The sequence below is a fragment of the Salvelinus sp. IW2-2015 genome, unplaced genomic scaffold (assembly GCF_002910315.2).
Source record: "Salvelinus sp. IW2-2015 unplaced genomic scaffold, ASM291031v2 Un_scaffold1143, whole genome shotgun sequence".
Classification (NCBI taxonomy): domain Eukaryota; kingdom Metazoa; phylum Chordata; class Actinopteri; order Salmoniformes; family Salmonidae; genus Salvelinus; species Salvelinus sp. IW2-2015.
Genome location: NW_019942753.1, coordinates 1 through 125,260, shown reverse-complemented (window position 1 = coordinate 125,260; position 125,260 = coordinate 1). Strand labels below are relative to the sequence as shown.

Genomic DNA, 125,260 nt, shown 5'->3' with positions numbered 1-125,260 from the left:
GTGTGTGGTTGTGTTGCTGATGTGCGTGCGTGTTGTGGGGTGTGTGTGGTAAGCGAGTGTTGAGGGTTGTCTCAGACCTGCACGTCGTGGATAGTGGAGAGCCCGTGGGCGCAGGAGGCTGAACAAGACGGGGCCCAGTGCTGACAGCCCGGCGGACAGGTCTCACACCTCTCATTCCCTCTCCGTCTTTCATTTGAATAATTCATGCTAAACCTACTTACCGTGAGCAGAACTGTCAGCCCGCGGGTCCCAGCAGACAACGTCAAAACACACACCTCCCAGATCAGCACACTCCCAATGGAAAGTTCAGCGCTGCTGTTGTTCAAACTAAAGGGAATTTCTTTAACAAAAGCTAGCTGTCAGGTAACAGTGTAAGTTAATGATGGAGTAGACCCCTGCTTCACTAGAATAGCTGAGGATGGTATTTCTACTCTAGACTGTACTAAACTGCAGTGTTAAGTGACATGAAGTGACAGCAAGAGACACTGGGACAGAATTCAATCAATAAAACATTGCATAACACAGAACAGAAATGACATATTGTTGTGTAAGAAGCATGTGAGGTAATGCAGTTGACACCTCCAATACTACATAATAACCTGTGAGAAATCACATTGCAGAAAAATTCACTACAATTGAATTTTGGCCTGGATATCCTCTATCGAGTGTGCTTTGTACACACTCTCTCTCTTGTACACACAGTATTTTTCCAGCTGCCTATAAAAGCACTGCAATGAGCACCTTTTCAGACCTCCCCCACACACACACTGTTTTCTGACACTCTGTTTCTGGGAGCTCAGAAGTTTCATCATCTGTCATTTTAAGGGTTCGTTACACAAAGAAATCTTCACTTGGCCAAACTGCAATTCACTGATGAGCTTCCTGGCTGGGTACCCAGCTACCCACTAGCTGCTACCCAGGTGATTCTGGACAGCCTTGAGTGTGTGGCATTCAGTCATCCAATCAGTAAGTAGAGCTGCTCGCCGTGCCGCTGCACGATCCTCCAGCTCTAATACCCACAACAAAACCGCTGCAATTTGGGGCTCATTCTGCCGCGCTTGTCTGTGGTTCTCTATATGAAAGCTCCCATTGGTATGCATGGGACTACTCCCTTACTATCAATAATGTGAGACAAAACCAATGGCTTGCCAGTTGAACAGCCCTGGGTGGAAACAGGGTTCCAACAATGAGGCAGAGCATTATTGCCAGACAGACAGGACTGCATCTTGGCAAGTACCCTGCACTAAAAACACACTTGCGCACACACCAACACACACACACACATGCAAGTTTGACAGATCCTCAGCAGCTGTGGCGGAGGACGCCCATGTGTGTGGGGATGAGGCTGTGACAGGGACGTCCATTAGCCGCTGGATGACTCATGGACAGCTATGATGGCAAGCAGTCTGTCCCTCCAGTCGTCATCGACAAGAGTAGGACTAGCCATATCTCATTTTGTGTCGACCATTATTCATTTACTGTGTGCTGCTGTCATTTGCAAATGTTTACTGTCAGTGTAGCTAAGAAGATGAAGGAGTGGGTATACACCCAGTGGTGTGTGTTAGGCAAAACGCTGTCTCGGGATTGTGTGTGTCTGTACGCACACATACAGTATATGTGTGTGTGTGCATGTGTGTGTTCACGTACTGTATGTGTGTGCGGACGTGGGTGTGTTTGCGTGTGTGTGTGTTTGGGCCCATGGCCTGTAGGACAGGGGCTTCTGTCAGGCCTATGAGTGAGTGATGAATGTGTGCAGGATGGGGAACCGGGTGCCCACTGCATTAACACTGCTCCGCGGCAGAATGTGTGTGTGTGTGTGTGTGTGTGTTTGTGTGTGTGTGTGCCTGAAAGCACAAGGAGATAATGCTTCTCTCTTTCTCATCTCCCTCATCCTCGCTCATCCTGACACCACCCATGCCCTCTTCGTCACACTCCTGCCTCTCATCACAAACCTAATCGTCTCGCCCCCTCGGCAAGTACGTGCTGCGCAAATTAAAGCGCCTCTGCCCCTTTTCTTTATTCATCTTTGTCCTCGTCCTCCTCCTCTTCTTCTTAGTTGTTCTTTTACATATACAACTCTCAACATACAGCAAGTGGCCATGACTGTCTCCATAATGTGTCTACTTGTCAACATGTAGCTGTTGAAATGACATTTTCAATTTATGTTTACAAATGGAAGATATTACTATGTAGATGTGAGGGTGTGTATTCATTGAAATGGACCATAAAATACTGTAGAAGGAATGGCAATGGCCTAGCCTGCCACAGCTATACAGTGTGCTGATCATTACAGAAAACATACATATAGGATGCCATACAGAAAGGCTTGTAGAACGACTTTTACATTAGCAGTCTTTGGTAATGAAAAAGACACATAGTTTTTGCATTTTCTCAAATGTTCCCATTTAGAATAGTTTCCATTATTTATAGACAAAATAATATTTTTTTCAGTTTGCTGATGCTATTTCATGTTACAGACACACCATGCCATTTTATGAGAATACAATAAGACTCAAAGTGAAAGAGTGTGTCATAATTTTGCCATAAGCTAACAACTAGCAGTCCTCTCAGAAGGCTTTTCAATCAGCCAGAAGATTTGATTTAACGGTCATCAAAGAGCAAGAACAGGCATACAGTTGAAATTGGAAGTTTACATACACTTAGGTTGAAATCATTAAAACTTGTTTTTCAACCACTCCATGAATGTCTTGTTAACAAACTATAGTCTTGGCAAGTCGGTTAGGACATCTACTTTGTGCATGACACAAGTAAGTTTTCCAACAATTGTTTACAGACAGATTATTTCACTTWTAATTCACTGTGTCACAATTCCAGTGGGTCAGAAGTTTACATACTGTTGACTGTGCCTTTAAACAGCTTGGAAAATTCCAGAAAATGGTGTCATGGCTTTAGAAGCTTCTGATAGGCTAATAGACATCATTTGAGTCAATTGGAGGTGTACCTGTGGATGTATTTCAAGGCCTACCTTCAAACTCAGTGCCTCTTTGCTTGACATAATGGGAAAATCAAAAGAAAATCAGTCAAGACCTCAGAAAAAGAATTGTAGACTTCCACAAGTCTGGTTCATCCTTGGGAGCAATTTCCAAACCCCTGAAGATACCACGTTAATCTGTACAAACAATAGTACGCAAGTATAAACACCATGGGACCACTCAGCCGTCATACCGCTCAGGAAGGAGACACGTTCTGTCTCCTAGAGATGAAGGTACTTTGGTGTGAAAAGTGCAAATCAATCCCAGAGCAACAGCAAATGACCTTGTGAAGATGCTGGAGGAAACAGGTACAAAAGTATCTATATCCACAGTAAAACGAGTCCTATATCGACACAACCTGAAAGGCCGCTCAGCAAGGAAGAAGACACTGCTCCAAAACCGCCATAAAAAAGCCAGACTACGGTTTGCAACTGCACATGGGGACAAAGATCATACAAGATCAAACAAAAATAGAACTGTTTGGCCATAATGACCATCATTATGTTTGGAGAGAAAAGGGGAACGCTTGCAAGCCGAAGAACACCATCCCAACCGTGGAGCACGGGGGTGGCAGCATCATGTTGTGGGGGTGCTTTGCTGCAGGAGGGACTGGTGCACTTCACAATATATATGACATCATGAGGTAGGAAATTTATGTGGATATATTGAAGCAACATCTCAAGMCATCAGTCAGGAAGTTAAAGCTTGGTTGCAAATGGGTCTTCCAAATGGACAATGACCCCAAGCATACTTCCAAAGTTGTGGCAAAATGGCTTAAGGACATCAAAGTCAAGGTATTGGAGTGGCCATCACAAAGCCCTGACCTCAATCCTATAGAACATTTGTGGGCAGAACTGAAAAAGCGTGTGCGAGCAAGACCTACAAACCTGCCTCAGTTACACCAGCTCTGTCAGGAGGAATGGGCCAAAATTCACCCAACTTATTGTGGGAAGATTGTCGTAGTCTACCCGAAACGTTTGACCCAAGTTAAACAATTTAAAGGCAATGCTACCAAATACTAAATTAGTGTATGTAAACGTCTGACCTACTGGGAATGTGATGAAATAAATAAAATCTGAAATAAATAATTCTCTCTACTATTATTCTGACATTTCACATTCTTAAAATAAAGTGGTGATCCTAACTGACCTAAAACAGGGAATTTTTACTTGGATTAAATGTCAGGAATATTGAAAAACTGAGTTTAAATGTATTTGGCTAAGGTGTATGTAAACTTCCGACTTCAACTGTATATATTCAGTACATGAAAGAGAAACTTCCAGTTGGTAGGCTGTAATAGCGTGAAGAGAGATCCAGCCTGCCTTTGGACTGGAGAGAGAATGAGAGAGAGCGAGAGAGAGAGAGAGAGAAAAAAAAAACAGAGGTATAATCTATAACTGTAAGGTTGGTAATGTGAAAGGTGGGGGTACAGCAGTCTGTTCACTGTGATAAGATGGGGAACTTCCCTCAGGACTTAAACATCTCTGACCCAACAACAACAAAGGCAACAAATAGCTTTTTACCCCATCCATCTTTCTGTGCTCTGTCCTTCCCTTCCACGCTCTCTCTCTTTGTCTTGTCCCTCTCTCCATTCTTTCCTAAATTCAGGTCCACACACAGCACCGCTGCCATGTAATCGGTTTCATCAGTGTTTCTATTAGCCAAAGAAGAATACATGGTAATTAAAAAGAGAGCGGCCAAGCGTAGCAGAGAGAGGTTTTACGGAGGCGCTCGTGTGGAAAAAGATAGAGAACTAGAGAGAGAGAGAGAAAGGGGGAAGTGGGGAAAGAGTGAGCGAGCGCAAGAGAGAGAAAGAGAGTGAAAGGGGGTCTTGAATGAAGTCAGGAAATAAAAAGAAAGAGCGTGAGGGTCACAGTGGTTTGGTCCTGCTCTCCAGTGTTCCGAGACAGAACGCTCTGTGAATAGAAATTAGACTAAATGTCCTGTTAATGTGGTCAGTCACACAGCGCCACAATAAGGCCACATTTCATCATGACCAGACCCCAGTGTCCACTCCGTTTATTTAACTAGGCAAGTCAGTTAAGAACAAATTCTTATTTACAACAACGGCCTACACCGGCCAAACCCGGATGACGCTGGGCCAATTGTGAGCAGCCCTATGGGACTCCCAATCACGGCAGGATGTGATACAGCCTGGAATCGAACCAGGGAATGTAGTGATGCCTCTTGCACTGAGATGCAGTGCCTTAGACCGCTGCATGTACTGTGGTGATTTTTCAGAATGGGTACCTCAACACTGTTGGACCACAGATATTGTTTCCCTGGACATGTCATGTGTTATAGAATCAGAATGGCGACATCGCAGATGTGGATCTCTTGAATAATGCTCCCCCACCACCCCCATTCCCAGCACCTTGGGACTGATTTGCATGATAGTTACCATTCAATGCATTATAAAGTCTTTCAATGTACAAGCAGGGTTCACATTTCAGTCATGGTGTGCTCCCCTATAATACGACTGGGCACTACTAACGACGTTACCATGTGCACCCTCATAAGTGTTCAAAAAAATCATTGTTGTTCCAGTTCATCATTTTTATGACATACTCAGAAATCTATATTTATTTCAAACCCTTTCACAAGTGCCACCACCATAACACATTGGTGCTAAATCTGAGGGCAGCTCCATGAATCATCTATTTTCAGTTTATCTCCTCTCTATACAATGTTCATTTCATTCAGCTGTAGTTGCAGTAGTCAGTGGACCAGAGACTGAACTCCAATATATTTCCTGAAACACGCCGGCCGTACGTTCCGCTGCCAAGCTGTGCTAACATTCATTTTCTGCTGAAACAGCCACTGGCCTGCGAGAGCAAGTTTGCCCTGAGCCGAAATATCAATTATACTGTTCTCTCCCTAGCGGACAGAGTGTCTTTAATCTTCACACAACCAATCAAAATGTCTTCTGACTGGGTGGGAGAAATGTGGGGCTGAAGTAAGCGGAGGGGAAGGAGAGTTTCAGCCACACAGTTAATATTGACACAGGGGGGTTGTGGATTGGTCTCCTGCTGCTGGAATGGGCTCGCTCTCTTTCTCTCTCACTCTCTCTTTCTGCTTCCCCCCCCAGCTATTGCTCCCACCGTGGCATGGTAGCTGGCTGGCTGGCTGGTCGGCTGGCTGGCTGGCTGGCATGGGAAGATGCTGTAATTTTCCGCCACAGTTCCCCTGCTGTTTGCTGGCTTTTCCTTGGCCGGGCGCAGAGACAGAGACAGAGAGAGACAGAGACAGAGGAGACAGAGATAGAGACAGAGACAGAGGGGACAGAGATAGAGATAGAGATAGAGACATAGACAGAGACAGAGATAGCGTTGAACAAGGCAAAGGCCCCGCCAGCACTCCTGCCTTCCCGCGATTATTAATGCAGCAGCAGCCACCGTGGCTGCCAGGTTAAACCAGCAATCAGCACTCTCTAAATAACATCATTCACAGCCTCTTTAAAGGGAGCCACTCAGACAGACACAGTCCCAGAGCTCCACACACAGTATATGTGCCAGGAATGGAGGTACAGGGAGCAGCGCACATCAGAGACCTGTTCTCACTACTGACCCTGCTCAATCTGCATCTCACTACCTCAAGACACCTCAATATGGACCTTTCAACCACTAGATCAGAGTCCTGGTCTTCTCACTGACCTGGTGAGACGGTGTTAGGAGAGGCCCCTCACTCCTCCCCTCATACACACTACCTATCATCACAACAGGACACCTCTCACAACCTTTCTCATGCAGATATTGATCTTAGAATACCCAAGAACACCTTCATTTCATTATTGACTCCAATACTATTATAATAACCCCTCCACATACACATGGTCTCATGTATGCACACACACCTTATTTGTTTCATTATCAAATGTTGGTTGCCCAACTGAAACCTATTGGGAATGTGTATTTCAGTGGTAAGATTGAAAATCAATGAAAAGGGGGTTGGAGTGTAAACAGATTATTAACTCTGTGTATTGGGGCAAGATCACTGCATTACATACCTCTGTGATTCCCAATAGGTGACCTGGAGCACAATAGATTTTCATGCACTTGCTTCGCAGAAATCCTATCGTAATTTCAACCTGATCAATGATTTGCTCAAGCTGATCATGCTCTCAACCGACAGCCTTTGTGTTTGATGTACTGTTCACAATAAACAAAGAGGGACAGAGATGGCGAGAGAAAAAGAGAAATTGAGAGAAGAGATAGTGGCAGAGAGAGAAAGGGGAAGAGAGAAAAGACAAGAAGGGTGATTGCTTTCAGCTTTCAGGGTGAGAGAGTGTGTTTTCCTGGTTGGAGGGGGAGAGAAGGGGGGAGAGAATAGTCTCTCTAGATGGGAGGAAGAGGCCCTGCTCTGGCACTGATAAAGTGACTGAAGCCCACTACTGCCACAGTTTGACAATTCCAGCTGCAATCTTCTACTCTCTTTTCTTCTCTGTCCTCCTCTCTGCCAGACCCTGCTCTTTGCAGGCATAATAATGGTTGTCTCGGCACCCTGTCTGCCTGCTCCACACACTCCCCTGTAGTGCCAGGGTTCCACAATAGAAGTACATTTGAGGGGTACTTTCATTGTGGTGTCGCCCCTGACAGCCTTTCATTAGACCAGGGTAGAATTAAAAGGGCTACTCATTCTTCTTCATCTTCCTCCTCTCCCCTCATTCTAATTTCCTCCTCATCTTCCTCCACCTTCTACTCCTCCTCCCTGCTCAGGTCTGACATAAGGAGGTGTCCCTGGAGCATGTATGGCAGAACCACTCTCAGATCGGCACCAGTCCATTATCACGGAGATGGGAAAATGCCTTCAAAATGTCCTCAGTATGTAGACCAGAAGCTCAGCAGGGAAGAAAAAAAACACTGCATGTGCCGGGTTTCACATTTGAACGTGTCAATATGTTCTGATGAAAGCGGGCCAGGGCATAGTTGATATTGAATAGGCATGTTATGCATGATGTGGATCTCTGACTACTGCTCCCTATCAAGGCTTTGACAGATTAGAACGTACGTCTACAGTATATGGATTCAAGGCAAATAATGAGAAATGACTTTTAAATTGTAGCTTAGCCCGTTGACTAAAAAAAGGCCCTGTCAATATTGCTGGGTGGTGCAGAGAGAAAAGCGAGGGATTCAGGGATGACTTTGTTTTGGTTTATTGCTTATTACCATCATAATCATCTGTCCTCTTCCACTCTGCAGTCTGGGCACACCTCTCCGCCTGCCTCGTCTCTGTGTTAGACGGTGATTGCCTTGTATTTAAGGATGCTTCTGCGAGGCTCTGTTCCGACAAATGCTTTTTCAATACCACTCACAGCAGAGCACACCTCATTTAAATCTGTGAAAGGGATTTTGATTCCATCAGCAGAATKCTTTGAGGCGAGAGAAGGTGCAGGCCATTCAATAATGCGTCAGGGATGAGAAAAAGCACAAGAATATTCTTTCTCACCTACCATATACATACAGTATGCTGAAAGGGCTGCCTCTCTCCTCAGACAGTGTTGTTCATTTAATCCTTCTTTTATTCTTAACACAGACCCTCATTTAGCTTCACGGCTTCCCGGCAGCATGAGGAAGTGTAAGCCATGTGCCGAGCAGCTTTCAAACACACTGTGAAACAAAAACATTGGACTGATCATAAGCTTTGATCTGAGTTATAGCAGAGACTCACTGTAGGATCTGTGTGGAGACTATCATGTAACGTGTGAAGTCTGAGGTTTATATTTTGTGGCTGTGTGTGTGTGTGTGTGTGTGTAGCTACGTGTTTCTGTTGTGGACCAACTGCTGATATCTTCACTGTTGCAGCTTGTTGACCTTCAACACTTATCAATGCATATCTTTTGTCTAAGCAATTGCCAGCTTTTCAGTCCGAGAGGGATTGGATAATGCATCCAAATTAAAATCTTGTGTAAATCCCCACGCTTGATTGCTTGAGAGCCGCTGAGAGTTGTTCCAACCTTAATGCTGAAGGACTTCCTGCATCCCAAAGTCATTTTCTTTTTCATTCGTTTATGAGCACTTCTTGTTTTTTGCCCAGGGACTTTTCCCTGGTACAGCTGCATACAAATACATCTAGCTTAACAATGAAATGAATTCCCCATCCTCTCAGTTGTGTTGCTATTTATAATAGTAATATAATATTGTCTGTATATACACTGAGTGTACAAAACATTAAGAACACCTGCTCTTTCCATGACATACAGTAGACTGACCAAGTGAATCCAGGTGAAAGCTATGATGCCTTATCAATGTCACTTGTTAAATCCACTTCAATCAGTGTAGATGAAGGGGAGAAGACAAGTTAAAGAAGGATTTTTAAGCCTTGAGACAATTGAGACATGGATTGTGTATGTGTGCCATTCAGAGGGTGAATGGGCAAGACAAAATATTTAAGTGCCTTTGAACGCGGTATGGTAGTAGGTACCAGATGCAACATTGCTGGGCTTGTCACGCTCAACAGTTTCCTGTGTATATCAAGAATAGTCAACATGGGCCAGCATCCCTGTGGAACGCTTTCGAAACCTTGTAGAGTTCATGCCCCAATGAATTGAGGCTGTTCTGAGGGCAAAAAGGAGGTTCCAACTCAATAATAGGAAGGTGTTATTGATGTTTTGTACAATCAGTGTATCTCAGTTGAGGTAGAACTCATACATTTGGTTAAACTCTCAAATGGGTGAACACTTCATTGTTTACCTGTATGGAAACAAGGGTCTGATGCTGTAATCATCCTCATAGTACTTGAGGCTAGTGATGTTTTTAGTTGAGGCAGTTTGCTAGTCTCCACCCAATGAGCTGCCTCCTCTGAGAGCCTAAACACCAAATCAGTGATGGCGGGGGTGCAAAGGCTACAGGGAAATCAAAAGTTGACTCCAGCAGCTGAGAGGGGTACAGGACAAGTGTCACAGGACACCATACCACTGGGCTAACAATACTAATGGCACTTATTTTACATTATGATAATTGCCAACACAAAATTGGCACCTAATTTTTCCCTGTTTCTAATTATTGAGCTCTCCAATGCTAGCAGGCACTGAGAGCAGCAGAACATTGGCAGGCAATTAAACTCCTGCAATTATGGTTCCATTGTAACGTGCTGCGGCTTTACAGAGGATTTGTGGGGCAGAGAATGATTGCTCTCCGATGCAATTAAAAACGGGACAAATCTGGTCTGGACCTGTAAATGTGTCTGCACACGACGGGTCTTTTGAAGCTTACCGCAGTTACACTCTGAAGTCATTCTAGCAGTTGTGAAACATGTCCCAGAATATTTGGAAGAGGTCACACGGACATACTCACCAAAGAACCTACTGAGGCAAATCGATTTTAGAATACACACTTGGAACACAGTCCACACACACACACACACAGTGTTTCATCCATAGACACACATTTGCATTTAGTTTCCAGAGTGTGGCATGCTGGGTAGGATTAGCCACCCTCCTCTCCTCTGCAGTGTGTAGCGTGTCGGAGGAAGCATTGACCCGGTACGAATGTGCTCGGTAGGAAGTGGCAAAGCACCGGACTCGGGCACTATCGGGCCGTGGCCATCTGGAAACAGTGGCAGGAGAGTGTTTATGACTGAGGCAGCCCTCTGGGAAACTAACGACACCCACAACCTGGGCCACTACCTTGTCCTGTGCTGCTGCTGTAGACCAGCCATCAAAGGATAACAACTAACAAGTCATTTTAATAGGAGATTATCTGTAGGGCTCTAATCAGCATCTCTGATGGTGCTTAGTGTTAAGTGTTATTAAGACATGCTGTTCTCCGTGACACTACTGCTCTTCATCTGTTTTTTTAGTTGTGTTGTTTGTTGTTTTGAGCACCGGTACGCCTCTAAATGGAACTCCTGGTATTAACTCGTAGTCGCTAGGAGCCATCATTAGCTATTAGCATTTGTTTCACATGGCATGTTAATTTGCCTTAATTTAATTGATCAAAAACATTTCCAATAAAATCCATTAATTGTAGCCTGGGGCTGGAGAGAACAGCATGTGTTTGTGCCTGTGTGTGTTTGCCATTAACAGGTAGACTCTGCCAATTACAGTTAGAGTCCATGGAGTTAATCAAACACAGTACACAAATGTACCTCAGAGCAGAGAATAACAGCTCTCAATCATCTCTTTAAATGTCACATTCAAAATGTCATGGATTAGGAAATGTTTTCTGGGATGACATGCTTGTTAGGGAGTAACCTACAATGGCTTCAGAAAATGCATTTGTGGAGAAAAAAAAAAGGTTTCCTCATAGTTCCACAGAGATGGTACACTACATGGCCAAAGTATGTGGACACCTGTTCGTCAAACATTTCATTCCAAAATCATGAGCATTAACATTGACTTGGTCTCCCCTATGCTGCTATAAACAGCCTCCACTCTTTTGGGAAGGCTTTCCAGTAGATGTTGGAACATTGCTGCGGGGACTTGCTTCCATTCAACCACAAGAGCATTAGTGAGGTCAGTCACTGATGTTGGGCGATCAGACCTAGCTCGCAGTCGGCGTTCCAATTCATCCCAAAGGTGTTTGAGCAGGCCAGTCAAGTTCTTCCACACCAATCTCGACAAAACATTTCTGTATGGACCTTGCTTTGTGCACGGGGGCATTGTCATGCTGAATCAGGAAAGGACCTTCCCCAAACTATTGCCACAAAGTTGGAAGCACAGAATCTTCTAGGATGTCATTGTATGTTGTTCCGTTAATACTTCCCTTCACTGGAACTAAGCGGCCTATCCCAAACCATGAAAAACAGCCCCAGACCATTATTCCTCATCCACCAAACTTTACAGTTGGCACTAATATATATATATATATATATAGTGGCTTGCAAAAGTATTCACTCCCCCTTAGCATTTTTCCAATTTTGTTGCCTTACAACCTGGAATTAAAATAGATTTTGGGGGGTTTGTATCATTTGATTTACACAACATGCCTACCACTTTGAAGATGCAAAATATTTGTTATTGTGAAACAAACAAGAAATAAGACAAAAAAACTGAAAACGTGAGCATGCATAACTATTCACCCCCCCCCAAAGTCAATATTTTGTAGAGCCATATTTTGCAGCAATTACAGCTGCAAGTCTCTTGGGGTATATCTCTATAAACTTGGCACATCTAGCCACTGGGATTTTTGCCCATTCTTCAAGGCAAAACTGCTCTAGCTCCTTCATGTTGGATGGGTGTCACTGGTGTACAGCAATCTTTAAGTCATACCACAGATTCCAAGACATTTAAATGTTTCCCCTTAAACCACTCAAGTGTTGCTTTAGCAGTATGCTTAGGGTCATTGTCCTGCTGGAAGGTGAACCTCCTTCCCAGTCTCAAATCTCTGGAAGACTGAAACAGGTTTCCCTCAATAATTTCCCGATATTTAGCGTCTTCCATCATTCCTTCAATTCTGACCAGTTTCCCAGTCCCTGCCGATTAAAAACATCCCCACAGCATGATGCTGCCATCACCATGCTTAACTGTGGGGATGGGGTTCTTGGGGTGATGAGAGGTGTTGGGTTTGCACCAGACATAGCGTTTTCCTTAATGGCCAAAAAGCTCAAATTTAGTCTTGTCTGACCAGAGTACCTTCTTCCATATGTTTGGGGAGTCTCCCACATGCCTTTTGGTGAACACCAAACATGTTTGCTTATTTTTTTCTGGACACTCTTCCGTAAAGCCCAGCTATGTGGAGTATATGGCTTAAAGTGGTCGTATGGACAGATACTCCAATCTCCGTGGTGGAGCTTTGCAGCTCCTTCAGGGTTATCTTTGGTCTCTTTGTTGCCTCTCTGATTAATGCCCTCCTTGCCTGGTCTGTGAGTTTTGGTGGGCGGCCCTCTCCTGGCAGGTTTGTTGTGGTGCCATATTCATTCCTTTTTTAAATAATGGATTTAATGGTGCTCTGTGGGATGTTCAAAGTTTCGGATATTTTTTTATAACCCAACCCTGATCTGTACTTCTCCACAACTTTGTCCCTGACCTGTTTGGCACGCTCATTGGTCTTCATAGTGCCGCTTGCTTGGTGGTGCCCCTTGCTTAGTGGTGTTCCAGACTCTGGGGCCTTTCAGAACAGGTGTATATATATACTGAGATCATGTGACAGATCATGTGAGACTTAAATAAAGTCCACCTGTGTGCAATCTAACTAATTATGTGACTTCTGAAGGTAATTGGTTGCACCAGATCTTATTTAGGGGCTTCATTTCAAAGGGGGTGAATACATATGCAGGCACCATTTTTCATATTTTATTTCTTCTTTTTTTTTTTAAACCTGTCATTTTTTTCATTTCCCTTCACCAAATTATGTCCATTACATGAAATCCAAATAAAAATCAATTTAAATTACAGGTTGTAATGCAACAAAATAGGAAAAACGCCAAGGGGGATGAATACTTTTGCAAGGCACTGTATATGTCTATTATTTATTTATTTATTTGGGCAGGTAGCGTTCTCCTGGCAGCCGCCAAACCCAGATTCGCTAGATGGTGAAGCGTGATTCATCACTCCAGAGAACGCGTTTCCACTGCTCCAGAGTCCGATGGCGGCAAGCTTTACACCACTCTAGCTGACTCTTGGCACTGCRCATGCTGATCTTAGACTTGCGTGCGGCTGTTCAGCCATGGAAACCCATTTCATGAACCTCCTGACGAACAGTTGCTGTACTGATTTTGCTTCCAAAGGCAGTTTGGAACTCAGTAGTGAGTGTTGCAACCGAGAACAGACGATTTTTACYCGCTTCAGTACTTGTGTGGAATACCACTTTGCGGCTGAGCCGTTGTTGATAGTTTCCACTTCACAATAACAGCACTTACAGTTGACAGGGGCAGCTGTAGAACGGCAGAAATTTGACGAACTGACTTGTTGGAAAGGTGGCATCCTATGACAGTGCCACGCTGAAAGTTACTGAGCTCTTCTGTACGGGCCTTTATACTGCCAATGTTTCTCTCTGGAGAAATGGCTGGGTGCTCGATTTTATACACCTGTCAGGAACGGGTGTGGCTGAAATAGCCAAATCAACTCATTTGAAGGGGTGTTTTGGCCATGTAGTGTATAACAGAGGACTTTCAAAGTCCATTCTCATAAATCAAGAGTTTCCCCGTCTGTTTTTCTGTGCTATGGTGTTTGTTTACTTTCTCTCCTTCCTTTGTTCTATGTACTGAAACTTTCTTAATCCTTGCCTATACCCTCTTGGTGGCACTAGATCACCTTCCCTCTGTCAATTACCTCTCTCTCTCTCTCTCTCTCTCTCTCTCTCTCTCTCTCTCTCTCTCTCTCTCTCTCTCTCTCTCTCAATGAAAGTTCCTGCCATCATGTGAGGCTCACATCTGCATTGCAGTGCTGAGGAGAAAGCAGTGGCTGCATGAGAGGAGTCATTGTGCATGTAGAGAGAGAGCAAGTGGAAGAGAAGAGGAGAGATGGCGGGGAAGCCACATCATGGAGTCATGGGTGACACCTTGATATTATTGCCATTTGACACACACTAACACATAGACCAATCAATCTCATCCTGAAGTGATGACAACACTGAGAGGGTCATGTACCCCTCCACCCCCACCTCCCTCATAAAGTCTCTTATTAATGGCATCAGCATTTTTCCTGGTCTCTCTCTATTTCCCTCCTGATGGCGGACCCTGCTTCATTGTGTCTTGCCATGTTCCTGTAATTGCTGAAATGGCCTGCCTTATGCTGAGCATGCACGTGTGGTGTGTGTGTGTGTGTGTGTGTGTGTGTGTGTGTGTGTGTGTGTGTGTGTGTGTGTGTGTGTGTGTGTGGTGTGTGTGTGTGTGTGTGTGTGTGTGTGGTGTGTGTGTGTGTTGTGTGTGTGTGTGTGTGTGTGTGTGTGTGTGTGTGTGTGTGTGTGTGTGTGTGTGTGTGGAGAGAGCAACTCTGTACCCCACCGGGAACGGCTGGGAGTTTGTGGGGCAGAACGGCAGCAGAGCCGCGGGCGAGCTCCACACTGAGGGAAATGACAGCCTCCAGGCCAGCATTGGTTGATGACCGTGAAACTCTTGCGGTTAACGTAAAGCGAGTGAGAGGCTGCCACAGCAAGAACTGTGAGGCTGTGTGCAGTTCTGCCAGCAACACAAGCCCCTCTCCAACTACTCTGCAGTACAGAAACAAAACAACAGAGTCCGTGTTACAATTCACAACACCAGCAGCTATGCCATCCAAGGTAAGCAGAGAGGAGCTAGACAGAACAACTGCTATTTGTCAGTCTTTAAGAATAAATAGTTTTTGTGCGTGAATAAATGCTGGTATACATGCAGAAGAGAAGGCTAAGAGAAACTGTAGGAGGAGTAAAGAGAACAGTATTTGAGAGAGATAGAGTGCCTGCCTGCCTGCAGTCAGAGCAGAGGTGTCAGAGGAAGACAGATAAAGGTAGGAGTGTTTGGAGAGGTGTGGGAGCAGAGGGCAGCCGTGGAGGAGGTGTGAGAGGGTGAGTGACCAAGCGTGAGCTGCAACTGCTCTCTTTGTCATTAAACACCACCACCGTTCTAAAAGCTCCTCTCTCTCGAAAAGGTACAAATACAGTCTGATGGAAATGTATGATGTTTTCATGTAGTTATTTAGAAAATAGAGGATAGATCATTATTTTTCAAATGCACAGTGAAATGTGCTAAAAACAGGTTGTGAAGTGGGAGTGATTACTGGCAGCTTTTTATCATGTAGTTTAACCTSTGTGCACTTAAATCAGCCCTTTTCTCTCTCCCTCTTTCTCTCTCTCTCTCTCTCTTAGTTTATTATGCAGTAACATCACCAGATCTCCTTAGGCAGCTGTGCATCTCCTTATGACTGATGAGGGTAATTTCTCCCAAACAGCAGAATGATCACTTTGGTTTGGTCCCCCAACTCCCTCCTCCTTCTCTATATCMGAGTAGAAAGAAAACAGAGACATTTGTTGCTATGTCTCCAGCAGTGGGTAGAATGGGTTCAGATGATGAATAGCTCTCCAGTCCCATGCATTTGAGATACACACACATTGGCTATAATAAAGTGGTTGGTGAGAAAATAAACAAAATTGGCAAATGTGTTCTCAGTATTCATTGGTGAAGAAATGGTGCTTCTCAATCATAGAAACTTGGACTAGAATACAACATTTAATACTGATTTAAATAACACCATGGCATGTGAAAACAGCAAGCCTCCTTATTTTCTTTGATTTTCCTTAGGGGATCCAAAATAATACCCATGCCAATGTGAATTACCTTCATGGACTAGTCCCAGATATAGCGTGGTTCTTATTCCCAGTGTGTGCCCTCAGAGGAGTGATTAGAGAACAGTTAGGAGTTCTGCGCCTCTCTCCTAGCCTCATAGGTTCAGCCTCAGTGGGCTGTCTTTACCAATTTTCCCATCTGTCAGTCACAGGCCTAAACAAATCCACCTGTCTTCCAGGAGGCTGGGCTCAGAGACACTGCAGCTGTCTGGGCCGGGACAGGAGAGTGTGACAGCGCCCTCCTCTGGTGATGGAGGGTCCATTAGTCTGCTTATTAGCCTACCTGTCACCACTACGACACCATCTCACCTGGAGGTGCCTCCAGCACACTAATGTGCAGACCTACCCTTGCCCCATCACAACAATACTTTGGTGATATAAGTAATGGCTCTATGCTTCTGTGATCCACATGTCCTTGATCATCATGAGATTGTTTCCAACCTTGTAACAGTATAACAACTCATCCATGAGAGACATACACCTCAGTGGACTCATGATTGCTTGAACAATGAAGCCATTAACACCACATTATGTAAATAATAATGGACAAAAACATCTAATAGGATAAAGGCTAAGTACAGTGCAATATAATGCCACTGACTTTAACTGGCTCTTTGAATGATGTTTTCAATTATAACCATGCTAATGTAATTCATTGTTTCACAGCCGAAAATGCATTTTTAAAGCTTCACTGAGTCTCCATTTCAGAAATCAGGTTTAATCAGTCATGTACATTGAACACATGCACTGGAACGTCCTCTAAAGAGATTGACAAAGTTGCCCGGGATCTGTGCTCGCTACGGCTCTTAAAAGGGACATAACCCCCCTCCCCTCCATGGCAGGTTTCTATTGTGGAGGGAAAGTGTTCATCTGAGATATGAAAGGCCTGTACCTTTAAGAGGGCTGTCCCCCCTTTTCCTCATGCTCCCCCCCCAACCACACAGAGTAGACACTCCTCCTGCGAGCATTTGTGAAGCAGCTCCTGTCCCTTACGTCTCTTTGTGGGGAAACAGAGGGCACACTTTCTAGAGCATAACTGGAGACAGAGACACAGAGTTCCAGGCAGGACGCCCAGGGTTCCAGCCTACAGCCACYCCTGGCCCAGCCCTGCAGGGGACAGCTCCCCCAGAGCACCTTGGCCAAGAGGTCCACGAAAGGAGAAGAGATGCTAATCAACTGGACCGTCCCAGAAAGTGAGATGATATGAATGATATGAATCCAACTGATAAATGCTGGATCTGAACCCTAAGTGAGAGGTGTATTGAGTGTGTTGTGTAAAGTAACCATTTTCTCTTGAAAAGTTAGACTGAAGCATCGAAGTATCCAGGTTACAAGGATAAAGGCTCATCGAAAGAAAACAAGAGAAAGGACACTTCAGCTGAGAATTTATGCATTTTCAAGTATTATTTTTTTTACATCTTGAATTGCCCCATTTGTATTCTCAATTCACCACCCAGCGTTTAWCTTATTTTTTCAGCTGTCTGTAAAGCAGTATGAAAGACTCTATTGAAAGCACTTTCTGCGAGCCGGATAATATTCATGTCTGAAGCCTTGAAACTTTCGCAGACGTCTACAGAAAAAAGAAACCTATAACGAGAATAAGAAAACAATGCTGTGCTGGATCCCATATGAGTAAGAGTCTCTGACTGGACTTTTATGATTGKAGAAGATACAGGAGTGAAGACATGTATTCCGGCTGTGGAGTTGGAGGGGCCAGCCTTCAAAGCCAGTATCAGGGCAGGGACTCTGTCAGACCATACACCGGACCTGGAGGGAATGCACAAGCCCCAATGGAAACCGGTGTGACCCCAGCTAGGTGCCCAGTATATCAGGTTCAGCCTTACAGTGGGCAGCCCTCCTGCACTGTCAACAGTGTTTCCAACACACAGCCCACCCCGGTGCCTACACCTCTACCTCCACCTCCCGCTGCACTCAAACCRGGCCAGGGTGGGTTCAAGAAGGTGTGTCGCACAGAGGAGGACTGCCCGTGCCCCTTCCCAGGATTGGCCTCAGGAGTGCTGGAGATGCGTGTCAAGGAGGGCAGTAAGATCCGTAAYCTCATGGGTTTCGCCATGGCTCGCATGCAGGGGGATGTCAGTGGTGTTGGGGTTAGTGGAGGCGGTGGCCTGAGGCAGGTTGTTTTCTCTGGGTCAGGTCGTGCCGTCACCAAGACCATCACATGCGCTGAGATCATGAAGAGAAAAGTGGGGTCTCTGCACCAGCTGACCAAGCTGCGCTACAAGGGTGTGAGGGAGGTGTGGGARAGCCACGAAGGGGGGGCATCGGAGATGACTGTTCACAGGACCGTCCCCTCCATCAGCATCCTTTTGTCCAAAGACCCCCTGGACCCCCAGGAGCCCGGCTACCAGCCCCCTGAGACTCTCAGTGCTCTCTGGGAGGACAGAGACAGTGTGGATGCCCCACAGACAGCCAGCAAGAGACCTCTTGGTCTGTCCCCATACAGCAGTTTCCCTGAATCTAAGAGAGTGTGTCTGGGTCTGGATGACGGGACTCTGGCTCTGTCCACCCCCCTGGCTAACTGACTGACTGAACTGGTATCAAACAGTTGAGTGGGAAGGATCATAGGAGTTCATTCTGCACTGCCCTCCACTGAAGCACAGTGCTGAAACAATCAGAACATTCACTCAGACAGAACCGTGCTTTCTGAGGAGAACTGAGCACCCTGCCCACCCCATCCTCCAGAGGTCAGTCAAAATAGGACCTGAAAGCTTGTCTCTGTAGATACAGCATTTATTGAACCCATTTCTCAGCACAATCAATCGTTCGCCTTTGTGCCCAGAGATACTTAATATCATCATACTATATGTCACACTGTAAGAGCTTAGACATGACAGCACACGTATCTTATTTTAAAACATCAACACAACACAGAGTGACCAATCACCCAAGATCCCAGATTTCTGCWTTCAGTAGACTGACAATACCTTTTGAACATTGTAGTTCTGTTTTCCTAATTATATCCTACAACTGCAAATCTGTTCAAATGCATATTGTAATGAATACACAGAATATCYACACTCCCCTACGTATTTATTTGGACAGGGAAGCTAAAATGTTTAATTTTGCTCTATACGCCAGCATTTTGGATTTGAGATCAAACGTTTCATATGATGTGACAGTAGAGAATGTCACCTTTTATTTGAGGGTATTTTCATGCATATCTGTTTACCTGTTTAGAAATTAAAGTACTTTATGTATCTAGTCCCCCATTTGAAGGTGTCATAAGTGTTTTAACAAAGGCACTTATAGTGTTTAAAATGTAGACWATTATTACACTATGRGTGAATTTGTCCAAATACTTATGGCACCTTCAAATGGGGGGACGATATACATAARGCGCATTCATTTCTAAACTATCCATAATATGGCAAATGTCTCATGTTTTCAAATATYCAAACATTCAAATAAACTATATGCAGGAAAAGCCTTTTTGTGTATTCTTATCCCTCAGCCTTGCCTATAGTACTGTACAAAGTCCTGATTGAAAAGGAAATCACAGCGTGCTGATGTGTTGATAAGAGTAACGGGAGTGAAATTTGTCTAAGAGACAGCTGATTTAATGGCATGGCCCCTGATAAGACGCAACTCCAGAACCAAGCAGCCTGACAGATGCTGGGSGCTGAAATACAGGGACAGATTATCGTTAAGATTACAACACTACATTGCAACACACTAGAGAAAAGGATCAAAACTAAAGTTGATATAAATTCACATAGTCAGTGTCCCTCCAGAATATGAAACCATAGCAGCAGACTCAACTCCATACCATAACTACAGTGCTAGGGTTCAAGTAGAGCAGTGGTTCCCAAACTTTTTATAGTCCCGTACCGTTTCAAACATTCAACCTCCAGCTGCGTACCCCCTCTAGCACCAGGGTCAGCACACTCTCAAATGTTGTTTTTTGCCATCAATGTAAGCCTGCCACACACACACTATACAATACATTTATTAAACATAAGAATTAGTGTTTTTGTCACAACCCGGCTCATGGGAAGTGACAAAGAGCTCTTATAGGACCAGGGCAMAAATAATAATAATCAATAATTTTGCTCTTTATTTAGCMATCTTACATATAAAACTTTATTTGTTCATCAAAAATTGTGAATACCACATTAACCACAGGTTAATGAGAAGGGTGTGCTTGAAAGGATGCACATAACTCTGCAATGTTGGGTTGCATTGGAGAGAGTCTCAGTCTTAAATCATTTTCCACACACAGTCTGTGCCTGTATTTAGTTGTCATGCTAGTGACGGCCAAGAATCCACTCTCACAAAGGTACATGGTTGCAAAGGGCATCAGTGTCTTAACAGCGCGATTTGCCAAGGCAGGATATTCTGAGCTCAGCCCAATACAGAAATCTGGCAGTGGCTTCTGATTAATTAAAATTTTCACAGAACTGCTTGTTGCAATTTCAATGAGGCTCTCTTGTTCAGATATCTGTAAGTGGACTGGAGGCAGGGCATGAAAGGGATAACGAATCCAGTTGTTTGTGTCATCTGTATTGGGAAAGAGTCCCTGTAATCCTAGATTCAGATAATTCAGGCGAGAAAAAACATCACCCAGATAGGCCAGTCATGTGAGAAACTCATCATCATGCAAGTGGTCAGACAAGTGAAAAGGATGGTCAGTAAAGAAAACTTTAAGCTCGTCTCTCAATTCAAAAAAATGTGTCAATACTTTGCACCTTGATAACCAGCGCACTTCTGTATGTTGTAAAAGCGTTACATGGTCGCTGCCCATATAGGGCAGCGACCATTCTGCACTGCATAGTGCAGAAAATACACGAGAGTTCAGGGGCCTTGCTTTAACAGTTAACCATTTTCACTGTAGTGTCCAAAATGTCTTTCAAGCTGTCAGGCATTCCTTTGGCAGCAAGAGCTTCTCAGTGGATGCATCAGTGTACCCATGGATCTGGAGCAACTGCATGCATGCGCGTTACCACTCCACTATGTCTCCCTGTCATGGCTTTTGCGTCATCAGTACAGATACCAACACATCTTGACCACCAAAGTCCATTTGATGTCACAAAGCTGTCCAGTACTTTAAAAATATCCTCTCCTGTTGTCCTGGTTTCCAGTGGTTTGCAGAAGAGGATGTCTTCCTTAATTGATCCCCCATAAACGTAACGGACAGGATACCAGGAGCTGTGCCAGGCCCGCCATGACTGTTGGCTCATCCAGCTGTAACGCATAGAATTCACTGTCTTGTATGCGAAGCAGTAATTGTTTCAAAACATCTCCTGCCATGTCACTGATGCGTCGTGAAACAGTGTTGTTTGATGAAGRCATTGTCTGTATCGTTTTCTTTGGCCTTTGCCCCCAGCATTGTCCCAGCCATATCCGCGGCAGCAGGAAGAGTGAAGTCCTCCACAATTGTATGGGGCTTGCCTGTCCTAGCCACTCGGTAGCTCACCATTTAAGACTCTTCTAGCCCTTTCTTATTAATGGTATCTGTTGCTTTTATACATGTCTTACTACTCGAAAGTCGTCTTAATTCTTGATCAAAAAACTCCCGTGGCTTATTTTTCAAATTGGCATTTTTGGTTTCTCAATGTCTGCGCAAGAGTGAAGGTTTCATCAAGTTGTGATATAGTACTTTTGCACATATAACACACTGTGGCTGAGGAAAGGTACTACTCCCAATATAAGTGAATCCCAAATCAATGTAGTTCTCATCATGTTTGCGCCTCTTCGATGGTCCAACGTCCCTGTCTGTTGGTCGGTTCTTTCCCGGGTAAGGAGGCAGTAGCTCTTTGGCTGCGTCAGATTCACAACTGTCAGTGTCCATGCCAGCTGGGCTAACAACAAATGTAGAATTACTGATGCTAGCATTGGATGTGCTCGTGRAAGCAGAACAACTTGTGCCGTCGACAGATGCAGTTGTAGAACTGCTGGTAGTAGCAGTGCTACCAGTAGAGCTGGTATGTGGCTCTATGGACATGGTTAAAAAAGTAAGGTTTCTGCACTTTTTATCAATTTTAGAGCAAACGGAATGAGCTACATTTGGCTACATACGGACCGTTAGTGGAATTCCTGAGAGAGTAACGGTTAATGTGATTGGACTAGACTACCTGTATTTGACATTGTGTTGTTATTTTGCTGAACACTAGATGGTTTAATTTTATTTTTGGCAGTGAAACAAGGCTACTTATGTGAGGAAAAACCTCGCCCAAATGTATAGACCCATTGGAAAATATAAATGGACTGTTTTAAAATGTATAAAAATGTTTTTTTTTTTTTTTAAATAAATCAATAAATGAATCGCATTTTTATTTGGCGTACCCCCGACTGCATTGTGGGTATCCCTGGGGGGTAATTTAATTTGTAATTTAATTACATTTGTTAGTTGAACTCAATTCAAATCTTGGTAGTGTTTTCAGTAGTTAATTACTTTTTAGATGTGTAGCTAACTGGAACTACACACAAAGAAAATATTGGTGAAGTAGGCAAGAATTTCCTTTCTTTCACAGCATCAGAATTGCCCAATTCTAACTTGAAACCGTTTTTGTGTTGAATAGGCTAAATTACACATTCTGTTTTAAGGAAACATTTTGCTAAACATTTTGGGACTGTATCAACAGTGGGCTAATGAAACAAATACCAAAAGTTMGTTTTTGAGAGGTATTTTCCTTTAAATCTGACTCCAGAGTGATATGTTATTGCAACTTGTAGTATATGACATTGCAGATTTAGATATGATMATTTATCATGAAGTAGTTTGGATGTTTTTTTAAAGTAACTTTAGAGTCATTCCAGCTTTAAAAAGCACAAGAAACACGATTGACAATTTATTTTCATCATGAGCAAAAGTTATTGGTTTTCTACCCAAAGTTCCAAAGAAAATGTTGTGATCTATTTAATAAATACAAGAGACAAGAAAAATGGATTAGGGTGTGGTGACAGTAGCAGGAACAGTGGCATCTAGTGGGCAAAACGTGGTACTTTCACACTAACTTACGGTAAAAAATGCAAGCGACTTCAATGGCTTTAATTTCTCTTAACAGGGGGAAAAGACCATCACCAGATTCACATGGAATACATTAATAAGGATGAAGAAGCAATACTCCAAGCAGCAGCTCCAAACTACCTGTCAGACAGAGAACTGATATTGTATACTGGTTGTTGAGTTGGAGTGTGAGGGTCCATGGGTGGCTTTTGATCGTTTTATTGGATTCCTCATGCCTAATCATTGTTAGGTAGAATTATGGTCCAAGTCGGATAATAGKTACTATATTTATTAAAGAATATATACATCCTATAAATTAAAATGGCCAATATGGGCGCAATCAATTATCTTTATTTCAACAAAATAATGTTTCAAGGAATGCTAATCGTATCTGTTTCGACCTACATAAATGATTTCAGAACAATCTGAGATGGTGGGTGTCATGGCTTGCTGAAATGACCCTTCAGTTAGGTAAACTATGTTTCTTAGGGTAGCTTTAGTGTGGCTAAACTTCTTCCAGTGTGAAGTAATTGGTAGCTTGGTAAAMTATATTTTCAGAGTAACTTCCCCTTCCCTATATCTTATGGGATATTGTACATCTGACTCGAAAACGAGTCAAGTAGTCCTTGCTCGATCCGTTTTGAACAACTCATTAAAATACTGATAAGTGTAAGAAGTTTTTCCTTTATCAAATGATTAGATACTGTCCCAAACCAAGATCACACTTCACCAGAGGTATTAGTTCTAAATCAGCCATGCCTGCTGAGTATGTTAACCTTTTACAAATGGAATTAAGTGTCMTTTCTCTTCATCATGAGGAAWATCTGCAAGGACAACAATTGGCCTAATACAATCCATTTATCAAAATGGCTTTAGAGCTCTGGAAATAGATTTGAACAATTACGATCATAGTGCAATTTGTCAAGAAGTGTGATCCCATGTACTTCTAATATTTTGGCTGAGATGACATCTTTCAAAATATATATATTTTTAAATCACGAAATACCAAACAGTGCTTTTGTAGCAAATGTCTGCCTGCGTTTCACTGTCTAGAGAGGACACAGCCATTAACCTCCTTCTCAAACCCATTAAATCAATCTGAGCAAAGCAGAGAAACCAAGGTTGAATAAAAKAAATGCTGCGACTGCAATAAAGCCCATATGGAACAAACCGTGTGTCCTCAAGACTGGAGAAGGTTATCACTTCAGGTCGCTGTTATCATACAGTTAACAGCTTTCAGTGAGGTGCCTGAGGCACCAGTCAGTGATGCTGGTCACATAGATAGAGGCTCTATAAGTAAATCTCCTATCGACCTGCTGAATCCGTTATCAAGCACGACAAATTCTGGGCCAAGTGTAAAATCCAGAGAGGGTAGTTAGGGAGAACTGGATAGTGTATACCTGAGTGAGAGGACAGATAAAACACTGTGACAAAAGCATTACCCTAGAGCCAAATCACATGTGGCTGGTGAGAAATAGCATATCAGATGAGACAACAAGGCACCATATGAGTGTGTGGTGGACAAGAATACACCAGCTGGAAGTCTATTTCCCCAATGACATTGGTTTTCTATAAAGTACAACAGCTTTTTGTATGGAACACATCAAATGGTATTCTCCTAAAACATATAGGCCTACAATTACACTGAACCAAAATATAAACACAACATGTAAATTGTCCCATGTTTCATGAGCTGAAATAAAAGATCTCAGAAATATTCCATATGCAACAAAAGCTTACTACTCTCAAATGTTGTGCACAAATGTGTTTACATCCCTGTTAGTGAGCATTTATCCTTTGCCAAGATAATCAAATCACCTGACAGGTGTGGAATATCAAGAAGCTGATTAAACAGCATGATCATTACACAGGTACACCTTGTGCTGGGGAAAATAAAACGGCACTTTAAAATGTGCAGTTTTGTCACACAACACAATGCCACAGATGTCTCAAGTTTTGAGGGAGTGCGCAATTGGCATGCTGACTGTTTCAGCATGATAATGCACGGCCCCTTGACGCAAGGATCTGTACACAATTCCTGGAAGCTGAAAATGTCCCAGTTCTTCCATGGCCTGCATACTCACCAGACATGTCACCCATTGAGCATGTTTGGGATGCTCTGGATCGTCAGCGTCATCCAGTTCCCGCCAATATGCAGCAACTTCGCACAGCCATTGAAGAGGAGTGGGACAACATTCCACAGGCCACAATCAACAGCCTGATCAACTCTAGGAAGGAGATGTGTTGCACTGCATGAGGGAAATGGTGGTCACCAGATACTCACTGGTTTTTTATGGTATCTGTGACCAACAGATGCATATCTGTATTCCCAGTCATGTGAAATCCATAGATTAGGGCCTAATTTATTTATTTAAATTGAATGATTTCCTTATATGAACTGTAACTCAGTAAAATCTTTGAAATTGTTGCATGCTGCGTTTATATTTTTGGTCAGTATACTACTACTACTAATAATAATAATAAATACATTTTAATATTGATTAATAATAACCATTTTCTGTTTTCCAAAACCTACCAATGACGTGGATGTGGATTAAGGCAGCCCCCACACCTCTCTGATTCAGAGCGGTTGGATTAAATGCGGAAGACACATTTCAGTTGAATACACATTTCAGTTGAACTGACTAGGTATCCCCGTTTCCTTTTCCACTGCATAAAGAATGAGAATAAATTCATTTTGAACTTGTGATAAAAGTGTGCACTCTATTTCTTCCCTTCTCACCCCGCTGCAGCAGATGAGAGCGAGGTCTCTCGGATGGCGTGGGAGTTTGCTATCACCCTGCCTCCAGATGGTTCCATCTTTTCTTATCTAGAAGAATGGGTGCTTCCTCCATTCCCTTATCTGGGAATCTTTTCAATTGAATATTTACTGGGCCTATGTTTCTTTCTGCCTGTGTTAGCCCCACTGAACACACTATTCCTCTTGCTTGGGAAGACCTGCCGAAGGGTTTTTCTCCCCCCTTCATGCACACTCTCACTCTCCATCTCCCTAGTTAGGGAATGGGACAGTGATTGATTATGTGATTATGCCAGAAAAGAACGTAAGGTTAAGCTGGGAGCAGCACAGAGGTATTAATGAATGACCATACAGGGAATATGTTCATCAATAGAGAAAAGTATGGATTATGACAGGGGGGAATACCTCCTCCATCTAGTGTCAAGAATAGAACAGATGGAGTTAATCACTTTTTCCCCACACTCTTATTTCCTTCTTCACTTTTTACACCACGGATTAAGAGGCACACTCAAACAGTCATTGAAAACGTCTTATTGCAATATAACTGGCAGGCTGGGGTCTATCTGCAYGAACAAACCAGGGCACAGCTCCTCCCTGGTAAGTGTCTCGAAATGTCTTTGCAAAAAACACTTTTCTGAAATTCCTCCATGTTGGATTAATCAGTGCAGTTGAGGATGTAATTGCAGTGCTGAAGTCAAAGCTATAAGTGCAGATAATGAAGACTGAATAAATGGCTTTCAGAATTCAAAGTTTAAAAATTATGAGAATTGCAGCGACCATTGTGCCCCTGATATATATGCTCTAAAATTGTAGAGGGCCACAATACAAAATGATGGGATTTTAGTTTGTTTTATATTGATGCAAGAGTTGCAAGGGTTCACGGAATTGGTATAGAACAAATGAATCTATTCCCCAAAATGTAATTTCTGATGTGCAAGCTGATGATTGAATGATAAAATTGACAATTGAGAAGAAAAAAAATATTGGSCTAAATGGTGGTTTTACTTATTTGCCTGTCTTCTGAAGCTTTCTCAAAATTCTCAGAGAATCTCCATTGAAATAGTTTAGTCCAGGACTAAATGAATCTGTGTCCGGGAAACCGCCTCTCACTGTGTTACATGGGTTATTGTAAAATTGTGAAAGCTGTCAATTTGGTTACTTGATCTGACTGTTGCTGCCCTCTGGTGGAGGTGAAATATTATAGAGGCCAACATTTTGAGAGGACATCAGTAAATAACAGTTCTATATGCTTCATGTTCAGGCCGTTAAAGGGACTAGATGATGGAAAGACATGTTTGTTTTGGCACAACATTTTTTTTAAATTGTTCAGTACATTTATTGATTGATGATCCTCAAGTTATCGCACTTAGTCWAACTTATAGGTCTTGTCATGCCAAATAGTGTTCACAATGGAATTCGACAAACTATTAGCGTCCGTTGCTATATCAACGGTGTGTTGACCTAATGATTCGAATTTTGGAGATCGTTACAGACTAAATTACTTTATTTTCATAATCGCTATGCAAACAAGGCTTATTTCCGCAACAATTTCGTTTGTTGAAGTTTTGTTTAGCTAATAAAATGAAAACATTCATTTGACCTACTTTTGGGTACCTTGTTAACATGACAACATGAAATCCATGTCTTAAACGTTGCTGTGTTTCAGAAATGGAAAAGAAAACGTGTCATCTGCTTGACACATGAAAGTTACTTACCTTACAGATCACGAAGTCAGCTAATTTCCACTCCATTCATATGCAAATCCGTTTGATTCATACACTGGCTTGTCTGGCTGTCATGCTTATATTTTAACCTGCTATCCCCTATCTACGCTGAAATAATATAATTTCCGTAGTCCTTCCTCTATTATGATCAATTTTTTTCTTCTATCTATTGTAGGTTCTAGGATACAACAATGAATCATGTGGAACAAATAACTACCATCAAAGGATACCTTACAACTTACAATAATGAACACCTTGTGAAACAGCTGTGAAAACCAACCTGCCAATATTTAAGATTTGAATACAAACTTTGATCGTTTTTGGTACAGTTGTGTCCTTAATTTATTTTCACAGATTTTCTGTACACTCAAATGGCAATCATAGACTAAAATACTGAATACTGGTGTGTGGAATTCTGCCTGTCACTTGTTCTCAACAGGYAGCCAGTCTCAGAAGGGGGACGTGAAGAGAGAGACTGCAGGCACTGCTGCTCTCTTTGTTCTGAGTGTTTGCAGTGCTAGTGTTTTTAGTTTATCTGTGTATCTCACATATTATGTGCCCGGTATGATAGAGCAAGGAAACTTTCTTAGCAGATAATGACAACAGGGTAGATGATGTAAAGAAAAGTTGGAGGATGGTTGGTAATGGAGGACATCAGGTGGATCCACGTCTGGGTGTTGGGCAGAAACTCTAGCTGCTGGAGAACAGGAGTAGAGTTAAAAGGAAGAAGGTAGGAGACAGACGTAAACAAGCAAACACAGTTTAGGTTACAGTTTACTGTGAGAACATTTGATGGATTAGTGCAGTGTTAAAAAATAAATTAACCGCGGGTAATCATATTTACCTGGTCAAAAACCTTCACATCCTTCTCAGTCCGTGCCTGAAGGTGGTCCTCAAAGGCGTTCTGATCTGGTTCGACAACTTCCACCACAYCAGGTGGGGTTTCAGTGATCTGAAAGTACGTTATACAAAAATAACAATAGACAAACAACAACACTAAGTCAATCACAAATTTGAAATACTACAGTATATGCAATAATTGTATATACAATTGCATTGTTTACCTCAGTCAACAGCTGCTGCTCCCGTCTGCTGTTGTGTGCAAAGAGAATTACCTTCAGGTTGTTCTCCCACCCTTCCTGGTATCAAGGAACTTGCCCATGGCAGTCTTGAGGGTCTGGTTGGTCCATTTACCAAACCTGGAGGAGGGGGTAGGAAAGCGATATCTATTGACAATGTAAGATATTGAAATATGTCTGATTATGTACCATGGAAAAACAAATTGTAAAAAATAAATAAAACAAACCATTGGTGGCAGAACATAACCTATAACATCCGTACCTTGTTCCACCGTTCATGACCTCGGTCATGACCTCAGGAGAACTGTGGGTGTTGAACATAGTCCACCATCGCCTTGGAGGTGGCCTCGCTAGTCTCGTCCTTGATGGGTATCATACAAAACAAACATTTATTTTTTGTTCCAAGCACCATTTTTAATGGGTTATAGAAGGGAATTTAGAGATAAGCACATACTCTTCCCTTACTGACCTTAATGGGTATTGCTTCACCCACTTGGTAAAGTGATCGGTCGCCGGCAGACACCAGCTGTTGCCATTCCTGGATTTCGTGAAGGGTCAGATGAGGTCCACCCCTAACATTTAAAATGTTAGAGAGAAGATGACCTTATTTACTTACCCGTATCTGTCATACAGTATGCAGATTTTTTGTTAATTGTAAAGGATACTGAACCCACACATTCTAGAATATTAGAACGAAATACAAAACAACTAATCAGGGCAAAATGTTTATTGGAACACTACCGATCATGTGCCATGTTGAAATCAACTTTTGATGGACTTCAACTCCGGTGCCAGTCTTTGCCTACTCAAACTTCTGATGCTCGAACAGGGTACTGACCTTTAAGCAAAAAGTGATACATTTAAAACATTGTGTGCCCTCTGATATGAGACAATTTTAACATTTTTTTTTTGTATACAAAATCTACAATAACAATCTAAATGGACCAAAAAGAGACAATAATAAAAACTGTCAATGGAATGTGAGAAAATTATGGTAACTAGTCTGGCCCTAATTCAGGTAATTTTTTTAAATTTTCTTCCATACCCCCTCCACAACACAACAGGATGTGGGCTCACAGAAAGAGTGGGGTCATCGTCATTTTGGTCAAGGCTGTCATCATGCAGGTTCAGCACGGAGGGAGTACTTTTCGCACGCAGCTGATGTGCCTAAAAGTTGCAAAACATTTTCAGCACTGGCTGGCCTCACCAGACAGCTTACGTCATATAGAATGGTACAGGATGGAGTTAAGGGTCTGCAGGACATCTGATTTCTAAGTTTGCTTTTTAACACACTCATCTGGCTGAACACTCTCATTGACTTCAGCATTCGAGTGTGGCAAGGACAAGCACAGCACCAGCAGCCATGGCAAGTTCTTGAAAGGGGTTGATATAGCTGCATCCCTGAACTTCCAAATCTCAACTCCAGAAGCCCAGTGTGTTTTGTCTCATTCCATTTACTAAGATGGATGGCACGCCATTGCTGGACAATCTTGTCTATCTCTGCAGGGGAGTAGCCAAGGAGCTTGGCTATTTGTTCTATTTCTCCAGGGCTCTTATTGTGCTTTAGAGTTTCCTCCACATTGAAACTGACATGTACTGCAATGCCTTCGATGTTGTCCGGCAGTCTCACCTCAACTCATTAGTGAGGGAGATGGTGAAGGCTACACACTGTTTTGGACATTGCTTTCTTCCTCAGGCGCAAGGTGGAGCTCAGCTGCCTTTGACTCAAAAAGGTAACCAAGGTACGGTTTGGGACGATGTAATCATCTATTGGCCATTTTGAGTACATCAACATTTGCCAGTGGATTCAGCACCCTGCTTCTCACAGACTTGATCAGGCTAACCAAGCTGTCAAGTAGCTTAAGAGGATCTACTTGCTCTCCCTCAAAAGCCTTGATGGCCAACTGTACCTCACCCAGCACTGACTTCAAAAAAGTCAGATACAATATGTTTTGAGGATCACTGTACATGGAGTATAAAACCTCAGCCATGTAGCAGTGTTCACTGGACTTGGTAACTGCGAAATGCAGCCTAAGCTCCTCCCACTGGTCCAAAATGCGTGAAACCGTGGGTTCAATGGAGAGCCAACGTGTGGCACACACCTTGGTTATCTGTAAAGGTTTCTCCCCACAGTTGATGGTCTCATATATGGCCTTGTAGGCCTCCCTGCGCTTTGGAGACACTGAAAACCAGTTGTAAGTCTCTCGTACCAAGTACTCCACACTACGGGGGATGGTGTCATTGGAAGCATGACTTACAGCAAGCTGCAGAGAGTGGCACACACAGTGAATAAGAACCAGATATTTGAGGCCATACTCCTCCTTCAGCACTTTATGGACCCCATTGTTAATCCCGTCATAACAGAGGCATTTGGAGTCCCTATCCCCAGGGGTTTCTCTTTTTTAAGACAACACTTCTTGAGGAAAGCCACAACAATACGGGCATAGATTTGGCATCTCCTCCCTCCAACTCAACAAGCCCCAGAAATGTTGATACAATTGTCTGCTTGGTGTCACTAAAGTACCTTATCACAACCCCCAGGTACTTAGAAACACTTACATCCGTGGACTCATCGAGGAGGAGGCTGAAACGCTGGTCACCCACATCTGCGACCAACTTTTTCAGAAAGTATGGTGCTAGAACAATAATAATAATTTCTGTGCATTTTGAAGTGGGTAGCAGCAATGGAGTCTGAGAAAGCAGCTCTACATGCTTCTCCAATGTGATCACATGCCAGCATGGAACAGTGCTCAGCGATAGCTAATGCCATGGTGGCCTCAGCCTTTTTTGCAGAGTAATTTTTTTTAACCATAAATGGCAGCTTGTTTTGGGTGGAACTGTTATAAGGCTTTGCGTTTTTTTGAGTATGTTTTTGAGTTGTCATGTGTTTTTTTTTTACATACAAGTTTGGTGTAGAAATCAGCCTTACAATACAGGCAGTATGCCCGTGTATCATCTCCAATAAACAGCTTCAACCAGCCTTTGAATTCAGGGTTTGATTCCCACTCCTTTCTGTATTTTTGAGTGTACAGTTTAGACTGAGACATGATGAGCTAGCCAGCTAGATGTTTAGAATATGTCAGAGAGGCACACACACAGTGGACAAGGTGAGTAAGTGACTGAGGCTGTGTGAGTCAAATGCAGTGATTTATTTTAGACAAAGAACATTTTACATTTACATCCCGCCCTGAATGTAAGCCAGGGCGGGATCAGCCAGCGGCGGCTTCCCGCATGCGCGATTCATTTGCAGTCTGGACGCAGAGGGGTGAACATCTCCTGCTCTGACTGCAGCTGGGAGGGACTGCTGCGTGAGGACTGTGAGTGCTTTGGGACAGGGGTGGGGCCCACGGCAGCACCCGCTGCTTGTTGAGAAGAGTAAGAACGATACGTGCTTTCACGTCAGAGTCTCCAAAAGTCATAACACCAGAAAAAGTCACTATATTTGTCGCTAGTCGATTTTCTTGAAAATGTGTCACTAGAGGGATCTAAATACTCGCTAAATATAGCGACAAAGTCGCTAAGTTGGCAACACTGAATAGAACTAGAACTGCCCGCATCCTCCTATGAGGTCAAATAGAGCCAAGCAACCAGCATAATAACGGACGCTTTGGTTCATTATGTAATCTGGTCAGAATGTTGCAAGTTCTAGAAACGGAAGCTAGAACTCATCGAATCCTATTGTGACGTAGGGGGGACACTATTTGGCCGGTGTAATAAATACCATTTAATATAACACAAGCATATCCCTATTACATTGTTATAACTAACTTCTTTCAAAACAGGGTTTCTCACAAACTCATAAAGCAGATACTGAGACCCACACACACCCAGAGACAGATGGCTGACATAGACCTTTTATCAACACTGACAAGAAAAGGGTGCTTGGTACTGTATTTCACGAGGTACTGAGACACACACATACCCAAGGACAGAGGGCTGACGTAAACCTTTCATAAACACAGATAAGACAGGAACATCTACGCACACACAAAAACTCCTCTTCAAGTCTGAACATTACAGAGACACCCAAGAATGTAAAATAGGAACATCTACACCACACCTAATCTCCTGTTTTAGCTTGAACATTTCTGAAGACAAAGAACTCTACTCAGAGCCAATGGGACAGTGATTACTAGCCTGAAGGAGACCTCGCCCAACGTCATCAGAACAAACCAGAGGACAAACTTCCAGACTCAACCTACTTTCTGTACTGTATAAATGTATATGCACTCTTAGTTCTGGCTTATTTCTGCAAGTTCCATATGACTAAATGAATAAGCCGTGCACGCTTGTACCAGATATCTTTACTCTTAAATAAAAGTGTCACTTGTCATACCAATTTACCACTTGTCTGAATCGATCCTTGACCGGCTCACCCTTCTCCATAGCAATTATCAACACCGGGGACACTATTTGGCATGACAGGCCAAGCCCAATATTGAACTCTAACGTTACTCCTTAGTTCAAGGACCTTAATTTCGTATAGATGTTACAAGTTGTAATTTGTATGATATGTTGCAATTTAACATTAACTTGGTAGCTAACAGTAACGTTGAGCTAGGCAGGAGTTAGGGTTAGAGTTAAGGTTGCTAACATGCTAAGTACCAAGCATTTGCAAAGTTGCTAATTAGCTCAAATCCAAAATTGTCATGTTGAGATTAAACACACAACATTTAGGTTGCTATATTCGTGTTACACACACCACCCATCCCCTTTCGTTTGCCTTAAGTAACCTTCTGTCTCATTTAAACAAAACCAAACGTAACATATACTAATTAGCAGTGGCGTGCCGTGGCCTGGGCCTAGGCTTCAGTAGGACTACACAGTCCACCCGAATAATCCACCTCTTATTATCATCAATTATGCATGGCTCTAGACACTATACATTTAGACAGAAACGCAGTATAACCAGCGTTGCGTCACCTTGAAATTGACAAATTTGAAATTTTTGGGTAAACAGTGTTTAACAGACAACTCAAGTTTGCAAAAGCCAGTGTGGCTCCAAACACCAAATCGATCACTTGCAAATAATAGGTCATTCCCAGCAGTACAGTTTGCAGTGCTTCTCGAGCCTTTGAGCCATTGACACGCTCGTAGTTTGAAACTTTGAAAGTGCGAGCGAACGAACCCTTTCCCGCCTGTGACAGGCTTTGTGGCGTCGGGCGACGCTCTCTTACAATGTCTAACTTTTTCTTGAAAGTTCGTCTTGAGAAATGGCGGTTATAATTATATCCTCGACGAAATCGATATCTTCTCCTCCTTCCGCCATTGTGGGTCAAAAAACAGCTTAGTAGAGTTTCCTAGATCTGCATAGACCTGCCATAGACCTGCCTCTCAATATTGGTAATCCAATCAAAAGACGTGGACGCCCTACGCCTGCTAGCTGGCTCCTGTGTAACACTGGAGCCAGCCAGCAGGCGTACAATAGCCAACTCTAAAGCTGATTGGTTGACAAATTTTAATTTCCATTCACTTTAAGCTACAAGCGCCCGCACTGTTGATTCTGAAGGCCTGAGAGCAGATTTTAGACCCCTGGCAACACATGATGGCTGAATATGATTGGATAAAAGATCTAACATAAAGACCAGCCCTCCAAATCTCAACCTGGGGCTGGAAGCAGTGCAACCAAGAGGAAAGCTATGAAATGAAGAGTATAACTCTTACTCTGGGGAATAATTTAATACATATTTGTGGGAAAATATATTTAAAAAAAAATTATATTCTGATGATGTTTAGGCCAGCAGAGAAGGCCTTGCAGGCCCTGACGGCCCACCACTGCTAWTTAGAGTGTCCCGGATTTGATGTACTATTTTACCTCTAGTCAATGAGACCAGGCTGTCCGTTTACACACAGGTGTTCAGAGAGGCAGATAGCTAATTAGCAAAGGTCGTCCAATCTTTCTTCCCTGTTTCCGTACACAAGCGCAGTAACATGGACATATGGCCGTCTGGGAACACTAACACTATAAAAAGGTGTGTATCAACTTAACCTTTGTTTTTCGAAAATGATTTCTCACTGATCGGGAAAGATAGTTTGTATGCTTCCCAAACCATACTGCAAGCAATGCATTGTTTAAATGTTTTTATTTAACTAGGCAAGTCAGTTAACAAATTATTATTTACAATGACGGCCTACCCCGGCCAAACACTAACGACGCTGGGCCAATTGTGCGCCGCCCTATGGGACTCCCAATCACGGCCGGTTGTGATACAGCCTGGAATTGAACCAGGGTCTATAGTGACGCCTCTAGCACTGAGATGCAGAGCTTTAGATCGTTGCCCCACTTGGGAGCCCCATCTGGTTTTCCTTGTTAAAAAGAAAACTACACCCAAAAACTATATTTTGGCATTTGTTTCATTAGTCCATTGTTGACAAGCAAAGCATGTTGGGACTCAACAATGGACTAATTACACATACCAAAAGAGTTTTGGGGTGAAATTTTCCTTTAATGTTCAGACCTAGCTTCACAGCTCTTAAACAAAACTCCCCCTTCCTTCATCCAATGATTTGTGTGTAATGTAATTGAACCAAGTCATGATCAAGGGCTAATAGGGCCCATGAACAATATACCGGTTTTTGGCATGCCAACCATTTGTTTGTTGCCGCTAGTTTCACTCTATTAATCATGCTTTTTGTGTATTAATGTTACACAGTGCACATGTTTTGGCATTAAGATCTATATTTATATGATAAGTAATGGGTTAAAACGTACTGTAGTTTAAGGGGTGAAATGGTTATTCTGTCTGCTCAAGTTTTATTTGGTCTTTGTTCAGGCAGGCGGTGTGTCAACCTGAGCTGTTTCCCAAAAGCATCGTAGCCCTAAAATAATCTTTGGTTCATTTACTTTCTATGGAATTAAGATAAGTGCTACGATGCTTTTGGCAAACCCAGCCTAGAGCTGCGTTCGAATGCCCCAATTATCAGTGGGTAATGTAGCCTAGCTAAAAAGAGAAGTGTACCCCAGTTTATTTACTGCGTTAGGCAGGTTAACACCACTATAGTAGTGTGTAATTATATGAATGCGTTACCTTAAGGTATGTGCATTGTATGCATTTATTTCCAAATGGCAGTTGTTGATAGACCTTCAAGGTGAGGCTAACAACCTACCTCACTCTGTCGCGCGGTTGTCTCCTAGCACGTAGCCACTGCGGTTTTGCGCAGACGCAATTGCTTCCCTTTTCGATGTCCCTCTGAATCTGTTCCTTAGCATACGACACCATTAGCCACTGATTCTTACCGGTCGGCAAGATGTTCAGAGCCGTTGTTCGACTTTCAACCTCTGGGGTACGGAGTTTAGCGCGGATACGACCATGTTACTCGGGTAAGACTGACGGCAAAGCCTATTAAATGGTATATTTATTCATACAACTGTTTGCCTTTCGTGTTCGCCAGTTGTCCATCGCAAATAGCCATAAAGCTAGCTAACGTTAGTCGTAAATGGTATGTAACGTTAAGGTAGTCTCACAAAACTCGACATATAGTTTACACTATTAGGCTAATTCAATGCATTGCGGCAAGTATATGAAGTCACAAATACTGTAAGTTGTGTATTGTGGTCCTACACATAGATGGCATTCGCTGTATGTAGCTAGCTTAAAGCTAAGTCAATGGGACTAATGTTTGCGTCAGGGTGACATTGATTTTCATTTGATCTAAAGTAACATTTATTGGTGCCCTTAGTGTAGTGTCATCACGTTCATAAATTTGTCATATCCAGTGTAAATGTATAGATTCCATGAGACAGCTAGTAAACTTTAGCATGTGTCCTTGTGATGACCCACGCTTCAGTTTTTCGAGGGAGTCACAAGTGCACAACAATGCGCAGCAATTCTAGACCTTGCGGTCAAACCAGTGTATGGTCATGTCCTACACCATCGACTGCTCTTGATCTGTACACTCAGTTATGGCTAGATTTGTGCTATGAAAATAAATAGTGTCTTGGCATTGACCTCTGGCCCAGTTAGCCAGATTGCTGTAAATATACACTTCTTCCCTGCAAAGCTAAGGGGATATTGCAATTATGCATTTGACATATATAGGTCAGTTTCCCCTAGAATAGATCTAGTACACAGGCAAAGTACTCAAAACATACTGGGCTGCAAAAATCGAATTTGAAATCAGCTGGTAGTGAGATGACATGTCTGACAGAAGGTGTAGGTTACAGCTCACCTGCTTTGTCATGAGAATGGAAGGGTGTGTATATTTTTTTCAGTCAAGCATCTACGAATAGTCCTTGACCTCCTATATAATCTAGAATTAGTTTGTTTTCTATGTTGCAGCTCCTTTGGCCTCCCGATGCTACTCCCATGCCAAGGTGGAGACAGATGAGGAGTTCGATGCCCGTTGGGTCACTTATTTCAGCAAGCCAGACATTGATGCCTGGGAGCTGAAGAAAGGTGATCTTCTAAAGATTATTGAAAATAAGTTTGCACTTTTGCCGAGTGTCCTTGAGTTGGAGACTAGCGGATAGCCAGATTACATTTTAAAACTATAACATTTGGAGAGAAGAAAATGTATAACAGAGTATGCTTGAATCCCATAGGCATGAACACATTAATTGGCTACGACCTGGTACCTGAACCCAAAATCCTCGACTCAGCTCTTCGTGCTTGCCGAAGGTTGAATGACTTGGCCAGTGCCATCCGCATCCTCGAGGCAGTCAAGGTGAGCTACACAGCTTCCCCTACCGACTTCTAGTGAAGTCATATCTCAATAAAATAAACGTATGTATTTTACAGTGCAGTCGGGAAGTGTTCAGACCCCTTGACTTTTCCCACATTGTTACGTTAGCCTTATTCTAAAATTTATTAAATGACCCCCCCCCCTCAATCTACACACAATAATGACAATGCGAGAACAGGTTTAAACGTTTTAGCAAATGTATTAAAAATAAAACATACCTTATTTACATAAGTATTCAGACCCTTTGCTATGAGACTTGAAATTGAGCTCATGTTTCCAATGATCATCTTTGATGTTTCTATAACTTGATTGGAGTCCACCTGTGGTAAATTCAATTGATTGGACATGATTTGGAAAAGCACACACACCGGTCTATATAAGGTCCCACAGTTGACAGTGCATGTCAGACCAAGCCATGAGGTCAAAGGAATTGTCCTTGGCTTTGGGACAAGCCTCTGAATGTCCTTGAGTGGCCAAGCCAGAGCCCGGACTTGAACCCGATCGAACATCTCTGGAGAGACCTGAAAGTAGCTGTGCAGCGACGCTCCCCATCCAACCTGACAGAACTCGAGAGGATCTGCAGAGAGGAATGGGAGAGACTCCCCAAATACAGGTGTCCCAAATACAGGTGTGCCAAGCTTGTCGCTTCATACCCAAGAAGACTCGAGGCTGTAATCACTGCCAAAGGTGTTTTTTGTGTGTGTTTTTTTGCCATTATTGGGTATTGCATGTAGATTAGGGGGGTGATCTTAGAATAAGGCTGTAATGTAATTGAAAAAAGTCAAGGGCTCTGAATACTTTCCGACTGCACTGTATTAGGATCCCCATTAGCTGTTGTGAAAGCAGCCGCTACTCTACCTAGGGTCCACACAACATGAAACAATACAGAACATTAATAGACAACAACCGCTCAAGGACAGAACTACATAAGTGTGGATATACTCGCTGCTTTTATATCGTATGTCAAAATGGAAAATCTCTTTCCATTTCAATTTATGCCATTTGGTTAAAGGAGCTACATGTAGAATTTTTGCATTGTAATTTCTGAAAATGTCCATAGTATACTGAACAAAAATGCAACATTCCCTTGTGGGGGAAAACTCATTCTGATTAGCTGGGCCTATTGCAATTCACCTAGCTTCCACATGGGCGAGACATTCTACATGTTGCAGCACCTTTATCGTATTCAGTAGGTGTTTTTGTTCCAGATGGTTGAATTAGAAAATTGTACAGATAGCTGAGCATAAATTTGACTTCCATAAATGACTTCCATTCACAGACAAATCCATCAAAAGCACATTTTTGAACATTCCAGTAGCTTTGAAAACAACTGGTTCCCTTGAAATATGCATACTATTGACTTTTAGGGTTTGGGCTATTTCTTGTATTTGGTGGAAGCAGACTTTAATCCTCACATGAGCCACCTAGCTGTACAAAAAGAACAGTCAAACTCCTTAATTAGTAGGTGTACCAATTCCTCACACTTTCAACATAGCCAACAATTTTTTGTTACCTTTTATTTAACTAGACTAGCTGGAAGGTTCACAGCATAATCTATTTTTATGCTATTCTGAACAAACGCAACATTCAACAAGTTACAGTTCATATAAGGAAATCAGTCAACTTAAAATGAAATTAGGCCCTAATCTATGGATTTCACATGACTGGGCACAGCATGGGTGTGCATAGGCCCAGCCAATCAGAATTATTTTTTTTCATACAAAAGGGCTTTATTACAGACAGAAATACTCATCAGGTGGCTGGTCTCAGACAATCCCGCAGGTGAAGAAGCTAGATATGCAGGTCCTGGGTTGACGTGGTTGTGAGGCCGGTTGGACGTACTGCCAAATTCTCTGACATGGTGTTGGAGGCAGCTTATGGTAGAGAAATGAACATTAAATTCTCTGGCAACAGCTCTGGTTGACATTCCTGCATTCAGCATGCCAATATCATGCTCCCTCAACTTGAGACATCGGTGGCATTGTGTGACAAAACTGCACATTTGAGTGGCCTTTTATTKTCCCCAGCACAAGGTGCACCTGTGTAACGATCGTACTGTTTAATCGGTTTCTTGATATGCCACAACTGTCCGGTGGATTGATTATCTTGGCAAAGGAGAAATGCTCACTAACAKAATGTAAACATTTCTGGGATCTTATTTCAGCTCATGAGACCAACACTTCAGTGTTTATTTTTGTTCTGTATATGTCACTTTCTTGTGAAATAGGGTTTAACATGTAAAATAATTTGGATTTAATTTCCTTTGAATTTATTCACATAATATATTAGTATTTTAGGAAAMGCATAGAATGGTACACAATATTCAACCTGTATGCCTTTTTTGTAATATTCCCTATGGTGAACTTCATCGTCCTCTCTCTGTAACAGGACAAATCTGGCCCCCACAAAGATATCTACCCATACCTGATTCAAGAACTGCAGCCCACTCTGATTGAGCTGGGTATCTCCACACCTGAGGATCTGGGCATGGACAAATTATAGACATCCTTTGGGTGAGTGCTTACATATTGAAAAGTGAATGCTCTGGGCCCGGTTTCTCAAAAGCATCTTAAGGCTAAGTTCATTGTTCCAACCTTCGTAGGAGCATTGTTCCAAGACCTTTGTTCCTAAAGTTGCACTTAAACGCATGTTATTTACCAACTGCCTCAGACCATTCGTAGAACAGCGAAGTACATCGTTAAATATGTTATACAGATCCCCACTAAACATAGAATCAAGATGTTTCAGTCTGTGACCCCATAACTTCACAACGAAATTGAATACAAATAAAGTTGCCAATGTCTCTGCAAATATTAAACAAGCAAAGGATAATGATTGTCACATGAAACCTGAGATGACTGCATTAAAAGACAAATAGCCTATCCAAAGTATAGGCTACATAGGCATATATTTAAATGATATTGAAATCAGTTATGTTTATTCAATTGAGTTTCATTTAGTGCATTAATATTAGCAGCCATAGGTGATAATCTCTAGGAGCTGATACGGCGTCAGTATTGTGGAATAATTCTAATGTTAAATGTGCAATGTGCAGAAAAATCGCTCCGCCATTTCCAGGTTGCTAAAATTCTAGTTTGCCTAATTTCAGTTTGATAAAATAAGCAGTCATTGTTTAGAGAATCATTGTACTGCTCTGAAATAACTTTTCCATAACCAAAAATATTGTCTATCAATGTGAAGCTGGTGTACAAAACCAAGACACTAAAACTAAACTTGAGGACTAGAAGCATAGATATAGCGCACATAACAGATCTACCGCTTCTTAGGCTTGCTTTCAATGAGTGACAGATCTATAACCCATTTCTATGCGAACTTGGTCTGGTTGCCCAGAAAGTTACATACTGCAGCTTTAAGGTAAGATTTCAATGGAGAAAGCTGGCCTGAGAGCAGCTCTGCTTTTCTTTTGATCCTATGAGTATTGACACATGCCTCAATGACACGATAAGCGAACGTTCTCTCTGCATGGTCTTTTGGGAAACGCATGTTGCATCTTCGGGCCTTTCACAGTTCTCTTCATTTTAAATCAACTAATTAAATGTTTCCTTTTCATTTCCCCTCAGGTCATCTGGTGGCCAACGAGATGAACCACTTCTCTTCAAGTCTCTGCCTTGTCCTGGTGTCTGTATGATGTTGATTTAATCCACTCTCTCCTGTTGTGTACAAAATTATGGATTTAATAAAGCAATATCTATTGACGCTGCTGTCTCAATGGTAAGCTTGATTTACTGGCGTGTAACCCATTAATTCAAAAGGTGTCAATGCTCAATTAAATCAATTATGGGCTTTTCAGACCACTGACATACACATGCACAACATAATCTTATGTTTACATGAACATATGGCAGAGCCAAACATTTAACCTAACTAGTAGTATGTACTTTGATGCATCTCATAATACTGCTGGATCGAAACTGATGTAAGATGGTAGTTCAAGAAAGTTGAGGACAAAGGGATTAATTCCAACAATGGGTTTGGTCAGCATTCACTTTGATTCAATGCAGAGGGGTCTTGTAATTCTGTCAGGTTTTGCACTAGCTCTCAAACCCTTCTTCCCGTAGCATAGGGTGTTCAGCGGTTAGCTTCGCCCACGTCTGGCTGTTAAACGTCAATGATTGCTTGTGGACCGGTTTTCGAAATATAGCCCTTCTCTCATTTTAGCGAGAAATAATCTTGAAACACTAACATCAACTAGCAGATTTGCAAATATCCATATGTTGCGTGCTTCCTCCCAATTAACGTTACACATGCTAGATTGCTAATTAGCATTGGTGGTCGTTTTCCTGAAGTGCTGTGATATGGCCGTTTGGGAACACTAACCCTAAAGGTGTGTAGTAATTTAACATTTTGTTTTCACAAAATTATTAAACGCTGATTATGTATGAACATACGTTCCTTATTTCCAAAACCTTACCGCAAGCGATCCGTGTCAACGTTAATAGCAAGCGTCGGACTCTTAAATGGTCCCCGGAAAGAAGTTTCCTTCATCAATAGGTGCTAGCCAAAATATAATTTTGCACTAGCCCTGTTAGGTGGCCCCTTTTGTTGAATATTGCAATGATCAGACAGAATTTGATATTGGTAATACTATCACCAGAAAGTGTCTTACCTCTTTGCTACTACTGAAGTTCTCCGACCTTATGTGGTTTCTGATGATTTGGGGTAGGGATGAAGGAAGGACGGTGAAAGTAGTCCAAGGCTTCTGTTGACAGGAAGCGGAAGTGGTCCTTAGACTAGCTAGCAGGAGTAAAAAACAACAGTGATAAAACATCCTTTCATGGATGGTTGGAAATAGTCAACATGCCTGTTTCAGCGTGTAAAGCGTGAACATTCCCACCAACATGAACAACATTATGGAGGAACAGGAGGAGAGGGATGCTCTCCTTGCTGCAGTGCCCGACTCCCAAGTTTTGACCCCGGTAACTATGTTTTGGCTAGCTAGCTAACCAATAACACACGCAATCTGATTTCTGGCAACTGTTTTCATATGACAGCCAACCTACCATTCTCTCAGCGTATAACGTTACTTGGCTTGTTATTTACTGCTAACGTTAGCAAAGTTTCTGTAAGCTAACCATGTTAGCTACAGATTGTACACCAGATACTGAGAACGTTATTTAAATTAGTCATTTAKWAGACGCTCTTAACCCTAATTGCTCTGGATAAGTGCCTTGCTCAAGGGCACATCGACATATTTTCCACCTAGTCGCCTCGGGCATTCGAACCAGCGACCTTTTTGTTACTGGCCCAACGCTCTTAACCGCTAGGCTACTTGCCCTATCCAGCAACTTGTTTAGGTTCACTGACAAATATTAAAAAGAGGGTATGTTCAACTGCGTAGAATACACACCAATATGTTATTTTTATATTTCAAAACGTTTTGTATAATCTTTACTATTCCGTTAACCCTTTACACTCGTGGGAATATGCCTATATTGCAACCGAGGTAAAGCCAGATTAAGGTTGGATATTCGCCTGTAGTTTTCCTTACGTCCACCAACAGCAGTTAGCAGTCAACATAGTGACAAATCACATTTTTCAAATTTCAATAGCTCTTTAACCATTACTCCTAACTTTAAAAACTGGTTCTAGCTAACCCGATGGCATAGACACACATTGAACACACTATTTTATTTTACATCTTGCACTATTTAAAATATTTTTTTTGATTTCAATAGCTTCTTGGTCATGTGACCTAGTGACTTCAAACAAGGTTCAAAATGTACACTCAGCAGACCTACACATTGCACCCGTTAGTTTGTCCATTTTCATCTCACATGTTTTTACATTAGTTTTTTTAACTTTATCATTTCAATAGCTCCTTGGTAATGTGACCCACTGACCGCAAACTACTTGTCCACGGACTGGCGGAGACGGGTGCCGCGAGGCATCCAGTGCGGTAACGCGACCGGTCCCGGAGAAACTGGCGGGAGCCCTGGGGAGAGTTCTCTTTTCTTTGTGAAGGGCAGAGCGCCCTGGAATGGGTTCGCCCCGGGAGAGGGACCCAAGCCCTGGAAAGCGTTGCGGTTTTGGCGGTGTCCGGTGAGCTCTCCCTGGCCCTCGAAGATCTGGTGGCGAGGGTGTAAATCTCACGCCGGGCCGTACCCATATCCACAGCAGGTCTCCAAGGTGAACAGCCTCTGGCATGTTATAACAATGTAGGTAAGGAAAGTTGGCAAAAAAGATCCGTAACTTCGGGGTAAGGATTGGCTCTTAGGGCTGGGTCGGTCGGGCTGGGGTGCGAAGCGGGGCTCGAGCAGTCGCTCTGTCGCCCTTTTTTATTATTTTATTTCACCTTTATTTAACCAGGTAGGCCAGTTGAGAACAAGTTTCCAACTGCGACCTGGCCAAGATAAAGCAAAGCAGTGCGACAAAAACCAACACAGAGTTACACACATACAGTCAATGACACAATAGAAAAATCTATGTACAGTGTTTGCAAATGTAGAAGATTAGGGAGGCCCTCCTCTCRCCATCATTGGAAGTTCGTTGTGCGGCCCATCTCATGGTCTCTCGTGCGTGGTCTCGCAATGGGCTGCGTGTGGGGGTTCGTCCGGGTGGTGTCCGTTGGCCTGGCCGAAGGCGGACCGGTGGGGGGGGTTGGGTCCGGCGGTTGGCGGCGGCAACTCTGGACACGCTCCGGGCCCTTCTCACAGATCTCTCCAGCTACGGCGCTTGCCGGCCCCATACATTGTAGGTGGGGAGGTCTCCTCTACACTCACTAGACTTGAGGCGGAGACTAAACCCATTGGCCCTGCATGGATCTGGCTCATGCCCTACGAAGTGGTGAAAGGTATCTCCAGCTTGTCTGGGGAGGGAGGTCTACATTTGATGTGGGTAGTACCATCCACGGCCATTGATTTGCTGCGGAACAATAAAGCGGACGGAAGAAGCTTAGGTTCCCACTGGTCACGGATCACTGAATGTCAACTTGATGAAATTCAAAAGGAGCGTACCCACATGTGGCGGTCGCACTCAAATCACCCGTGGAGTGACTGTGACCCCCTCATGTCAAAGTGAGGAATATCAATGAAGCGCTGGTAAAGGTGGTTCCTATGCCTCTGTCCCGGAGGGCTGACTGGGCAAGCAAATGATTGAAAGGGGATGATTCTTTTCTGTTGCTCTTCCGACACCCGGTTGATGGTGCCGCTAGATACTGCGAGGGCTATTTGGTTCTCAAGCCTATAAGTATTGTGCTGGCACTTGATGTCGATTGGGTGTAAAAACCCAGTTAAAGTCCGCTGAAGGTTAGTAGCGGCAACTGGTGTCCAGTTTGTAAGATAGAAAAGCCTCTGATCATACCACCGGGCGTTACTCGAATGGATGTCAATTTGATGATATCTGACCGTAGAATGCTAGCCTTCACGGTCGCTCTCAAACCACCTTCAGGGTGGCTGTGACCCCCTCATGTCAAAGTGAGGAAATTCGATGAAGCAGGGACAAACGGCGGGACATAATTGATATTCTCTTGAGGTAGCCAAATGCATTGTCATCTAATTAGTGACGCGCATGAATGTAGGAACGAGATTCCCACTGTCCCTACCTACTATCTAGCGAAACCACAGCCAAGGGAACTGGCTTGATGGAATCAGCGGGGAAAGAAGACCATGTTGAGCTTGACTCTAGTCTGGCACTGTGAAGAGACATGAGAGGTGTAGAATAAGTGGGAGGCCTTTGCCGCCGGTGAAATACATTTACATTTACATTTAAGTAATTTAGCAGACGCTCTTATCTAGAGCGACTTACAAGTTGGTGCATTCACCTTATGATGTCCAGTGGAACAACCACTTTACAATAGTGCATCTAACTCTTCTAAGGGGGGGGGGGGGGGTTAGAAGGATTACTTTATCCTATCCTAGGTATTCCTTAAAGAGGTGGGGTTTCAGGTGTCTCCGGAAGGTGGTGATTGATTCAATACCACTACTCTTGTCGTTTTTTCACTTACTTGGGGAGGCGAGCCCTGGGTGCGACCTGCTCCAGGGACAGTGGCAGGTGGGGAGTTTGACTGGGGCGGTACACCTGTCAAACGGTAACGCAGGTGAGCTTAGGGAGGACAGAAACTTCCCGTCGAGCAGAAGGGCAAAAGCTCGCTTGATCTTGATTTTCAGTATCAAAAAATTCACGATCCTTCTGAATTTTTGCCTTTTAGGCAGGAGGTGTCAGAAGTTACCACAGCGATAACTGGCTTGTGGCGGCCAAGCGTTCATAGCGACGTCGCTTTTTGATCTTTTGATGTCGGCTCTTCCTATCATTGTGAAGCAGAATTCACCAAGCGTTGGATTGTTCACCCACTAATAGGGAACATGAGCAGGGTTTGGACCATCGTGAGACAGTTTAGTTTTACCCTACTGATGATGTGTTGTTGAAATAGTAATCCTGCTCAATACGAGAGGAACCGCAGGTTCAGACATTTGGTGTGTTTACTTGGCTGAGGAGCCAGTGGTGCGAAGCTACCATCTGTGGGATTATGACTGAACACCTCTAAATCAGAATCCCCCATAAACGTAACGATTCTGTAGCGCCGCGGATCTTCGGTTGGCCCGGGATAGCCTGCCTCTTTTGACAGGTGAGTAGAGCCGTTCGTGACTAGGTTGGGGTGCGGCCGGATAAGTTGCTGCCCCTCTCCTGATGCACACCGCATGTTTGTGGGGAACCTGGTGCTAAATCACTCGTAGACAACCTGATTCTGGGTTAGGGTTTCATACGTAGCAGAGCAGCTCACTTACTGCGATCTATTGATAGTTAGCCCTCGATCCAAGCTTTTGTCGGGGACCATCCTCCTTCTTTACTTACCGGTTACCAGGTGCACGGAGAAGGGCCAGACGCCAGACAGAGTGTGAGAGAGAACAGGCAGATGGGTAGAAAGCATAAGACATTGGGCTCTGGATAGGTAGGGGGCTAGGTGGTGGTCGCCCATCCACCAGGCCCGTCTTCTGGTGGGATTGTGAGTCAGGTTGGGACTCGCTGTAGAAGTCAAAAGTTCACCAGGTGCACGAGGAGGCCTCCCCCAAGGTGGGGGGCACTCAGAGTCCGAGCAGGGACGGCCGGACTCGGGCTGKGGGCATCACTCAGGTTGTGGAGGTTGGGTTGGGGACTTAGTCTCTGAGCGGATAAAAGTGGGCAGATTCCAAGCGTTATTATGAGCCGTCCTCCACACATATGGAAACGGCTAAATTGAAATGTTTCTTGCAGTAGAAATATGAAAGGCATTTGCATAAGCATAGCTATGGTAGCAATTGAAACGGAAGAGTTTCACAAAGTTAAGAACATGACTGAATCCAAACATAACACTGGCAATTTTATGATATAACCAAAGATTTTGGGTGTCCTTTACTGGACAGCCCTATACAAACCGCCAGCATAGATTTGAACTAACCTGTATTTGACAATACTTTTTATGGTCTCAATTCTGGCGTGACCAGTTGCAGGTGATTCATTTGAATTTAGAAAATGCTCAGTTATTAAAATAAATGTTTTTCTCCATTAAGTAATCCAACAATGTTTATGCCACCATCTTGTCTATTTAAAATCTTCTCTCATTGAGCGACACTGGTGAGTCCCGTCATGACATGCAGCACTTTGGGAAGTGTCATGATCRTGATGGCACTCACCTGTGACAAACAATGTRAGAAGATTTTAAATAGACAAGATGGTGGCATAAACATTGTTGGATTACTTCATGGAGCAAAGCATTCATTTATAATTTAAAAAATTATCATTTTCTAAATTGGTGGCAATATACTTGGCTAGTTATCTTTTTGATTTAAATGAGGCTAATGGCAGGGCTAATTTGTAGTTGTGTAGCAGCATTAGGGCAAGGCTGTTTTCCTGTAGTTGTCTCCCAGGGATCCTCTATTTGTAACAGAATCCGCCATGACATTTCATACATTCCTGATTTTCACATGTCAAGGGTCCTGGCACTGGCAGCAGCTCAAGACCAAGGGCTACAGATGGGGGCATCAGACCTTTGGAGAAGAGGGGACCCTACATCATGTCCAAAGCCCCAGCTATTCACATGAAACTACGTAAGCGCATTCCTGGCCCTAGATTGACACAATTCCTGTTTAAAGCCTTGTGATGTTTCAGTGTTGTCATAGCCTATGTTTTTATTTAAAGTGTTTTTCTGCATGTGACTGAATCCTGGCTTTAGAGAAACACCGTGAGATGGCCCGCAAAGCAATGAAGAAAAAAGGCCTTACCTCAGGGGGTCCAGTGATGCAACAGCCCAGGCAAGGAGGAAAGAGGTAAGAGTAGGGAGATGTATGTTTGTAGGCGTGTATCATTGGATGCCTACAAACATGGAAGTTGAGGTATTCGAGCTGTTACAATACAAAGTTTCTCTTGTTCCTCTTGTAGAAGTGTGAAGTTCAACAAAGGCTATGCCGCTTTGAGTCAGCACGCTGAAGAGACATTGGTAGCATTGGAATCAGACAGGTAAAGGACTACACACATATAGCACCGAATGTTGATTTTCCAATCGTTCGGCGCGCTGGGATTTAGGGACCACACGCTGGTGGATGTCTGACAGTGCGCAAATTATGGCCGCCACTCTGTTCAGAGGTGCTAAGTACTCTCTCTGGCAAACACTATTGGCAAGGCACTACTGACTGCAGACAGAATCTCTAAAGACCCTATGTTTTTTTTAGGAAGTTTTTTATTTAACCTTTATTTAACCAGGCAAGTCAGAACTAATTCTTATTAATAATGACGGCCTACCTCGGCCAAACCCGGACGACGCTGTTCCAATTGTGTGCCGCCCTATGGGACTCCCAATCACAGCTGGTTGTGATTCAGCCGGGAATCGAACCAGGGTCTGTGGTGATGCCTCTACACTCAGATGCAGTGACCGCTGCGCCACTCGGGAGCCCATATAGGGCTGGAATTCAATCCAAGTGCGCCTGGTCAGCAATGCACATTTTAAAAGGCAATTTTCCCACCTTTGCATAGACCACATTTACGGTAAACGCTGCATATGTTGACTCAATCCTAAATGACCTTTAAGTGGCACATTGTCCAAATCCGAGATCGGATTGAATCCCAGCCTAAGAGTTTTCCTAATGACATTATCTTGTCTTGACCTTGCAGTGATGATGAGCTAGATGTCGAGCAGTATTCCTCAGGATATTCTTCAGCTGAGGTGAGTGTGTCCAGTGTATACTATACTCAGACCATGCTTCTACATAGAAAGGCTCGTTCGTTGAGCAGCAGTGCTCTATATCAGGAACAGGGTTCAGTTTCTATATAAAATAGTTGCCCTTATAGTCAACTGCACATCTATTCATATTTAAACGAGTCAATGCAAGTATAATGTAAGAACAAATCTGAAATCCACCTACAATTTATATTCTCCTTACAGCTCCTGTCCGCATACCTTTTTTGAATTGTCATTCCACAGCTGACCTGTTGACCTCTCTGTGCAGGTACACCCAGACCTGAGCAGGCAGCTGCTGCAGGATGGATACCGGCTGGATGAGATCCCTGACGACGAGGACCTGGACCTCATTCCCCCTAAAGCCATGGGTTCCTCAGCCTGCTGCTGCGCTGAGGCCTGGTCGTGCTCCGTGCAGTGAGGAGGGCACTTAGTGCTGTGACCTGGCTGACCCTGCAGCTCTGTGTTTAAAGACTGGACCTCTGTTACCCTGACCTTAGCCACTGTTTAAGTCAAGGAAGGCCTCCTGTTACCCAAACCCTACCACTGTCTAAGCATGGAACCCCCCTAACACTTTCAAGCCTAGCCACTGTTTATGCAGTGCTCTCTACACCCTAACTAACCTTAAGCATGGACAGAAGTCATCCTAAGCCTTAGCCACTGTCCAAGCAGGGCTCTCTGTCACCCCAAAGGTTGACCTCTGTGTTATTTTGGATCTAGATGAAATGCTAACCATGCTGCAGCCCCTCAATAGACAGGTGCAGGGTGATTCATCTCTGGACATGCACTACACTCATTCACCTGATGGAGAAGGTCACTGTCTTGTTGTCCTCTTTGGCATATCTCTCCCAGGTCTATTTAAACATAGAAAATTGATATGCATACAGCAAATGTCCTAGAGCGGTTTGAACGCTAAAGTTTTTCCGCAAGCTTGTCTTGCTCCAATTCCCTTTTTTTAAAGTAAGCCCTTTGAAAACAAACCTGAACATTCCCTAACTTTAGATATATTGATTGGCATTTTTAATACATCTTCCTAAAATTCCCTGTTTTTGTTGCAAATCCTTGGTATTAATCTGGGGTCTAACCTCAAACCCTTGTCTGTGGCTTTGACACTACATGGTTTACTTGTATGTGAATTAATGCTTTAAATTATATAGGGAAACTAGCACTTACTCATGTCAGGCTGCCTTTCAATGCTTTTTCCAAAAAAAGTGTTATATGTTAAAGGGTTACAAAATGGCACTGTTTTTACTGTAATGTTACAGCAATGAGAACTGGTCAATCTTGTCCTGCGTGTTAGAGGTAACATTACAGCCCATGGTGTCACTGAGGTTAACCACTACCTCCTGGCAATGCTGTACACAACACAATAACCTACCTGATCCTCTGCCTACTACATATAGTAGTTACTAGATACTCACAGGGACATGCATACGATATCAGAAGGCGATCTGAACAGACAAGTCACCTACCTGTTGTTACATTTTGATCACTCTCACTCGCATGTCACTCGGCTAATTGTACATTTTCCCACCCTTATGTTAGTGTTTTGGTATCTTCTGATTTTTAAAGCAAGCATTGCATTGTCAGTACACTAAATATTTAGAAGAAATCTGTCTGTGTTGTCAGGCATTAGAATGAGTGATTCTCATCACTCGAGCCCTTACATGTGTGGCTAAAGATAAGTGTGTTTGTGTTTGCTAGTTGCTGTTTATCAGTGCAGACTTAATGTGGAAGTGTGTCAGTCTGGCGGTGTTTACACAAGAGACCCAATTCTGATATTTTTTTCACTAATTGGTCTTTTGACCAATCACATCAGCTTTGAAAAAGAGCTGACGTGGAAAGTTCTGGCATGATTGGTCAAAAGACCAATTAGTAGAAAGAATATCAGAATTGGGCTGCCTGTTTAAACGCAGCCATTGAGTGCTTGACCTGTGTGCTAGATAGATAAATATTGCACTCAACACCAACCGGTGCAGTCAGTAGCCAGTACACTGCACTCGCCTGTACTATGCAACCAATGGGACAATCTGCTTCTGTATCCTAGTTAAAACAACATACCAAGTGTTACTGAGTGCTAAATGTAAAAAACTTGAAATATTATGTATAGGAAACTATTTTTATTTGATTATAAAGATTGTTTTGCTATATTCAATATAATTAATATGCACACGTCCTTTTGTAATTTTCTTCTGGTTTGCTGGAGGGGATGTTACACCATTGAAAGTTATTTTTACAGAATTCAGAGTACTATCAATCTAATCTCTGTCAAATATTTGTTATGTAGAAGAGCTTGGATGTACAGCATTGAGAATGCAGCATATGTTTATGATGAGTATTCTGGTATATTGGAAAGACATCTTGATAAAGCAGGTTGGTTATGTTAGATCAGGGGTGTCAAACTGGGCTGCTGGTTTTTGTTTTAACCTTTCAATTAAGACCTAGACAACCAGGTGAGGGGAGTTCCTTACTAATCAGTTACCTTAATTCCACAATCAAGTACAAGGGAGAAGCGAAAACCCACAGCCATTTCGCGCTCCGTGGAATGAGTTTGACACATGTGGAATAAATAGATCGTTAACTGAACATAGAGACCACACAGACAGACAGTGGGGCCATAGTACCAGACCAGAGCATTTCCATTCACATCCATTTGGGGGCAGAATTGAGTTGTCACAATATTATTTCATGGCAAGGGAAGTAGCTAACAGGCTGTCATTACTTGCGTTACGTACATGCATCATGTATAAATGTGTCTTTGTAGGCTATTTTATAGTTCACCACTCAGCAGAGTAGTTTTTATCCGGGATTATAAATTGCATTAGTACTGTACCTCAGTAGTTATATAATCTTAGCGTTGCATTATCAATGTTTGCCAAAAATGTAGGGCCGGCTAATTATTCAACAGGCAAGTTATCCACATGTTAAATGGAATGGTATTGAGGGAAAACGCCTGTCAGCATAACGGCCACACGCGATCTATTATGTACTATTTAATAGGCTCTAGTTTGCATGGACTGACAATGTTGCCATTCTCATAAAATTGCCATTCTCATGAGATTTGCATACGCATAGTAACTATTCAGCCAACGCTGCGCTGGAACTCTGGAACTTGTTGCTGTCACTGGGCGGGCCCTAATGATGTTGTACGCCTAGACGGGGGGTGTAAATCAAGTGAAGGAAAATCGAGTCAAGGAGTTACCTCAACGGCTAGTTTTTCGAGATATGAGATCGGGCCATATTTCATGTTCGTCTTCTCTAAATTAAAAAAAGAAGTGGAGAAAGATACAATTGAGAGTTTACACAGCCAACATTCTGCCTATCTGCTGGTGGACAAATTTACCCCCCCCCCCGTGCATGCCACAATTTCTCTGTGTTTACAAGTGATTGAAACCGTGCAGCGAAGAGGGAAAAGGATAACCTAGGAAGGAGGGATGGTGGACAATTCCGGTAGCAGCAAGGCACAAATGGTGAGTTGTTTCCCCCTGTTTGGCGCGTGCCCTGGCTGGGTCTCGGCTGTGTCATAGCCTATAGGAAGGAGCGAGGTAGCGAACATTTATTTGCAGACAATATGGGCTAAAAGCACGAGACTATTCAAAAGTAAACCCTTTAAAAAATTGAAATCCTTATTAATATTTGGTTTGATAGTTCAGCGTACGTCATTGCCAATTTCCTGTTTTAATAACAATTGTAAATCCGACTGCAAATAAATAATGTATAGTGCCGTAACCCAATAGATCCCAAATAAGATAACGCAAAATAGATCAATGCATGCATATTTTTTATGCACAGTAATCTGCTCCCCTAATATGATTTAGATAGGGGGGGGAAAGTATATATGTGCGTAGCCAGCTACGATACTATACCCTGTTTACGTCATGTACGTTTTCTGGAGCCTCGCCATATACATCCGGAAGGCTAATTTTGGACTGACTGCACGAATAGAAGAGAAGTGGCTGTAGGCCTATGTGTTTTTGGATAAAATTATATTCGAACTTTAACAATATCAATCATCTCATTTTGAGTTAGGATACATCTGGTTGATTATTTTTTTCGGATTTAAGCTAAATTGACACCTTTTGATGATAAGAAACAACTGTACGAGGCTACATGGTTCACAATTATTTTTCAAAATTGTTATTGTTACTGATGTTTTCTCTCAAAATCCAATGGTTTACATTGTTTTTAGCTCATTCTTAAAGATAGTGCATATCTATTTTCAATTGAGTGTTATGCGTTAACTCGACTTCATTTTTTCAAATAAGAAGCATAAATGCAATATGCTGTAGATATTATCTACAGGACAAAACGTGGTCCTGTAACTTCTGTATTATGTGCAGCTGTGCTGACATTGTATAATTTTTGCCTATACGTACACCTACGTATAAATATGTCCTGCATTTACTACTGTACTCTTAAATACAATCACGTGTAGCACCAGATATTGCATACCATACAATCCTTTTCATGCAGTACATTTTTTTGTATTTTTTTAATGTTGTTTATTAACGGTATTTTGCCTATCTTTCCCCTTTCCTCAATGTCAATTAGGCTTTTCCTCATCTATTGTGCTCATTTAACTTACCCATGTTATCCTCATGAAGTGGATGGTTTGTTGTAGCCTACTGTACTAAGTCTGACGGTGACTTCAACCAAATCCTGACAGATGGGACTTCCCTGTTTTTTTATGTCTAAATAGTCAACTTTGTTATGCATGTTTTTATTAGAACCTGTAAAGCCAGACATCCAGTGGTAATTTGGAGTTGTTGGTTTTATGGTTGGCTATTGATGTCTTCCTCACTTCCTCTCCCAGCCCAGCATGTCACAGGAGAAGTGGTCTGGGGGGTGTCTATCTCAGGGAGGCACAGCAGGAGGAATGAAGCTGGAGCTGTCATGGAGCACTGCAGCGCCAGCAGCAGGCCCAGGCTGGAGATGGAGTGCAAAGAGAGGCGGCTCCGTGAGGCCCACATCATGTATGCACAGCAGGTAGCAGCGCAGCAGGCCATTCCTGGCCGCGGGCCCGGGCCTCTGGAGCTGGCTTCATGGGCAAGGCCCTGGTTGGAAGTGGAGGTGCAGGGATACCCATAGAAGGCCCACTGTCCCGGGTCTCCAACCAGAGCAGTGTGGACTCAGAGAGGAGGATGAGGAGGGCAGAGGGCCGGGATTCAGGGGATGATGAGGAGATGATGGATGGAGATGAGGGGAGCGAGGAGGAAGAGGGAGGCTAGTGGTCTTGAGTACCTCCGCAAGCAGACACTGGCTTCTACAACCAGGGTGCCTCCCGCCTCCCAGCGCATCTCCATTGGCCAGTTACTCTACCTCGGGCCCCCAGCAGGTGCCATTGCCACCTGTCAGGGTGAAGCAGGAGCCTGACGAGAGCCGCTCTCCTGCAGGGCCCCATTCTGCCACCTCCCCCAACGGGCAGGCTGACTGGAATAGCTTTGAGGATCAGTTCAAACAGGTAAGGCCACCTTGGCTTACCACCAATCTACTCTCCTTATTAATGTATGTCAGTTCTCCTTTCTTAGCTATATTCTCAAAATCCAATCCCCAATTGAATTTTATGCCTGCCCTTGACATTAAAGAATAGATTTGTCCACATGAAGAAAGATTGCCACATTTCTCTGAATATTTCTCCTCGGCAGCTAATCTGGTATCAAAGTTGTACTATCTCTTCCCCAAACACAGTGAGTCAACACAAGGCTGTATAATGAAAACACAAATGTCCCCCTTGGTAAGTAAGCATCATATAGGGGGAAAGCCTTTCGCTATTTTCCAGTCTGCTGTTGTGTGTTTTGTCTGATTTTGTTTCTGCCCTCTCCTGCTGTGAGCGGGTGTGTTAATCTTAGCTTCGACACAGACCTCTCAGCCAGTATTTTTGTGAGACACTTACAATCACTGGGGAGGGCTGAGCCGCTCTCGGGCTTTTGTGGCCAAAAATCCTAGAAGTGTGCACTGGCACAGGGCCAGGCACGTGTGTCGTTCTCACTCACTCTGCGCTCTCTCTCTCGCGCTCAGGGATTTCTCTCTTGCGCTCTCCTGGCAGACATGCAGCACACGGGGTGAGAAGGTAGAGGTATCCTAAGGCACAGTAGTGGTGCTACCCATCTGAAGGGTTTCAGCACTGTGCCAAGTGTACTTTTTCCATTGAAGGTAAATATTTCCTCACGGCGCGACAGAATGCAGAGTGGAAGCCAAGCTATCCTTCATGGTTGAGTCAGCACTAGGGAAGTAGCATGTGTTGTGTAACAGCCCACCAGTGGTTGATATAAAAGCCATGTTGCAGTGGAGTTGACAGATGTAGGAGGCAGAATAGATTGCTGTGACTGACCGTTGCATTGCGTGTGCTGCACTATCATTTTCCAAGGATGTCATTACTGTCTATTTAAAGGGGAAATGACTTTGGGACTGTCACTCAATTTAGCTCCACAGGAGTGATGGTGGAAGGGGAAGTAAATAAAAGACAGCAGACTGAGCCCTGGATTAGAGGCAGGCAGGCAGCAGCAGTGCTATGGTTAGAGTAGGCTACAGTTATCACAGAGAACAGACGGACAGGATAGAGGGTGTAGTAGACTTCTAGCTACCACGTTATTAGATCACAGTGGAGACAACCTGAATGAAAAGAAGTTTGACCACATTGTTATGTGACTGTGAACAAAAAAATGCGTCATTGGCGGCGATAGGTTAGAGGTGGTCGACATGTCTCTGTTTGGTCCAGCTGTCTGACAGCCACCAGTTATCAGAGCAGGAGAGGTGTCGCAGAGCCCTTGCCTGGCTATCTGTGGCGTGGTTCTTTTATTAGGAGAGGGGGTTGAGCCTGGGGGGTTGGAGAGGCATTGTCAAATGAGAATTGGTCTGCGCTTTTTTTGTTTCCTCTCTTTTATCTTTCCTGTCATTATGTCAGCTCTGCAGTATTTAATGACTGCTCATCTCTTGTGGCAGTTTTAGGTTGCACTGCTGAAGGGGGACTTTTTTGATGGTATTGTCTTCAAGAGGCTGGAGAAAAACCTCAGCAAATACCATTCTCTGGAGGGAGTGTTATTTTCAAAAGCAATGGCACACCATAACCTGAGTGTCACAATAGTTAGAAGTAGCCTATTATATTAATTTATATTAATGTTATAAAAACCAAATCGAACAACCTACCACTGATTTGATATTATGCAATTGTTGTATTAGCCAAGATTGGGAAAGGGGGATACCTAGTTAGTTGTACAACCTAATGCATTCAACTGAATGTCCTCTAACAGCATTTCCCAACTCCAGTCCTCCAGTACCCCCAACAGCACACATGTTTATTGTAGCCCTGGACAAGCACACCTGGTTCAACTTGTCAATTAATCATCAAGCCCTCAATGAGTTGAATTAGGTGAGTTTGTCAAGGGCTACAACAAAAATGTGTGCCGTTGGGGGTACAGGAGTTGGGAAACACTGCTCTACGACAGCACTCTGTGTCAAAGGAGCATGGTGTAAAGATCGGGGGTGGAGAGTTTGTGTTTTCTGTCATTGATGCATGTGTTGTGACCTCGCCCTTGCCCTAAACAGCAGAGTAAATAATTGTCAAACGAGAGGATGGACAAAAGCATTGCGTGGAGTGTTGGCCGGAGTGTTATTGGGCCTGAGCAGATCGCTCGCTCGCTCGCCCGCCCCCCCCGGTCTGGGCTCCGCTGTAGGCCCACTAATTGACCTCTCGTATCCCTCTCCTCGTGGTAATCTCCCAGTGATTAATAGAGTAATAATCACGCCTGTGGACCGTGCCCTGGGTGTCAGGCAGTGATAGCTAACTCCCTCCCTAGCAGTTCCATACTGGAGGGGTTGAGCTGAGAATTCTCTAATGATAATACTTGTGGTAGTGGTAGACTAGAGGTAGTTCTGGTTTCGCTGGTTTATCTGCCGTTTCTTCATGTTTACATCTTAGATGTTCCTTTTTTTCTGGTGTCAAGGGAGACCTAATCAACAGAATGGAGACTGTAACCAGGGCTTCATTTGCATTGTAGTGATGACCGAGTCAGGGAGCGCTAAGCTGGGTCTAGGAGGAAGTATAAGCCCCTCGCTCATCGCATCATTAAACTCCAAGCACTGCTGGTTTCTACTGCTGGCTGCTGCTAGTTACTGGCCAGGCATTAAAACATGTTTGTTGAATGCATGCTGTTGCATAATTCAGCTGTCGCCCCAGCAACGCATCAGTCAGGAAATAGGGAGCTGGCTGCACAGCTGCAGCTGCCTGCGATGCGATCGATGGAGGTTGTGGGAGCTGCTTTTAGAGCAGGGAGGAGGGGGTGAAGGTTAAGCCTCATTTATGGCTCATGGATGATGAATGAGGAGGACATATTTAGCAGATGTATTCCACTATGCATTTTGACAATGAAATGTGCTTTAAATGCAGCCTGATGCATCTGCCCAGCAGAGTGCTGGGAAGACCACTGGAAATGTGTGAGAAATGGTTTCTTTGCACTGTGACATGGCTTCAGTTCTCAGTGATAGAGGCTGTGGTTGGAATCATGGGGCCTCTCTCCCTCCTTGCCTAACCTGTTACAGTACAGGTGTACGGCATCAGTATAACCTTGTTAAATGCTTCACAATGTTGCCTTGTTTGTATTCACTATCCAATGCCACTTACTACCTGTTTTTCAATGATGTTGTATACTTGTTCAGTTTGAACCCTCCCATCTCCTTTGTTTAGCATCATCCTGTTTGTTTTCTCCTATGGACAGCTACTACTAGGGATCTGTAGCTATTATAAGCCAGATTCTTGCTGTGTTTAGTTAAGTGAACACATTCTGCTTTTAGCTTATTTTCTTACCTGCCACAGGCTAGAATTCTTCTCACAAGCCTTTTTCAACCAACAGAACTTCCTAGCCTAGATAATTCTTCACATCTATTTATAGAACCATTGTGCAACACCTATTTGTTGTACAGCTGAAAGCATAAAAAAAAAACATGAAACGGTGTCTCATTAGTTCTACACAGGTTTTCTAATGTTTGTGTTTAAAGACTGGTTGAATAAGTATAGCCTAGTCCTGTTGTAGAATGTTAGAGTACAGTATTTTGTCCACTCAGATGGATGTCTCTTGTGGAGCTGACAATAGAGGAACTAACTTTACGTTCTTTTTCCTGGTGTTCTATTGAGACTGAATCGTTGGTTACATAAGATCCATTACTTTTTTGTGGACCATCAAGATCACCAATGTGCTGGAGTTTCTTTTCAGAATACAGGAACTAACAGAATAAAAACCGAGCAAGAACACACATCCTATGATCTGGGCTTTCTTGATGTGTCCTAATGTGATTGATAGGCTGAGCGCTAAGGGGTTTAAAATTGCCTAATTTGGCCTGTTAATTTCAGAGCTTGTCTCAAAACATAATAGACTGCTCAGGGCCTCCATGATTCCAGTTTTAGTTTGTGGTGGACAACTACTCGGTGAGATTGTGGCTGGAGCCAGGATTTATGATAATACAGTTTGAGAAGTTTATGATTATTTAAATTAGGATATCCATAGTTTGTTGCTCTTGTGTTACACTGTTAAAGCCACATTTTAAATCAGCCTATTTGAACTAAGTGGCTTTGTATACGTTTCTATTTTCATGCTTCAGGCAGTCCACATGAATGAATTATGTATGTTGATGTTTTTCTTATGTATTTTAATCCAGAGTCTTTATTTTCATAACCTGGGTTTCAGCGATGTAGTATTTCTAACTCTTTAAACAGACTCGGGCGCTGTGTTTATATGTTTGCTTCACATGGTGCCTTGCGTCTGTAGTGGGATTTTCTGTCTATGTTTGTGGCTCAGTGCTTTGTGGGCCTTCGTTGTGCCTCATTAACACAGGGCCTCGGCTGGGTGCTTTGGGTGTAGGAGGCAACACGCGATTAGCACCGACTCCACCATTCTAATAGCATTCTTTCCATCAGAGAATAGTCTGCACTCAATGTAACTGTGTTAGTTTGTCATGGTATAGAAATAAATACAGAACTTGTTTAGGTGTCAGATATACAGAGATTTAGAAAGGAGACTCGAGCCTGACTAATCTCGTGAGATGATCTAACCATGGGGCTATAGGAAGGCTCCTTTGTGGGAGTTTGCTTGCGGTATCCTGCTCCTAACAGTCAAGTGTGGAATATTCCACTAACCTAGAAATAGAGGTAGAGAGATGAAGGGGGAGGGGGAGATGTTGTAGAAGGTGGAGGAGTGSGGTCAGGGGGATATTGGTCTGTCTCAACATTGCACTGCCCCACCCAAAGGAAACATTCCAGACGGAATTAAAGAGTTAACTCTTCAAACAGTGAGCATTCCCATCGTGGCTCCTACAAGAGGCTGGGGGGTGGGGTAGCGTATCTGTGCTGTTCTGTCAGGGCTGTGATTGGTGATCTTTTAATTTATTTCAGTCATTGTTACAGGGGCTGTAAAAGAAAAAGGAGCAGGAGGGGAGGGCTGCTGGGCTGTTGTAGGGAAAGACACTTATTTTATGTCTCTCTGTCTCAAAGGGCACACCTGCTGCTGCTGGGAGAGCGCCATCCCGGGGAGGCTGGTCTGGTCTGGGGGAACCCTCGTGGCTCCTCCACTTTTCTCACAGACAGACAGACAGACAGACAGACAGACAGACAGACAGACAGACAGACAGACAGGCAGACAGACAGACAGGCAGACAGGCAGGCAGGCAGGCAGGCAGGCAGGCTGTGCTAAAGATGTGCACCAGCTGACCTGACGTGAGCTTGGCCCACTCAAATCCAATTTTATTTGTCACATACACATGGTTAGCAGATGTTAATGAGAGTGTAGCGAAATGCTTGTGCTTCTAGTTCCGACAATGCAGTAATAACCAACGAGTAATCTAACCTAACAATTTCACAACAGCTACCTTATACACACAAGTGTAAAGGGATGAAGAATATGTACATAAAGATATATGAATGAGTGATGGTACAGAACGGCAAAGGTAAGATGCAGTAGATGGTATCGAGTACAGTATATACATATGAGATGAGTAATGTAGGGTATGTAAACATTATATTAAGTGGCATTGTTTAAAGTGGCTAGTGATACATTTATTACATAAAGATGGCAAGATGCAGTAGGTGGTATAGAGTACAGTATATACATATGAGATGTGTAATCTAGGGTATGTAAACATTATATTAAGTGGCATTGTTTAAAGTGGCTAGTGATACATTATTTTACATGTATGGCAGCAGCCACTCAATGTTAGTGGTGGCTGTTTAACAGTCTGATGGCCTTGAGAKAGAAGTTGTTTTTCAGTCTCTCGGTCCCTGCTTTGATGCACCTGTACTGATCTCGCCTTCTGGATGATAGCGGGGTGAACAGGCAGTGTCTGAGCCTTTGAATTGCGACTCTACTTTGTCTCTATACTGATGCTTGTCTCTATACTCAACCTCCGCTTTATTGGCAGATGAGTCTACCGACCATGGATTGGCATAGTGATTTTTGTCTGAGGCTACAGGGAAGAAAGGAGTTGATGAATTTCAAGATCCGTGCTCTTGATTGCAGCTCCAGCACTATGGCCACATGAACCAAAAAGAGGCCAAATATTATTAAAGATGGTGTTTTCTGCCACCATATGTAATAATAATTTGGTGGGTGTTGCTATATTTGTCCTATTTTATACATGTACAAGTAGGGCGGGGCGATATGGCCTTAAAATCATACACATGGACAAAATAATTTATTGAACATCTCATTCCAAAATCATGGGCATTAATATTGGAAGGCTTTCCACTAGGTTTTTGAACATTGCTGGGGGACTTACTTCCATTCAGCCATGAGCATTAGTGAGTTTGGACACTGATGTTGGGCAATTAGGCCTGGCTCGCAGTCCGCTTTCCAATTCATCCCAAAGGTGTTTGATGGGGTTGAGGTCAGTGCTCTGTACAGGTCAGTCAAGTTCTTCCACACCGATCTCACAAACCATTTCTGTGTGAACCTTGCTTTGTGCATGGGGGCATTGTCATGCTGAAACAGGAAAGGGCCTTCCCCAAACTAGCCCGAACCATTAAAAACAGCCCCATACATTATTCCTCCTCCACCAAACATTACAGTTGGCACTATGCATTGGGGCAGGTAGCGTTCTCCTGGCATCTGCCAAACCCAGATTTGTCCGTCAGACTGCCAGATGGGGAAGTGTGATTCATCACTCTAGAGAACGCGTTTCAACTGCTCCAGAGCAACTGCTCCAGAGTCCGAAGGCGGCGAGCTTTACACCACTTCAGCCGATGCTTTGCATTGCACATGGTGATTTAAGGCTTGTGTGGGGCTGCTCGGACACGGACACCCATTTCATGAAGCTCCCAACGAACAGTTCTTGTGTTGACGTTACTTCCAGAGGCAGTTTGGAACTCGGTAGTGAGTGCTGCAACCGGTGGTCCCGTTCTGTGAGCTTGTGTGGCCTACCACATCACGGCTGAGTTCTTGTTGCTCCTAGACRTTTCCACTTCACAATAACAGCATTTACAGTTGACCAGGGCAGGTCAACCAGGGCAGAAATTTGACCAACTGGAAAGGTGGCATCCTATGATGGTGCCATGTTGAAGTCACTRAGCTCATCAGTACGGGCCATTCTACTGCCAGTGTCTATCTATGGAGATTTCATGGCTGTGTGCCCGATTTTTTTTTTATACACCTGTCACCAACGTGTGTTGCTGAAATAACCGAATCCACTAGTTGAAAGGGTCCACATACATGTAGTGTATCCCAATTGAATTGTTTTGAACTTATGGGTGATTTTAATTATATCTCGATTACAATAAAAAATGTTCTCTAAATAAGCTTAATTGTACAATTTTAAAGGTAAAATACGCTGCATTTCAAACAGTCAGCAATAATCTATTGAATTYACCACTTGTGAAATTATACCTAGGCTTTCCATAAGACCCACTAATAATTGAATTATTGTTACTTTAAGTTATAAGCACACCCTTCTGTCTCTGTTTGAACAGCCTGTCCATTTTGTTCAGATGTTGAAGTCAAGCGGCCTACCTTTTTTTCTCTCCGAATGAGAACAAGTTGCCATGCTGCACATATATAAAATAACAACTAGACAGCTAGTATAACAGTCTTTGGCTAAAATGCTCCTAGCGGTACGTGGTAGCGCAATGAGCATTACATTTCCAGAGTCAATGTTCATTGATACAACCACAATATGAGGAGTTGCGACATGAAAAAGGGTATCATTTAGAAAGGTTAACTTCCCCTTTTATTACAGTAAAATATTGTCTCAATGTGTTTTGGTGTCCGTATGAGTGATTCTGTTGGACCAAACCTCAAATGCAAATAGCGAGTTGAAACCGCTTGTCAGAGAGGAAGTAGTGATCTCTCATCTTTGTTGTTAGTGGCAGGGGGATGAGCTTGGTGTGTGTGTGTGTGTGTGTGTGTGTGTGTGTGTAAATGGGAAGACGACATGAGAACAAGCGGCCATAAACGCGCATAATAAATAAATGACCTAGATTCTTAATTCGGTATGTTTCCCAGCCCTATGTACAAGTGTGTATTAATATTCATGTGTGAATTGGAAATGTGTTTTTCGCATATCCCAACTGAGTCACCCTCGGAGAGTTGGGTCACAGCCATGATCAACGGTGACCCCGGAGCAATTAGTCTTAAGTGCCTTGCTCACGGGCACATSGGCTGATTATTTTTTYCCCCCACCTCGTCAGGGATTCGAACTAGCAACCTTTCGGTTAGTGGCCCATCGCTCAAACCACTAGACGACCTGCCGCCCTAACCTCAGTGATGTTTGAAATGTATGTTCTTGATAATGACAATAAGAGTATGGCTTGCTTAAATCTGATCTCAATTTCGTATCGGTTGCAATGCTGAGCACAAACGTTTACCAAGGCAAAAGTTCTCACATTTTAAATGCAAATGGTGCATGCCCTTTAGGGTTATCACCCCCCCCCCCCCCCCCCCCCCAAATCGACCTGGAGGATTTGACTTCCTTGGCCCTTATTGGAAAGGGAGCTACTGATGGCTGGTGTAATCTGATCAGTCAGCAGCAACCGCAAGCCCCGCTCCCTATCGCCCTCTCTCTATTGCGCCCCCTTTTTTTCTCTCTCTCCTCCTCTCTTTCTCTCTCTTCATCCTCAACGACCATATCCTTCCCACTTTGACATATCTCAACACCTGCTGTTTAATGAAGTCCCCTACGCACAGACAGATGAGAGGAAATGGCCGAATGAAACAATGGCCTCCACCATGGCCTCCACCAGCTGCAGCCAGGGAGCAGAGCCAAGCTGAGCTCCTATGTCACAGCTGAGCCTCGTCATTAAACTTAACATTTCTATCTCCATCTAGAAGTGAGTGAATTCTCACTAACACCACTGACTATTAGTATCCGTAGCCTGTCTTTAGAACAGACCGGAGGGAAGGGTGGTCCGGGTCGGGTCTGTCTGAGTTTAATCCTGGCGTGTCGAAACCGGGCTGCGCTCCCTATTGAATGCACAGTGCTGCTGCGGTGGCGTGGAGGTGAGGAGTGAAATGCGTTTCGCTATTGTTAGTGGCAGTCTTGGCCATCTCCGAACCCTGGCGGTGGTTTGGCTCAGGTCCAGGCCAGTGGCAGGCAGGCCCTGAGTTGCTAAATGACCCGCTGTGTCAAGAGGCCCTGGGTAAACAACACTGCAGCCCAGCTGACTGGAGCCTGGCACCCAGCCAGGCAGAGGAGYAGGAGGTGTGTAGGAGGGAGGCTTTCCTTTCACTGCTGCCTTTCTCTCCGCCTACCTCACCGCAGCCCACCCCCTGCTCTAACGGCATGTGCAGACGACCTGCCTGCCAACCTCCTGTGTAGCGTACAGTACATTACAGCACAGAAGTGTGTAGCCAGGTTGTTAATCTGCCAAGWCTTCACAATACAGGCCTCCGTGTAATCGCCCCCGCTTGTCAGCACCAGTCTCTTGCAGAGGAGGGAAAGAGAGAGAATTGGCCACTCGTTTATAGTGGTAAACATAATATTTCGCAGCAAAACCGATGTCTGCTTTGCTGTGCCAGCTGATGTTTTCACACATTTTGAAATCTGAGAATTTTCACCATGTTGAGTCGTGTTTCACCCTGTTTCTAAACTAAAAGATAGTTCAATATTGCGGTCTCAGTGCTGTTGTGAATCAGTGAAACTTGTATTTGAGACATTTCACTTGCAAATCAGGCACATGGATAGATTGGATTTGCAAAGGTCTTTCTTGAGGCTTGTCTTTATGAGCTTCTGTTTCTCAACTAAAACAACCCTACTCCCAGCTTTGAAATCAAGCAAACTACTTTTGTCTGATGTCCATATCAGTCAGAATGTGGTGAACAGTTCCTTTCTCTGGAGATTCAGATTATATTAAATGTGAGATATAGAAATGGGGGTTTGATAGATTAGGAAATACAAGCAGATTATATTTTGCTCATCTAGTTAATAGACAATCACATTCTCAATAGAACTATGAACCATGTCAACTGGAGTCAATCATTTGAAAAGCCGTGTTGGTAAATGATTTAAAAGGTTGGTACAAAAATGTTAATTATTAACCTCAAGCCTTTGAAGAGAAAGAGTTGGGACTGCATTGAATGGTAAAGATTATGTTCAGTATACAACAGAGGATGTTGTGGTTTACCTGATAAGGTATGGAAGGAGTAGGAAGATAAGAACATAARCTGAAGAAAAGAGCCATTGCAAGTTTTAGATCCATACAGATTTCAGAAATCAGACATTTGCATGGATCTAAATGTGAGGACTGTGGAGGCTGTTTTCTTTTCCCATCTGAATTAGCCTAGATTGGTCCACCATCTGTTCAAACAAAACACATCCAGTCAGACCTGCCTGACTCAAATAAATGTGATTTAATCCTCCACGAACAATTAACCTAGAATGGTTGACGCGACTAAAGTGACTCACAGCGCAGGGAGAGCTGTGACCACACTGGTCTGGAAAGGAGGGAAATTAACACGAATGGAATTAAATGGAAAAGGCTTTGAAAATGAAACGGTTGCGGTACACTCAGTGCACCGTTGACATTTTAGAGATGCGCTTGTTTTTGAAACAAGTCTTTGAAAAATAACAGGAATTTCACATTATGAAAAGTGTATACCAAAATGTATCTCTATCTTACCTCTTTATGTGCTCTGGATTCGAGAATAAAAATATGACGAGTTCAACAACAGTGGGCCTGTCAGTTAGCCTTAATTATCGCACAGCATCTAGCCTAGTTTACACAATGCTATTTTCCAGAATTTTCTCTGGCCTACATTGATTTTGTCACCCTAATTTTGGCCATCCTACAAGGGTAAAAAAACAATAACGAATTATGATAGAGAGATTAGGTTTGGGCGATATTTTATTTGCTTAACATGAAGAAAGTACAACATTTCAGGATCATTTTTGTCAAACTTGTTTAACTGCATTACTCAAATGTTGAAAGTGTCAGTTTATCATTCTGTACGCTTTATAGCATCAATATAGTAAATGTCAGTTGGTTGTTTACTCTTATGATTTAACTGCTAAATAAATAGTTATTTCCTTATTTAGCAGGAACTCTATTTTTGAACCACCCAGTCGAGTATGTGAAAGGAAGGCCCGGAAAATGATTCCTGCTACCCAAGCCATAGACTGTTCTCTGCTTCTTCACGGCAAGCAGTACCGAAGCAACAAGTCTGACACCAACGACTCCTGAACAGCATCTATATCCTCAAGCCTTAAGACTGCTAAATAGCTCACAAAGTGGCTTCACCGGCTATCTGCTTTSACCCTCTATGCACACTCTACACACTCATTCACACGGACACTCCAACACACTCCAATGCTTACTTAAAAGCCCTTCCCAAGAATCTAGAGAAATATTAAAAAAAATTGAGAGAGAAAAATAATAACACAAGGAATAAATACACAGTGGAACACGGAATACCAGTACCGAGTYGATTTGCAGGGGTACTAGGTAATTGAGGTTGGTAGATGTATACAGTGCCTTCGGAAAGTATTCAGACTGCTATTTTCAGGTCTCTCCAGAGATGTTCAATCGGGTTCAAGTCCGGGCTCTGGCTGGGCCACTCAAGGACATTCAGAGACTTGTCCCGAAGCCACTCCTGCGTTGTCTTGGCTGTGTGCTTAGGGTCGTTGTCCTGTTGGAAGTTGAACCTTCGCCCCAGTCTGAGGTACTGAGCGCTCTGGAGCAGGTTTTCATCAAGGATCTCTCTGTACTTTGCTCCGTTCATCTTTGCCTCGATCCTGACCAGCCTCCCAGTCCCTGACAAATATCCCCACAGCATGATGCTGCCACCACCATGCTTCACCGTAGGGATGGTGGCAGGTTTCCTCCAGACGTGACGCTTGGCATTCATGCCAAAGAGTTCAATCTTGGTTTCATCAGACCAGAGAATCTTGTTTCTCATGGTCTGATTCTTTAGGTGCCTTTTGGCAAACTCATAGCGGGCTATCATGCCTTTTCCTAAGGAGTGGCTTCCGTCTGGCCACTTTACCATAAARGCCTAATTGGTGGAGTGCTGCAGATATGATTGTCCTTCATGAAGGTTCTCTGATCTCCACAGAGGAACTCTAGAGCTCTGTCAGAGTGACCATCGGGTTCTTGGCCACCTCCCCGACCAAGGCACTTCTCCCCCGATTGCTCAGTTTGGCCGGACGACCAGCTCTAGGAAGAGTCTTGGAGTTTCCAAACTTCTTTCATTTTAAGTATGATGGAGGCCACTGTGCTTTTGGGGACCTTCAATGCTGCAGAAATGTTTTGGTACCCTTTTTGTACCCCCCCATCTGTGCCGCGACACAATCCTGTCTCGGAGCTCTACGGACTATTCCTTCGACCTCATTGCTTGGTTTTGTGCTCTGATATGCACTGGCAACCTGTGGGACCTTATATAGATAGGTGTGTGCCTTTCCAAATCATGTCCAATCAGTTGAATTTACCAATCAAGTTGTAGAAACATCTCAAAGATGATCAATGGWAACAGGATGCACCTGAGCTCAATTTCAAGGCCCATAGCAAAGGGTCTATGGGCCTTATGGGTTTATGAATACTTATGTAAGTAACGTGTTTCTTTTTTTGTTTTTAATAACTTTGCAAATGTCCAGAAACCTGTTTTCACTTTGTCATTATGGGGTATTGTGTGTAGATTGCTGAGGAAATTGTTTTATTTAATCAACTTTAGAATAAAATTAACAAAAATTTGGAAAAACTCAAGGGGTAGTTTCCGAAGGCACTGTAGTTGGGGATAAAGTGACTAGGCAACAGGATAGATAATAAACGGTTCCAGCAGCGTATGTGATTTATTTATTTAACAAGGCAACCTTTAACAAAGTTAAGAACAAATTCATATTTACAATGACRGCTTACCGGGGAACAACTGCCTTGTTCAGGGACAGAACGACAGATTTTTACCTTGTCAGCTCTGGGATTCGATCCAGCAACCTTTTGCTTACTGGCCCAACACTCTAACCACTAGGCTACCTGCCACCCCGATAAGTCAAGAGTTAATGTAAAAAGGGTCAATACAGATAGTCCAGGTAGCTATTTGGTTAAATATTTAGCAGTCTTGGGGGTAGAAGCTGTTTAGGGTCCTGTTGGTTCCAGTGTGTTGGTACTGCTTGCAGTAGCAGAGTGAACGGTCCATGACTTGGGTGTAGGGATGGGTGACATATCAAATTAATTAGATTGTATGTTTTAACACTACATGGCATATGCCTGTATTGCAAGAATCAAGTTTTTTTATGATACCCTTATGTCTCAACTCCTCCAAATTGTGTGAAGAGCAGACTAACAAAACGGGAGAGTCAATGAACATTGATTCTGGAAAAGAAATGCTCCGTTTCTGTTTTGAGCGGCATTGGGGTACCACTAGCAGCATTTTAGCCAAAGACTGTTATACTAGCTGTTTAATCTGTGTTTTATAAATGTGATGAGAATAAAAAACTATTATACAAGGAATTGGCAACGTTTCTCATTCTGAGAAATAAGGTAGGCCACTTGATTTCATCATCTGAACAAAGTGGACAGGCTAGCATGCTGTTCAAACAGTTAGAGATGGACTGAAGATTATGTCCATAACAATTCTACCTTGTTAGCTAGCAAATAGATTACAAGTTGGCTAAACTTGAAGTATAAAAATGAGCTTGTGTCCTCACTAGCATGTGGGTTTGTGCTTGAGAGATTGAGACCTGTGTGCATTTTCTATAATGCCTGCTTCCAGAATTTTTTGTGGTTAAATTTGTTTAAAAAATTGTGTTTTTATAGACAGACCTGAAAGCCAGATCAGTGATTATTGCAAAAAAGCATGTTCAACTATTTTGAGTAAATAAATAATTATTTGGTCTTATAATTGTGGAAGTCTTGCTATGTATAATTTCACAACCCCTGAATTAGTTTGATTATTGCTGACTGTTTTGAAATGCAGTGTATTTTACAACAAAGCTTATTTCGAGAACATTTTACGAAATCAAGATCTATATCGTGAATCGCCCATAACTTTTAGAAAAAAATGGAGAGATGATTTTTATGCCATATCGCCCAGCGTTACTTAGGTGGCTGGAGTCTTTGACAATTTGTAGGGCTTTCCTCTGACACGGCCTGGTACAGAGGTCCTGCATGACGGGGAGCTCGACCCAAGTAATTTACTTGGCCGTACGCACTACTCTCTGTATTGCCTTGCCGTTAAATGCCAAGCAGTTGCCATACCAAGCGGTGATGCAGCTAGTCAAGATGCTCTCAATGGTGCAGCTGTTGACATTTTTGAGGATCTGAGGGCCCATGTCCATGCCACAGTTGTGGTTGAACAGAGAGTACAGGAGGAGACTGAGCATGCAGCCCTGAGGGGCCCCCGTGTTGAGGGTCAGTGTGGCGGATGTGTTGTTGCCTACCCTTACCACCTGGGGGTGGCCCGTCAGGAAGTCCAGGATCCAGTTGCAGAAGGTGTTCAGTACCAGGGTCCTCAGCTTAGTGATGAGCTTGGAGGCCACTATGGTGTTGAATTCTGAGCTGTAGTCTTTATACAGCATTCTCACATAGGTGTTCCTCTTGTCCAGGTGGGAGAGGCCAATGTGGAGTGCAATAGAGATTGCATCATATGTGGATCTGTTGGGGCAGTGGGTAGGGTGTACATAACATGCACACACATTCATACTGACTCATATACGCATACAATCACCAAATATGCTGCTGCTACTCTGTTTATCATATATCCTGATTCCTAGTCATCTTACCCCTAATCATATCTACCTCTATCACTCCAGTATCCCTGCACATTGTAGATATGGTACTGAAACTGACCCTGTATATGCGTACTTTCTTGTGGTCTTATTTATATTTCTTGTGTGTTTTTGTTCTACTTTACTTTTTCATAAAATGTATAGTACTGCTGATATTGATTACTGCATTGTTGGGAAAGAGCAAGAATGGCATTTAACTGTACTTGTGCATGTGACAATATAACCTGAAACATGAAACCTAAAGGGCATGTACAAGTTAAATGCTTCACATTGGACCTAAATAAATCTGTAGAACTTTGTTCTCACATGCCACATTGTGACTTCTGTTACTCAGTGTTGTAACTAATATTAAACCGCAGGCTATAGGAAAGTATGACATTTCACTTGACATATGGACGGCTGTTATCTGTTAATCCATAMATTTTTATGTGAGACTTTAGCTTGATGTAACACACTTCCCTTTGCATACTGTATTAGCCCGCCACATGAAGTGACTTTGTGAGAATGTACAATAGAGCTGCAGTAGCTGGACTCCTCTCTGTTGMCTCCCTGGGGCCTGGAGCCGAGCTCCAGATGCGTGACAGCCGGGCTGAGGCCGAGGCCTGGGTGGACAATGCAGGGGCCGCAGCTCCTCTCAACTCAACACCGGCAGCGGGCCCACAGTGGAACACCAGCCTGGGTCCTCTAGGGAGCCGACCAGACTGTCAGAGGTGGAACACCCCCGCACACTTAACACTAGCTGAGACAAAACCGATACCCACAGCCACTGAAAAGGGAAATCAGTCCCTATCGATTAGACCTTGCCACGTTCTGCTCTGCAAAAGGGCTGTGTTTGAATTGGGAAAATTACTTGCGCAATCTGATACTTCAGAATGGGGAAAATTCTTCCTGCTAGCTGCTATGTGACGTTAGGAGTTAAGAAGGAAAGCCTCTGCTCTGAATGAGGCACCCTGTTTTTTTTTTATATATATCTCCACCAGACAAAAGTAATTTTCTCATTTAACAGCAGGGTTTGTGGCCCTGGCCCCATTTCAAATGTAATTAGATGTGATGTGGCTTAATAGCAGAAAGGCCTTTATTTATTTCTGAATGTATTGAATTCCTTTGGCTCTGCAGTGTAATGAGAATGGCTATAAAAGCCGACCAGTGACATGTGATGTCTACAGCTACCATTAGCACTGGGGTGAGGTGGATGATTGATGTGAGATAATGCAACATATTTCTAGCCAAAGCTTTTAACCCAAGAAAAAAGGCTAATGGCTCTTTTGACCTGAATAGAGCAGTGTTTGCTTGGAGCAGTCTTGACTTTAATGGTATCAAATAACTGTAGTTTTATTGTACGTATAATGTACTTAGATTTTAGTCTTAAAAGCTCCCACTTGTTAGTGCTAAAGCAGAGCCAGTGAACAATCTTCTCGTGCTGCCCCACCTCTGAGAGCACTTCAAATAAAATGGTCACTACACTTCAGAGAACAAAGGTAATAGCTCCAAATCCAATTATATTAAAGGGGTTTCTGGGTCTCACGCAAGTCTGTGCATACAGTAGTTATCAACCCATTTACAGTTCAGTTCTCAAGGTTCTCAGACATTCACTCATAAAGTGGCAGTGGTATGGTGCATGTTGAACCACAGATGTGATTTGATAAGTTTACTCTGGCTCTGAAAGGGTCTTTCAACCAATGAGTGTGAACTTCTGGCCACGCCAGCCTGTAAACTTTGCATTTGCGTGAGGCGGGGGAAGGGGGCAGCGGGTGAGAGAGAGTGAGGCAGTGGGGGAGGGGATCTCTCTCTGCCTGAGGAATGTGGTGTCTTGGTGAAAGGGCTGGAGCTGAACAAATGCAGCCAGTTTATTTGATGAACCAGACTTACTGGTCACCAGCAGTAGAAATGTTTACCCAGAATGTTGATACACCCTGGCTTTCTCTAAGACCCTGCCTTTGTCCTCTGAGTTTTAAACCCTTACTTCTAGTGACTTGGAGGGTCTGAAGAAGCCAAGTAGGACAAGGTGAAAAAGTTGGTCAGTCAGTGTCTGGTTTGTCCTCTCTATCTCTCTCTTTGCTCTGTAATTGGAGAGATTTAATGGAGGACGGTGGTCTGTCCTGGGGCCTACCTGCCTTTCACATGCCTCTTCTCTTTAGAGGTGCAAGACAAAGCGCAGGATGGGCAGGTAGCGACATGCTCTCCCCTCTGGATGTTTGGCCCCATGTCCCCGGCGCCCCGCCRTTCTGTCTGCTGCTCCCCAAAGAAATGCATCTCCCTCCAACATGACTGGACATCCAGAGGCAGGCMSKSYCTGATCTGATTCAGAACCCTGCTGCGTTTCATGTGATGATGTATGAGCTTTTGAATGCATTGTGGTAGGTCTAAATGTGAACAGAGAGAATCCGGTCGTACGTGTGTGGAGGAATTCCACCATATGTTCCAGCGTTGGCAGTGAGATTTACTCCCTATGCACATGGAATTGTGATTAGTGAGAGCCTTTGTGCTAGCATAGCGTATGGCCAGCTCACCATGAGATCCTTTACAGCCCTATCCACTCAGCACCCCCCCCCCCTCCCCCACCACAGCAAGAGGCTCTATAAATGATTATACGAGTCCCGCAGAGGGATAAAGCCCAATTATTTGATTTGTTAAAGATGGCAGCCCACTGCCAATGCCAGTTTTTTTTTTTCGGTGTGCTGAGAGGGCAGTATCAATGTCCGGCATAGGGAAGGGGATTTGCAGCTTTAGGGGACACTAAGGACAGTGACAACGCAGTATGAGTTCAGTAACAAAGGAGGTGCTTGCTGTACATTTAATCTGCTTTAATCCATCACTTCCAAACGAGTAATGTACAAAGCAAATCATTTAATTTTTCTTATTTTTTTCGTTATGGTTCAATGAAGTTACGTTATAGAAAGACTGGGAAACATTCTGTTTGACTAGCTGTAATTTCATTTTGATAACTTTATTTTATTGTTAATGTGAGACAACATAAGGAAAATTTAACCACTGCATGTTTATTTTAGCACAGGGTCTTTGGACCCCATAGAAAGAACCAGACTTTTAGCATAATTCTATAATTATGGTGTATAGAGTTCACTGTATGTAGATGCACATTTGCATGTTTCTTGTCATTTATCTCCAGCGTTTGGCTGGGTTCCAGAACTGTCTCAGAAGTCTTGTGGTATGCGTAGCCCTGAGACAACCTTGAATATGATTCAATTACCTCCCCTTCCCATGTCTGTTTTAGAGATTTCCCTCAATCTTCCAGTTTGACAGCTAGTCATTTTAGGGAAAAAGATTAGTAAGGGGAGTGTGACCTAGAGAAGGCTGTGAGATGGTGACTGCACTGCTCCCCCAGTATTGTGAGATCCCATGACTGTCTGTAGATTTACAGTGGGATGTGAACTGTTGCTGTATTTTAGTAAAGTCTGCCCGCCATTGTTGACTAGGTCAAGCTGGGAGTACAATGGCATTTCTCTAGCCATGATTTACAACCTGCGGTTACCATAGCGATATTGTTTGAACACCTAATCAAATGGCTACCCAGACTATTTGCTTTGCTCCCCTCCTCCCCTCCCCTTTACACCACTGCTACTCATCTATGCATAGTCACCTTAACTCTACATGTACATACTACCTCAACTAACCGGTGCCCCGCACATTGACACTGTACCAGTACCCCCCTTTATACAGTCTCGCTATTGTTGTTTTACTGCTGCTCTTTAATTACTTGTTACTTTTATTTCTTATTCTTATCTGTATATTTTTTTTAACTGCAGTGTTGGTTAGGGACTTGTAAGTAAGCATTTCACTGTAAGATCGTGTTGTATTCAGCACATGTGACCAAATAAAATTTGATTTGATTTTGATTTGTGTGTGTGTGTTTTTTGCAAAGGATGGTTGTGGCTCTTTGCTCCAGCTTGTAGGTGATTATGGGTTTTATTATTAATTCAGCCAGATAGGGAACAGGAGTTTTTCCAATGGAAATCCCCCAGTCCCAAACTTGAGGCTCTTGCTCAAGGTGATTGGTTGAAGTCACACCAGTCGTCGCAATGATATTTTCCCCAATCTCAATTTCCCTGGTCATAGCAGTAGTATGAGGATGATGAGTATTGACCCGTGCTGTGAGATTGTGTCCGGAGGGGGTTGGGAAGTTCACCATGTTTGCACATCCAGAGCTATTGATCGTGTTTCAGTTCGATCGCTGGCCAGGCCCCCGGGGAAAGAGCCAGGGCCTGTAGCATGAAGCTGTAGGAGGGACTGTGGCAGCTAGGTCCAGTGGAGTGGAGGGGTTAGGGGGCTGCAGCAGCTCCGGTTAAATACGACTCTGATATGTCATCGACACACGTGCCTTCGTTGATTGACCATTGCCTAGCTCCATACGAGCATACGACTCTGGGATCCAGAACTGCAAGCCACCCAGCCAGACACACGTTTAAACCAACCAATGAGAAAATGATCTTCCCTGCGCTCCACCCCGTCCCACAAGCATGTTCAGTGTTATCTGCTAAGTTATCTACAACATGACAATGACCTAGTTCARTAGGATGTTCTCTTGCAGTAGGTTGACCTGCTTTAGTGTGCTTGTGTAGTTTTGCTGTAGAGAGGATTTGCCCAGAGCCAAGGTTTCTCTTTTTCATGTATTTCCCCTTGTAAGCGCCACACCACGTCACGTTGTGAACTAGCTCTCTCCCTCGAAGCCCCTCTGGAGAAATGAAGGAAAATCACAAAGTGATTTTATTGCAAACTAGCCTCTTCATCTAATAACAGCTGCTTATCAAATTGGAGAACTGCTGTCAACATCCTGAGCAATCAATTCTGTCCCCTCCCCCCTTTAAAGCTGCCCAGCGCCTGCCATTAACCCCTCCTGTTCCAGCTCGCCTGGCTTCCTCCACCAAAATGGAGGCGTGACTCCAAACATTTGTTTTTTAATGGCTGTTTTGTGTTCCCCCTCAGGTATGTGTCGACATTCAACTAGGAGGAGGGATTGTAAACCTGTTTGTGTGTGTGAGATGTTGATAGAAGCATATGTAAAGAATATAAACACAATACACACTGCAATACACAATGCTTATTTCCCGGAGATGTATTATCCATTTACAGTCAAGTCCATTTCAAGTATTATGTTTACCACTCAAAATAAAACACACTGCATTTGTTTTGCCAGAAATTGACCTTTTTCAAATTATTTGCATTTCTGGCATGGTTCCTCCATCTCAACATAAGTGTGGCTCTTTGAGCTGCTCATCAAGTGTCCTTATGTATGTGTATTATGTGTGTGTGTGTGTGTGTGTATATATATATATATATATATATATATATATATATGTGTGTAATCGTCCCCGGGCGTAGTGCTCTTTTGTCACCTCTCTGAGATGTAGTTCTAGCTGTGGCAGACAGACTGCTTGTTTGTTCCCTCCTGGTGACTCACTAACACATGGATGATCATCTGGATGATTCTCATCCCTTATTTGGTGCTGGGCCAGTCAGACACGTATGGCCATAATGTGATTATCCCTCCCACCGCCTGGCCAGTAAACCTGCTAACAGCATTAMGCTGGAAGACTAGAGAGGGAGAGGGAAAGAGAAAAAAGTTGTTGGCCTCGGCAACACACACTCATGTCTCATACATGCACATGCACCCACACATACACCAGACTAAGAGGTAGTAGTACCTTGTTATATGTTTTTAGGATGTGGGAGCCTCATGATAAATGTGGAACTTGGGGTGGAGTGTGTACTTGTTGATGAAGGGGCAGAGATGGCAATTTATACAAAGTGGTCCAAAAGGCTGTGCTCCACACTAAACACTAACAACATAGTTTTAACATTCCTGGGCTGACCAWTTCCCTACAAGAGCCAACATGTCTGCCCAAGAGTAGGAGGTTCCTTTTGTTTGGCCCATATTTGATGTCTATTTGGGATAAAGCCCTACAACTGTGGTGACCAACCCTCCTCCTGGAAAGCTGCCCTTATGCAGGGTTTTGTTCCAGCCTCAATCTGATTTAAACTAATAGTTTTGAATAGTTTCCTGAGTCAGGTGTGTTTGTAGGCCCGGAGCACAATAACCTTCATCCAGAATTTGACTTGGTGAARTGGTGCTGCTAGCAATAGACAATATACAGRCAGAATATAGACTGAGGAATTTACAGGCCTGTATACCCATTAGCTGTCCATTAGGAGAGGAAGTCCAGGGAAGGGGAAATCCTCTGGCCCCTGGAGCAGACAGTCGGTCAGACAGGTATGCAGTACCCTAGACAGACGTGGGTCAGTGGACAGGTGTGCTGGCCCAGACGCTGGAAGTCTGTCATTTAGCTGTGACATTCTATCACACAGACCTTTGTTGCCTGTGATGTCACACACACCTTGACCCCCGCTCTCACAGCCCAGTGCAGCACAGAGTGTCCCTTGGGGAGATGTGTGCACGTGTGTACTCTAACAAATGGCGGCCGATAACCCAACTGTCACTGCTCACTGTCAATAGTTATCATATTATATATTCACCCTTTGGAGAGGGAGGGGGCTACTGGTAGTTAGATCTTCAGTGATGAGTCACTCACACGTTCAGATTTGGTTCTCTAAAATGTTTTTTTTTTTTTCTCGGGTTGAGACCTCGCTCTGTTTGGATTTGAAAATCCAGCCGTTGTAATGGAAGGGGGCGGCTCTCGGGGGTCTGTGCGTCTGGGTGTTTGMGTGAGAAAGACAGAGGAGAGACAACCAGTAAAAGCACAGCCCCCTTCTTTATCAAAGCATTGTGCCGATAACATCAAAGAGCCATTCCAGACTCTGAAGTCAGAAGGACTTTGAGAGTTCCGTGTTAGCCAGACTAGTGAAATGATTGAGTGTGACAGATATAGGTTTATGGCTTTTTACATCACAATGACCTCTGGGCCATGGAAAAGATAACAACAATGTTGTTTATGAGATCGCAACATTTTGAATGAAAAAGTAAATACAGTATGTAGGATTCTGCATGGTCGTAATGAATTATCTTATGTTATCATTTCTAATGGTCCAACTTGAACAAAAGCAACCAAATAGTGTGCAAGGGGGGTCAATAAAGATGTATAAATGTACTATTTTGCATGTGTACTTTCTTGATGGTTCTGTTGTAATCTTTGTTACTTAAGGCTCGCACACATTGCACCGAATGTGGGTCTAGCGTTCATCTGCCGATTGTTAAGCGCTCTGTGTTTTATGGACCACCCGTTGGTGGGTGTCTGACTGCTGACATTTTCACAGATTCTACATGTTAAATTGGTGTGCAAATCACAGCAATTTAGCCAATGCTAGCCCAGCCAATGCTATTGGTGTGTCTGAGCCCTTAGTGGAAATTTACACCTAAAGTGTTTTGATAAAGAAAACTATGCAAGATTTTTATTGTAAAAAGATATTTGTTTGACCAGTTACTTAGAAACACGAATAGGGATATTTGGTTCAGAACTGGATTGAAATCTATCTGTGTTTTAAGCTGATATCAATATCTATTTAGACTGCATGACCATTGGCAACCATTAAGATATAGATGTTCACATGCCAAGTGAGTGAGCGGGTGAAAATAACTTACTCTCTGGGGCCTTGACAACCTTTGGCCTCCTGCCTCTCGTTTTCAGGAGTTTTCTTCCGTACTGACCAATGGGCTTGGGGCTATTAACAGTCCCTCTCTTCTCTCTCCTGTCCGGATCTTGTTTTGATTCCTGATACTTTTATTGGGTTTGTCTTAAAGGAGAAATTCCTGTTCTGCACATCCTGTTTTACCTTCTACCCCTATGTTCCTTTATCTTCCGTCCTGTGGGGCCACTGAGTGACCCCCCCTCCCCCCTTATGACCAATCCGCCTCTGGTGAGGGCTACTGACCAGCCTGTCTGTCAGCCCTGCTACACCCCATTAACTTGGCCGCCTGCTGCAGCTGCTTTTGGGTTGAGGGATGGGGGGGGGGCCAAGGTATCCAGCTGGGTTGGAAGGCCTGGTGGGGGCAGGTCTGGGTCCGGGCCCAGATGTAGATGGTTTAGGTGAAATTGAGATGTTGGCTAATGGGGGAAGGGCACAGGAGCTTCTGAGGAACACAACTCCTCAGGCTTCACTCACAGATTCCAAAGAAATGCTTTGTGAGTGTTTGTAGGGCTGTCGCGGTGACCGTATTACCGCCACACTGGCAGTCATGAGTCATGACCGCAGTCAAATTCCACGTGACCGTTGAGTCACGGTAATCTCCTCTTATGCACTCTGGACATGTATTGGTAGTACCTAACTCGCTAAYGACCATCAGGTGCTAATGGCTGGTACTCAGGGCTCTATTGTCCCTCTAATCACTCTGACATCAATGCAAATGCAATCCAAAATCACATCACTGTATATTACCCACGGAAGAAAAACATTAAAAACAAAAATAAAAAGATTTAAGATGTCTTTGGTACATAATTGGTCTATCCTATGCTCCAAAATTGTACCAAATTTTAGTAAATGCCTTTAAGTGTGGACTGTATTATTATGCATAGCCTACTGGATGGACTAGGTACCTTATGAAACGCTCCAAACTTTATGTCTATGAGTCTGGGAGAGAACGTATAGGCCTAGGCGATGCTGTTGGTTCACTGAGTTGTGCAGGGCGGCTTACGGAGTTTGCCTACAATTATAGTGAATTTGTATTTTATTTTAAATAGCCTAGTAATAGGTAGTGATGCACTGATATTACATTTTTGGCCAATACCGATATACAATATTTTTCTTGCCAAAAAAAACAATGCCGATAACCAATATTTAAAATTTTAGCAGCCTTTTAAGCATTCTAGTACAGTTAAATAGTTAACACACACACACATGGACGAAGCAGTCTAAGGCACTGCATCTCAGTGCAAGAGGCGTCACAACAGTCCCTGGTTCGAATCCAGGCTGTATCACATCCGGCCGTGATTGGGAGTCCCATAGGGCGGCGCACAATTGGCCCAGCGTCGTCCGGGCCGTCATTGTAAATCAGAATTTGTTCTTAACTGACTTGCCTAGTTAAATAAAGGTTACACATATACACACCACACTGACCAAAAATATATTTTGTTGGCATTCATGTATGTCCCCATTACCAGTAAAACATAATCAAAAATAAAAAAAATCACTTACTTGCTGTGCTGTTTCGTTGCTCATTTGTTCAGTTGTTTCATTCTCAACCAGGATTTCTATGGAACACCGTTTGTTTGTTTGCGTGTCAAAAAAGATACACGTCAAATAACACACTTTGACGTGTCAAATAAGCTTGTTGACCAATCAGGACCTGAATGTGACTGCACGTCAAATAATAATTTAACGCGTTCATACATTTTTACCTAGTTATTACACATAGTGTAATCAATCACTCGTATTTCATATGTCACAATGATTCATCGATACGTATGCTATGATGCCGGTAAAGTTGTCTCGCGCACCTACAGTGCTGGTTGTAAAAAAAAAGCTAGCTAGCTGATGGATGCAAACAATGTTCTTCCCCAAAAACATGCAAAACGACAATCTGTTTCAGTAGCTATAGTTAGCTAACTAACTATATAACTAGGTGTCACACTAACTAGGTGTCATCGTCTAAAATAACCCTAATTTATAAAACAGTTCTTATTTGAATAATGGTGGTGGGACCATCTATGTGAAGCTAGCCAGCCAGCCAGCTAGTTTCATCTGGCTAATGAGGCTTGACCGGACCGGGTTATGTGTTGTGAAGCTAGCCACAATAAGGATTAGCCATAATAGTGGACTTTGCAATTAGCCTTCAAAATAAAATTATGGCATAATTCTACTATTTGTATTAATTTGCGTCACTGTCAATGACAATTTTATTTTGAAGGCAAACCGCAAATTCCACTATTGTGCCTAATCCTTATTGTGGCTAGCTTCACAACACATAACCCGGTCCGGTCAAGCCTCATTAGCCAGATGAAACTAGCTGGCTGCTTATAACATTGGCTTTGAGCAACAGGGTTAAGTAGCTGGCTAGCTATTTATTTTCATGAACTGAAGTTCAATTTCAATAGGTGAACAACAACTGGTAACCTAGCTAATACTTATTCACAAGGATTCCTAAATCATTGCTAAGAATAATGAAAATAACTGCAGTTTCTACTGGTCATTGTTTCCAGGCTGGTTGTATTGGTGCTCGCTAGGTACCAAGCTAAAGCTAGCTACCCCAGAAGTTGCGGTCGAACAAATTATGCTTTATTATCAACGCGGTATTGTAGACACATTGTTTATGGAAGGTCTTTGCTTGTTTGCAGACTTTTTTTGTACAGCTTTGACAGTGCTACTGTATCTTTTTTGATGCACAAAGACCCAAACGGTGTTCCATAGTATCTATGTCGTGAAGCTAATAGCAGTGACGGTATTACTGTGTAACTCCGTTAGGGCAACATCTGAAAAATAGCGCACTTGGTAGTGTGTACCGGTGCTCGACCAGTCGGCGAAAGCCAACATCACGCACGACAGAGAACGGTTGATTGTCAAGGGTAATGAATTCCGTTATCTTGGCTTCAATGGATTTCGCCTTTGAATTGTCTCGCTGAAATTTTCTTACTCTTTCAAATGACTGCTTGACTTGTTGACTGCTCGATCCACACAGCAGACATTGTGAGCTAGGTTAGGAATGCTGTGTTGCACGTGTAGCGCAACATTTTGTGTGGCGTCATTAAGTCCTGTACCTACATTATATATACTCAGCAAAAAAAGAAACGGCCCTTTTTCAGGACCCTGTCTTTCAACGATAATTCGTAAAAATCCAAATAGCTTCACAGATCTTCATTAAACATTAAAAGAAAGATGCCCAAGGGTCCCTGCTCATCTGCGTGAACGTGCCTTAGGCATGCTGCAAGGAGGTATGAGGACTGCAGAAGTGGCTAGGGCAATAAATTGCAATGTCCGTACTGTGAGACGCCTAAGATAGCGCTACAGGGAGACAGGACGGACAGCTGATCGTCCTCGCCGTGGCAGACCACGTGTAACAACACCTGCACAGGATCGGTACATCCGAACATCACACCTACGGGACAGGTACAGGATGGCAACAACCACTGCCCGAGTTACACCAGGAATGCACAATCCTTCCATCAGTGCTCAGACTGTCTGCAATAGGCTGAGAGAGGCTGGACTGAGGGCTTGTAGGCCTGTTGTAAGGCAGGGCCTCACCAGACATCACTGGCAACAACGTCGCCTATGGGCACAAACCCACTGTCGCTGGACCAGACAGGACTGTCAAAAAGTGCTCTTCACTGACGAGTCGCGGTTTTGTCTCACCAGGGGTGATGGTCGGATTCGCGTTTATCGTCGAAGGAATGAGCATTACACCGAGGCCTGTACTCTTGAGCGGGATCGATTTGGAGATGGAGGGTCCATCATGGTCTGGGGCGGTGTGTCACAGCATCATCGGACTGAGCTTGTTGTCATTGCAGGCAATCTCCACACTGTGCGTAACAGGGAAGACGTGTGGTACCCTTCCTGCAGGCTCATCCTGACATGACCCTCCAGCATGACAATGCCACCAGCCATACTGCTTGTTCTGTGCGTGATTTCCTGCAAGAGAGGAATGTCAGTGTTCTGACATGGCCAGCGAAGTTCCCGGATCTCAATTACATTGAGCACATTTCTTTTTTTGCTGAGTTTAGGTATGAACGGTAGTTTTGACATTGGTTTTTAACATTGCCGTTAAACTAGACATCGGGCCGATACCGATGTTTGCATTTTTAGCTAATATCGGCCGATTACGATATGTTCACCGATATATCGTGCATCCCTAGTAATAGGGAATTTTTATATTTTCTTAAAGAATATGCTGATGACACATGACCTTTTTAGCTACAAAATATTTCCTTCTTATCCTCTCACTAACTCATTCCTTTCTCGAGCGAGCAGAGATAGGGGCTGTCGAGTTTATTTAMATTTGTTTCGTTGTGGAAACATGTAGCTTGATGAGAGAACATGGTGTGCAGCCTGAGGCAAGGAACAGATTGCAATATWTTTTTTTGCAATATGTTTTCATTTCTAAGACATTGTAAGGTTTGTATCATTCACAACTAAATTTGCCAAATAATGCTAAATCTAGCGTATAGGACCTGTTTCAAAGGAACACTTTTAAGCATTGCCACTGAATATGCACACTCGCTCTGGAATGTGAAAAATATCCTTTCTATTTTATTCAGCTAAGTTCAGTTATATTATTCTTACAATAAAATCATATAAAATAATTGCACGGGGCTTATAAGCATATCTTGTCAGCAAAATTGTTCTATTGTGTTATTGACTGTACGTTTGTTTATGTGTAACTCTGTGTTGTTTTTGTCGCACTGCTTTGCTTTATCTTGGCCAGGTCGCAGTTGTAAATGAGAACTTGTTCTCAACTGGCCTACCTGGTTAAATAAATAAATAAATAAAAAATGAACTAACCTATAGCATGGAGCATAGCCAGATAACATACAGTAGGCCGAAATACATTTTCTTCATATCATGTTTCTTTGCACCTGCCTAAAATAAAAAAAAATGGTTTATTGTGAGGGTGTATATTTAAGCATTAAGGCCCAAGGGGGTGTGGTATATGGCCAATATACCACCAGTAAGGGCTGTTCTTATGCCCGATGCAACGTGGAGTGCCTGGATACAGCCCTTAGCCATGGCATATTGGCCATATGCCACAAACTCCCGAGCTGCCTTATTGCTATTATACACTGGTTACCAACGTAATTTAAAGCAGTAAAAACAAATATTTTGTCATACCTGAGGTGTACAATATAAACCACCTAGTTTATAATAACCATTTAGACCACAATAGAATTCTAGAATGCTGCTGAGATTACTGAGAACTTTCAAGATGAAGCTCATTTTCTCAAACATTTCAAACATAAATAGCTCTAAAACAAAGAACAAATGACAATTAGAAGTTAACTTAGTTTTAAAGATCACATTCATGTCAGTAGGAATAACACTCATTTTTGTCTACAATCACTATCAAAAAAACACTCAAACACTACGTTACTCACTAAATGTACCAAGTATAATATTATACTTATAAATTTTATTTACATATAAATAATTAAAAAATAATCAGAAATGTGACCAGAGAACAATATTCAGAAAGTATTTCAAAATACACACAAAGTGAGCTATTTGATTGACTATGATTCTTTCTTCTGTAAAAATGCAAACAACTATTCGGAGACTATTTCAAAATGTAGGTAACCTCTCTCAATAAGATTTAGTACAKACTAGGCCTGACACAAAATGTAGAAATAGTAGCCTACTTTGACAACAATTCAGTGAATTGGATGTGGTGGCAGACAGGTTGGTGTTAAACAGCAGATGTGAAGAAAAACAAACAGTCTCCTACAACTCAAAACCCCCAGCCACTGTCACTTTAGGCCCTGGGGGTGTGGTACAAGGGTGAATGGTGGGCCTTGGGGCAGAAACACTCCATGGAAATGTAGGCTCCCCTCTCGGGTGTGCTCTCCCTCTGCTTCCTCTTCTCCATATTCCTCTACATTCCCTCTCCTCTGCCTTCCCTCATCACTCTCCTCTCTCTCCCTCCCTCATCACTCTCCTCTCTCTCCCTCCCTCATCACTCTCCTCTCTCTCCCTCCGTCATCACTCTCCTCTCCCTCCCTCATCACTCTCCTCACCTTTCTCCCTCATCACTCTCCTCACCTTTCTCCCTCATCACTCTCCTCTTCCTCCTCGCTCCACATCTCTATCTCTCCAATCATCTCTAACTCCTCTTCCTCCCTGCAGAGCCCTGACTCTCCACATCACTTCCCTCACTTTCACTGACCTGGAGGGAGGGAGGGAAGCAACTAATAGGAAACAATTGTGGTCAGGAACATAATCTCTCTCCCTCTCACACTGTCGCTCTCTTCCTTCCTCACTTTTTCTCAACCATACACATACTCTCTTCCTAATAATCACCTCTTAGGGGTTTCCATAATAAATTGTGTGGTAGTTACATGCTTCCCATTTTACTTACACACACTCACACCGTGAACAGTATCATCATGATTCTGTACAGCACTTTAAATCAATCAAAATTATTTTATGAAGCCCTTAGTGGCCAGATTGTTTCTCAGTTCATGGTGTGTATATGTACAGTACCAGTCAAACGTTTTGGACACACCTACTCATTGCAAGGTTTTTCTTAATTTTTTACTATTTTCTACATTGTAGAATAATAGTGAAGACATCAAAACTTTGAAATAACACATATGGAATCATGTAGTAACCAACATTCTTTTTAAACCAATATATATTTAACATTTTATTTATAAGCTGTCATCAAGGCTTCTTGAAGAATGGCTATTTGAAGAATCTGAAATCTGAAATAATTATTAAATATATATGGATTTGTTTAACACTTCTTTTGGTTACTACATGATTCCATATGTGTTATTTCATAGTTTTAATGGCTTCAGTCTTAATCTACAATGTAGAAATAGTAAAAAAAAAAAWAATAATAATAAAAATGAGTAGGTTTGAATGAGTAGGTGTGTCCAAACTTTAGACTGGAACTGTATGTCAGGCTGATAGATAAGCAGACAGGAGTACAGAGACGTTCATGAATATGAGTACACGAAGACGTTGATGAATATGTTGATAGATAGGTCAGGTTATAACAATAAAGACTATATAGGGCACTTCAAGACCCATGGTCAGATTACTTTTCATAGATGGTAAGAAGTCAAAGTACAGCTGAAGTCCGAAGTTTACATACACCTTCGCCAAATACATTTAAACTCAGTTTTTCATAATTCCTGACATTTAATCCTAGTAAAAATTCCCTTTTTTAGGTCAGTTAGGATCACCACTTTATTTTAAGAATGTGAAATGTCAGAATAATAGTAGAGAGGATGATTTATTTCAGCTTTTATTTCTTTCATCACATTCCCAGTGGGTCAGAAGTTTACATATGTAACGGATGTGAAATGGCTAGCTAGTTAGCGGTGGTGCGCGCTAATAGCGTTTCAATCGGTTACGTCACTCGCTTTGAGACCTTGAAGTAGTGGTTCCCCTTGCTCTGCAAGGGCCGCGGCCTTTGTGGAGCGGTGGGTGACTGTTGTTGATGTGTGCAGAGGGTCCCTGGTTCGCGCCCGGGGCGAGGGGACGGACGTAAAGTTAAACTGTTACATTGATGCTGTTGACCCGGATCACTGGTTGCTGCGGAAAAGGAGGAGGTTGAAAGGGGGGTGAGTGTAACGGATGTGAAATGGCTAGCTAGTTAGCGGTGGTGCGCGCTAATAGCGTTTCAATCGGTTACGTCACTCACTTTGAGACCTTGAAGTAGTGGTTCCCCTTGCTCTGCAAGGGCCGCGGCCTTTGTGGAGCGATGGGTAACGATGCTTCGTGGGTGACTGTTGTTGATGTGTGCAGAGGGTCCCTAATTCGCGCCCGGGTCGGGGCGAGGGGACGGACTAAAGTTATACTGTTACACATACACTCAATTAGTATTTGGTAGCGTTGCCTTTAAATTGTTTAACTTGTGCCAAACGTTTCGGGTAGCCTTCCACAAGCTTCCCACAATAAGTTGGGTGAATTTTGGCCCATTCCTCCTGACAGAGCTGGTGTACCTGAGTCAGGTTTGTAGGCCTCCTTGCTCGCACACACAATTTTTTAGTTCTTCCCACAAATTTTCTATAGGATTGAGGTCAGAGCTTTGTGATGGCCACTCCAATACCTTGACTTTGTTGTCTTTAAGTTATTTTCCCACAACTTTGGAAGTATGCTTGGGGTCATTGTCCATTTGGAAGACCCATTTGCGACCAACCTTTAGCTTCCTGACGGATGTCTTTAGATGTTGCTTCAATATATTCACATAATATATCCACATTTTCCTTCTTCATGAAGCCATCTATTTTGTGAAGTGCACCAGTCCCTCCTGCAGAAAAACACCCCCACAACATGATGCTGCCACCCCCATGCTTCACGGTTGAGATGGTGTTCTTCGGCTTGAAAGCCTCCCCCTTTTTCCTCCAAACAACGATGGTCATTATGGCCAAACAGTTCTATTTTTGTTTCATCAGACCAGAGGACATTTCTCCAAAAAGTATGATCTTTGTCCCCATGTGCAGTTGCAAACCGTAGTCTGGCTTTTTTTATGGTTGTTTTGGAGCGGTGGCTTTTTCCTTGCTGAGCGGCCTTTCAGGTTATGTCGATATAGGACTCGTTATGAATATAGATATAGATACTTTTGTACCTGTTTCCTCCAGCGTCTTCACAAAGTCCTTTGCTGCTGTTCTGGGATTGATTTGCACTTTTCACACCAAAGTACGTTCATCTCTAGGAGACAGAACGCGTCTCCTTCCTGAGCGGTATGACGGCTGTGTGGTCCCATGGTGTTTATTCTTGCGTACTATTGTTTTTAGAGATGAACGTGAGATCTTCAGGCATTTGGAAATTGCTCCCAAGGATGAACCAGACTTGTGGAGGTCTACAATTTGTTTTCTGAGGTCTTGGCTTTTGGTTTTCCCATGATGTCAAGCAAGGAGGCACTGCGTTTGATGGTAGGCCTTGAAATACATCCACAGGTACACCCCCAATTGACTCAAATGATGTCAATTAGCCTATCAGAAGCTTCTAAAGCCATGACATCATTTTCTGGAATTTTCCAAGCTGTATAAAGGCTTAGTCAACTTAGTGTATGTAAACTTTTGACCCACTGGAATTGTGACACAGTGAATTATAAGTGAAATAATCTGTCTGTAAACAATTGTTAGAAAAATTACTTGTGTTATGCACAAAGTAGATGTCCTAACCGACTTGCCAAGACTATAGTTTGTTAACAAGAAATTTGTGGAGGGGTTGAAAAATGTTTTAACGACTCCAACCAAACTGTATGTAGAATTCCGACCTCAATTGTATGTGGCACAACGGTTTACAGATACAACACTTCAACTATTGTTTATTTATTTATAATGTTGAAAGTAAAAGATTGCAAAGATGATCTTCTGCAATTTAGCCTAACAGGTTTAAGGCACTTCTTAATATATTTCTATGGGCTTAGTTAGCTGGTTGTCTTTGTAGGGAGGGAGTGTGACGACCAACTGACGGCGGCGCAAGCAAAGCACAAGGTTGACACTTTGCGTGCGCAGCCCAAATTTACCGACACACACAACTTTTCTTGCCTAACAGGCTAGCCAGCGAGAAACAGATATTTTTGTAGAAAGAAAGGCACTTCGCGGGCGCTATAGTAATTTAAAGAAAGGTCGTTGACAGCCACTATGGGTTCTGAAGAGTTAAATGGATTTATTATCCTTTTTTCAATGTAGACGTTGAAAGGCGCGCATCAGCGGCTTGTATGCGTGCAGTCTTTGAAATGCTAAACCTGTTTTGTTTTTGTTTTTTTCAGTCAATTACTATGACACTGGCAGTCATTTGCATGAAAAAAAAACGGTGGACAAAATTTTGTGACCGCCACAGCCCTAAGCGTGTGTATGTTTGGGTGTGCTGGATGTTAATTCTCCGCGCCATCTCTCCGCAGAATGGGAGTGGTGCTTGGGCAGATGAGAATGACAGTGGAAGAGGAGGAAGAGGAGAGGCCTCCAGAGACTTTGCTAAGGTACGTACGTATATGGTCTGGAGCACATTATGGCTGAACCAGGCTTTGGTTAGCACTCAGAACACAGCTCTAACAGGTCATCAAATACCTATCTAGCAGTAAAGAAAGAATGTTATTAATCTCATAGAGAAGGTCACAGGTCAGATTTTATATAATGAACCCTTACTATTTATTAGTAGTGATTGCTTGATGATACTTCCTGCTTTCCTTTAGTTAGCCAATTGATTRGAAGCAATTCAATAAATACAAATGCATGTTGGACTTRARTGSTWTATTTAAAAGTATCAAAAGATAAGACTGACTGRAACKCAATGGTTTTCACCTTCAGCTGTATGAGCTTGACAGTGACCCCAACAGAAAGGAATTCCTGGATGACCTGTTCACCTACATGCAGAAAAGAGGTAAGAAGACTGACGTTTAGAAAGCAACTTTCCCCTACTACTTCCATTTCCTCTTCTATGTACTACAGTTCACTTGTAGAGATACTGAAATTCTCACAAAGATTGTCTTGCCTGTATGATTCACAACACCATAGTTTCTCTTCAACTTTCAGTCGCATGCAAACGCACACACACACACGAAACAAGCCCTTTCTCAGAGAAAAGAGTAGTCAACTAGAAAGTAGACTTCAACTGTAGAACACTGTAAATCATGTTTCGCTGTGTTAAAGATGAGATCAGTCTCTTGGTGTCCCCTCTGACAAGCACGCGCACGCACGTACACACACACACACACACACACACGAAACAAGCCTTTCCTCTCCTCAGAGAAAAGAGTAGTCAACTAAAAAATAGACTTAAACTATAGAACACTGTAAATCCTGTTTCGCTGTGTTAAAGGTGTTGTCAGGTGAGATCAGTCTCCTGCTGTCCCCTCTGACCCCCCCCACACACACACACACACACACACACACACACACAAGTCTCAGACCTGAGAGGACCTGTTTAGGCTGTGACTAATTCACTAAGCAAACAGCCTGGAAGGCTCCACAATCAGTCTGCTTTCTAAACATCGCCCCTCAAATGAGAGAGACCACCTCAGACTACAGAACTGCTAAGGGATAAAAGGCTCAGTTCAATCCAACCTGTAATTTGCAGTATTTTCCCAGTATCTTATAAACATAGMTTTTTCCCTGTGGTCATATCACATTTTCAGAATGCTTTTAGGTCATGTTCAATTGCCAGGTACACTCCTCTCTATATGTATTTGAACAGTGAAGCTACATTTTTTTATTTGTCTCTATACTCCACCATTTTGGATTTGAGATCAGGTGTTTCATATAAGGCAACAGTACAGAATGTCACCTTTTATTGGAGGGTATTTTCATAAATATCTGTTTTACAGTTTAGAAATGAAAGCACTTCATGTATCTATTTTAGGAGGTCACGTATTTAGACAAATTCACTAAAAGTGTATTAAAGTAGTCAAAAGTTTAGTATTTGGCCCCATATTCCTTTGCACTCAATGACTACATCAAGCTTGTGACTCTACAAACTCGGATGCATTTGTAGTTTGTTTTGGTTGTTTCTGGTTATATTTTGCTCAATAGGAACTGAATGGTGACCAATGTATTGTCATTTTGGAGTCACTTTTATTGTGAGTAAGAATAGAATATGTTTCTGAACACTTCTACATTCATGTGGATACTACCATGATTATGGATAATCGTGAATTAATGTGAAAAAGGTTCAGTGAGAAATGTAGAGGCACAAAGAACGTTACTTCCTTCTTTTCACTCTTTAATTTATGTTAGTATTGTGGAGTAATTACAATGTTGTTGACCCATCCACAGTTATCTCCTATCACAGCCATTAAACTCTGTAACGGTTTTAAAATCACCAGGCCTCATGGTGAAATCCCTGAGTTAGGAAGGATTGTATTTTTGTAGTGACTGGGTGAATACTTTCTCAAGGCACTGTACCATAATGAATTTAATATTTAAATAAATAAAACAAATGTAAACACGAATAAGAATTGTATATAAAATTATATTTTTCAAATGGAAAAGTTTATATTGCGAAGTGACGAGCATCTCGCATGTGAGTGTTATTTTTCAAAGCCAGTGATAATTGGTAGTATTATAAACTTTGAAACAACTGGTTTGTAGTAGGCTAGTAGGCTACAGAATTAGAGAAAAGTTGTTTCTCTGAACCTCAGGCAGTAGGCTCAAACAAGCCTGTTTCTCTCCCCAGTAAGAGGCAGCCTGCTTGTCTCATAGACTCTGACCAGCAGCAGCAACCTATCCTCCTTATTTATGTTTAGAAAACTATTTTGAAGGCCAAAATTATGTTCACCCAAGATGAAAGGGAGCCATGACTGAAAAAGTTTGGGAAGCCCTGATCTAGCTAATGATTAGTACAAATACATATGGGCAACCCCATGTTTCTGCCTATTTATTTATAGCCACTATGCTGCATAATTTGGGCTACAGGTGATAATGCTTATTGCTAAATAACACACCAGCCTGATAATATGGACCAATATTTTGTTAGGCAAATTTTTTCAGGGAGAAATTCTATTTTAAAGGTGTCACCATTTTACTTTCATTAATTTTGTAGTAGAAAAGTCACCAGGGCTGCGTTCAGTACAAAAAAAAACATAATTAAACATTCAATTAAATGGAAACGGGGGTGTTCTGAATGACCGGTTGAAAACGGGGAGGGATTCTGTTGTGGGTTCCCTTCAAATATGTCACTCATTGCTTCAAGCCACACCTCAGCACACCTACCAAATGGAGCAAATGTGGAGTATCTTAAAGTCTGTTCAAGAAAGTTGAAGAACGTTTTGGGGAAGCGTCATTCAGTACAAGCCGTTACGCAACGTAGCAAACATTCAATCAAACCCCAGAACTGACTTTCTCAGTCGTTCTACCAAGAATTTGTCAAGCATGGTTTCTTTCTTAATTGTTAGAGTTAGACCAACAGTTTAAAGTAATACAGAAATTATTGGTATTTCAGTTGTGGTTGGGATATATTGACCAAATTATCAGGAAAGTTTTGGATGTATTTTCCCTTAAAAATACACCAGAAACATTTCACAGCTATTTCGTCTTGTTTTATTATCCTGCCCCAAGAAGGGTGTTGAACCCGGAACCCATTGACCCTGACCACCCATAATATGCAACACAAAGTTACGTACTTAGCAAAACCTAACACAACCAAAACAAACTGCAAATAAATCCGAGTTTGTAGAGTCAAAAGCTTGATGTAGTCATTGTGTACTAGGAATATTTGCCGAAATAGTACACTTTTGACTACTTTAATACACTCAGTGAATTTTGTCCAAATACTTCACTTCCTCAAATGTGTGGACTAGATACATAAAGCACTTGCTTTTAAAACAGATATGTATGAAAATACCCTCAAATAAATGTTGACATTCTGTACTGTCACCTCATATGAAACATTTGATCTCCAATCCAAAATGCTGGACTATAGAGCCAAATGTAACATAGTTAGTTAGTTTCACTGTGTGTGTGAACTAAGATACTCTCAAAACATTGCCACGGCGGATGCCATCGACTCTGATCTTAAGACAGTCAGATGACTGAGTCCCTGTAGAGAGAGCCTTATGTGTGTCCTCACACGGCCAGTGAAATCAGCGGTAGCTAGTGACTCCCCACCCTGGTCCCTGGGCCTTTGCTGCCCTGGCACGTGTGTTTTAGATGTCTTGTTGGGGGATAATGTATTAGTTAGAGGGAGAGGATTTGTCATTGGCCAATTAGCATGTCACTGCTCTGACAGTGGGGAGTGGAAGGCTGACCCTTGTACTATGTTGGTCAGATCGGAATCTTCATCAAGCCGACTAAAACTGGATAGATGATGATTTAATCAGTTGTTTTTTGTGGTTTCCTTTTTTATCCACTCATACTGCAAGTGTGTTGTTTTCACAACCAGTCAAGTTCAACCTGGTTTCATTCATGATGCATCATTTTGTTCAGAACATGGTGCCAGGATGAGTTTCAAAATCAAATGTGTTGTGTCACATGCTTCGTAAACAACAGGTGTGGACTAACAGTGAAATGTTTTCTAACAGGCCCTTCCCAACAATGCAGTGAGAAAGAAATGGAGAAATAATAGAAAAGTTAAACACGTAATAATATATACACAATGAGTAAATAACTTGGCTATATACAAGTGGTACCAGTATCGATTCGATATGCAAGGGTACAAGGTAATTGAGATAGCTAAAGGTGTACAGTACCAGTCAATATTTTGGACACCAACTCATTCAAGGGTTTTTATTTTCTACATTGTAAAATAATAGTGAAGACATTAAAAGTATGAAATAACACATATGGAATCACGTAGTAACCAAAAAAAGTGTTAAATAAATCAGAATATATTTTAGATTTTAGATTCTTCAAAGTAGCCACCCTTTGCCTTGATGACAGCTTTGCACATTCTTGGCATTCTCTCAACCAGCTTCATGAGGTAGTCACCTGGAATGCATTTTGATTAATAGGTGTGCCTTGTTAAAAGTTCATTTGTGGAATTTCTTTCCTTCTTAATGTGTTTGAGCCAATCAGTTGTGTTGTGACAAGGTAGGGGTGGTATACAGAAGATAGCCCTATTTTGGTAAGACCAAGTCCATATTATGGCAAGAACAGCTCAAATAAGCAAAGAGAAACGACAGTCCATCATTACTTTAAGAAATGAAGGTCAGTCAATCTGGAAAATGTCAAGAACTTTGAAAGTTTCTTCAAGTGCAGTCGCAAAAACCATCAAGTGCTATGACGAAACTGGCTCTCATGAGGACCGCCACAGGAAAGGAAGACCCAGAGTTACCTCTGCTGCAGAGGATACGCTCATTAGAGTTAACTGCACCTCAGATTGCAGCCCAAATAAATGCTTCACAGAGTTCAAGTAACACATCTCAAGATCAACTGTTCAGAGGAGACTGCATGAATCAGGCCTTCATGGTCAAATTGCTGCAAAGAAACCACTACTAATGGACACCAATAAGAAGAAGAGACTTGCTTTGTCCAAGAAACACAAGCAATGGACATTGGACCGGTGGAAATCTGTGCTTTGCTGGTGACACTGTCAGTGATTTATTTAGAATTCAAGACAAACTTAACCAGCATGGCTACCACAGCATTCTGCAGCGATACGCCATCCCATCTGGTTTGCCCTTAGTCCCACTATCATTTCTTTCTCAACAGGACAATGACCTTAAACACACTTCCAGGCTGTGTATTGGCTATTTAACCAAGGAGAGTGGTGAAGTGCTACATTGGATTACATGGCCTCCACAATCACCGACCTCAACCCATTTTGAGATGGTTTAGGATAAGTTGGACCGCAGAGTGAAGGAAAAGCAGCCAACAAGTGCTCAGCATATGTGGGAACTCCTTCAAGACTATTTGAAAAGCATTCCTCATGAAGCTGGTTGAGAGAATGCCAAGAGTGTGCAAAACTGTCATCAAGGCAAAGGGTGGCTACTTTGAAGAGTCTCAAATACAAAATCTATTTTGATTTAACTCTTTTTGGGGGGGTTACTACATGATTCCATAGTTTTGATGTCTTCACTATTATTCTACAATGTAGAAAATAGTAAGATTAAAGAAAAACCCTTGAATGAGTAGGTGTGTCCAAACCTTTGACTGGTACTGTACATATAACTAGGAATAAAGTGACAGATGGTAAACAGTAGCAGCAGTGATGAGTCAAAGAAGTTATTCAAGATAATTGTGAGTGGTGATGGGTGAGTCCTGATTTCTAGCTGTGTTGTGTTTCCAATAAGATTCACTGAGAGAGTGATAACCCCCAGGCTTCTTTATTGATGATATCACAGGATCATTCTAGAACCAGAAGGTCAATGCTTTTAGCTGAGATGTTCTCTATTCCGTCATTACCATGGTGCAGCAAAGAATTTCACCTACGTGGCTACCCTGTCAATACCTCTTTGTGGCCTGAGAGAGAAAGAACCCCCCTCTCCTCTTTTCTACTTCAATAAGCGGCACTTGGCTGACCTCCGCTGTCTCCTAAATCGGGGCCTTAATCATGGAGAACAAATTGCTTGGCTGTCTTCCCACTCGGCTGTGAGAACAGGGCCGCAGCACAGCACACGTTCCCCAGGACTACCGTGAGATGCAGCCCTCAGCCGCTTGCCTCGCAGGCCAGGCCAGTGATCTCTCTGACAAAATGATGTCTGGCCCTGTTATGAGGCACTGTACTCCATTTTTGGTTTGTTTTTGTGGCTTCTGCTGCACCATCAAATGGAAATACAGATTTATACTTGGATACTGCATTTCATTTTGTTGTTCTTTGTTCTTTGAGTGTCAAACATTTTTCTCATTATATTACCGTGTTTTGAAGTAGGAGAAAACACTCTAAGCTAATGATATTGAATATATTTGGACAGCTGACAGCTGATCAAAGATGTTAGTTGGAGAAGAGAGTGTGAGTTTCTGAGGAGTGAAAGAAAGAAAAGAGGAAATGGGAAGGTTGAGAGGCCCAAATGGAGGAGCAATTACCCACTTCATGCCCCCCCAGGTCCTTGGGAAGTGGGAAATAACTGAAAGGAAGCTTACGAGAGAATCCCATTTGGCCTTGTGTGCCTAAAAACAGGCGTGTTTGTGTGTTCATTGTTGAGGAATTTCACCAGCTGTCATACACCCAATGAGCCTGTGAAGAGGCCCATTGACGCGCCCCACATTAGAGTAGCAGCAACAGCAGCAGCATTTCCTCTTCAATTGGTGGCTGAGGACTCAGGAGTGTTTAGCTGCCATGTTTTCCTGTAGCCTTATTGTTTATCGTATCCGTTTCCCTTCCTGCGTTCTCTCTCGTTGGGAACGTGGAGAAAAACTTTGACACTGTTGTGTTGCTATTAACCATCTTAAAGGCTTCAGTTTAAGCAGATGGGTGATTGTTTGTTTTGGTTTGACACCCCTCCCTCACCTCTTGCTCTGAGATGGGATGGGGGCTGGGAGGGAGGGGGTAAGGGAGGTGGAGGGGGCAGTAAGGGAGACTGTAGGAGAAACGGGCACTTTATGAAGAAAAAAAAMCCAGTGCAAAGCAGCCAAATGCCTGTCAGCCCTGTCCACTTGAGATGATTAATGGTGCCTAGGTCTGATGGACAGAACGAGTGTGAGAGACTTCTGTTTAGGGAATCACGGGACGGAGAGAGAGTGGGGTTAAGACAAGTGTTTAACACCCCCCCCACCTCTCCAACAAAAAAGATAGACCCCCCGAACTAGTGAGTAGTTTGATCCATCCCAGTTGTCCCTGCTGCCTATGAAGCAGTGTCCTGTCTTGTCATGTTGTTATTTTTAACTTTTATTTATTCAGGGGAGACCAATTGAGACCAGGATCTCATTTTCAATGGTGCCCTGATGACATACAATATAAAGTACAAGATAGAATAACTGGTGCATTACATTAGAACATTACAAACATCACAGCCATTATACATAAGTTATTCAAGTCAATATATCAAAACCGTTGCCTTGGTGAACTCATTTATCATCAGGGGTTTAAACTGCGCTAGGGGCACCAGGGAATCCAAATGTAATGCATTTTGTAAGTGATTCCAAAAAATGTGGAGCGTTAAAACTAAAAGCGGATCTACCTTGTTCAGAGGAGACCCGTGGAACGTCAAGAGTTAAGCAACCGTGTTAACGGGTTTGGGATCTCATGTTTTTATACTTTAACAACAAAGTTTAGTAATTGGGAAGCTTGTGTAGTGTAGGGTTGGGCGGTATCCAGACTTTCATACTGTTTCTGTACCACACAGGGGTGGGTATACGCTATTACCGAATGTGGCGAAAAATCATATTTTTTTATATATATGTATATCATTTAAAAATATATTTTTAAATACACACAAAACAGTTTTGACGACAAGAATCTTGAACCATGAGGTGATTTAATGTCTTTGCTGTAACCAAGAAGCTTGATCTTGACAGCAGGATATCATTCATTTGCTACATCTTAGATTTCTTATATTTATAAGCAGTGGGTGGTGTAGCGTGCACCCTTGCAGCTGTGCCCCTAACTCCCTAAAATTGTATTGAAAATCATACCGTTGGTATTATGAAATACCTTAGTATACGGTGGCGGTGTCAGAGGAAGTCCCAAAAAATTGCCAAAGATTCCTGTCACTCAAGTCATAAACTGTTCTCTCTGCTACCTTATGGCAAGCGGTACCGGAGCGCCACGTCTAGGTCCAAAAGGCTCCTTAACAGCTTCTACTTCCAAGCCATAAGACTGCTGAACAATTAATCAAATGGCCACCCAGACTATTTGCATAGACCCACCGCTGCACCCCTCTTGTTTTTACACTGCTGCTACTCACTGTTTATTATCTATACATAGTCACTTTACCCCTACCTACATGTATAAATTACCTCAACTAACCTGTACCCCTGCACATTGACTCGGTAGCCCCTGTATATAGCCTCATTGTTATTTTTTTGTTACAATTTTGTTTTTGTTTTTTACTTTAGTTTATTTAGTAAATATTTTCTTAACTCGATTTTCTTAACTGCATTGATGTGTCAAGGGTTTGTAAGTAAGCATTTCACGGTTGTATTCGGTGCATGTGACAAATAAAATGTGATTTGATTTGATACAGTATAAATGGTAGGCGTCTTCCAGCAGAACAATGACCCCAAACACACTTCAAAAAGCACCCAGGAACAGTTCCAGACAAAACGCTGGACTGTTCTGAAGTGGCCAGCAACGAGTCTAGATCTAAATCCTATTGAAAACTTGTGGATGGATCTGAAAACAGCAGTTGGGGGAAGGCACCCTTCTAATCTGGGAGACCTGGAGCAGTTTGCACAAGAGGAGTGCCGGTACAGAGGTGCAGGAAGCTCATCGATGGTTATAGGAAGCGCATTATTGCAGTTATTTTGACCAAAGGCTGTGCTACCAAATATTAAGTCTAGTGTCAATCATTTTGTCAATGTCATTTCTGTTGAATGGATATATTAGGTTCTGAATCAAAAACAAAGGTTCTGTAATATTAACAGTGAAATAAAGAATTGTGGAGACCAAATACTTTGTTCAAATTCAACTTATTTTTAGGGAAAACTGTGAGTTACTTGAAAAAAGAGGGTGCTAATATTTTTGGCCACGAATGTATATCGCCCAAACAGGGTTTAGTGTCGAGTGTAATGTAGTAAGTTGATGCGTCAAAAAACCTGATGCTGGGGGTTTGTTTGGCTATTGGAGTAAGAGCTAACTAAGGTTATTATAGTGAAATCCTCTGTAGTAAAGATTTAGATTGTAATGCTGTAAGCCGGCCTTGTCTGTGCCATTTAACCAGAAAGTCAGGACTAGACTGGAGAGAGGGACAGAAACTGATCTGATGGTGGTTTTGCATCATGTATAGCCACCACTAGTCAACTACTTGCTTCCCCCACTCAACCCCAATGGACATGTATTCTTGTCAGTATGGACACGTATCCTTGTTTACGCACATCACCACTTTTAACTGCAGCAGCTGTATAGAATTTAAAACTAGTTGTAAACATACGCTGAGTATACCAAATATAAGAATCAGCTTCCTGAAACCGGTGCGCCGGGTACCTACTACCATACTCTGTTCAAAGGCACTTCAATCTTATGTCGTGCCCATTCACCCTCATTCACCCCCATTCACCCTCTGAATGACACACATCCATGTCTTAATTGTCTCAAGACTTAAAAATCCTTCTTTAACCTGTCTCTCCCCCCTTTCATCTACACTGATTGAAGTGTATTTAACAAGTGGCATCAATAAGGGATCATAGCTTTCACCTGGATTCAGCTGGACGGTCTGTCATGGAAATGTTTTGTACACTCAGTGTATATATGCCGTCTTGTGATCTTTTTATATTCTATTATTTTACTTATTATTATTATTTTATTGTTTCATTCACTTCTTTTTAACCTGTATTGTTGGAACTCTGAGCTTAAGAATTTCACTGTACCCTGCAATTACATCTGCGACCCTGTGCATGTGACTTATAAACTCTGAATTGATTTGGATTTGTTGAAGGCAGGCTTCTCTTTGAACTACAGTAGCTCCGCCAGCTGGCTCAGCACAGCCAGGCCTATTGGCTAGTGACTGAATCTCGAGGCTGACAGTAGTTGTGCCTTAATCGTCTTAATGTTACCTGCTCGGTCAGTCAGCTGTGTTTACTGAGGGCCGGCCACGTTGGCTTGGCGATGTGTTGGCAGACAGGGCTGCGTAGTGTAGTGGCGTGGGAACAGTGGACGCGTGGAAGTCCCTAACAGTAACCCAGAGACGGAGTGCTCTGTCCACACCAATTACACCACGAATGGGCTCCAGGGGATCCATGTATGCATTACATTACCACTCTGAGCAGGGCTAACACTCACGCTACAGAGCCCTCCCCCACCCCCCCACCAATACAGGACAGGGAGGCTCACTGTGCTGTACACACTCACACACACACTTTAGCAGAGCTACAATGGGAACATTCTGTGGCCTGTTTAATAGGGCTTTATTTTCATTTAACAGTTTCTGGAAATGACTTGCCTGAGAGTTTTACCAGCTCTTTCATATGTGCACATCTGTCCATACTATTATAGTAGGTGTTGTGTGAGCAAAATGGTTTCCAACTGAATCCAAACCTGTTGAATCTAACCTCCCCCGCTGGTCTGACAGGTGGTAAAACGTCAGGCTACTCATATGGTGCACTGATTTAGAAACCATTTATTTGAATTTCATTCTGGATTCACTACGCTACTAACTCAAAACCATGAGTGTAGCAACTGTGAGTGTAGCAGCACGTTATATAGATGACTAGCTCACAGATTCAGTTCCTTATGAGAAGTGTGTGMAACATGGCTGTAAAGAACAGTGACTGGGGCCAGAATAGAAATGTGATGGTACTGGAAAATCTCTCCTCTGTCCTCCTCCCTCCCCCGCTCCTCTCTTCTCTCTTCTCCCCTCACCCACTTTTCCCTCTCTTCTCCCCTCTCCCCCTTTTCCCTCTGTTTATTGTGCTACAGTTCCAGCCACTGAAACTTGATAACACCGTGGGGGATAGGGGCCGAGGGTAGTGTGCAGGRCAGGCGGTGGGGGGAGGGGCTGGATTAAGGGGCCTCCTGTCCTGAAGAGAATGATTAATGAGCCCCTAAAACTGGGGTGCCCCGCCTTTTTGATAGGGGGAACACTGACGGACAGCAGACTAGGGAAAGACCGCCACGTGTCTGGACTGCAAGGGAGGAGGGCATGAGGGATAGAGGTAACCGACAGACAGAGGAGGAACAGAGAAAGGGGAGAGGGTGCCACAACTACAGAGGCATCAGAGGGGAAGTGGAGTGAAGGGAGGCATCAGGCCTGCGTGTTTGGAAACAAGGCCACAGTCTTTCATTTCCCCTGGAAATGGGCGATCCGTCACTGGGGGTGTGTCCCAAACAGCACCCTATTCCCTATATMGTTTACTACTTTTGACCCGAGCCCTATGAGCACTACTTTTGACCTGTGCCCTGGTTAAAAGTTGTGCACTATATGGGGAATATGGTGCTATTTGAGACGCAATTTGGGTCTGGGGCTGGTCCAGACAGGCAGGAGCTGGGGATGGGCTGGCAGAGTAGAGTGGGCCCCTGAGGGAGGAAAGGGTGGGAACCGCAGGGCCAACCCCAGCCCAGTGCAGTCAGAGCCACTGCTTTATAATAAATGCCTTATAGAATCTAGACAGATGCCAAAAWGGACAAGTATTCTTAGCTGCAGACATTTCTCTCTTTTTTGATCAAAGATGTGGTCAGCGTGTTGATATGTTAGAGGTCTGAGATTGTCTTGGGTAATTTTAAAACCCCGCCCGCCCAAATTACAAAGCTGTATTTAGATGCAGGCTCATCCACAGGCAGACCCGTCTGTCCTCTGTTTTTCCCCACTTCAAACCAAAGGAAATTGGGGTTTTCCTGATGTTAGCTCGATGGGAATCTACTCCATCTTATTTGTTTTTAGTTTCGGTACCATCAGGGGCCCGCCCTTCTTTTATGTTTTAGTGTCTGTCTTCCTCTCCCCACCCCCACCTCTTCCTGTCCTTTCCTGAATCAATCGACTTGGTTGTGGGGTGTGTTCAGTGATGTAAACGTTGCAGACAGAAACAAAATGAATAGAGCTGTGACGATTCCCTACTCTATTTGACAAGGTTTCAATCTGACCGTTGTAACGTTAATGTAACATTATATTTCTCTCTCTAGTTCTCTCTTTGTCCATTTCTCCATATGTCTCCTGTTCTGTGTGCACTGGAGTTGGGATTCCTCTCCATCCAGTGATGGATGGACTGAAATAGTTAACGGCCCCCGAAGGAGATCTTCACCGGCACAATAGCCCTGCGCTGACATACAGTATGGTGTATATAGTACCGTTACATACGACTCAGTAATGTACTGGTACACGTTGGGTTTTCAAGGGAAACAAGGAATGACAGATGTCTGTACTGTCGGGGGATAAAGGATGTCTCAAAAGAGCCTTGGTGTGTGTTGTACTCATTTACTCACACAGTCAGTGCTACAGTATCGATCCTAGACCTTCTACTTTTTATTGCTTTCTCTAGGTTACAATGTCAGCCCACGCTACTATGGTCCACGTATATAGACTGTTCCATTCCAGCTCAATGTTCCAATCAGCAGTTACCATAGAGAGGGTTTTGTATTGAGTTGTGAGGGGTGCCTGGTTTCCTCTCCTCCAGACCCTATGCTATCCCCAGTCCACAGCAGCTGATGCTCCTGTATTGATCACCTCTTGCTGGGCTACAAATGAGGCTCGCCAGCTGATGGTTTTATCTGTCAATCTGGGTGTCCATTGATTGGAGCAGTTATCTATGAAATAAAGAGAAGAGTGGGGGGGCAGAGGTCCACTGAGACCCTGTCAATGGTCCACCTGCCGGTGGAGAGGTTTATGTCCCCTACCTGCCCTCTAAACCAGCCCTGTTCTCRTTGACCACCTCTGTGGTCACTGCTCTTTTGTTATTTGAGGAGCAGCTGATTTCAGACCTGTCTCTCTCTATTACCTCAGACGAGCATGATGACGTTTCATATTTTGACGGGGAGAATAAACGTAGAAGCACAGTGGAGATCAAAAAGCCGTCTAGTAATGTGCTCATCATGTCAAATTTCAACATCAAGCCAATTTTTTGCTTTAAAAATAATTTATTGACAGAGATGTACCCGCCAGTACAATTTGGTTATATTAGACTACTGAAACTGTAACTGAATACAAATGTAAAAGTGTAGGCTATGGTTTGATCTCTGGTTGAGATGGATTTGAGATCAGGGCTAGATCTCTTCCGTCTTCCGGGCCATGTTTACCTGCAGGTGAGATGCACCCCCCCATCACCTCTTTATCTGATGCACTGTTGATTAGAGTCCAGTCAGCCAGTAGTCCAAGCCAGACCCCGCTTGGCCTCGAGGGACCAAAGGGATTTGGGTTACAGTCTCACTTTTCACGCTATCCACATTCCGCCCTTTCAATCCCCCTCCCCCAATTCACCAGGTGACCCATCTTTGTGACCCGTCTTTATGACCCGAGAGGAGGGAGTCATGTTTCTCTCTCTCTCTCTCTCTTTTTAATCTTTCTCTCTCCCTCTCTCTTGCTCCTTCTCTCACCCCTTTATCGCTGATCTTCTTACTGAACTAATTGTTCCCAAGGAGATAGAGATTACGTCCCCATTTTGGACCGCAGCCAGATCACGGTCTACTCCGTGAGTTGTTACTGTTGTTCCTTTATCATTGACGAAACTTGATGTATCAAAGGATTTGTCCTATAAATAAAAAGGGCTCTCGTTCCCAGGCCTCAATCTAGTGATTTACATGTTGTGTATTGAGTTTAACATATAATGGAAGGTCTCTTTGTAATTTACTCTTCAAATGTTTGTTGTGGGGTTTATTTTTCATGGTTTGTCATGAGACACTACCCCCCCCCCCCGGCCTGGCCGGCACCAGCTGTGCTTTTATATCCCCGCCTGCCTGGTGTTATTGGCCTCCTACATATATAGGGGGTAATCTTAACTCTCGCTATAGATAGGAGGGCTGCTTGGCTGCTGTGTCCACATACATATTCCGTACCACTTGATCTGAATTGGTCAGTCATGTGATGCATATGAATGGCTCTCCCCAGACTAAAGATAGCTAAAGAATTCCATACCGTCGTTGGACTTTACCTTCTATGTCCCTCGGCCCGGCATTAAAAATAAAACAAACGCTGCTCCAGCAGCAGCATAGCAGGCCCTGACAATACCAGGCTCAACATATGAACATGTAAACCAAATGGCCTGGGTCCCTGGGTAAACTAAACATCCAGCAGGAGCAGTCAGGGCTGCTTGTGGACTGTAGTGGGTCTGAGACAGAGAGGCAGAACAGAACAGTGGTGGGGAGCTGCAGGCCCTTGTTTGGTCTAATCTGGGATATTGCTGGTGGTGGGTTGGGAAGGGGGGGATCCAAAGGGGTTCGGGGGGGAGGGGGATCATCTGAAAGGACTCAGACACTGACATGAGGCAGAGGCCATTTGTGTTTTGGCTGACACCTTTTTTATAGCAGTAATCCAGGCTTTATCCAGCTGGCTGTCCCATCCACCTCATCCGCTCCTTCCCTCTCTCAGAGCATGGGGGGGTCCACAGAAAGCAATATATCCTTTAGATAATGATGGGCTTATAAATGCGCTCCTGCCTGTCCTTGTCTCTCTCTCACCTCTCTCCATCCTCTCTTTCCTTCCTCTTTTCCTCCTCCCTCACTTCCGAGGAGGTGGAGCAGGATGGTAGTGAAACCCCACACCTCGTGGCAACACATTCTGTGAAAATGCATTTCCTGTCTCTTCTCCCCAGTCCCTGTCAGCTGGAGTGCCAGTAATGTGAAATCAGCTATATATAATTTATTTATTATAGAACTCTTTAATGCAGACAGCTGTTTTACAAAAACATTGGTCAGGGATCATCATGTAATGACCTTGTTTTTTGTCACATGGAGATTGAACACATCCTTGGAACTGTAGGGAGCAGTGTGGATGGTGAAGGGGGTTAAACCTATCATGTGACAAGGGGATGCTTCAACACCAGTCTCATTGGTGTGTTTTTTCAATCCTGGAACTGTGACTCTCTGATTTGACTGGTTCAGACTGCAGTAGGCTGGTCTCACTCTCTTTCGGTCTTGTTCTCTATCCAGCATAGTGTCTTCTAAGCTGGACTGTGCTCACTACTGGAAATAATACCTCAATTACTGTACTGTAACTCCCTCCCAGTGAGGTGCCTCCTGGGGGCCTCTCTCTGTTGGGCTCTGGCCCTGTCTGAACACTGGAAGTACCGCGACTGGAGGAAGGAGTTAGGGAGTGGCTCAGGGGGCCTTCACCACCACAGCACTTCCCACCACCATGACCCCTGACCTCCACAGCCATTAATCACTTGCCTCCTGATGGCCCTGTCCCTGGGGGGAAATCAGTCCAGGGCAAAGGACGATGGGAGGTGAAGCCTGTAGCCAATTACAAATTGTTTCGGTGCTGCTGTGGACAAATCCCTGCTGCCCTTTGAGGGAAAGCAGCCAATAGTGGCCTACATTAACGCTAGCTTGAGCTAATGCTTCAGCTGTTCAATATGTGGCCTGCTATCATGGCTACKCTGCTCTGYTACTCATTTCTACATCGACTGACTCTGGGGTTGTGTTTCTCAGATTAAAACCTGTTTAAAGTGATTGTGCCCACAGGCCTAAAAGAGCTGGAGCAGATGTTTATCACCAAAGACTGGTGGGTTGTTAGTTCTCACTAATGTTTCTCTATCTCCTCCAGTCCAGCTGAAGGGGCTTTGGTTAATTACGTCATTTAATCATTTTCATAAATGGGTTGTTGCAGTTTGCTCACATTTCAGCAGATCCTGTTGAAACGTGTTCATTTGATTCTGTACCATCAGGTTTATTGTACCGTTAGGTTTATTGTAGTGTTTGTATTTTGTTTACGCAGGCAGAATATCTACTTCAGAGTAAAAATCTATTGTCTAAATTTAAAATACTGATTTGCTTCTCTACATCGCTTCCTGATGGTCCTATTCTTAACATTGATATTAGTCTCCTGGAATGGAATAGAGGCATTGGTGTGAATTAAAGCCTAAATGCTGGGTTGTCCGTGCAGGTCAGGTCTATTGTGCTTATCTGTTCTGGCCTCATTGTCCAGGGGGACATACGGCTGGCTGTGTATGAAAACGGCTTCCTGCTGACCTGCACTTTAATTCAGACATCAATAACCCCTGGCCAACCTTTGACCCCTGCAGTTGTACTAATTGTTTGATGCAGGATTGATGTCCTTGCAGCGCTGCATTAAATAACCGTGGCCTGACCAGGGCTCAGGCTGGCCTTTTTACACCACATTCCTGCTGCTTTTGATAGGCTGTATGTTCTGGAAGCGCAGAGCTACTGGCTCCTGATCTATCTACCCTCTACCCGGCCTCTCTCTCTCTGTCTCTCTGTCTCTGTTCTCTCTTTGTGCTGGGCTGTGGTGGCTGGTGGTAGTGACACTATGCTCTCTGTGCTAATCAAACATCCTGCCTGATGTCATCTCATCCACCACACAGAGAGACAGGACTCCGGACACATTACTGGGCTGTTGGCACTTCCTTAATCTTACAGGAAACTGATATTATGTCATAGCGGCAATCTATAGTCTACATGTACAATCTATAGTTCATTTTATGTTATGTGTATATTGTACCCTAGTTTTGTGAAATGTCTTTCTCCTTTCAGATTTGTTTTATTTATTATTACTACTACGACAACGACTACTACTTCAACTACTACTACTGTACTATAGATGAGAACGTGGCTATTTTGGCAAAAGTACTTTCTGTTTCGGAGTCTGTTAATTGTCTCTAGAGATCAGAATGTGGAATTCCGGGAAAAGCTGAGACTATTCCCACTGTCTCGTAGGTGTAGTGGATTCTGATTTYCTAGCTTAGCTAGCTGTAGTTACCGCTGGCTTTGTTGATGGCCTACTGTATATAGGCTTTAGTCGTAAGGGTCTGCAGTGTTTTCTAACACGTTTCCCTCTGACATGAGATGAGAGGTTATGCCTCTGCAGCTACACCCCGCCTCAGAGTTAGCTAGCAACACTTACACAAGCTTTCTCATGTGTCCTCCAGTCAGAGCCAATGACTCTAATGGTTTAATTAAAGACAACYTGTGCCTTGGAGGAGTGGACTGACTGGCTGCCGCTAACTTGAGACTTTGAATCAGGACCAGGGCTAATCTCCTGGCCTGATCACATTGCTATTTAAAAAATACATTAATGAGTCTTATTCCAGGTTAGAGCTGCTAGCAGCCTGCGGAGGCTGGAAGGATTGGCTGCTATTAACCACCGTGCCACAAAGCTGACCTGGCTTCAGCCTGGCTTCAGGCTGGCTGTCCTCTCTGCCCAGCAGCCACTCAGCACCAGGCCCTAGGCAGCACTAGCACAACAGCTAACAGCTGAGGGGTGTGGATTTACTCTCCACAATCCCCTAAATAAGCTTCATTATACCGGGCTAACCATGCCCCCCCCCCCCCCCGCCCCCAGGATTAGCAGACCTACAATCCCTGTCGGGGCTGGAGAGTAGCACTTTTTTTATGCTGGTGCACACTAGGCCAGGGCTAGGCTACACCTCCCCGCCCTCCTCCTCCCCCCACGACACACCACTTTCTACACGCTTACTGCAGATAAGCTGTTAACCAGATTAATGCATCTGTAATCAAAAGTCTGGAGCAGGTTCTTTGTTGTTTGCAAATCCTTCTTTCCAGGTCAAGCTGTTTTTTGCACTTAACTTGGCTAATACGTTCTCTTTGTCATTTTTATACGATGTGTTTACATTTCCACGTCTAATTCAACCGGCTCTCTGAGTTATGGGCTCTGTTCACGAGGGCAGTAACATATCACCTGTGTATTTGTTTCAGCAAACCATGGGGGGTGAAAATGTACTTTCATTAACTGTTCAAAGCACGTTACAGTGCTATGACAATATTGAGTAAAGAAAAACAGTTGACTTTTTTTAGGTTGTTAAAACGTGCAACAAGCCTCCCTCACCCAACGCATTCAGCTCCTTCCAGCAATGTCACGTCAACAGGATATTTGGATCCATATTGATGCGTGTGGTTCTACCTTCAGGGACTCCAGTGAACCGCATCCCATCATGGCCAAGCAGGTTCTGGACCTGTACATGCTTTACAAGCTGGTGACAGAGAAGGGCAGGCTGGTGGAGGTAATCAACAAGAAAGATCTGGAGAGAGATCACAAAGGGCCTCAGCCTGCCCACCTCGATCACCTCTGCTGCTTCACCCTCCGCACACAGTAAGTCTCTCTCTCTCTACCCTTCTGCTTAGTCGGGGGTCCCTATGATGTGTGTCTCTTTCTGTGACGTCTATGTGTGTGTCTGTTTGCATGTGTCCCATTCATCCTGACCCTAGGTTGTTTTGTTGTGTGTGTTGTGTGTGTGTGTGTACATCCCTACTCTTTTAACTACGTCACCCTTCTCATCTCGCTGCTTCCATCCTCCAGCATTACACACACGACGATGTGAGGAGCCCCCCATTGATCCAGTAAGTTTTTGCATGATGTGATTTGGGTCAGAGTTCACAAAACAATTGGAGGGTGGGCCTTTCATGAGGGCGGCGATTCTGCGTTCTTGGTAACGCCTCTCGTGTAGGGCTTTAGCTTTCTACACTGCTGCCTGTATACCAGAGAGCCTTATGCCTTTATGTATTTTTAAATGCGGGTAAGCTACTCCAGCCTGCCCTGTTTTCTCCTCCAGCAGCAACCGGTCCACTGGTCTTATCTAATGGATAGTGATTCTTTACTCCGTATTGATCCTCAGTGTTCTCTCAATTTACTCTCTCTATTATGGCGCTTCGCTTTTTATACATTTTTTATGGGGTGGACACATACCAATGCATGCTTGATCGCTACTGCATCGCTCATTAGGCTGTTAACATACGCATGGTCCTCTGTTAGGTACACTTTGCACGTTTCTCATGCACTGCATCTACACTACACAAACAAAAAGTATTTGACACCTTGCCTCGTCCGAACATCTTTCATATCCAAAGTCATGAAGCATTAAATATGGAAGCTGGTCCCCCCCCTCCCATCTCCTGGGAAAGGCTTTCCAGTAGATGTTAGGAACATTGCTGCAGGACTTCTTCCATTCCCGCGCACGAGCATTATCTAGTCGAGGTTCGGGCACTGATGCACTTTGAGCGATTAGGCTTTATCTGTGACAGTCGGCGTTCCATTCATGACCCAGAGGTGGTTTAGTTAATAGACGATTGTAAGGTATAGACTTCTGTGATGGTGTAGCTCAATTAGTCACATGATCTCCGACAAACCATTTATGTTTTGTGCACGGGGGCATTGTCATGCTGGAACAGGAAAGGGCCTTCCCCAATTGTTGCCACAAAGTTGGAAGCACAGAATTTTCTAGAATGTCATTGTATGCTGTAGCGTTAAGATTTCAGACTGCCAGATGGTGAAGCGTRATTCATCACTCCAGAGAACACGTTTCCACTGCTCCAGAGTCCATTGGCGGCGAGCTTTACACCACTCCAGCCAATTCTTGGCTTTGCTCATGGTGATCTTAGGCTTGTGTGCGGCTGCTTGGCTATGGAAGTCGGTTTAATGAAGCTCCCAACGTTCTTGTGCTGACGTTGCTTCCAAATGCATTTTGGAACTTGGTAGTGAGTGTTGATACCCCACTACGCGCTTCAGCACTCAGCGGACTCTTTCTGTGAGCTTGTGTTGCCTATCACTTCGCGGCTGAGCCGTTGTTGCTCCTAGACGTTTCCACTTCACAATAACAGCACTTTCAGTTGACCGGGGCAGCTCTAGCAGGGCAGAAATTTGTCGAACTGACTTGTTGGAAAGGTGACATCCTATGACGGTGCCACGTTGAAAGTCACTGAGCTCTTCAGTAAGGCCATTCTACTGCCAATGTTTGTCTATAGAGATTGCATGGCTGTGTGCTAGATTTTATAGACCTGTCAGCAACGGGTGTGGCTGAAATAGCCAAATCCACTAACTTGAAGGGGTGTCCACATACGTTTGCATATATAATGTGTGTGTGTACTCTGATCTGAARACCCATGTATGCACGCATGACCGTAAGTCGATAAATTGCATATCTTATCTTATATCTTAATGTTTGTCTCATTCAGGTACATGAAGTACCTGTATCCCTTTGAGTGTGAGAGGAAAGGTCTAAGTTCGCCAGGCGAGCTTCAGGCGGCCATCGACAGTAACCGCCGGGAGGGCCGTCGCCCCAGCTACAGCAGCAGCCTCTTCCGCTTCTCCCCCAGCACAGCCCCTCACATCCTCTCCTCTCCCAAGATGCACCTGTCTGCACTGGGGGCCGGGGCCGCTGGGAGCCTCAACGGCCTACTGGCCTCACCCATCCACTCTCTCAAAAAAGGTGAGTATTAAAGGATCAGCAACTTCTCAATAAAAAACTGGAAATAAAGGATTAAGATTGGAAAATAAATAATAATTCTAAATAATTCTAAGTGTATTAATTCAAATAAATAGTGGAATTAAGATATAGCCTAAACACACAGTAGGCATCTCGGCAAAAGGAAAAGAAAGACCATGCTCTCTTTTGGGTTCAAATAAGATAGAAGTGAGAGTTGCGCTCTGGGTTTGCACATCGGACTGATCGGAGCGCTACCCTCAACAAATATCCATAGTGCCATAGCGCTCTCTGTCGCAATGGTTAGGAACTACAGGAGAATTTTCTTTCATTGTCTGGATAGGATTAGACACCACAGCCTACAGGCTGTAGAGAGTCAGACATTATGTACAGTACAAGTATTACAAGAAGAAATGCTCTGATTTCTTAATGGCCCTTTACAGAAGTATTTTGTACTTTACACACTTTACACTAATTGGCAGGCCTTGTGTTATGTAATATCTGCAGCACAGGAGGTTGGTGACCCCTTAATTGGGGAGGACGGGCCCGTGGAAATGGCTGGAGCGGAATAAGTGGAATGGTATCAAATACATCAAACACATGGTTTCCACCATCCGAGTGGYGCAGCGGTCTAAGGCACTGCATCGCGGTGCTTGAGGCGTCACTACAGACCTGGGTTCGATCCCAGGCTGTGTCACAGCCGGCAGTGACTGGGAGACCCATGAACCTGCGTATTGGTGCGCATTGCTTCCGGGTTAAGCGAGCAGTGTGTCAAGAAGCAGTGCGGCTTGGCAGGGTTGTGTTTCAGAGGACGCATGGCTCTCGGCCTTCGCCTCTCCCGAGTCTGTACGGGAGTTGCAGCGATGGGAAAAGACTGTAGCTATCAATTGGAGACCACGATATTGGGGAGAAAAAGGGCTAAAAGTACAAAACATGTGGTTTACATGTGTTTGATGCCATTCCATTCATTCCAGCCATTATTATGAGCCGTCCTCCCCTCAGCAGCCTCCACTGTTCTCCCGTGTGTATTGTACTGTAGATTGTGTGATGATCAATGTGCTATGCACTCCCTTTGTGATCAAAGCGTCTGAGACCCTGGGCTGTTCACTGTCTCTTAACCATTTACTACTGATTAATAACATGTTTCCCACAGACAGCAGGACACTTTACGGCCAGCCTGGATTACAACTGTCTGTCCTCATCAATAGGATCTGGCTGGATCACTACCATTAACTGTTTTTCTTATCTGATCTTGCCTTTGATGTTATTGGAATGCTGCTCAGTTACAGAAAAGTCTGTATAATGGCCCACATAATTGCTGTGTTTTTTTTTCTTTCTCTAAAAGAGGTAGTTATTGTTTCAACAGATCTCCCTCCCTTTCTTTGGCCTCATTTTACTACGTTAAATTGTAATTTTATCAATTATTCTCATTTTTGTTTCCATGAAAGTAACATGTCCTACCCTGCCTCTCTTTAGAAGAGATCACCCCCTCCTTGATGGCAGCGGCTCGTGGTACCTCCGTGTCCCTGTCGCTGGGGCAGCAGCAGGTGGCAGGGCTGGCGCGGGCTGCCACTCTGGAACAGCTGAGGGAGAAGCTGGAGACTGGCGAGGGCCCTGAGAGGAAGATGGCACGCCTGGCAGAGGAGCAGCAGCAGCGTCTGATGCAGCAGGCCTTCCAACACAACCTGCTTGCCATGGCCTCCCAGGTCCCCATGAACCTGCGCCTGGGCAACAGCGCCACCGCTAGAGGTACGTGCCCAGGCTGACTCCCCCTGGGCACTCTATACAGTTACATATCATAGTCACTTTGTATCCGACACATACAGTACATTCTATACGTTTTCGAGACTGGAGTAATTGCTTGATATGCACTAGTAATCATTTTCTCAAGGAAACGCATACATTTAAGTACACTAGTGATGTACACTGAAGCTCCCTCGATGCCTGACTCTGAGCACCGTGAAAAAACGCACAGCCTACACCAGATTCCCTCCGCTCCCCCGTGAGATATAGTAGGATGACATTTAGAAGCCATTATAAAGGCAAGGCAGCGGTCACTGCACAACAGAGATAAAGGCTGCCAGGCCACTCTGCTAGCTGACTCACTGACCTGCGCCTCTTCAGCTCAGCCTCTGGCTGTTTGTATATACGTCATAACTCATGCTTTGTTTGGTGCCTTAATGTTATCACATGCTGGTTATTCCCCATGTCTCTCTCTCTCACACACACACACACACAGTAGAGGTTCAGCCTGTATGGGTGTTGAATGTGTGTGTGAGAGTACAACAATCAACGCATTATGACTGCTACACAAGAAAAGCTTTGAGAGGGGAAGTGCAGAATGTTTTCCTGGGTTTTCCTGGGGTCACTGTGACATGATTGTGTTTCTCTCTCCTCAGTGGGTTATGCAGATGTATGCTGCAAGACACCCACAAGGAAATGTTCGTGACACCCAATTCTCACTTACTGCATGCTATTGTACAGTACCTGATTCTGCTTTCTGCCCACAGTGGTTTACACTTCCTCTTTCTCTTTCTTTCCAGATGAGAAGCAGCAGGACATGGCTCTGAGCATCTCCACCAATGGATCTGCTAGCATCAGTGTGTCTGTGGAGGTCAACGGCACACTCTATTCAGGTGTGTGTGTGTGTGTGCACGTGTGAGCGTGTGTGTAAGAAATAAACTGATTTGGTTGTGTTGTTTATCTTGCTGTAATATTCTGTTTGTCCTTCTGTCCTGTAGGAACCCTGTTTGCACAGAAATCATGCACACCAGGGACTAGTGTGTCCACTGCAGCAACAGTGCCCCCTGCTGGACCCAGCGCTGGGTTTGGGTTCGCCACCTCTGCCCACAGCCACAGTCCCAGCTCCTCCTCTTCTTCCAAGGGGCCTTGCTCTGCCGAGCCCTCCACCAGTGGCTCCCCTTAGCTCAGGCCACCCTACAACCCACTCTCCAGGCTTTTCCTCAACACCGAGGCCTAGCATGAATACAGTACATTGATAAATCGATAAGAAAAAAAGAAACTGGTGCACAACAAATACCTCATAGCTCCTGTCAACCTTGGCTACCCATTTATGAATACACAATTCACACACCCAATTACATCTCAAGAGAACATGAACACACACACACCTATGCATTTTACACACATGTACACATACACACATGCATTTCACAGACACTCTTATCCCAAACACATGCTAAACACAATCAAAGAGCTCAGCCAAAACCCACTGACAGGTGTTCACAACTGAACTTGAAGAGTTTTATTTTGTTTGTTTGTTGGCTTTTTGTTTTTTTGATTTTAGTTTTTTCGAATTAATATTATTATTATTATTAATACTATTTTTTTAGTTATCTTTTTACATACCTCAAATCAAGTAACCTGCAGTGGTATCTTTACCTCAGGAGCTGTAGTATACTTCACCTGAATTAACTTTATTTTTGTATCCTTTTTGATCTTGTTGAAATCAGGGGAATTTCTGGTAATTTCACAACGGAACCTCACTCACCTCAGCACACCTCCTACGCATTCATACAGTAACCCTATCACAACGCTCGAGTTGCCATGACGACGGCCGTAGCCTTTTTGCTTCTGAGTGCACTACTTTATTGATCCTACAGATCGCCATGTAATACCTCATATACAGTAGTCACTCCCCACAATCAATAGCCTATTTGGAATGATGTACTTAATCTTCAATCTAACACAAGAAACTGATGGGCAATGTGTCTAAAGCGCTGAGGATCAGAATTAGCTTTGGATGTTTTTTCACACACGGATTGAGGTTATAAGAGCTGACTGATCCGTCAATCTGTTTAGGACTAGCAAGCCCCAAGCTCACCACCCCGCATCTATCTAATAATAATCAGAAAGGTAATGAAGGTGTTCTGGTCCCTGCTCTGGGATCAGTGTGTGTCCCTAGTTCAATTCAACAGAGAGGAGAGACATATCACCCATCAATGCTTTTCCTCCAACACTGGCAGACCAGACCTGAAGTGTTTTAACCACATACCTTTTCAAACCTCATATTCACCTCTCCGTGTGGGAGAGGGCCCTTTCTCAGGAAGCATCGTGAAGTCTCTTATTATGGACTCGCTTTGTCATTTAAAAAAGGATTCCACTGAAAGAATGCGCAAGTCTAACAGACTGTCTTCAAAGGAATACCTCAGACTCTCTAGAAGGAGACGTACACTACATACCTCATTGCTGCAAAGCCAGCGTGACTTGACCTGGTGGGTTGAGTCCCTGCGACGAGCAACGGTCCACAGGAGTGGACCCCTCCGGAATGCTGGACTACATACGTAGACTTGACTACTGGGTTTTCTTGGGGACACATTATTATACCAAGCTGAACTGGGATGGGCTTGCTCTCCTCCGGTTTTCTCTGTATTTGTTTGGTTTACTTCATACTGCATTTTATGAGACGAAATCTATTTAAGAGTATTGCTCTGCATGTGTACAATCAGGTGGCCAGTATTTTACACCGTAATCCTCTGCTGTGTGGTAGCCTCTGGCCGTTGCACAGCTGAATACCAAAGACTAGCCCTGTCTCCTGCCCAGGCTGTTATGGGCTAGCTGCTGTGGGTTAGCTGAACCACTAGGTAGGATACAGTGGAGTAAAGAATGGGGTCCATGCTAGCCCATCTTCTATAGTCCCTGTTGTTAAAGTTGTCAGCTCTGGTCATGTTGCTTTCCTTAGCTTCTTAATCAGACCTTTGCCTACCTGTGATTGAGTCTTGGGCCCGGTATGGTTCTGCCTGGCATGGCACCCAACACCTGACATACCAGGGATATACCTCCGTGAGTTATGCTGCAGTGAACAGTGCATGACACACAAGGCCCTTTGGCCTAACCTCTACATTGAATAAGACAGAAAGGGTAGCTGTTTTGACAACTGGTTTCTGTCTCAATTCAAAGTTCAGGCCTCCCAAATTTCTCAGACACATCCACAGTTACAGTATTTCCATTCTCATACTGTTCAGGTAATTACTCTGCATTTTTAATAGAACATGATTTGAATGAAATGAATTTCTAGCATTATCTGTGGGGCATTTAACTGTTTCTAAACTTTTCACCCCTGAAATCTCTGAGGTGGGCAGCCTTGTTGCCTTTAGTAAGCTGTGTTTTAGTTGTTATTTGTTGGCTTTTTGCGGTGCAGACCACCGGCCAGGATTACAGGACCACCACACCATATATACAATGACTAAAGAGACACCTGCAATCGTGATGAAATATTATGTCCACATTTAATAAAGGTGAAAGATGTAGTTGCTGCCTTAAAATCAGCTGTGAGAGAACAGTGAACCTTTCAGGACTCTCTGCTAGGAATGACTGTTTTATCTTCAAGCTTAATCCTTTGAAGCGTAAACTATTTCCATTATCTTTATGAATTCAATCAGACATTAAGGCATTCATCGTTCATGTTATTGGTTTCAAAACCAAGGTATGCTATTTATTTGTGTAGATTTTTCTTCTTCTGATGGACCGAGTTAGCTTGATCACTTAGGTGGTGTCACAAAAACCCTTTTTCGTTTCTCTCGTTTTAGAAACGGACATTTCTGTTTTTTCCAATCAGTCTAGTCAATGACTGTCTGACATCCTTTACAGCCTTTGCATGAGAGAGGGAGCGTGTGTATGAGTGTGAGAGCAAGTTCAGAATATGCTAGAGGAGGGTGTGTAACAACCATGTAATGCCATGTAGGAGACTGCAGGTGGTGCTGTCCTCTAAGACCACACCATGACAAAGGTGGGCAACAAGTTAGCACCATATTTACTGGGAATTCAGTTTACAGCTCAGGCTTATGTGGGCTACAATTGTTGATGTGTGTGTGTGTGTGTGTGTGTGTGTGTGTGTGTGTGTGTGTGAGACCTCTTGAAGACCCCCTACCTCTTACCTCAGGGCATTGGACTGCAGTCATTGTTGCATTTGATATTGAAGTTATGCAATTGGCATGTATACTGAGGGACACATCGAAATGCAAATCTTGGACGACCCAAAAGCTGTCTCTACTGACTTGCTAAATGCTATTTTAGACTGGTTCGGTTTTTATCGCATTTTGATTTTTGTCATCAGTTACAGGCAAGGTCACATCACTCAAGAAACTGTGAAGTTGAAAGTCTGCAGAACCTTGTCCCTGGATGGTTTGGATTTTATTAGATTTTTTATTATTTAAATCTAACCTGATCTGTGTAATACAAGTGCATATGCAAGTGGTTATTGAATACCTCATTTATCAATTCTATGTTGTTTTTGGCTTGTACAATGCTCCGTATATAAATCTGTGAGGTTTGTGCATATTTTTGTACTGTTATTATTATTATTATTATTATGGACATGATAATGATATTATAGTTTTCTCTTTTGATTAAAACAAAATTGGGACAACGTAAATGCTTGTAAAACTGGTTTGTGCTGATTGTATTTAAAAGAGGAGCACTTTTCCAAAGTGATTTTGACATTCAGTTTTGTTCACATTAGTAATAAAGATATGGTTCTCAGGGCTTTAAACTTGTATGTCATGATAAAGTTTTACTTTATATCTTATCTATGTGTGTGGTTTTTGTGAAGTGTGGCTTGAATTTCCTTCCACTTGCCAGTTGGTCAGCGCATGCTCGCAGTACACGTCCTGGTAATCCGTCTGGCCCTGTGGCCTTGTGAATGTTGATCTGTTTAAAGGTCTTACTCACATCGGCTGCGGAGAGCGTGATCACACAGTCTTCCGGAACAGCTGGTACTCTCATGCATGTTTCAGTGTTATTTTCCTCGAAGCGAGCATAGAAGTAGTTTAGCTCGTCTGGCAGGCTCGTGTCACTCAATAGCTCTCGGCTGTGCTTCCCTTTGTAGTCTGTAATGGGTTGTAAGCCCTGCCACATCCGACGAGCATCAGAGCCGGTCTTAGATTCAATCTTAATCCTGTATTGACGCTTTGCTTGTTTGATGGTTCGTCGGAGGGCATAGCGGGATTTCTTATAAGCTTCCGGGTTAGAGTCCCGCTCCTTGAAAGAGGCAGCTCTAGCCTTTAGCTCAGTGTGGATGTTGCCTGTAATCCATGGCTTCTGGTTGGGGTATGTATGTACTGTGCTATTGCCTGTGTGAGAGATGGTAAAATTCCTAAGAAATCTCCACGTGTCATTACGAAAAGAAACTGGAAGCGGTTTGATATTCAAGGTTTTTTACATGATGTATCTAGCATTGAATGGAATTAATCCCTGATGTTGAACTAGCCTTTTCTTACTTTCACAACGCATTCCAGGATGTATGCACTAGGCATGCCCCTTTAAAAAAATCCAGGATTAAGGGCAGAGAGAACCCTTGGTTTACTAAGGAATTTACAAAAATCATAAGGGAACGAAATGCTATGTGGGCTAAACTAAGAGGGACTGGTTTGGCAGATGATTGGATGGCTTTTAAACGTCTTCGAAATATGGGTGTGGCTATGATCCGTAAATTGAAAGCAGACCACTACCTGAAATCTACTAAACATAATTTAAATAATCCATCCAAATTCTGGCAAGTAGTGAAAGGTTTGGAGTGCAAAAAAGATACACAGCTTCCCAAACAATTCTTGGTAGACACACAGATTGTAACTGAGAGAACCTCCATTCTGAAAGCCTTGAATCAGCATTTTTTTAGATGCAGGCAGTTTATTTGAAAAGATCAAAGGTATAATTGAGCCCCCTGTGAATTTGCCTGATACCCCTGTGCACTCCTTCACCAGGTTCTCCTTTTCATCCTTCTCTGTTTCAGAAGTGTGTCAAGCCCTGAAAGAAATTGATGGGAAAAAATCCCTTGGCCCTGATGAACTAGACCCCCGCTTCCTGCACCTAGCTGCAGACATCATTGCTCTCCCCTTAACATGTATTTTTAACCTCAMGCTTGATGTTAAGGAAATCCCCAAGTTATGGAAATATGTTTTTGTACTGCCTCCTGAAAGGTGGAGATCCTTTGCTACTGGACAACTATCGACTCATATCAAGATTGTCTGTACTGCCTAAGGTACTGGAGTCCTTATTAGGCAGCTAAAGGCCTACTTCCAAGAAAACAACATCTTAAATGGAATGCAATCAGGTTTTAGGTCTGGACACAGCACTGTTTCAGCAACATTGAAGGTTTTAAATGACATCCACTGTGCTCTTGATAAGAAGTTACATTGTGTGTCTGTCTTTATTGATTTGTCGAAGGCTTTTGACATCGTGGACCATGCTGTGTTAGTGCAAAGGTTAAAATGTTGTGGAGTTACTGGTCATGCTCTAGATTGGTTTATAAATTACCTAGCAAATCGTACACAATGTGTAATGGCGGATGGTCGTAAAGCTGAGTCCATAGACGTGTGCTTAGGTGTTCCGCAAGGCTCTATTTTGGGCCCACTGTTGTTCATTTTTAATATATCAACAACATTGGGGATCTTATTGAAACAGCGGATGTTAATTTTTATACAGATGATACTCTTCTTTATTCAAGTGGTAGTAGTTTATCTTTAGCTTTTAAAAATGCCCAAAGAGCATTTAACATCATACCACATAATCTGTATGATTTTAAAGCTGGTTCTAAATTAGTGTAAAACAAAATGCATGCTATATTCAAATGTCAGGCATGTTACTAATCCTGTCATTGCTACGTTGGCTGGACATACTATAGAGTAAGTTAAAGTGTACAAATATTTGGGTGTGTGGTTTGATGATAAGCTGAGCTTGACTGCATGTAGAGAACTTGATAAGGAAGCTCAAGATGAGAATAGGTTTTTATTACCGGCATAAGGCTTGTTTTTCTTTTGAGGCCAGGAAGGAGTTGGTACGATGTACATTACTGGCGGTTTTAGATTTTAGTGATGTTATACAGTGGGGAGAACAAGTATTTGATACACTGCCGATTTTGCAGGTTTTCCTACTTACAAAGCATGTAGAGGTCTGTAATTTTTATTATAGGTACACTTCAACTGTGAGATACGGAATCTAAAACAAAAATCCAGAAAATCACATTGTATGATTTTTAAGTAATTAATTTGCATTTTATTGCATGGCATAAGTATTTGAGCACCTACCAACCAGTAAGAATTCCGGCTCTCACAGACCTGTTAGTTTTTCTTTAAGAAACCCTCCTGTTCTCCACTCATTACCTGTATTAACTGCACCTGTTTGAACTCGTTACCTGTATAAAAGACACCTGTCCACACACTCAATCAAACAGACTCCAACCTCTCCACAATGGCCAAGACCAGAGAGCTGTGTAAGGACATCAGGGGTAAAATTGTAGACCTGCACAAGGCTGGGATGGGCTACAGTACAATAGGCAAGCAGCTTGGTGAGAAGGCAACAACTGTTGGCGCAATTATTAGAAAGTGTTCAAGATGACGGTCAATCACCCTCGGTCTGGGCTCCATGCAAGATCTCACCTCGTGGGCATCAATGATCATGAGGAAGGTGAGGGATCAGCCCAGAACTACACCGAGTACCTGGTCAATGACCTGAAGAGAGCTGGGACCACAGTCTCAAGAAAACCAGTAGTAACACACTATGCCGTCATGGATTAAATCCTGCAGCGCACGCAAGTCCCCCTGCTCAAGCCAGCGCATGTCCAGGCCCGTCTGAAGTTTGCCAATGACCATCTGGATGATCCAGAGGAGAATGGGAGAAGGTCATGTGGTCTGATGAGACAAAAATAGAGCTTTTGGTCTAAACTCCACTCGCCGTGTTTGAGGAAGAAGAAGATGATACAACCCAAGAACACCATCCCAACCGTGAAGCATGGAGGTGGAAACATCATTCTTTGGGATGCTTTTCTGCAAAGGGGACAGGACGACTGCACCGTATTGCGGGGAGGATTGAGCCATATCGCGAGATCTTGGCCAACAACCTCCTTCCCTCAGTAAGAGCATTGAAGATGGGTCGTGGCTGGTCTTCCAGCATGACAAACGACCCGAAACACACAGCCAGGGCAACTAAGGAGTGGCTCCGTAAGAAGCATCTCAAGGTCCTGGAGTGGCCTAGCCAGTCTCCAGATCTGAACCCAATAGAAATCTTTGGAGGGAGCTGAAAGTCCGTATTGCCCAGCGACAGCCCCTAAACCTGAAGGATCTGGAAGGTCTGTATGGAGGAGTGGGCCAAAATTCCTGCTGCAGTGTGTGCAAACCTGGTCAAGAACTACAGGAAACGTATGATCTCTGTTAATTGCAAACAAAGGTTTCTGTACCAAATATTAAGTTCTGCTTTTCTGATGTATCAAATACTTATGTCATGCAATAAAATGCAAATTAATTACTTAAAAATCATACAATGTGATTTTCTGGATTTTTTGATTTTTTGATTCCGTCTCTCACAGTTGAAGTGTACCTATGATTCAAATTACAGACCTCTACATGCTTTGTAAGTAGGAAAACCTGCAAAATCGGCAGTGTATCCAATACTTGTTCTCCCCACTGTATATATGCAGGCCTCAACCACTACCCTGAGAGCAGTTGATTCAGTGTATCATGCAGCCCTCGGGTTCATTACAAATCAATAACATCTAGCACGTCATTGTGATCTCTACAACGCTGTTGGCTGGTCGTCATTGACCTTGCGTAGGCTTAAACACTGGTATACACTGATTTATAAGGCCATATTGGGTAAAATGCCATTTTATCTCTGTTCTTTTTTAGTCAGGTTGGTAAATAAATATAAATTACGGTCCCATTCTCATTTGCTTCTAACAGTACCAAAAAGTAGAACAGGTCATGGTAGAAATAGTTTTAGTTACTTAGCTCCGTGGTCCTGGAATTCTCTCCTGAACATTTTAAAATTTGATGAACTAGTTTCGTTGGTGGAGTTTAAACACTTGATCGATGTATATATCATAGAAGAGTGTAAGTGTAAGAGTATAATTATCCAGATAACTCTCTATATAGATAGTGTGGTCTACAGCTTATCATGAGATACTCTACCTTAGGCGAGCAATAGCTTGAGACTTCCTTAGATATCGTGCACCAGCTGGTATTTACAAAAATACATAGTCCGCCGCCCCTTGTCTTACCAGACGCTGCTGTTCTATCCTGCCGGTGCTGCGTGTAACCAGCCGGCTGTATGTTGATAGTGTCGTTGTTCAGCCACGACACCGTGAAGCATAAGATATTACAGTTTTGAATGTCCCTTTGGTAGTTTAATCTTCCGTGTAGGTCATCTATTTTATTCTCCAAAGATTGCATGTTTGCTATCAGAATGGAAGGAAATGGGGGTTTATTCGATCGCCTACGAATTCTCAGAAGGCAGCCCGCCGTCAGGCCCCTTTTTCCCCGCCTCCTCTTCACACAAATCAGGGGGATCTGGGCCTGTTCCCGAGAAAGCAGTATATCGTTCGCGTCAGACACGTTAAAGGAAAAAATTATATTCTGCCAGTCTGTAATCATAGTCCTGATGTCCAGAAGTTATTTTCAGTCATAAGAGACAGTAACGGCAACATTATGTACAAAATAAGTTTAAAAAATTTAAAGTTACAAACAATGCAAATAGACAAACAAAAAAACACAATCAATTGGGGGCACGTAAAATGTCTGCCTTCTTCTCCGGCGCCATTTAACATGATTTTCATTGGCACATGATTTTCATTTGCACATGAATGATACAGGACTTGGAGCCATGTCTCAGCAGCTGCACCATAGAGATTAGAGTTGGAAAGTGACTCAGGCGCAGGAATGAGGCATGAAAATAGTTGATCACATTTTGTTACAGTTTTAAAAAGTTCATGATTACAAACTGCTTCCCCCGCTTCCTCTTCATATGACAGCTGTCACAAGGTCTTTATGGGAAGTTAAGGCCTATTTTGCTACAGTGGTGTAAGCCTCCTGTTACTCAAGCATGGATTAGGCATGCTTATAAGGTCTTTATGGGAAGTTGGGCTCTCACAATGAGAGGTGTCAGATTTTTTTTATTGTGGATAACTAAAACATTTTGTGGTATTTTTTCACAATGTAGGTTTCAGAAATGATTCAGCATGTAAAAGCCCCCCACCTCCAGAAGAGCTGACTTTCCATTGTGTGGGGTTCCTGTTAGCTACCCACACCTCTCGACCACTCACTTTTCACTCATTGACTCATGTTCACACTTACTCAAACTCAACACAAACCTTTCCATCTGATACACAACAGGTCTAAGCATTACAGGTCTAAGCACAATTTTGACCCAATTTAATACACTTTTCTCTGAGTATTCTGTTAAGCATGATAATAGCATGCTATTCATCCACTATTTGTTTGGAGTGGAGACCGAATAAATGAAGGTGTGATCTCGACTTAATTTCCTCATTTTACCACCTTTACTTGTGAGGAAACCATAAATAAGGTCTAGTGAACCTACTGGTTCCAGGAGTATAAAGCATTACATTTTTTCCCGATAGAATTAACACCGTTCTCCATGCACTGTAATTTACAACTTGATAAGAGCTATTAATAAGAGATAGGTAAATAAGAAATCTGTTTGGATAAGGGAATTGTAAATATAAATGACATTTAAAAATATATATTTTACCTGAGAGACAAATGTGAAACCAGTCATATGGCAGCAAACTGAAGCATACAGCATCAACTTTCCCACAGTGAAGTTGACTAAATGCTGTGGCGTTATGCAGAATTTAAATTGTAGTCTTTTAACTTGCAGGGATGGGCGCTCTTGAATGTCTTAATTCTAGGCAACCTTGACTTTCTCTGCTTACTGTTAAATAAAAAATATTATTTCTATGGTATAGCCTACATTATCATGGGGGGCTCTGAGGTACTGGAACACATTGAGAAAGAAGTGTCAAACACAACGTAGCAGCCAAGTAGCCTACTATCTATGGTGGTGAAACGGACAGCACTCTCCAAGGTGTTAATTATTCAAAGCATTTTAGAATTCACTGAGGTATGCACACATACTTGAGTGTAGATGCGGGGCTCACACAAGTCTGAATTTCTTATAGCCTAATCAATGTACAGTAACATTTTTAGACGACACTGGAGAACACCAGCCATATGCACACATACTCAGCTRTGGGGCYTTCAAGACACGAATTTCATATCATTTTCAAGAATGTAGAAGTAAAACAAATATCAAAATATCGTAATATAACTTTAAATAAATTTAGGCAACAGCAGAACACACATTTGAGAATATATATGTGGTAATATGAAGCTCATATTCAGATTACAAACTTGTTCTGTGAAGGGAATTTTTTTTCCTACCTTAAGGTTTCAAAACATCCCACAATGACTCCCCATGTCAACTTCTTGCTCAAAGCCATGAGCAGGCATGTGGCTGTGATGTTTAGCCTCCTCCTAAGGCTGTTCTGAAGACTCTGGCAGTAGTGTCTATTTTTTATTACATTTTTGAGTGTTAACCTGGGTGTCCTCTACAAGGCTTGCTGCCACCAAATACACCCTGGTTCAGGTATTTTACCTTTATTTAACTAGGCAAGTCAATTAAGAACAAATTCTTATTTTCAATGACGGCCTAGTAACAGTGGGTTAACTGCCTTGTTCAGGGGCAAAACGACAGACTTTTACCTTGTCAGCTCAGGGATTCGATCTTGCACCCTTCCCATTTACTAGTCCAACGCTCTAACCACTAGGCTACCTACCACCCCATGTTCATAAACCTTTTTTTCTGAGAGCTCTTTGTTGTTGTTTTTTTTGTTTTTTTTTTTACATCTAATGCATAGGATGTTAATTTACTGTACATTCCACCCACTCTTTTGCTAGTTTAATCCCTCCAGTCATTTTTAGACCGAAGCTCCCTACCTTTTTGCATGTTGTAGAGCCCAACTTTGAATTCTGCTTGAAATGCCAGGGGTTATACGTTTGCTTGTTCTTGAACTGCAAATTGCACCTGCTCCAAGCATTAAATGGACCGCCCTTGCCCGGTATTTTCAGACACCAGAAGCTTGTGGGTGCTTTATATGTGCTACAGTCAATTATGATTGCATGTCTACTTATATTAACTATATAATTATTAATATCTGCCTACTGTATGATAGTTAGCCTGCCTAGCTACTTCTGAAGAACCAAATGTTTTATTTCTACAATTTCTAAAAGCTAACCAAACAAAAACATAATTACTTTTATGGGTCGTGTTTGTGCATTAGTAGCTCAATTTCTAACTTATTTACATTCGTTTTTACTTACACTTGTATGTTGACTCCATATTGACGTTGAGGTTTTAAGTTTTGGCAGACTTTTCTTAGCGGATGTACAATCATCGCGAATTGAATCATGGGGAGTTTCAGACCCCGAAGTGAACATAATTGTACACTCGCAAACTCCATTAAAAACGAGGGCTGAGGGGCTTATGTTGCAAACTTAACTTGTTTAGCTAATCATTTGGACCGATGAAAAATATGGCCACGGTGGTTCCCTCAAGGGCATAAGGCGAGGGTAAGTGGACGAAGGTGTGTCTTATATGACTTTGAAACGTCGCCCGTGTCTGGTCCGCACAGAAACTCAACAAGTAGGCAGGCGGGCACAATTGATTATGGTCATTGTAGTTAATTATCATATTGTCTGCGCTAAACTATGCAGAATATTGGTCTGTTGGAAACCACAACTCCCTACTACATTGCACAGTTCAAGCTTGATCTGATTTATCTCTACAGAAACTGCACATCGAGCTCACAGAAAAAAACTACGAAATTGAATTAAAATAATTGAACTGACATTGGTCAATTAGTTGTTTAAACATTTTTGGTTAATCCTCAGCACTACAGGCAATAGAGGAGGGTATAGCCTACTAATGTTCACTATTCTCCTTATTATAATTCTATGTACACTAATCTTCCAACATTACCATGGGTTAAAGGACTGAATGTGACCATTTTCTGAAAGAATAAAATCACTGTTTTCTTTCTTTTGTGCATAAAGGCTCTCCAAACCAGTTTTTAATTATCCATAATACTTTCCTAACCCTTAATAATCTACAAGATCAGAGTATGTTTAAATCTACCAATTGGTGCTGAAAGGGAGACGAATATACTGTAATGACCTGACTAGATCATAAAGGAACAATTGTCCAGACAGAGGATTGAGTTTACGAATTGACGGTTTATTAACCCAACTTTACACAGGCTACTGTTTGGCCGTAGCCCACACCAAATAAATTAAAGATACCCCACAAGCCAACCGTGACCTTCTCTTGTGAAGGCCAGACGTAAGAGAGAGAACAATGGCTAAACCTGGTCTTAACTTCCAATGCTCCATCCCCCTGCCCAACCCCCCTCCACGCCACTCCGCCAAACACCAGGATGCCCAGCATCAGAACATTCCAGGCATTCCCGTGATTGGCAGATAGCGGGTTGATTGGCATGTCGGACCCCGCGAACACTGGTAAGTACAACACAACCCACTAATAGCCTAACACATAACACACCGCTATCTGTGTGGGTCGCTACACAGCCCCCCCACCACAAAGTCCCTCGTCCCCGAGGGAACAAACAAAGTCTCTGAAGCGACCCTGCGGTCTCCTTTGCCTGCGTGGCCGTGATGGTCACGGAGTGTCCAGATGAGAAACACGGGGCTCCATCCGTGGCAGGGGGCTGCCCCTCTGGGACCCAGGGGATGAAGGAAGGGATATGGGGGACAAGGAAGTGGAAACAGGGAATACAGTCCATGGCTCCGGGGAACCACGCAGTGACACAGGGAGGGAGACAGGGGGAGTGGGCTGTCTGGAGCCTTGTCTGCGGCACCTGGGGGTGGGTGCCTGGAGAATGTCATTGCCAGAGTGGGGAATTGTGGGGGTCCCTGGGGTTTGGGGACCTGTCCCGGTGCAGTGCCACCTTTCTCTTTTCTGCCTCACACCTGCATTCACCAGCTGCTCTCTGGCGAAGGTGTGGGCTGTCTCCAGGCGGTCCTGGAGTCTCCGGGCAGACTCCGGCCCCGGGGGAACATGAGGGCTATCCAGGGGCAGACCAAACGCCATCTCCACAGGGGTGCGGATCTCTCTCCCCAGCATGAGGAGGGCAGGCGTGCAGGAGGTGGAGTCTTGTACAGCGGAACGGCATGCCATGAGAACCATAGGCAGGTGCTTGTCCCAGTCACGCTGGTGTTTGGCAGAGACGATGACCAGCTGCTGTCCAAGCGTTTTGTTGAAGCGCTCCACAAGGCCATCACTTTGAGGATGGAGAGGAGTAGTGCGGGTCTTGTGCATACCCAGCCTCTCACACATGGTGGCGAACACACGGGACTCAAAGCTTCTGCCTTGGTCGCTGTGGATGGACTCCGCAGCTCCAAACCTGCTGAACATCCCCGTTGTCAGGGCGTTGACGATGGTCTCTGCCTCCTGGTCAGGCAGAACATAGGCCTCGGGCCATTTTGTGAAATAGTCCATGGCCGTGAGCACCCAGCGGTTTCCACTGTCTGTGGTGGGGAACGGCCCAACTACATCCACTCCCACCCTCTCCATGGGAGCCCCCACTGGGAACTGTTGGAGCTGAGCATGAGAGCGGCCTGGGGGGCCCTTTCTCGCTGTGCAGTTGTCACAGCGGCGACAAAAGTCCTCCACATCCCTCTTGTGCTGCCCCCAGTAAAAGCCCTGACGGAGGCGGCGTAGTGTTTTTGTGACCCCAAAGTGTCCAGTCCCCAACCCCCCATGAGTAGTCTGGAGCACAGCCTCCCGCAATGTCTTTGGGACCACCACCTGCCACCTCTCCTCTCCCGCAGCTGACTCCTTCCATGCCCGCTGTAGCACGCCATCAGCCAGCCGCAGTCTCTCAAACTTTGACCACAACCATTTGGTCGCGATTGATAGCGCTGTCACCTCTTCCCATGGTGGCCTCACCTGCGCCTCTACCCACTGTAGCACTGGCTGTAGGTCTGTGTCCCGTCCCTGCTGCTGCCCCCATTCAGCCACGTCGACAGTCTGCAGCTCACAGCAGACAGGCCAGCTCGCCCGACACTGTGGCACAGACCCCCTCCTCTGCACACAGCTCTCTCTCCCGTCCCTCTCTCCGCTCACAGTGGCGGCAGCCGTCTGCAGTACAGGGCCGGCGGGACATGGCGTCGGCGTTGGAGTGGCGTGCCCCTGCCCTGTGCACCACCGTGAAGTCATACGGCTGAAGCTCCTCCAGCCAGCGTGCCACCTGCCCCTCTGGCTCTCTGAAAGACATGAGCCACTGGAGAGCAGAGTGGTCAGTCCTTACAGTAAAGGGCAGGCCACCCAGGTAGTACTTGAAGTGTTTGACGGAAGCCACAACAGCCAAGAGCTCCCGCCGGGTGACACGGTAGCGGCGCTCATGTTTGTCAAATGTTTTGCTGAAGTACGCCACCACTCTCTCCCCCTCTGGCCCTGGCACCTGGACCAGCACCCCACCCATGCCCACATTGCTCGCGTCTGTGTCCAGGATAAAGGGCAAGGTGAGGTCAGGGGGGGCGAGCACGGGGGCCTCGATCAGTGCACGTTTGAGGGTGTTGAAGGCCTCCTCACACTCCACTGTACAAGTGAAAGCCTTGTCCTTCGGCAGCAGGCGGTTCAAGGGAGCAGCGACGCTTGAGAAGCCCCGTACAAACCTCCTGTAGTACGAGGCCAGGCCCAGGAAGCTCTTCAGCTGACGCTGGTCGGTGGGGGTGGGCCAGGCTCTGACAGCCCCCACCTTGTCCTCCATGGTGCTGATCCCCTCCTTCCCCACTCGGTGGCCCAAGAAGGACACCTCTCTCCTCATGAAGTGGCACTTCTCGGGGTGGAGCTTCAGACCTGCGGCAGCCACTCTCTCCAGCACACGCCGTAGCGCCACCAGGGCTGACTGGAAGGAGCTGCCATGGGCCAGGAGGTCATCGAGGTATACCAGACACTGCTTTCGGGGGATGCCATCCAGCACCCTGTCCATCAAACGCTTAAAAGTAGCTGGAGCGTTGCACAGGCCAAAGCACAGGACCTTGAACTGCCAGTGTCCTCTGTTAGTGGAGAACGCAGTTTTGGCTCTGGCCTCTGGGGAGAGGGGCACCTGCCAGTAGCCACTGCGGAGGTCTAGTGAGGAGAACCAGGAGGACCCCTGATAAGAGAATTTTGTTCTCCAGGTTCATAACCCAATTTAATTATATTACTCAGTCTGCAAACCAGAWTTTGTAAGATCCTGGTTGAATGAAACAGACGGAGGCCCAGCTAAATAGTCAAAAAGGTTTATTCACGGGAACGTTCTCAAGTCAAGAATACAAAACAATTCATTTTATACTGACTTCTCATGCCCACACATTCACACAACCAGACGCACACACATACACCTACACACATACACACAAACAGACGCACACACATACACACAAACAGACGCACACACATGTCCTGCTACCCAGCCGCCAGAGATTAGTGACCTTGTCCTTGAGACATACTCCCTGTTCTCTYCCAAATCTCTAGTCAGGTCGGCACCAAGCTCAGACAGTCTGTGTTACTTACACCTACACACATTTATTGATTATGATTTTATACATTCTAATCACTTCCATACAATTATATGTTTCAGGGTGGAATATTCTAGTCATTCAATGAACAGATAATTCTCACCTATCAACCCCCTAACCAGGTCCAGCGACTCATCGATACGTGGTATGGGGTATGAGTCCTTCCTGGTTACCTCATTCAGCCGCC

General features: G+C 43.5%; 3 protein-coding genes, 2 long non-coding RNA genes and 1 pseudogene across 6 annotated transcripts; 4 read left to right on the top strand and 2 right to left on the bottom strand.

Annotated features, from left to right (window-relative positions):
• The first annotated feature begins 16,796 nt into the window (after positions 1–16,796).
• On the top strand, positions 16,797–20,972 carry LOC112069898 (ribonuclease P protein subunit p25-like). Its single transcript, XM_024137287.2, has one exon. The coding sequence runs from the start codon at positions 17,878–17,880 to the stop codon at positions 18,733–18,735; it is 858 nt and encodes a 285-aa protein (XP_023993055.1). The 5' UTR covers positions 16,797–17,877; the 3' UTR covers positions 18,736–20,972.
• A 7,192-nt stretch (positions 20,973–28,164) lies between these two features.
• Positions 28,165–35,869, bottom strand: LOC112069897 (uncharacterized). Of its 2 annotated transcripts, none has more exons than XR_011475475.1 (7): positions 35,828–35,869; positions 29,462–29,558; positions 29,190–29,292; positions 28,948–29,081; positions 28,706–28,840; positions 28,486–28,593; positions 28,165–28,338 (listed from the first exon to the last, which is right to left on the bottom strand). It is a non-coding gene; the product is annotated as an uncharacterized lncRNA (long non-coding RNA). The 2 variants fall into 2 exon arrangements; XR_002893810.2 differs by having other exon boundaries at positions 28,983–29,081.
• A 13-nt stretch (positions 35,870–35,882) lies between these two features.
• On the top strand, positions 35,883–41,119 carry LOC112069896 (cytochrome c oxidase subunit 5A, mitochondrial). Its single transcript, XM_024137286.2, has 5 exons — positions 35,883–36,041; positions 37,000–37,116; positions 37,263–37,384; positions 39,791–39,915; positions 40,984–41,119. The coding sequence occupies exons 1-4, from the start codon at positions 35,969–35,971 to the stop codon at positions 39,902–39,904; spliced, it is 426 nt and encodes a 141-aa protein (XP_023993054.1). The 5' UTR covers positions 35,883–35,968; the 3' UTR covers positions 39,905–39,915; positions 40,984–41,119.
• Positions 40,820–42,124, bottom strand: LOC139024185 (uncharacterized). The gene is made up of 2 exons (XR_011475476.1): positions 42,030–42,124; positions 40,820–41,073 (listed from the first exon to the last, which is right to left on the bottom strand). It is a non-coding gene; the product is annotated as an uncharacterized lncRNA (long non-coding RNA).
• Positions 42,125–42,133: 9 nt separating this feature from the next.
• Positions 42,134–49,636, top strand: LOC112069895 (protein FAM219B). Its single transcript, XM_024137284.2, has 6 exons — positions 42,134–42,339; positions 47,331–47,445; positions 47,571–47,664; positions 47,777–47,854; positions 48,506–48,557; positions 48,841–49,636. The coding sequence occupies exons 1-6, from the start codon at positions 42,262–42,264 to the stop codon at positions 48,988–48,990; spliced, it is 567 nt and encodes a 188-aa protein (XP_023993052.1). The 5' UTR covers positions 42,134–42,261; the 3' UTR covers positions 48,991–49,636.
• A 3,752-nt stretch (positions 49,637–53,388) lies between these two features.
• On the top strand, positions 53,389–113,228 carry LOC112069891 (AT-rich interactive domain-containing protein 3B-like; annotated as a pseudogene).
• The last annotated feature ends 12,032 nt before the right edge of the window (positions 113,229–125,260 follow it).

What these genes read in the sequence shown, in the direction of transcription:
- LOC112069896 (XM_024137286.2), top strand. Translation starts at nt 35,969, where the DNA reads ATGTTCAGAGCCGTTGTTCGACTTTCAACCTCTGGGGTACGGAGTTTA. An exon ending in TGCCTGGGAGCTGAAGAAAG is followed by an intron (nt 37,117 to 37,262) that starts GTGATCTTCTAA and finishes TGAATCCCATAG; the next exon opens with GCATGAACACATTAATTGGC. An exon ending in GCATCCTCGAGGCAGTCAAG is followed by an intron (nt 37,385 to 39,790) that starts GTGAGCTACACA and finishes TCTCTGTAACAG; the next exon opens with GACAAATCTGGCCCCCACAA.
- LOC112069895 (XM_024137284.2), top strand. Translation starts at nt 42,262, where the DNA reads ATGAACAACATTATGGAGGAACAGGAGGAGAGGGATGCTCTCCTTGCT. An exon ending in AGCTATTCACATGAAACTAC is followed by an intron (nt 47,446 to 47,570) that starts GTAAGCGCATTC and finishes TCCTGGCTTTAG; the next exon opens with AGAAACACCGTGAGATGGCC. An exon ending in CAGGATATTCTTCAGCTGAG is followed by an intron (nt 48,558 to 48,840) that starts GTGAGTGTGTCC and finishes CTCTCTGTGCAG; the next exon opens with GTACACCCAGACCTGAGCAG.